This window comes from Amblyraja radiata, chromosome 1, assembly GCF_010909765.2.
Source record: "Amblyraja radiata isolate CabotCenter1 chromosome 1, sAmbRad1.1.pri, whole genome shotgun sequence".
Lineage (NCBI taxonomy): Eukaryota > Metazoa > Chordata > Chondrichthyes > Rajiformes > Rajidae > Amblyraja > Amblyraja radiata.
In genome coordinates, this window is record NC_045956.1 from 82995420 (window position 1) to 83139598 (window position 144179).

At 44.7% G+C, this 144179-nt stretch overlaps 1 protein-coding gene and 1 long non-coding RNA gene across 2 annotated transcripts in view; one reads left to right on the forward strand and one right to left on the reverse strand.

Moving 5' to 3' along the window:
* Positions 1–16571: 16571 nt before the first annotated feature.
* On the reverse strand, positions 16572–107585 carry tapt1 (transmembrane anterior posterior transformation 1). Its single transcript, XM_033025847.1, has 14 exons — positions 107389–107585; positions 97823–97953; positions 94174–94292; positions 89814–89976; positions 73278–73413; positions 70266–70363; positions 69387–69456; positions 64484–64564; positions 62333–62442; positions 59603–59662; positions 56674–56742; positions 27664–27740; positions 22274–22434; positions 16572–18408 (listed from the first exon to the last, which is right to left on the reverse strand). The coding sequence occupies exons 1-14, from the start codon at positions 107567–107569 to the stop codon at positions 18179–18181; spliced, it is 1686 nt and encodes a 561-aa protein (XP_032881738.1). The 5' UTR covers positions 107570–107585; the 3' UTR covers positions 16572–18178.
* A 36008-nt stretch (positions 107586–143593) lies between these two features.
* LOC116976189 overlaps positions 143594–144179 on the forward strand; it is a 3305-nt gene continuing 2719 nt past the window's right edge. The window contains exon 1 of the long non-coding RNA XR_004412890.1: positions 143594–144164. This is a non-coding gene — a long non-coding RNA (uncharacterized LOC116976189). The remainder of the gene's footprint in view (positions 144165–144179) is intronic.

Consider the following 144179-nt stretch of genomic DNA (forward strand, 5'->3'; position numbering starts at 1 on the left):
TTGCCTTCAATTCCCTCATCCAGATCATTAATATATATTGTAAATAGCTGGGGTCCCAGCACTGAGCCTTGCGGTACCCCACTAGTCACTGCCTGCCATTGTGAAAGGGCCCGTTTACTCCTACTCTTTGCTTCCTGTTTGCCAGCCAGTTCTCTATCCACATCAATACTGAACCCCCAATGCCGTGTGCTTTAAGTTTCAAAATGAATGAAATCAAGTTTACAACACACAAGCAAGAATAATGCATTGTTAAGAATGATTGATTTTCTAAGCGTCTTAATATTACACATAAGCCCATCTTGTTCCAATGGAACACTTTCAGTTATACAAAATTACAAGACAACTGGGGCTAATTTTATCGCAGCACTGCTTCAGTTAAACTAGTAAACAATAATGAAGGGATGTAATCAGCTGTACAACTCTGGTCACATCACGGTGAATCAGCTGCAGAATTTTGTGATGGTTTATATTTCCTTTCCAAGCAGCTGCTAATAACACTTTTATCCTGAGCATCTCGACACAACATTTTTCTCTGCACAGCAAATGGATTGGCTACTGGTATGTCCCTATCACACAACCACAGTTCCATTCAGGCACTCAGGAAACATATAAGATTGTTAAGGGCTTGGACACGCTAGAGGCAAGAAACATGTTCCCGATGTTGGGGGAGTCCAGAACCAGGGGCCACAGTTTAAGAATAAGGAGTAAGCCATTTAGAACGGAGACGAGGAAACACTTTTTCTCACAGAGAGTGGTGAGTCTGTGGAATTCTCTGCCTCAGAGGGCGGTGGAGGCAGGTTCTCTGGATGCTTTCAAGAGAGAGCTAGATAGGGCTCTTATAAATAGCGGAGTCAGGAGATATGGGGAGAAGGCAGGAACGGGGTACTAATTGGGGATGATCAGCCATGATCACATTGAATGGCGGTGCTGGCTCGAAGGGCCGAATGGCCTACTCCTGCACCTATTGTCTATTGTCTATCTTGCTGCACAAGCTGTTGTACAACCAGTAACACAAGGCATGTAATACTTCCATTGAATAGACAACTGCAGTCCTCACGGACTGGACAGGCATGTTACCTCCCTTCAATTTTACCACAGCTAGCATAACTTTTGTTTGCAATGAAGACAACGTGCCAGTCCCCAGGTGCTTGAGGATAGTTCAGATGGGTGAGAAGACGGCAACAACAGAGTGTCCAGTAGCTCTGACATCCACCATTATGAAATACTTCGAGGGGTGGAAGATTGCAACCTTCACGTGGTCTAACTCGACGTGCAGAAAATGGAAGATCAAATAGAACAAGTTGTCCAACAATTTAGGCTGTGCACGCCACGAAGAAGAGGAAGAGGAAGAGGAAGAGGAAGAGGAAGAGGAAGAGGAAGAGGAAGAAGAAGAAGAAGAAGAGGAAGAGGAAGAAGAGAAAAGAAGATGAAGAAGAAGAAGAAGAGAAGAAGAGAAGATACTTCGAGGATGGTGAATCCTCTGTACTCATACGGCCTATCCCCCTCGTCTCTGACTGTCAAACAGATCCCAGCACGCATCGACTGATCAAACTGACCCGAAACACCTAGACAACAATGACTCCTACATTAGACTCCCATTTATTGACTATACCTCCACCTCAACAATATAATCCCATCCAAACACATCTCCAAACTCCTGGACCTAGGATAGGTGACAGCACCTCCTCCACAATTACTCTCAACACTGATGTCTCACAAGATTGAGATCTCAGTCCCCTACTTATTCTCATGACTGTATGTCCAAATTCCACTCAGATTCTGTCTACATGTTTGCAAATGACACCACTCTGGTGAGCCAAATCACAAACAAAGATGTGACGGAGCACTGGAAGGAGATTGAGAACTCAGTGACATGGTCTTGATTAGTACAGGTGTCAGAGGTTATGGGGAGAAGGCAGGAGAATGGGGTTAGGAGGGAGAGGTAGATCAACCATGATTGAATGGCGAAGTAGACTTGACGGGCCGAATGGCCTAATTTACTCCTATTCCTTATGACCTTATGGTCAGGACAATGACTTCTCCCATAATGTCAGCAAGATGAAGGAGCTAGTTATTAACTTCTACAGTGTGCAGTAGAGAGCATATTGACCGGTTGCATCATGGCCTGGTTCGGCAACTTGAACGTCCAGGAACGGAAAAGACTGCAAAAAGTTGTGACCACTACCCAGTCCATCACCGGCTCGGAGACCCACACCATCCTGGCCACACACTCATTTCACCACTGCCATCGGGAAGAAGGTACAGGACCAGAAAACTGTAACTTCCAGGTTTACTGTAACTACTTCTTCCCTTCAGCTATCTATCTATCTATCTATCTATCTATCTATCTGTCTGTCTGTCTGTCTGTCTGTCTGTCTGTCTGTCTGTCTGTCTGTCTGTCTGTCTGTCTGTCTGTCTGTCTGTCTGTCTGTCTGACCGACCGACCGACTTTCTGCCTGACTTGTGGCTGCCAGCCTTTGATTCCTTGCTACGCCAACACCAGAAGCAGAATCGCCGAGATTTTTTCTATTTCGGTAGAGATTTCACTTTTCATTCCAAGTATCCACTCCTGATTAAATTTTGTCGTGTTTATGTACACATTTTTAATAAAATCCTTCTCCCCCCCCCCCCCCCCCCCCAACCCAAAATCTAAAAATAAAACTGCTTCTCACCCATAGAATGTCGGTGAACGTTCAATCGTGTGATGTCACAATGCCCCATGCTCACAGATGTCCAATCGGAATGGATCCATTTACATATGCCTTTGCAGCAGCCCCAGCCCCAGCCCCTCCCCCCAACCCCCGCAGCCTGTGTCGAAGCGCGTCATCACGTGAGTGGGAATAGAGAAAGATGATTGGGGTGAACGGGAATGGGGAACAGATGGACTGTCCCTACCCCTCCCCCTTCCACTCTCCCTCCCCACTATTTCCCCTCTCTCCCCATCCCTCTCCCCCTCCCTCCACACTCTTATCGCTCCCTCCCCTACCCCATCCCCCCCTCCCCCACACTTCTCTCCCCCTCCCCCATCCCTCTCTCCCCCTCTCCATCTCCCTCTCCTCACCCCTCTCCATCTCCTCACCCCTCTCCCTCTCCTCCCCCTTCTCCCACCCACATCCCTCTCTCCCCCACCCCCCTTCCCTCTCTCCCCCACCCCTGCCCCCCATCCCTCTCCCCCTCCCTCCACACTCTTACCCCTCCCTCCCCTACCCCATCTCCCTCCTCCCCTCGCTCCCCATCCCTCCCTCCCCCACACCTCTCCCCCCTCCCCATCCCTCTCTGCCCCTCCCCATCCCTCTCTCCTCCCCCTCTCCCTCTCCTCCCCCTCCTCCTCCCACCCCCATCCCTCTATCCCCCACCCCTTTCCCCCTCCCCACTCTTCCCCCTCCATCCACACTCTACCCCCATCTACCCCTAACCCATCTCCCTCCTTGCCTCCCTCCCCCCCCCCACACCTCTCTCCCCCTCCCTCTCCTCACCCCTCTCCCTCTCACATCCCTCTCTCCCCCACCCCCCTTCCCTCTCTACCCCACCCCCTTCCCTTTCTCCCCCGCCCCCTTCCCCCTACCCCTCTGTCCCTCTTCCATCACTCCCCCTGTCCCTCTTCCACCACTCCCCCTACCGCTCTCCCCCTCCCTCCCCACGCTTCCACTTCTCTCCCCCCCTCCCTCTCCCACTCTCCCTCCCCACTATTTCCCCTCTCTCCCCCCTACACCTCCCTCCCCATTCTTCCACTTATCTCCCCCACCCCCCACCCATCTCCCTCCCCACCCCTCTCTCCCCCCCTCCCTTCTCCCTCCCCACTCTACTCCCTCTCTCCGCTCTGCCCTTCCCTCCACACTCTTCCTCCTCTCTCCCCCTACCCCTCTCCCCCTCCCTCCACACTTCCCCTTTCCCTCCTCCCTCCCCTCCATCCTCCCCTCCCTCTCTCCTCTCCTCTCACCCCCTCCCCCACCCTCTTTAACCCCTACGCCGACCTTCTCTCACCCCCTCCCGCACCCCTCTCTCCTCCTCCTCCCCTCCCACCCCAACCCCCATCCCAACCCCCACCCCTCTCCCCCCACCTTTCCCCCTACCCATCTTTGCCTCTTCCACCACTCCATCTACCCCTCTGCCCCTCTTCTGTACTCTTACCCTCCCCTCTTCCTCACCACTATTTCCCCTCTTACCCCCTACCCCTCTCCCCCTCCCATCCCACTCCTCCCCCGCCCCTTCCACTCTCCCCCTCCCTCCACACTCTTCCCCCTCTCTCACCTTCCCCTTCTCCCTCCTCCTTCCCCTCCCTCCTCCCTCTCTCCCCTTCCCCACCCCTCTCTCCCCCTCCCTCACCACACTCTCATCCTCCCCTTGGCCCCTTTCTCCCCCCTCTCTCCTCTCCCCTCTCCCTCCTTCCCTCCCACCCCTCTCCCTCCTCCCCTCCCACCACCTCTCTCCCCCTCTCCCATCCCTCTTCACCCCCATCTCCCCCCACCCCCTTCCCCTCTCTCTTGCAACACTCCCCACTACCCCTCTCCCACCTTCTTACCCCTCTCCCCCCCTTCCTGCCCTCCCCACTCTCCTCCCACTCCCTCCCCCTTCCCATCCCCCTCTCACTCCCCCTACCCCGCTCTGCACTCCCTCCCAAATCTCTTCCATTTCCTCCTCCCCCTCTCCCCTCCCTCCCCTCTTCTCACCCTCCCCTCTCCCCACCCCATCTCCCCCTCTCCCCCTCCGCCCACCTGTGTGTTTGGGTGGTGGTTAGTGTGAGTGTGATGCCGCAGCTCCCACCCCCCTGCAAACGCGCGTTGGGGACACAGACCCAACGTGTCTGCACTTGGTCTAGTAATATATTAAAACTCTGTGTCCGACCGGCCGACTTTCTTCCTGACTTGTGGCTGCCAGCCTTTGATTCGTTGCTACGCCAACACCAGACGCAGAAACGCCGAGATTTTTTCCATTTCGGTAGAGATTTCACTTTTCATTCCAAGTATCCACTTTCGTAAATTTCGTCGTGTTTATGTCCATATTTTTAATAAAATCCTTCTCCCCCCCCCCCAAAATTTCAAAAAGAAAACTGGCTCCTCACCCATAGAATGTTGGTGAACGTTCCATCGTGTGATGTCACAATGCCCAATGCTCGCAGATGTCCAATCGGAATGGATCAATTTACATATGCCTTTGCACCAGCCCCAGCCCCAGCCCCAGCCCCCCCCCCCCCACAGCCTGTGTCGAAGCGCGTCATCACGTGTGTGGGAATAGAGAAAGAGATTTGGGGGTGAAATGGAATGGGGAACAGATGGACTGTCCCTACCCCTCCACCTTCCTCACCCTCCCCACTATGTCCCCTCTCTCCCCCCACCCCTCTCCCCCTCCCTCCTCACTCTTAACCCTCCCTCCACAACCCCATCCCTCCCCCACACCTCTCTCCCCCTCCCCATCCCTCTCCTCACCCCTCTCCCTCTCCTCCCCCTCCTCCTCCCACCCCCATTCCTCTTTCCCCCACAGCCCTTCCCTCTTCCCCCTTCCCTCCCCCACCACTTTCCATCTCCCCCACCCCCTTCCCCCACCCCTCTCCCCCTCCTTCCACACTCTTACCCCTCCCTCCCTTACCCAATCTCCCTCCCTCCCCATCCCTCCCTCCCCTGCCCCACACCTCTCCCCCCTCCCCATCCCTCTCTCCCCCTCCCCATCCATCTCTCCTCCCCCTCTCCCTCTCCTTCCCCCTCCTCCCACCCCCATCCCTCTCTCCCCCACCCCCCTTCCCTCTTCCCCCTTCCCTCCCCCACCCCCACCCCTTTCCCCCTCCCCACTCTTCCCCCTCTATCCACTCTTCCCCCTCCCTCCCCTACCCCATCTCGCTCCTTGCCTCCCTCCCCCCTCCCCCACACCTCTCTCCCCCTCCCCTCTCTCCTCGCCTCCCCCACCCCTCTCTCCTCCCCCTCTCCATCTCCCTCTCCTCACCCCTCTCCCTCTCCTCATCCCTCTCCCTCACCCATCCCTCTCACCCACCCCCCTTCTCTCTCTACCCCACCCCCTTCCCTCTCTCCCCTTGCCCCCTACCCCTGACCCCCTACTCCCTGTCCCTCTTCCACTACTCTCCCTACCCCTCCCTCCCCAATCTTCCACTTCCCCTTACCCCACCACTCTCCCTCCCCCACTCATCTCTCCCCCTCCCCCACCCCACTCTCATCCTCCCCTTCCCCCCTCTCTCCCCCTCTCCATCTCCCTCTCTCCTCACCCCTCTCCCTCCTTCCCTCCCACCCCTCTCCCTCCTCTCTCCCATACCTCTTCACCCCCATCTCCCCCCCACCCCCTTCCCCTCTCTTGCACCACTCCCTGCTACCCCTCTCCCCCCCTTCCTGCCCTCCCCACTCTCCACTTAGTGTGTGAGTGTGATGCCGCAGCTCCCCCCATCCTCCACCCCCCGCAAACGTGTGTTGGGGAAACAGACCCAACGGGTCTGCACTTGGTCTAGTGTATGTATATATATATATATATATATATATATATATACACTGATTTTTTTTGTCTCGTCTATGTGCTATGTTTACATATTCTGTTGTGCTACAGCAAGTAAGAATGTCATTGTTCAATCTGGGACAATGACAATAAAACACTCTTGACTCTCTTAACTCTTGACTTCAGGAAGCATTATGGAACACATTCTCCAGTCAGCATCAATAGTGCAGATGTAGAAATGGTTGAGTGCTTCAAGCTCCTTGAAATTAATATTACCAATGAACTATTATAGTTCAACCATATTGATGCGACAGTCAAGAAGGACACACCAACACCTCCACTTCCTGAGGAGACTAAGGAAATTCAGCAATTCTCGAGTGACTCTTACAAACTTTAAGGACAGATCTATTAATACTGGACTGATGGCAAAATAATTTCAGGTCAGGAATGATGTATGGAATGAAGGGGAACCCCACAATTGTGCTGTTTCTGTAGGGCTCCTGTCCTTTTCCTTTGTGTCCTGTCTGAAGAAATGTTTCGGCCTGAAACGTTGCCTATTTGCTTCGCTCCATAGATGCTGCTATACCTGCTGAGTTTCTCCAGCATTTTTGTGTACCTTTTCCTTTGTGGCTAAGGTTGTAGATTTAGGAGAACTGCAAGAACAGGCAAGTAATGGCAGTGCAGATTGGAGATAATGCACTGCAGCCATGGTACTCTAATGGTGGAAAGAATTAATATTATTAACATTTAAGACGAGGGGGTGCCAAATCAGGTGGTTTGCTTTGTCATGAATGATGTAAAACTCTTGATGTTACACCCTTTAACAAACTGAATCATGGATAATTACTATCATCATAATGTAGACACAAGGAATTGCAGATGTTCGTTTACAAAAAGGCACAAAATGCTAGAGTAACTCAGCAGGTCAGGCAGCATCTCTGGAGATCATGAATATGTGACGTATTGGGTCAGGACCATTTTTGAGTCTGAAGAAGGGTCCTGACCTGAAACATCACCTACCCATTTTCTCCAGAGATGCTGCCTGACCCACTGAGTTTTTTAAAAACTCTCATCATATCTGGAATTCAAGTAATTGAACTGCTTGTAGACCAAGGTTGTGATGAGATCTGCCACTGGGTAGTCCTGCTGTAACTCAAACCATATAATAATCATATAACCATATAACAATTACAGCACGGAAACAGGCCATCTCGACCCTTCTAGTCCGTGCCGAACACGTATTCTCCCCTAGTCCCATATAACTGCGCTCAGACCATAACCCTCCATTCCTTTCCCGTCCATATAACTATCCAATTTATTTTTAAATGATAAAAACGAACCTGCCTCCACCACCTTCACTGGAAGCTCATTCCACACAGCCACCACTCTCTGAGTAAAGAAGTTCAAAAACAGGGCATATCGTGCTATCACATAGCACTTGCTTGCACACACTTCATGTCTTCCAAACTAATGATTGGGAGTGGACTGACTGATAATTTGATTGATGGAATCTGCTTTGATTTTTGTTACAAGGACAAAACAAAGGCATTTTCCACACTGGAATAGCTTGGCCAGATGCAGGGCTAGTTCTAGATCGTATTCCTCCAAAATGAACAATTGATCGTAATTATGTTAGTCTTTAAGGGCCACTGATGATAATTCTATTAATTTTAAAGTGGTTATGGGGCAAGATCAATTTTGGAGACATTATGCAGGAGCTTGCAGAGGACGATTGAGCCAGTTTGCAAGTAAGGAGATAGCTGGCAAGTGGGAGGCTTTCAAAAGAGAGATAACAAGAATACAAGGTTTCAAGCTCAAGGTCAGTTTATTGTCACGTGTACCAATTGAGGGACAGTGAAATTCCAATTACCATACTAAAAAAAGCAACAAGACACACAACTACATAAAAGTTAACATAAATATCCACCACATCAGATTCCCCACAGTGGAGGCATGTTAGGGTGAAGGGCAAGGCTGGCAAGTTGAGGAAACCCTGGTTGACAGGAGATGTTGAGGCTCTGGTCAGGAAAAAGGAGGCACAAGTCACATTTATGCAATTAGGATCAAGAAAATTCCTTCACGAGCTTACGAATCGCAGGAGTACACTTAAAGAAGGCAATCAGGATTCCAAAAAGAGGACATAAAATGGATCTGGCAGGAAAGGTAAAGGAAAATATTAAGATATTCTACAGCTATATTAAGTAAATGGATGATTAGGGAAAAAGTAGGTCTCCTTAAAGATTAGCATGACTGTCTTTCCTGTAGAGCCACAAGAGATGGTGGAGATATTAAATTCATACTTTCATCCATATTTATCAATATCATGAAAGCCAAGGAACTGAGGCAAATTGTAATTAGTTGTAATGTCTTGGACCACATAGAAATGACCAATAAGGAGTTCTTGTTGCCTTTAAAACACATTAAGATGGATAAATCATATTGCCTGATCAAATGCATCCTTGGAATTTGGAGGAAGCTAGGGAGGCGCTTACAGAGATATTTGTATAATCTTCAACCACAGGTGATGTTCCGAAAGTCTGGAGTAGCTAATGTTGTGCTGTATTTTAAGAAGAACAGCAAAAAACAAGCCAGGGTGCTATAGGTCAGTGAGCCTGACTTCAGTGGAAGGAAAGTTGCTGGAGGGGATTCTATAGGACAACATTTACCAGCATTTGGATAGACAAGGACTGATTAGAGATAGTCAGCATGGCTTTATGCAGGGTTCTACCCAAATTCATCTAGATGGAGTGAAAACTAGTCAAAATCTCACAGAGCAGAACAACCCAGAACTTCTTTAAAATGTATTAAAATTAGCAAGTGTCCCAAAAAAAATCTAAATACCATAATGCAAATAAAGTAACGCAAGATGTAATATAAAGTTACTGAAGTGTGCGGTAAAACATTGCAGTCTGTTTTACATTATTACAACCTTTGTATTTTGCATTTCACACAAATTTAACCCTTAACTGTATTAACCCTTAACTGAGGGGTGGGGCGGCTTCACAAGCTGCACGGGCAGCGAGTAGAAAGATCTTCAGCGCGTGAGCGCCGCTGACCTCGCGATCTGCAGAACAAAGATTCTATAGCGGAGCGGAGATGTGGGATCTTTGCTGCAGAACTTTCTCGTTCTTTCTGTGCTCTTGAAGAACGGGGGGGTGCGTGGAGCAACGTACCTCGTGGAAAACAGCGCATGCGCGTTGACAGCAGCTGCATTAATCCAGAGCGGCGGGGGCGGGGCCACGAGCGAGCTGGGCCATGAGGAAAGGCATTGTGAGGTCAACAGCTGGGCAGCCTTTATATTTTACTAAAATGTCAGTTTGGTAATATATTTTAGTAAATATCTCAGGAAATAATTGACCAAATTTATAGAATGGACTCTGGAAACCCACAGCTGGAATGAGCGAGTGGGGGATGGGAGGGGCGGGGCATGGGAGGGGCGGGGCTTCACGAGCTGTGCCGACTGTGAGAAGCTTCATCACGTGAGTGATCTGCAGAACAAAGATCCTATAGCGGAGCTGAGCTGTAGAATCTTTGTTCTGCGGAACATTCTTGATCTTTCAGCGCCTTTTGAAGAACGGAGGGGGGGCGGGGGCTAATGTACCTCGTGGAAAACTGCGCATGCGCGTTGACAGCAGCTGCATTAATCCAGAGCGGCAACAGAGAGAAAGGGGCAGAAACAGAAGGGCAAGAGATTGGATTTTTTAATTTACTTTTTACTTTTATTAATTTATTGAACATGTTAAAAAATACAAACACAAATAAACTTGTAAGCAATAAAAAAAGAAGAAAATAAAACACAAAGGAAAACAAACAAATAAGTAACTCAAATAATACAAATAATAATATCGTTCATGTTCAAAAGGGTTAAGAAGAAGTTCGAAAACTTTTCTGGTCCTACCCCCTCTTATTTTCTATACATTTTCATGGAAAAACAGAATAATGGGAACAAATGGACCCAAAATCTGTTGAACAGTCCACAAACAAGAAATAATCAAACAGAAAAGAAAATCACCGGTCCAGCTCATAACCATTCAATCTTTTGTTTCTGAAGAGTGTTTTTAGTTTGAATAGAGTCTTACATTTTTTCAGCTCATCATGGCAGTTATTCCAAAGACTAACACCCTTTGCTGTAACACAATGGAGTTTTGCATTAGTTCTTATTGCCGGTTTTTCGAATATATAGGTTCCTCTCAGGTTGTGTTTGCTTTCTCTCCGTTGGAACAACCCCTGGATATTACAAGGCAATTGCTGATTAGCTGCTTTGAACATAATTTGGATAGTTTTATAATCTGTCAGATCTTGAAATATTAATGTTTTTAGTCTGATAAATAATGGTTTTGTTGATTGTCTGTAGGTGGTTTTATGTATAATTTGTATTGCTCTTTTTTGGAGGATGAAGATTGGATGTGTATTTGTTTTGTATGTGTTCCCCCATACCTCCACACAGTAGATCATGTATGGGAGTATGAGGGAGCAGTACAACATATACAGGGAGGCTTGATTTAGTAGGTCTCTGGCTTTATTCAGTATTGCAATTGATTTGGATATTTTGGCTTTAATATAATTTATGTGAGATTTCCAAGTTAATTTGTTGTCAATTAATACTCCAAGAAATTTTATTTCAGATACTCTTTCTATTTCTGTGCCATTTATCATGAGCTTTTTCTCTGTGTCGGTTGATCGATTTCCAAATATTATGAATTTTGTTTTACTTAAATTCAATGTGAGTTTATTTTCGTCAAACCAGATCTTCATCCTGCTCAATTCCTTTTCCATACTATCCAGGAGCCGTTCCAAGTTGTCTCCACAGCAGAGTAAGTTAGTATCATCAGCGAACAGAATAGTTTCAAGAGTTTTTGACACTTCACATATATTATTGATATACAAAATGAATAATAATGGCCCTAACACTGAACCCTGGGGCACCCCACACGTAACCTGCAGTAATTGTGATTTATGGTTTTGTATTTCGACATATTGTTCCCGGTTCTGTAGGTAGCTGGATAGCCATGATAGTGCGATGCCTCTAATGCCATATCTTTGTAGTTTCTTTATTAATAACTCGTGGTCTACGGTGTCAAATGCTTGTTTTAAGTCCAAAAAAATCCCTACTGCATACTCTTTATTTTCTATTGCCTTAGTAATTTTTTCTATAAATTCAATAATTGCAAATGAAGTTGTTCTGTTAGCTCTAAAACCATATTGTTGTTCGTACAGTATGTTATGTTTGGTGATAAATTCGTCCAGTCTTGTGTAAAATATTTTTTCTAGTATTTTGGAGAACTGTGGAAGCAATGAAATGGGTCTGTAATTTGAAAGTACATGTTTGTCTCCAGTTTTATATATTGGTATGACTTTGGCTGTTTTCATTTTGTTGGGAAATACACCGGTTTGAAGGGACTGATTACAAATGTGAGTCAGAGGTCTTGCTATGCATTCTATAATGTTTTTAACTGTAAACATGTCAATATCATGACAGTCTGTGGATTTCTTACTCTTGAGTTTTTTTACAGTGTCAATAATTTCTTTTTCTTCAGTCCCTCTTATAAATATTGTATCCTTTACATATATCTCTTTACTTTCTACACCATCGCTGCTACCAGTCTTTGCAATTTTTCCGGCCAAATCAGGACCAACACCAACAAAGAATTTGTTGAATTCGTTTGCAGCTGAGGCCATATCAGTGATCATTGTGTTGTTTTTAGACAGGAAATGGTTTGGGTATTGTGCCTTTCCATTTCCTTTTTTAATTATGGCATTTAATACATTCCATGTATTTTTAATATTGTTTTTGTTGTTCTCCAGTAACTTACTATAGTGATCGATTTTGCTGCATCTCATGATTTTTGTTAGTTTGTTTTTATGTCTTATATTTTTCTTCAGCTTCTGCTGTTCTTTTCTTTAAAAAAAACTTTGTACAATAGATTTTTTTTCCTTACATGCATTTAATATTCCTTTAGTTATCCATGGTTTATCAGCATATTTTAGTTTCACTATTTTCTTTAATAGAGGACAATTTTTTTCGTAGTCCTGATACAATTGACAGAAATGATTCGTAGGCTACATTTACATCTTTTACATAAACTTTGTTCCAATCTTGTTTCGATAGGTCTTCTTTGAAGGAATTAACAGCATCTTGTGTTTTGTGTCTGGTTATTTTGATTGTTTTGGTGTCTTTTTTGATCCTGGTACAGCTCTGTATAGTTGCAAAGACTGGCAGGTGATCACTTGTGTCATTTATTACTAAGCCACTCACTACTTTTCTATCCATAACGTTTGTGAATATATTGTCGATAAGTGTAGCACTGTGTGTTGTTATTCTGGTTGGTCGTGTGATTGTGGGGTATAAGCTGCTGCTATACATTGCATTGATAAATTCTGTGGTTGAGTTGTGTTCTTGTGGGTTTAGCAGATCAATGTTGAAATTTCCACAGACAAAAACCATTTTCTTGTTATTTATATTGTTGTAAAGTTCCACTAATGTTTCCTTAAACGTATCAATACAAGATCCTGGTTTTCTATACACGCAGCTTACCAAAATATTTTTTGATTTCTCAATCTCAATTTCTACTGTGATGCATCCATGATGTTGTCTATAGCAAAAGACATGTTACTAGCACATTTACTTTTGTAACTTTTATCGATGTATAATGCAGCCCCCCCACCTTTAGAGTGATTCCTATTAATATTGAACATTTCATATCCCTCAATCCCAACCATGTTAGTTTGCTCCTCATTAAGCCATGTCTCAGATATTGCTATTACTGTGAAAGTTCTGTCCATTTGGCTTAAACAGTGTTTGATCTTTGAGACATTTGAATTTAGGCTCCTGCTGTACTCACAATAGCTGTGTGTGTTATTGTAGAAATTATTTTCAGGGTCAATGTCATTTTCAATGTCTTGTGATTTATGTTCAGTGTATTTAAAACAACCCAAGTCGTCTTTCATATTCAATAGATGGGTGGTTTCTGTCCGAGATTGTCATGGGTGTTCTTGGTGTATTCAATTCAGTGTGTATTCAGTTATCTTGTGTGTGTTTTTTTTTATACCTCGAACTTATCCAGCTCGGCGATGTCCCTGATGATGAGCACTTTCGCTGCCTCTGGTGTTAGTCCATTCAGTTTGATGAGTATTTTGCAATTTGAAACTCATGTTGCCTGAATCTTATTTTGTTTTCTTAGAATGCGTGCTCTCTTCGCGATGTCCGCATTCTTCTTGATAAGGTGTCCGTTGATGTAAACGTCGGTCCTTTTAGTTTCCTTCCTTGTCTGAGGAGGTCATATTTTTTCTTTCTGTTGGTGAACCGGATTATTATTGGCGGTGCAGCCGTTTTGTTTTTACTGGGCAGGGTATGACAGGCTTCGATGTCTCTGCTGTCAACAGAAATGCCCTTGCTGTCCAAAAAGCAAAGCACCTGTTGCTCCAGTGACTCACGGTCGTTCTCCGAGGCATCGGCCCCGTGCCTCCCGGCAGCAGTGTCCTCAGAGGCCGCGGCCACCCTGGCATAACTCCGGTGTTTGGTCTTTAGACCGCTGATGATCAGATCATTCATCCGGGAGTATTGCTCGAGGTCGGCCACTCGATTCTCCAGAAAAGTGATCTTTTTATCCTTTTCCATGTTTTGTATTTTTAGTGTTTGGATTTCTCCCATCAGATCCATGATTTCCATTTGTTGGGATGCGACTTTTGTGATCTCCGCTGACAAGAAGTCGAGAGATTTCTTGATCTCCTCCACCTTGTCAGGGTTTACGTTTTTCTTTGGCGGCATTTTAATGTGGGGGGAAGGGGGTAACTATATTTCTAGGTCCCTACCTGGTCGGTGAGGCAGCTTTTTCTCCGGGCTGCCGTCATCGTGGCCTACCAACGGGCATGGAGCGCCGTTTCCTGGTGGGGACCGCCCAGCACCTCGGCTTCGGTGGCGGCACAGCGCTGGAGCGCTATCGCTATCTTCATTTCAACCCCTGCGAGGAGCGGGCGAATGTCTCCCCGAAGTTGCTGCAGGAAGAAAACCCTGGTCCTTAACGGCAGCGCAGTGCCGGGAGAGAGTCGCAGTCCAGGCCCGGTGGAAGGGGCACCAAGTTCAGCGGGCGGTGAGCAGCCGGAGCCGGGGTCCGATTTTTGAAATCATAAGGACTTTTTCTACCAGAAGATGTAAAAATGTCACTGTTATTGTAACGTCAGCAGTTGGGCAGCGGTCAGATTTTTAAAAAAAGGTCAGATTGGTCAACAATTTAAATAAAAAAGTCAGGAAAATAATGTACCAACGGTACAGAGGAGTGGATTTCTAAACTCGCAAGGAAATCTATACTGAAATATGTAAAGATTTTCCAATTTTGGCGTCTGGTTTTCGAGGAGATACGTTTCACATGCAAAATAACACACACACACACACACATGAAGTTTTAATAGATACTAGACCAAGTGCAGACCCGTTGGGTCTGTTCCTCCAATGCCCGGTCGTGGTGGGGGGATGGGGGGCGGCATGCAGCGTCACACGCACTAACCACCCCCACACACACGCTAACTACCCCCCCCCTTGATATTATATTAACATTATTAAGAGAGGGGGGGGGGGGTTGAGAGTGAGGGCAGAGAGAGAAGGGGCAGAGAGATAATGGGGAGAGACAGAGAGAGGGGCAGAGACAGAAGGGCAAGAGACAGAGGGACAGGGGGGAGGAGGAGAGGGCGAGACAGATGGGAGGAGAGAGGGGGGCTGAGAGGGGGGGGGGGTAGGGGTAGAGGGGGTTTAGGGGAGGGAGGGCAGGGGGTGGGGGAGAAGGAGGGGGAGAGAGACAGGGGAGAGAGAGATGGGAGGAGAGAGAGAAGGGAGAAGGGGGGTGGGAGAAGGGGAAAGAAGGGAGGGAGGAGGGAGGTAGGGCCGCCCAGCAGCCGTCGGCCTCAGAGCGAGCCTCAGCTCCATGGCCTCGCATCCTCGGCACATCCTCTCTGTACCCCCGGAGCCAGCCGGTTATCTCCGGGTCGTCACAGAGGACCAATACTCGAACGCTTCAGACCCCGAGTACGGGGAGGGGGGGGAGGTGGAGTGGGCATCCACCAGCGTGACAGAGCCCGGTCGGGGGGGGAGTGGAGGAGAGCCGGGCGGCAGCAGCCGTTATCGTCGCACGGGGCACGCGGTGAGAAGGTGGCACTGGCGGCCATTACTCCCTCTTGATCTTTGGTCCGCAGCACAGCGGGAGGCAAAAAAATGAATGGGCGGGGGGGGGGGGAAGGTGGTGGAAAGTGCGCCTGCGCGTTGAGAGCATCTGCTTTAATCGAGAGCGGGGGGGGGGGGGGGGGGGGGCGGTGCCGCGAGCAAGGGCATTGTGACGTCCGCAGCTGCCGCAACGGTCTGATTTTTTTTAAACTGTTCGTTTTGTAAACAACTTTATTAAAATTCTGGGGAAATAATTGATCAAATTTAAGGAGGAGTCGATATCCAAAATCGTAAGTTAAATCGCCACCGCCATTCAATGTGATCATGGCTGATCATCCCCAATCAGTACCCCGTTCCTGCCTTCTCCCCATATCCCCTGACTCCGCTATTTTTAAGAGCCCTCCCTCTTGAAAGCATCCAGATCTAGCTCTCTCCTGAAAGCATCCCGAGAACCTGCCTCCTCCGCCCTCGGCAGAGAATTCCACAGACTCACCACTCACTGTGCGAAAATCTTTCTTTCAAAGCACAATACTGCTTGGTCTGGTGAATGAAATCATTTTAGTTTAGAGATACAGCTTGGAATAAGGCCCTTCGGCTCACCGACCAGCGATCCCTGCACAATAACACTATCCCACACCCATTAGGGCCAATTTTTACATTTACCAAGTCAATTAACCTACAAACATGTATGTCTTTGGAGTGTGGGAGGAAACTAAAGATCTCGGAGAGAACGTAAAACTCCGTACAGCCAGCCCCCGTAGTTGTGATTGTCCGGCGTTGCATTCGCTGTAAGGCAGCAACTATACCGCTGCGCCACCGTGACCGCCCAAATAATATCATCATTTAAACAGCAAAACGGTTTCAGGTAACCTTTTTAGGACTATAGACCTTGCACCTTGACCGGATCAGACCCTCTTAAAAACAAGTCAATCATATTGCATTCTCTAAACATATTGAGTAATTTGGGATCAAGCCTGCATGGTTCATTGACAAACATTTTTGTTTATTATGATGGCCTTGATCCATGTCACATAAGAAAACAAGTATTTTGAGTTACAAAAAAAGGGCATTTATTCAGCATAGTTCTTTTACATGTTGTACTAATTATAAAAAGATACAGAAGATTTTGTATTTGGTGCCTTTATAAATTTCAGTCATGTCATTTTGCAGAGTAGGGAGATAGTTATTGTCATTTTTTTAGAAATGTGAATGTTTATAACCTTGATAGCACCCTTAAATTAATGACAAAATACCTGTAAGTTAATGTTTTCACGCCTGCCTCATGCTACTTCAGTTAGACCATTTAAACTTTCAGCTAACGTGAAATATTTCTTGCAAAATATTGCAAAGTTTGAAGTTAGAAGTTTGAATAACGATATTTTTCATGAAACCTTAAACAAAAATATTATTGCATTTAGTGCAAACAGTATTGTATTTAGAACAAAATGCTAGAAGCATTGCACATACGAGAACTCTAAAAGATTAATGCAGTTCACTAAATAAAAAGCTGTAAAATTAGTTACTTGTGGGTCTTGCACATCTTTCCTTTGAGCACATAGTTATGGGGAAATTATCCACTTTAGCCTCTTACTAATTGAAAATGTTCTGCTTCTTCAGAATTTCAACGTGTGTTTCATTCCTTACCAATATACAGTCTGATGATTCACTCTTTTGTATAACTTCAATTTTTTCTATTGCACTACAAACTCTATTCTTAGGAAACTGCAAAAGAAAAGAAGAATGATGGAAATCTGAAATAAAAGTAGAAGATGCTGAAAGTGGCTGGCATCATTTCCTGTATGTGAAAGGCAAGACATTTCAATATCCCAGAACTTTAAGGAAGGATTGTTTCTTTCTCTGAGGTGGCCAGTAACTCTGGATATTTCAGAGTTTTGTGTTAGAAAAGGTCTAACTTGCCATGTGCAGGTTATTCCTTTTAAGGGATCAACACATAAACATTTCCTTTATCGACATCACTTGAACATTCACCTTATAATTGAAAATTCCCCAGAAATAATTTTAAACTTCAACTTGAAGTTTGGGTTCAACATTTCTTTTCTGACAGAATAGGATTACATTTCTTTAAAAAGTCACTGCAAGAGGCACATATCCGCAATGAAAATCTGCAAATACAAGAGAATTGTGTTGAAAACATTTAAAAAAGCCAAAACGCAAGTTATCTGGCTGTATGTTCACATTATTGTATGAAGGTGTAATTGCATCACGAGTGGCAAGAAATATTGCACAAAATCCAAACAGCTGTGGAGAAAGCTGTCTTTGAAAGCATTAATCTACTAGGTCTCCATAGAAACCAACCAAACGATTTTCTTCCTCTGCCACAGGAAATTGCTACACAAACCAAAATGGCGTATTTCAAACCAAATATTTCCAGAGACGGAAAATAAACAGGTAAAATATTTTTTAGGATTGAATCATCAATAAATTATAAAGATTTTAATAAATATTCCTGATCAGTGCCTCCTTTGGCAGCTCTTGAACCTTTATATACTGTCAAGCTCCATAGCGTTCCATTTGCCATGCAATGGCTTATATCTGAAGCTGCACTCAAAAGGTCGTTGCAATAATCAATCAATCAATCCGATTTCCACAAATTGTGAACCTGTCTATTTCAAGTAGGTCTTCTTTTGAAGAACATTGCTTGCTTTCAGATTTATCCTGTGCGATTCCTTTGTCCTCAATATTAGGGGTTGTCATAAATTGCTCAGAACTATTGCTTGAGACCAGAGTCGATACACTTTCTGACAGAGATGCAGGCTGGTTAATGATGGATTCTGATTGCATTTCTTCTGCTGGAACACCTGTCAAAGTGAAATTATATTGAAAACATCAATATATACCATTACAAGTTTAATCTTTTCTTTTTAATTAGAAATACGCCTCCACAGTAAAGTGCTTGGAAACATTCTGGATTTTCTGCACAAAATATTAAATTACGATACAAAACAGGTAGAAAAATATCAGTAATTCATGCACTATTTTGCTGCTCTAATTGAAAATCTTACATTAATATTATTTTAGAGTTCTGTACATGTCATTGTGATCAAACAGCAATAATTACAATCAATACTAATATGCAGTTGCCATTAAAACTCCAGCAAACTAACTGAAAACAATCAAAATCAATTAAATTGTTGTGCTTGATGGACAGATTTGTGTCACGTTTATGTTTTTCTTTTTGTGGATAATATGTGAAAAAAAACGGATAGAACAGCAATTGGTTGCAGATAACCATCCTTCACATAACTCCAGCCTCTCTATGAACTGGCAGCAGCACCTGCACTACAGGTTTTACTTATAAAACTGTCAAAATCAGGACACTCACATTGAAACTAGTTTCATAACCATTTTTCAAGTATAAAATGGTGAAATGAAAACATATATCATTAGTCTTTATTGCCTGTTGCGATCCCGATGAATCATTCTCACATGAGAGACCAAGAGAAACAGTAGCGGGAATTGCAGATTAACCTTGGTTGCCATAAAGTGGCTGGTATGAGTTTGAAGTTTGGGAAAACAGAGGGTGCGACCCACTTATACCAAGGACAAGGATGGATTGATGTGTTATACAGAGAATTTTTGGTAGTAATGAGAACTGAACTGGACTGAAAGAAACTGCACCTATAGAGGGTCAGTTCACGTCTTCAAGTGAGTCTATAGAAAATAGTGTGAAAAAATCAATTGTGTGAATCGGGTAAGGGAACTAGGGGCTAGAGTATTTCAGACTCGCAATAACAAAGTTATTTTCCTGCAGGTTTTTCAATAATAAAGATATTTTTTAATAGTAACTAGACCAAGTGCAGACCCGTTGGGTCTGTTCCCGCAACGTGCGGTTGCGAGGGGAGGGGGCGGCCTGAGGCGTCACACACACACACACTAACCAACCTCTCACACACACTAACCACCACACACACAGACACACAAACCACCCCTCACACACACATACACACACTAACCACCCCCATTGATATTATATTAAGAAGGGAGGAAGGAGAAGGGTAGGGCCACCCAGCAGCCGTCGGCCTCAGTGTGAGCCTCAGCTCCATGGCCTCGCATCCTCGGCGTTTCAGACCCCGAGTACGGGGGCCAGCGGGGACGGCGAAAAGCAGCGGGGGGACCAGCTGATCAGTGGCTTTCGCCAGCGTGACAGAGCCGGTCCGGGGGGGGGGGGGGGGGAAGTGGAGGAGAGCCGGGCGGCAGCAACCGTTATCGTCGCGCGGGGCACGCAATGAGAAGGTGGCCAGCGGGAGGCGAAAAAATTACTGAGTGTGGGGGGGGGGGGGGGGGGGGGGGGGGGTGAAGGATTCTATTAAAAATGTGTACAGAAAAATTACTAAATTTAATGAGTGGATTTGCGAATGTAAAAGTAAAATCGCTAGCGAAATGGTAAAAATCTCTGCGTTTTTGTGTATGGTTTTCGCGGAGTAACGAATCAAAGGCAAAATGTCAAAGGCAAAATGACATACACCCACACACAAAGTTTTAAAAGTATATAGATTAGCTTATTTTGTTACTGCATTCTATCAAATATAAAGGCTGTATGTTATCTTAATAAAGTGCATTGCACAAATGTGAACAGAAGCAATTGCTTGTCAGTTGCAAAGGTCATCTGTGGTGAAATGGACAGACTTAGTTCTGGAGAGACAATGGTGTCTGATTACTGTAGAGAATGTGTTCCCCCACCTTAATATCCCAAATAACTTTAAAATGGTTCTCTAGTTCCCGAATTGAAATCTAGTTATAACCAATTCAGCCCATGTAATAGTGCGGTTCCCCTTCCAAATTACCAATTCCCTTCCAGAACACATGCTATTTTTAAACACCCTAAATGCCAATTACGTTACTTCTGTTATTCTGAAAACATGCAGTTTAATTAGTAACAGCATAATTAAACATTTGTCTGTAGCGTTGTTTTGAATTTCATGTTTGTAATTACACAAGTAGCTCAAATTGTTACAATATATGCTCCACACCAACATGAAGAGGGCTAGGGGGTTAGTAGTAGATCTGTTCTTTATGCTCAGAGCAGTTTATTATTCTGAAGTGTCCGGTGATTCCATTAACATGATCTGAACTTCGGTGCAGAAATCGAGAAAGCGCGTGTACATACACAAATCAAGCATCTTCACCTCTGCCGTGTGTTGTGTTACCTAAGAATCTGCCATTAAGCGATTTCCATATACCCTGCAAAAATCTCTTCTATATATCCTGACTTTCATGTACCACAGCCTGTGAACTATTTACTACAAAATTGTTAACTTGACAGTTAAGGAACTGGTTTATAAAAACAATGTTATTCACAAACTGGAATGTTTTGAATAACTCCAGACTTCTTATTACTTCATGTTTTGAATAACAGACTTCTTATTACTTCATTTTACATGATTTAATTATGTGATTGTGCTATATGATTTTTATGCATAAATAGAGATGGAAACATACACGGCAGCTTGAAGGGCTGATATAGAAAACATTTAAAGCAATTTAATTGATTTGCTTTGTGATATTTGCTGGTTCCGGGTAAGAAATACAAATTTATAGGAGAATTGTGGACTATTTATATTGGAGTGATTATTAATTTATAAACCTATTTAGTTTGTATCATCGGATAAGGGTGCGACTGATCAAATTAAGTCCAAATGGATAATGTAATAATTTAATGTCATACAAATATGATGGATAACTACCAATGAAATGCATTTACACGTTGAATGTAAACATTCATAGACTTTATGGGAGACATCATTAAACAACAGCAAAGAAATTAACTTAGATGCTAACAGAATTATGTTGTTGACAGAAAACCATACAGGGCAATCCAAGCTGAAGTATGTTCTCTGAATATTAGTTTTCTTATTGAAGTTATTCTGAGCAGAAAACAATGTTCCTAATTTTAATAAAAGTATGGATGTAATGCAGGGGCTTCCAAATCACATTTGGAATATTGTGAGCAGTTTAGGCCGAATATCTGAGGAAGGATGTGTTGAAGAGGGTCCAGAGGAGATTTATAAGAATGATCCTAAAGATAATTGGGTTAATATATGTAGACATTTGATGGCTCTTGGCCTGCATTCACTGGAGTTTAGAAGGATGAGGGAGGGGAGGGGGGTGTCTCATTGAAACCTACCAAACAATGAAAGGCCTAGATAGAGTGGATGTGGAGAGGATGTTTCTTGCAGTGGTAGAGTTTAGGAACCGAGGGCACAGCATCAGAATAAAAGCACATACTTTTAGAATGGAGATGAGGAAGACTTTCTTACACCAGAGGGTGATGGATCTGTGGAATTCAATGCCAAGTCATTGGGTATTTTTAAAGCAGAGATTGACAGGTTCTTGACTAGTAAGGGCGTCAATGGTTATGGGTAGAAGGTGGGAGAATGGGGTTGATAGGGAAAAATAGATCAACTAAGCTTGAAAGGTAGAACACTCAATGGGCTGAATGGCCTAATTCTGCTCTTATGTTTTGTGGTCTTACAATTATTTTATTATTTGCTTTGTTTCAGTTGATGGCTTCCAAATAACTAAACCATTGAAGTGATCGTTTGTATTCAATAACTATCTTATAATTTTGTGAACATATTAATCTTACACTAGTGGAACATTATCTATAGTTAATTTAAATGAAACAAACATGTTTAAAATGGGTAGCATGTCAAAATTAATTACCTTGAGGTGATTGAACTTTGCTGACAGATTTTTTGGCAGATTTCCCAGGGATGCTGGTTGGTGGGGATTGGAACAGCTTCTCCTCCATTTTGGCCTCCTTTACATATTGGCAAGATTTCCCCAGCAACACAATACTGTTCAGAACTTTAAGTGCAATCAGCCTTGAAAGGGGAAGAAGATGCTTACAATTGTAAAGGGAACGCTGCAAGAATAAATTGACAATGGCCAAATAATCCAAGCTTTTCAGTAAATATGTCTATCACACTATTCACAATCTTCTAAGAAACAAACTGTTACCAGATCCCACTAATGTGCATAATCTTTGATAACAATATCTTGTACGGAATTTCAAATTGTACTGAGGCATGACAATTGTTTCTGAATGTAGGCAGTCTTGAATTACAGTATAGTTTCCCCAGCCCCAGAATATCTAGCTTTTTTAAAACAAAATATCAAGTTGTTCAAAAAAGCAATCCCAGAAACATTTTCATGCCTTGTTAAAAAGAATAATTTTGGAAAAAAATCACTTTTTATCAATGGCTTGTTACTCTTGTCAAATTATATCCCTAGCACATAACTTGTGGCTCCAACTCTCTTTGAAACATGTTGGCACTGTACCATTTAAACAAGCATTCTAGGATGTACTCTTCCATTCAAATGACCCTTTACTAAACTTTACATTATACTGACATTTGGTGACAGTAATTTTAATTTATACAGCTATTGCTGTCAGTTTATTTCAAATAGCTTGTGAAAATGACGCACAGCATCTCAACTGAGCATTGCACTGAAATTTGTCCTCTAAAATAATGCTCTTATAAGAAAAACGCAAGGCCATCCATTAAGACAGCAAATGGTTGGGATTCGAACAGAGATTGACAAAGTCTTGGTCAAAGTGATGAAAGGTGCAAGGGGTTTGGGAATGATGGAAAAGTAAAGGAACAACTGGAAATAGTAGATAAAAGGAAATGAAATGCACAGTTGACTTGTTTCACATAGAGAGTTGTGTGGTGGTGCAGGAGGAATGTGACAGTGGGAGGAGATTACAAAATAAGAAAAAGCAAGTATCAAAAGTGTAAGGACTATAAATTTATGACATTGAGAGGGAACAAGTAACAATGCAGGAGGATAGAAGTGATACCAGTTGTAGGAAAACTTTTAGAATGGAACTCTAAAAGAGGCAAATTAAGAGTATTCTATCATACTCTTGATTTAAGCCTTGTTGATTGTACAAAGACTTGAGGAATCAGGGGGTGACCTACCGCCGAGTACTCCATTTCTGGCCTGTCTTCTTGTTTTTCTGGATTTTCCAGTTAAAAGTCTGTCAAATAATAATCCCAGGAGAATGATGGTAGGGTTTTGATGATGTGCGACTTGAATATCAAGATACTTTCTCTTGTTAGCCTTGGTCACCACCCAGTACTTGATTGGTTCAAATGTTATTTGCCATTTGTCAGCCAAAGTTCAAATATACTACGAAAAGATGTATGTATTACCACATTTATGCACTGCCTGTTTCATTATTGGGTCAATTGCAAATGGTGCCAATCCCAATGAAATAGTCATAGCCCATCTTCACCTTGAGCTTTTGATGAAACAGCCAATGATTGGGCTCTGCCCAAAGTATTTTTGGAACTATAGTTTGGCTGATAAAAAGTAAGTAAGTAAGTTTATTGGCCAAGTATTCACATACAAGGAATTTGCCTTGGTGCTCCGCCCACAAGTAACAACATGACATACAGTGACAGTTGCGAATGACTCAGAAAACACTAAACATTAATAATATTAAGACATTAATGATAAAACACCACTGATCAAGCATGTGAACCAACAAAATACCAGATCAAAAGGAGGCTACAAATTTTTGGCTGTTGAGTACATCCTCTGTTGTGCCTTTTTGACTGTGGAGTCGATGGTAGCCCCCCACTTAAGGTCCTTGGAGATGATGGTTCCCAGGAACTTAAAATACTCCACAGGTGTGACTGTGGTGTTGTTGATGGTGAGTGGGGTGAGCTCTCCTAAAGTCAAAATCAATTCCACTGGCATTGAGCTCTAGGTTGTTGCATTAAAAGTGCATTAAATGACCACAGCCAATTTCCTTAACATTTGATACAACCCGTTTATCTTAATTCCCACTGACTTCCCATAATCTCAAGGGATGAGATGTAAATTAACTCTTTTGTCCACATTTGGACTTGGCTATAATGAGCTTGGAGCCAAACTACCCAAAATACTCTGGAAACAGGAGTAAACCAAATTAATGGAAAGGATACTTAGAGATAATATATATAAGCATCTGGATAAACAGGGTCTGATTAGGAACAGTCAACATGGATTTGTGCCTGGAAGGTCATGTTTGACTAATCTTCTTGAATTTTTTGAAGAGGTTACTCAGGAAATTGATGAGGGTAAAGCAGTGGATGTTGTCTATATGGACTTCAGTAAGGCCTTTGACAAGGTTTCTCATGGAAGGTTGGTTAAGAAGGTTCAATTGTTGGGTATTAATGGTGGAGTAGCAAGATAGATTCAACAGTGGCTGAATGGGAGATGCCAGAGAGTAATGGTGGATGGCTGTTTGTCAGGTTGGAGGCCGGTGACTAGTGGGGTGCCACAGGGATCTGTGTTGGGTCCACTGTTGTTTGTCATGTAAATCAATGATCTGGATGAAGGTGTGGTAAATTGGATTAGTAAGTATGCAGATGATACTAAGATAGGTGGTGTTGTGGATAATGAAGTAGATTTTCAAAATCTACAGAGAGATTTAGGCCATTTGGAAGAGTGGACTGAAAGATGGCAGATGGAGTTTAATGCTGATAAGTGTGAGGTGCTACATCTTGGCAGGACAAATCAAAATAGGACGTACATGGTAAATGGTAGTGAGTTGAGGAATGCAGTTGAACAGAGGGATCTAGGAATAACTGTGCACAGTTCCCTGAAGGTGGAATCTCATGTAGATAGGGTGGTAAAGAAAGCTTTTGGTGTGCTGGCCTTTATAAATCAGAGCATTGAGTATAGAAGTTGGGATGTAATGTTAAAATTGTACAAGGCATTGGTGAGGCCAATTCTGGAGTATGGTGTACAATTTTGGTCGCCTAATTATAGGAAGGATGTCAACAAAATACAAAGAGTACAGAGGATATTTACTAGAATGTTGCCTGGGTTTCAGCAACTAAGTTACAGAGAAATGTTGAACAAGTTAGGTCTTTATTCTTTGGAGCGCAGAAGGTTAAGGGGGGATTTGATAGAGGTCTTTAAAATGATGAGAGGGATAGACAGAGTTGACGTGGATAAGCTTTTCCCATTGAGAGTAGGGAAGATTCAAACAAGAGGACATGACGAGAATTAAGGGACAGAAGTTTAGGGGTAACATGAGGGGGAACTTCTTTACTCGGAGAGTGGTAGCTGTGTGGAATGAGCTTCCAGTGGAAGTGGTGGAGGCAGGTTCGATTTTATCATTTAAAAATAAATTGGATAGGTATATGGACGGGAAAGGAATGGAGGGTTATGGTCTGAGTGCAGGTAGATGGGACTAGGGGAGAATAAGTGTTCGGCACGGACTAGAAGGGCCGAGTTGGCCTATTTCCGTGCTGTAATTGTTATATGGTTATAAACCGCATTTCATTTTCCCTTGCTAGAGAGAAACAGACAGAGAAGATAAACGGATTGGTGTAGAATTGTCTAGAATTCCCTGGATTCTCTCTACTTCCCTTCTAAAATAAAGGAACAACATTAGCTACTCCACAGTCCTCCGGGACCTTGCCTGGAGATAGAGAAGTCGCAAAGATCGTCATCAAGGCTCCCACAATCTAATTTCTTGCCTCTCTCAATAGCCTGGGATAGATCCCCTCAGGTTCCACCTTAGTGCTCCTCAAGAGCACCAACACCTCCACCTTTTCAATCTCTTGCATATTAGTATTCTCCACATTGATCTCACTGTCCTCCTTGTCCTTCTCCTTGGTAAAAACTGACACTAAGTACTCGCCACTTTCATCCCCAGATCAAGAACAAATTCCCTCCTTTATCCTTGAGCGGTCTTACCTTCTCTCTGGTTACTTTCTTGTTTCTAATGTAGGTATAAAAAGCATTGGGATGTTCCTTAACCCGACTCACCTAAGCCATTTTGAGGCTCATTATGACCATTCTTATCGCCCATTTGAGTTCTTTCCTCCTTTCTTTATATTTCTCAAAAGCCTGGTCTGATTCCATGCTCTTAAAACGTGCATGCACTTCCTTTTTATTTTTGAGCAAATTTACAACCTCTTTGGTCATCCAAGGTTCCCTTATTTTGCTTGGCTTATCCCTCCTCCTAACCAGAACATGCCAGTTGTGAACTTAGAAAAACTGGTGTTTAAACAACTACCACATGTCAGATGTGGACTTACTCAATATTAACTGCTCCCAGTGTACACTCCAGAGCTCCTGCCTGGTATTGTTGTAGTTTGCCTGACTCCAATTTAGTATCTTCCTGGAAGGTCCAATCGTCTCCCTATTCACAATGATCTTATGGTAGGAAAGAACTGCAGATGCTGGTTTAAACCAAGATATACACAAAATGCTGGAGTAACTCAGTGGGACAGGCAACTTCTCTGGAGAGAAGGAATGCGTGACGTTTCAGGTCGAGACCCTTCTTCAGACTGTTTATGCTTATGGAGTTGTGAACCCCAAAATGCCCTTCCACTGCAACAACAGTCACAAGGCCAGGCTAATTTCCCAACACAAGTTCCAGTATGTTCCCTTCTCAGGTTGGACTATCCACATACTGTTTCAAGAAACCCTCTTTGTTACACCTCACAAATTCTGCCCCGTCTAAGCCTATGGCACGGGGCAAGTTGAAGTTCCAATCAATATTGGATAAGTTAAACTCACCCACTAAGATAACCCTGCCCCGTCTTTCGGTAATCTGTCTACATTTCTGTTCTTCTACCGCTTACTACTATAGTACAATTCCACTAAAGTGCTTGCACCTTTCTTATTTCTAAGCTCTACCCATATCGCCTCAGGGGATACCGATATCCCCAAGCAATTGGTAGATCTTAGTATGCTACATAAATAATTCTGGAATTGAAATAATGTAGTTCAATAAAAAATGTTCAAAACTTGCTTGCATTTAACAAGTTAATTGCTAGTATTTGGGCATGGAATTGCTGGCATTTAAAAGCCATATTTGAACCAATAAATGAAGAATGAAAAACAATGAACTGTTTTCATCCGGAATTATTTTTTTATAAGCATGTAGTTAGAATACGAAGATATGCTATATTATATATTTCAAATTATTCAGAACCTTTTAGAAAAGAAAATGTACTAAAGATCAGAATATTTTTACACCACCATCTCATAGCTCCTGTCAAAAAAAGCCTGAACATTTCATATCAATGTAGGTTTCTTACCCGAGGTAAAACATCAATAGACTGACAATAGCCAAGGCTCCCTGAATTTTTGTGGAACTTGTGATAACTCTGGATAGCTACATATGAAAAAGAAAGTTATTGTGAACAAGGTTTCAAAGGAATCCATAAACAATGCACATTACAACATTATGGAAGTGACTACAATTATTGATGCACTAATTTAACAAATCTCAAATCTCTTGCTCAGCTTTGTGCTTGACATCAGTTAACCATTTCGGTCATACAAAAATTCCCATGTTAAGTTTTAATATTACACTGAGAGTAACAACGAAGTACAAAAAAAATGTTGGTGTGGAAAACAATCAATTTAAAATATTCTAGGAACATCAAGTGTTGAAATAGTCATTTGTATTAAAAAAATTGCAAGGAAATAGACAAGCAAATAAGAAAGAATTGAACATATTAAGTGCTATTCAAAGTAAAGCTAATAAACCATCCTCTATTCTATATTTTAGGTTTTCACAATATATATTTTATATAGACTCAAAAGCATCAATCACACTTGTATGCAAATACTCTGTTCCATAGCAATTTAATTAAGTCTATAAATCAGTAGTTCCTAAATAAATATAGGCTGGAATGTTGATTTGAACAGAAGACTTAAGGGCCTGTGCCACTTAGGCGTTTTTTCGGCGACTGTCACAGTCGTAGCAGATCGCCGAAAAAGCGGTGACTGGACCCCCCTTACGACAATGTCTACGACAACCTACCACCTAGTCAACGTCATGCGAACCGACAACCGGCGACCCAATCGTCGCGACTTAGGACGTCCACCTACGACCACACCTACAACAACCTACGAACACACAGGCGACTACCTACGACATCCAAAGTCAACCTACGTCCACCCGTGACAAGCTACGACAAGCAACGACCCTGTCAGCGACAACTGAAGACAATTCAGTCGCCGGTACCTGTTGCCGGTTGACGTAGGTAGTCGCCAATGAAATTCACCGAAGTCAACACCTGGCGATAACCAACGTCACCTGGCGATAACCTACGTCATCCTGACGACAACCTACGACAGCACCTACGACAGGAGAAGATAAGCTACGTCAAGCCCACAGTCACAGACTGAAAAAGGTGAATTTATTTTGGGGAACAAGGAAATGACAGACGAGTTGAACGGGTACTTTGGATCTGTCTTCACTAAGGAGGACACAAACAATCTTCCTGATATAGTAGTGACCAGAGGATCTGGGGTGACTGAAGAACTGAAGGAAATCCACACTGGACAGGAAACGGTGTTGGATAGACTGATGGAACTGAAGGCTGATAAATCCCCAGGGCCTGATGGTCTGCATCCCAGGGTACTTAAGGAAGTGGCTCTAGAAATCGTGGATGCATTGGTGATAATTTTCCAATGTTCTATAGACTCAGGATCAGTTCCTGTGGATTGGAGGGTAGCTAATGTTATCGCACTTTTTAAGAAAGGCGGGAGAGAGAAAACGGGGAATTATAGACCAGTTAGCCTGACATCGGTGGTGGGGAAGATGCTGGAATCAATTATAAAAGATGAGATAGCCGCACATTTGGATAGCAGTAACAGGATCGGTCCGAGTCAGCATGGATTTACGAAGCGGAAATCATGCTCGACTAATCTTCTGGAATTTTTTGAAGATGTAATTAGGAAAATGGACAAGGAGAGCCAGTGGATGTAGTGTACCTGGACTTTCAGAAAGCATTTGATAAGGTCCCACATAGGAGATTAGTGGGCAAAATTAGGGCACATGGTATCGGGGTAGAGCGCTGACATGGATAGAGAAGTGGTTGGCAGACAGGAAACAAAGTGTAGGGATTAACGGGTCCCTTTCAGAATGGCAGGCAGTGACTAGTGGGGTACCGCAAAGCTCGGTGCTGGGACCGCAGCTATTTACAATATACATCAATGATTTGGATGAAGGGATTCAAAGTAACATTAGCAAATTTGCAGATGACACAAAGCTGGGTGGCAGTGTGAACTGTGAGGAGGATGCTATGAGAATGCAGGGTGACTTGGACAGGTTGGGGGAGTGGGCAGATGCATGGCAGATGAAGTTTAATGCAGATAAATGTGAGGTTATTCCCTTTGGTAGCAAAAACAGGAAGGCAGATTACTATCTAAATGGCGTCAAGTTGGGAAAAGGGGAAGTACAACGGGATCTGAGGGTCCTTGTACATCAGTCTATGAAAGTAAGCATACAGGTACAGCAGGCAGTGAAGAAAGCAAATGGCATGTTGGCCTTTATAACAAGAGGAATCGAATATAGGAGCAAAGAGATCCTTCTGCAGTTGTACAGAGCCCTAGTGAGACCACACCTGGAGTATTGCGTGCAGTTTTGGTCCCCTAATTTGAGGAAGGACATTCTTGCTCTTGAGGGAGTGCAGCGTAGGTTTTCAAGGTTAATTCCCAGGATGGCGGGACTGTCATATGCTGAGAGAATGGAGCAGCTGGGCTTGTACACTCTGAAGGATGAGAGGATATCTCATTGAAACATATAAGATTATTAAGGACTTGGACACACTAGAGGCACGAGACATGTTCCCGATGTTGGGGGAGTCCTGAACCAGGGGCCACAGTTTAAGAATAAGGAGTAAGCCATTTAGAACGGAGACGAGGAAACACATTTTCTCACAGGGAGTGGTGAGTCTGTGGAATTCTCTGCCTCGGTGGGCGGTGGAGGCAGGTTCTCTGGATGCTTTCAAGAGAGAGCTAGATAGGGGTCTTAAAAATAGCGGAGTCAGGGGATATGGGGAGAAGGCAGGAACGGGGTACTGATTGGGGATGATCAACCATGATCACATTGAATGGCGATGCTGGCTTGAAGGGCCAAATGGCCTATTCCTGCACCTATTGTCTATTGTCTATTGTCACCAAAAGGTTTTGAACATTTCAAAATCCAGCGGTGACCAGAAAAACGTTACGACTATTTTGGCGACTTGAGGAGACTACTCAGGACCATACAGGCGTCACCCCGCGATGAATGTGAAAACAGCCTAGTTGCCTGTAGTCGCCTAAAGAATTGCCTAAGTGGGACAGGGGCATTAGTCACTCTACCATTTCCAGAGACAAATAATAAAAACAAACACCCACCTCACCACAAAAATCATTCCTCTGCCCCAATTCTTGAAGAGCAATGCTCCCAGCATCACTGTGATCTTTATCTTACTTTTCAATAAAGTACCTTAAATACAGGGGGTCAGAAAAGTCCAGGGAACCTACCTATACCACAGACACCCATGTCTACCAAGCCCTTACGAATGATCAAGACATTTAAGAAACAGTTGAAATAGATTTATAAATAGACATAGGCATGGAAAATAGGTGCAGGAGTAGGCCATTCGGCCCTTCGAGCCTGCACCGCCATTCAATATGATCATGGCTGATCATCCAACTCAGTATCCTGCACCTGCCTTCTCTCCATACCCCTTGACACCTTTAGCCACAAGGGCCACATCTAACTCCCTCTTAAATATAGCCAATGAACTGGCCTCAACTATCTTCTGTGGCAGAGAATTCCACAGATTCACCACTCTCTGTGTGAAAAATGTTTTTCTCATCTCGGTCCTAAAAGATTTCCCCCTTATCCTTAAACTGTGACCCCTTGTTCTGGACTTCCCCAACATCAGGAACAATCTTCCTGCATCTAGCCTGTCCAACCCCTTAAGAATTTTGTAAGTTTCTATAAGATCCCCCCCTCAATCTTCTAAATTCTAGCGAGTACAAGCCGTATTCTAGTCTTCTAAATCTTCTAAATTCTAGCGAGTCTTCTAAATTCTAGCGAGTACAAGTAAAATATATTTTAACAAATAAACTTATTTTAAACATTTTAAGCTATAAATGAATACAAAGATAAAATAAAGAAAAATAAATAACCATTTGCACATAGCTTGGGGGCGGGGGGGACGACGACAGGATAACTGTGGGAATAGTTTTTGTTGCCACGTTGAAGACCCCAGCTTCATGTTGTAACTTCCCTAGTTTAGTGAAAAACTTCCACACCATAACATCCGACAACATTCTCTCACGTTATTTCAACTTTTAATTGTCGACAATACCAGTAATATTCTCGGCTATTGATCCGTGATGCAGACATCAGCTTCTAGATTGCAGCCTGTTTCAAATTAGCTCAATTTATCTTTCGCAGGAGTGTTTATATGTCCCACAACACAATCAAGTAAGGACTGAGCATTTTTCCCCACAGTCCTAGGCAACCATTATCCTTTCTCAATAAGAAACAGATGATCCGATTATTTATTTGACAGTGCTGTGGGACTTTTGCACATCATTAGCCACCGTTTCTCAGTCAGAGTCATGCATAATGTCCTTCGACCCATCATGTCCCTGCTGATTATCAAGTATCACATTTAGATGTCTTACAATCACCAGTATCTACACTTCAAAAACACTTGGATGCAAAGCAATTTGGAAGTTTCTGCTGTTGTGAAAGATGCTAAATAGTTCTTTCAAGTCTTTCCTTGTATAGTTTGTTCATGATCTCATTGCGCTTGGACAATTGTTCAATAGTGTCGGTGTCAATCATTTCCTTCCCATGCAAATCCAAGCAAACTCCTTCAATTCCATTGCCTTTTTATAGCATCTCAATTAATGAAGTTCTCTCGTCTACCCAAATGTTAATTGTTTATCCATTCCTGAAATTAACATGAAATCCATATTGCATTTAGCTCAATTATATACTTTCACAGGTGCTAATTATGATGGACTTCATGTCATTAGTAAGGTATTGGCCGAGTAAAGCTTTTCTTTTGCATGATATTTCCACTGCACTCTTTCTGTTGCAATGGTCCATTAGGGGGCTGACAGAGCAGATTTGAATGTGGTCGGTCCAGCATTTGTTGGCACATGGGATGTGACATCTTTGTGGTCATGTACACAAACAATGACATAATCTTACATGTGCAAATGCTTGAAATGAGACCTTTTAAATGTTGCTCATACAAAATATGATTACTTATGTCAAGACAGCGTTCCAAGCATTTTATCAGGAAAGGAACACTTTTGGAGTCTGCTTTCCTTAGTTCTTTGCCGATCTCAACTTTCCAAAGGATCATGTCTTTTTTAACAAGACATCTCGATCCGAAAACAGCAAGACTGGTTTTATGAAAATGATCAGGATCCCCGCAGCTGATTTATCCAAATCAATTACATATTTTGACTGTAAAACAATAGCATTTGTCAAAATCAAATTACATGAAAGCCAAACCCAAAAAAAGATTCATGCAAAATGATGGGTGGAAGGTTCATTGTAGATCCAGTTATCATGATATGCATGGATTCTGCAACAATAACAAGACCACCTTGTTCTTGGATAACTCAAGGATAACTAAGTAATGAAGGAACATATTAAAAATACAGAGGGAGTTGATTTCAGTTGTAAGTACCTGTACCACTTAAAAATTCTCCCAACCGAGATTGTGCCTTTGATGAAAGTGTATTGACATAGAGTTGTTGTGCACAGTAACGGGTTCTTCAGCTCATCTTGTCCATATTGGCTTGTTCCATTAGCTTGCATTTGACCCAGAGCTCCCTGAATTCTTCCTATCCATATATCTGTCCAAATGTATTTTAAAAGTCATAATTGTGTCCTATATTGTATATAATTGTGTCCATCATTCTCTAGCTTCTTCTGGAGGCTCAATATAAGGATTATCTTCTGAGTGAAAATGTTGCCCAAGATTCCTCTTAAATCTCTCTCCTCTCACCTTAAGCTTATGCCCTCAAGATTTGAAATCCTCTACCCAGGGAAAAAGACTGCGAGTGTTCACTTCATCCGTGCCGTTCATGATTTGATACACCTCAATAAGGACATGCCTCAGCCAGTTGTGCTCCAAAGAAAACTAATTCTAGTCATCCAATTTCCATTTGTAACTCAAGCCCAGGTAACATCCTGGTGAATATCTTCCAACTTAATGGCATCCTTCCTATAGCGGGGCAACCAGAACTGCACACAGGACCAAGTGTAGCTTCACCAACGATATCTCAACCTGAGTACTCAATAACATTCCCAATGAAGGCAAGCATGCCAAAGTCATTTTATCCTACATTGTCCAACTAACTCACTACTTTTAAGTAACCATGCACCTGTCTGTTCTGCCACACTCTCCAGGACTCAACTATTTAGTGTGCAAGTCTTGCACTTGTTTAACATACCAAAGTGCAACACCTCACACTTGTCAAAGTTAAATTCATTTTGTTATTCCTTGGGTTTATCTTTCCAACTGAAGTTGATCTTGTTGTAAACTTACATATTCTTTCTCACTGTCTTTTGTGTCAGCTCCAAATCTACTCACAATGTAATCCAAATAATTAATGTATATAACAAACAGCAGGAGACCGAGAACTAACCCCTGCAGCACACCACAGATAGTTTTCCAATCACAAAAAAACTCCCCACAACCATCTTTTCATTCCTTCCTCCAAATCAATTTTGACTTCAATTGGCTTGCTTGCCTTGAATTCTATACGACCTAATCATCCAGATGAGCCAACCATGTCGGACCTTGTCAAAGGCCTTGCTAAAGCCTATACAGACAGCGTCCACTGCCCTGCACTCACAAATCATCTTTGTGACCACTTCAAAAAACAATCACATTTTTGAGACACAATTTCCTGAACACAAAGCATTGCTGAATATCCCTAATCAGTCTGGGCCTTTTCAAATGCTGGTGGACCCTATCCCTACGCAGCCCAGCCAACAACTTATCCACTTATCAATGTCGTTCCCAGTCTTGTCTTTGCTGCCTTTTTCAAATAACCGATTTTACACCGATTTTCATGCATCTGATGGCCCGCCCACCTCTGTAATCTGGACAAAATTACGAGAGCTCAGTTGAAATTCCCTGGTATTGCAAGTGGCAAGCACTCTTTCGGCAGTGAAGCCAATTCATGACATTATTGCTTTCATCTGAGAAGGATGTGCCAGAGATGATCTCGGAACCCTGCAATAATTACCATCTTGTAAGTGAAAGGCTTGGATAGAGTGAATGCGGATAGGATGTTTCCACTAGTGGGAGAGTCTAGGACTAGAGGTCATAGCCTCAGAATTAAAGGACATTCCTTTAGGAATGAGATGAAGAGGAATTGCTTTAGACAGAGGGTGGTGAATCTGTGGAATTCTCTGCCACAGAAGGCCGTGGAGGCCAAGTCAATGGATATTTTGAAGGCAGATATAGAATCTTGATTGGGTGTCAGGGGTTATAGGGAGAAGGCAGGATAATGGGGTTAGGAGGGAGAGATAGATCAGCCATGATTGAATGGCGGAGTAGACATGGGCTGAATGGCCTAATTCTGCTCCTATCACCTTATCTTCAAGAAAATCTGATTGCAATAACTACCGATGGGGCTCCTTGTCAAACTTGTGTGTGTATACTCAATTTTAGTCCCCACTTACCAGCCGCTCTAACAAGCAACTAGCTTGTGGCTGAATTTGCAGATTCTGCATAGCCACCCTAGAGACCATAAAATTGGAAATAAATTCTGACGGATTGCTCAAGATGCTAGTTTAACAGAGTTCTGTCAAAAGTCTAGTGCTACATTTATACATAAAGCATTTCCCGTTGGGTATCATTTCAATAAGTATATGAAGTTTGTAAGGCAAAATTGTTTGTTGTTTACAGGATTTGTAGTAAAGAAATGAGTTTTACATTTTCTATTAATACTTAATTTGATTATTTTACAGGATTGAAGAGATTAGTGAATTTGTAGTGGTTGGTAACTTTTAACATCGTTCATTAGTGTGCATACAAAACTAGTTACATTCTTTGTTAATTCTAGCAAGACAGCGTACACTTACATTGCTTGCATTATGAGGTTAGATTCACCTGTTTTCAAATAATTTACCACTCACATACATTAATTTTAATGTACTAAGCATATCTGACAGCCACAGCAATGGCGAAGACAGTTTTATCCTCATGAAATTTAACTCAAGTGTGAAGCACATACAATCAAATAAGAAAGTTACGAACAAAATTTCAAAACCATTTAGCCCATCAGAACCAATTCAACATTTTGCATAAGCAATCCAAAACTATTCCAACTGTCCTGCTTTCCCTCAATATACCATTCTGCTTCTGATACATATCCAATAGTTCCTTAAAATTAATGAATATCCTAACCTTAGCCAAATGTTTGGGAGGCAGTGGATGGGTGAGTATCAGGATAAAAGACAAAGGGGAAATAAGTGATAAGAAAATAGGGGGAATACTGAGAAATGGATTGGTAGGAAAACCAAGATGGATCTTTTTCCCTGCCCTGTCCCTGCTCAGGGAGTTTTTTACTTTATTTATCAAATTATGCCATGGCAGACACACATGAAACTCTTGCCATTATCCTGCTACAGTGCCCTCCATAACGTTTGGGACAAAGACTTATATTATATTTATTTGCCTCTGTATTCCACAATTTGAGATTTGTAATAGAAAAAAAATCGCATGTGGTTAAAGTGCATGTTGTCAGATTTTATTAAAGACCATTTTTATACATTTTGGTTTCACCATGTAGAAATTACAGCTGTGTTTATACATAGTCTCCCATTTCAGGGCACCATAATTTTTGTGACACAGCAATGTCATGTAAATGAAAGTAGTCATGTTTAGTACTTTGTTGCATATCATTTGCATGCAATGACTGCTTGAAGTCTGCGATTGATGGACATCATCAGTTACCGGGTGTCTTCTCTGGTGATGCTCTGCCAGGCCTGTATTTCAGCCATCTTTAGCTTATGCTTGTTTTGGGGGCTAGTTCCCTTCGGTTTTCTCTTCAGCATATAAAAGGCATGCACAATTGGGTTCAGATCAGGTGATTGACTTGGCCACTCTAGAATTTACCATTTTTTAGCTTTGAAAAACTCTTTTGTTGCTTTAGCAGTATGTTTGGGATCATTGTCTTGCTGTAGAATGAACCGCCGGCCCATGAGTTTTGAGGCATTTCTTTGAACTTGAGCAGATAGGATGTGTCTATACATTTCAGAATTCATTATGCTATGTATCATCAATGAAGATAAGTGAGCCAGTACCTTCAGCAGCCATATATGCCCAGGTGATAACACCCCCACCACCATGTTTCACAGATGAGTTGGTATGCTTTGGATCTTGGGCAGTCCCTTCTCTCCTCCATACTTTGCTCTTGCCATCACTCTGATATAAGTTAATCTTCGTCTCATCTGTTCACAAAACCTTTTTCCAGAAATGTGGTTGCTCTTTTAAGTACTTTTTGGCAAACTGTAACCTGGCCATCATATTTTCCAGTTAACCAGTGGTTTACATCTTGCAGTGTAGCCTCTGTATATCTGTTCATGAAGTCTTCAGCGGACAGTAGTCATTGACAAATCCACACCTGACTCCTGAAAAGTGTTTCTGATCTGTCGGCGTTTGGGGATTTTTCTTTATTATAGAGAGAATTCTTCTGTCATCAGCTGTGGAGGTCTTCCTTGGCCTGCCAGTCCCTTTGCAATTAGTAAGCTCACCGGTGCTCTCTTTCTTCTTCATGATATTCCAAACAGTTGATTTTGGTAAGCCTAAGGTTTGGCTGATGTCTCTAACAGTTTTATTCTTGTTTCAGTCTCATAATGGCTTCTTTGACTTTCATTGGCACAACTTTAGTCCTCATGTTGATAAAGAGCAATAAAAGTTTCCAAATGTGATGGAAAGACTGGAGGAAAGACTCGGCGCTGAGAGCTCTCTTATACATGCATAAAGGAGGCATTTAAACACACCTGAGCACTTACAAACACCTGTAAAGCCATGTATCCCAAACATTATGGTGCCCGGTAATGGGGGGGCTATGTATAAACACAGCTATAATTTCTACATGGTGAAACCAAAATGTATAAAAATGGCCTTTCATAAAATCTGACAATGTGCACTTTAACCACATGTGATTTTTTAAATTATAAATCTCAAATTGTGGAGTACAAAAGCAAATAAATAAATGATGGGTCTTTATTCCAAACATTATGGAGGGCACTGTAAATACAAATTGATGCAATAAAAAGATTCCTTCAGGAATCCAACAGTTTGTGCAGTATCTGTGGGGGGGATGGAGTTGTCGATGTTTCAGGTTGAGATCCTTTAAAGAGGGGAGGGAAAGGGGTGAGAAATGTGATAGGTGGACTAAGAAGGGCAAGGATGATGGACAGAAGAAGTCAGGTTGGGGAATTTGGAGATAGGGAAAGGTGAGTGACAGTGGAAGTAGACAAGGAAAAAAAAGGTAGATGGAACCAGGTGGGGAGATGGAAGGGTGAAGACGGAGAGAGCAGCTGCAAGCTTTTTGGAGGCAAAGGTGGGGACTTAAAAAGTTGGTTTACACATGCAAGTTTGAAAAGGAGCCAGATACTTCTGAAGAGAGTGAATCATTCATCGTATAAGGAAGAGAAGTTGGGTCCTCATTTGAGGAAAGGAAAGATGCGGCAGATGAGGCCTAACAAATTATTTGAACAAAAGCCATTACCCTTTGGTAATTTTATGTGAATATAAGATTCTGAAAACTGTACATAAAAATACAATTTCTATTGAATTTAGAACAGGTCTTCCAAAATAGTCTGCAAATGTTCTTTGTTAAAGCGGGAGGACGGGGGAGAAACAAGTTTAAGATAAACTGAAGAAGGGCCTCGACCCGAAATGTCACCATTTCCTTCTCTCCAGAGATGCTGCATGTCCTGCTGAGTTACTCCAGCTTTTTGTGCCTAGTTTCTATCATTGCAATACTGCATAATAATGGTCGAGCAGTGCAAGCCTTCAACTAAACTCGTCCAAATCGATCAAGATGCTCCATCTAATCTAGTCTCATATGCCCACATCCCTCTCAACCTTTGGTCCACAAGTCTGGCAATGACTAAATTAGATGGATACCATAAATTTTAAAATTTGCTGTTTTTACCTTCCATGGATAAAAAGAGACAACATATAGGGAACAACCTGGACAGCGGAGTTCTATTGGGGTTACGACACCAAATTTGAAAATGAGTGTTTGATTGGAAATCTTTCTCAATTAATGACTCCACTTTCAGGATTTTAGATTTTCTGTGAATGCGAAGTTTAAACTGGTCATTCTGGATCTTTATGAGCAAAAACAAATGGCACTTGAGAATTTTGCATTCAATAAAAGGAAGCTCCTCTGCACAGAAGTTAAAATTCCCCTGTAATGTACATCAATGTACATCACAGGGGGATGCAGCTATTTACAATATACATCAATGATTTGGATGAAGGGATTCAAAGTAACATTAGCAAATTTGCAGATGACACAAAGCTGGGTGGCAGTGTGAACTGTGAGGAGGATGCTATGAGAATGCAGGGCGACTTGGACAGGTTGGGGGAGTGGGTCAAATGGCCTACTCTTGCACCTATTGTATATTGTCTATAATGTACATGGCTTTCAGTAAGGCGTTCGACACGGTTACGCATGGTGGCTGCTCTGGAAGGATAGATCGCATGAGATACAGGGAGAGATACATTGGTTCCATGCAAGGAAGCAGAGGGTGATGGTGGAAGATTGTTTCTCGGACTGGAGGCCTGTGACTTGTAGTGTGCCTCAGGGTTTGGTGCTGAGCCCATTACTGTTTGTCATCTACATCAATGATTTGAATGAGATACAGGGCAAGATTAGCAAGTTTGCTGATGATACAAAAGTTAGTGGTTTAGCAGATAGTGAAGATGGTTGTGAAAGATTGCAGCAGGATCTGGATCGATTGGCTAGGTGGGATAAGGAATGGTTGATGGAATTTAATACAGAGATATGTGAGGTGTTGTATTTTGGGCCGTCTAATAATGGCAGGATGGTAGGCCTCTGGGTAGTGTTGTAGAGCAGTGGGATCTAGGAGTTCAGGTGCATGGATCCTTGAAGGTCGAATCGCAGGTAGAGAAGGTGGTCAAAGAGGTTTTTGGCACATTGGCCTTCATCAGCCAATGTATTGAGTATAGAAGTTGGGAGCTCATGTTGCAGTTGTAAATATAGTGACAGTTTTCACAAAGTCTCAAGGATATAAGACGTTGGTGAGACCACTTTTAGTATTTTGTGTTCAGTTCTGGGCACCATGTTATAGGAAAGACTTGTAAGGGTTCAGAAAAGATTTACAAGGATGTTGCCAGGATTAGAGAGTGTGAGCAGTAGGGAGAGGTTGAGTAGGCTGGGTCTCTATTCCTTGCTCAGGAGGATGAGGGGTGATCTTATAGAGGCGTACAAAATCATGAGAGGAATAGATCGGGTAGATGCACTGAGTATCTTGCCCAGAGTAGGGGAATCGAGGACCAGAAGACATAGGTTCAAGGTGAAGTGGAGAAGATTTAATAGGAATCTGAGGGGTAACTTTTTCACACAAAGGGTGATGGATGTGTGGAACAAGCTGCCAGAGGAGGCAGTTGAGGCTGGGACTATCCCATCGTTTAAGAAACAGTTAGACATGGATCGAATAGGTTTGGAGGGATATGGACCAAGCGCAGGCAAGTGGGACTAGTGTAGTTGGGACATTGTTAGCCGGTGTGGGCAAGTTGAGCCGAAGGGTCTGTTTCCACACTGTATCACAATACGACTGTGACTATAATCTATAAATAGACCGACAACAAACTTGCGGGTGTATACCGATTTTTAAAGGCCCTCATTTCCACAAACAGAGACTATTCTCAAAAGGAAGTAATAGTCTACAATGGTGTATCGTCTATTACTGTCGAGTATGATTCAGCTTTATATCTGGAACATCTCTTTACAAAACCCATCAAATGTGGCAGCATATCTAGGCTACCTAACCTTTTGAGCATGCTCCATCATTCATCAATCTTCTACCTCAGCTCCATTTCCCTTGGTTTCCTTAATATCCAGAAAACGATTGATCTCTGTTTTAAATATACTCAACACTGAGCCCCATAGCCCTCCTGGATAGTGGATTCCAAAGGAATACATTTCTTCTCATCTCTTGAATACCACTTATTTTCAGACACTAACCCTTGGTTCTAGACATCCAGACAGGTCAAATATGAACTCTCCAGCTGCTATGTTATGCCCCATAACATTTTGCAAGTTTCAATGAGATCTTATCTCATTCTTCAGCATTCTCGTCAATATAGGCTTAGTCTATTCCATCTCTCCTCATATGGCAAGCATGATCTCCCAGAAATCAATCTAGTGAAACTCTGCCACATTCCCTCCCTTTCTTTAGACAAGGTTATGCAACCACATAACTCAATATCATCAAGGTCTGCTACAATTGCACTGATATCTTTATTCCTCTGCTCAAATCCTCTTAAAAGAAAGGAAAACACGCCATTTCCTTTCCACATTGCCTGCTGTACCTGCATATTAACGGACACCCTATTCCTTTTTGCTTGCTGTACCTGCATTTTAACGGACACCCTATTCCCTTTTTACCATCAACGTTTGCTTTTGACAATCCATCACTCCAGGCAGAAGGAATCAGTGGAAATTATATGTTGGAGTCCGTAGAGTGAAGGAATAGACGACGCTTCGGGTCGAGACCCTTCTTCAGAGACCCGAAACGTCGCCTATTCCTTCGCTCCACAGATGCTGCCTCACCCGCTGAGTTTCTCCAGCATTTCTGTCTACCGTTGATTTTTCCAGCATCTGCAGTTCTTTCTTAAACTATTTAAAAATAAATTGCTTTTGTTTCATGCAACAATATTCCATTTACCGAAATTACAACTCACTTAGCTTGCCTTTAACCTCATTTTGCCTCTTTACATCTTCCTTCAATTAGACTTGCCCTCATATTGAACCAATCTAATTTGATTGCATTGCACAATACTGTTCAAATTCTAACTAATGAACAAATATTCAAATATAATCTCTGTTCATGCTGCAATGAGATGGTGATGTGACATCTTTGCTGGTCACCATACTGATGTTGCTTTGTATTCGCAAATCGCCACACAAGGGCACAAATCCACACATAGTTATTAAACACAACCATCATAGATGGGTGAATCTAAAGTTATGTAATCGGGGATAAAAGTTCAGAAACAAATCAGCCCACTATGGCTGGTTCAACTGAAACCTAACTCAGAAAATCAGATACTAAAGCCCCTGTCCCACTTAGGAAACTTGAACGGAAACCTCTGGTGACCTTGCGCCCCTCCCAAGGTTTCCATGAGTCGCCAGAGATTTTGGTCACTCGCCTGGAAAGCCTTGACTGAAGCATGAGCTGCATCTACTGACCAAAGATCCTACAAGATCTTTGCTACCGACCGCACCCACACACACACACACAAACACATTGCGAAGGTGCGAGAGCACGGTAAGTCCTTTAGAGAGTGAGGGAGGGAGGGAGGGAGAGAAGGGGAAAGAAAGGGAGAGAAGGACAGAGAAGGGGAGAGAGAAGGGGAGAGAGAAGTGGCGAGAGAAGGGGAGAGATTGGGAGAGATTGGGAGTGAAGGGGGAGAGACGGGGGGGGGGGGGGAGAGAAGGAGTGGAGACAGTTTTAAGAAGTTTAATAAAGTTAGCGGGCATTTTACCTTCCGGCAGATCTTCTAGGTCCTGAAAACCAAAGATCCTATAGGATCTTTGCTGAAAACTCCAATGAGCCAATTAAAATGGCCGGTCAGTGAAGGAGATTGCCTTCGACTGCCTATAAGTAAATAGCGGCCCCACTCTACTGGCTTTGACCAAACGGCAACCTATTTTTAGTCGAGGCCGATTTTGATTTTGTTGAAATAATCACAGGAACATAGAAAAAGCCTCGACTACGCGGAAACCACTTTCAACCATTAGGGAGAGTGACCAAAACCTCCGTGAACCTCACGGAAACCTTGGGTGGGGCGCAAGGTCACCAGAGGTTTCCATTCAGGTTTCCTAAGTGGGACGGGCATTAGGATTACTTTTCTTGACTGACATCAGTGTGACCACTTCTCAAGTGAAAACACATGCTAAGCATTTAACCTGGTAATTATATATTGTACTTCTAAAATTCAAAATATTTCCGATCATGGGGCGGGGGAGACAATGAGGATGCAAACACAGAGCTCCACTCACCTGCATCCAAATGGCAGCTGAATTTGAAAAAGGTTCAAAATTTAATCTTATATAGCAGATGATCTACTGGATGCAGTTAAATTGCAACTGGCAAGTCAATGAACCAGTGAGGGTTTACTTAGTAGAGATAGTTGCACACTGCAGTAAAAAATCAAATGTATTAGACTCCAACATATAATTTTCACTGATTCTAAACTAAAATTGATTTTCAAACTAGCCTGACATGCAACTTAATTCAACATTATACCAATCCAAATCTTCAGTCTCTGTTACTTGAGCTCATACTTAACACATGCTTATATCAACCAGCACTCAAATTATATCTGAAGTTACAAACTAACTTCTGAGTTTTGAGGAATTAACATTTAATTTTAAAATATTGATTACATACATAGCAAATGTGATCATGGGTAAATTTGAGCTTGCAATTATGTACTGTTTTAAATCTCCCAGGATGCATCATACATGTACAATCACACAAAAAGTAACAGCAAGTCAAAGTAGGTAATATTTGTTTGAGTAACTAAAAGCTTGGCTTGGAAAAGTAAATCCTGAGAGACAAAAGTGTAAAGGTAGAAAAGTGAGCTTAGAATTGAAAATTAAAATGTGGCTAGAAACGATAAGGCAGAGAAAGTGCACAATGCACAAGCCTCTAGATCTTGTAAGCACAATATTTGGATGAGGATGTATTGCTGCACAAGATTAAGATGCAGAAACATTTGGAGAGATTTGAGTAACAGAAAGAGAATGATATACAAGGTTTTGGTGAACTAGCAGCCCATGTGTGCAAATGTGTACAGGGAATGGTAGCACAATGGTTGATTGGTATAATCCAGAAATCTACACAATGATTTAATTTTTGAATCTTACATTGGTAGCTGGGGCATTTATATTCGGTTACATTCACTTAAAATTCAGTAAATTAAATAATCTGGAATTTTACCGAAGGTGATAAAGAAACTATTTTCTGTTGCAAAAGCCTAACAGCTTTGCTTGATTTAGTATGTTTCTGAATATTCTACAAACTTTTACAAGTGTACTGTAGAAAGTAACCATATTGGTTGAATCATGGCCTGGTATGGCAATACCAACACACAGGAACGCGAAACGTTGCTGAGAGTGGTAAATATGGTCTCATCCATCCCGGGCACAGACCTCCACCCCATCGAAAGCATTGAAACAAGGTGCTGTATCAAGATGACAACTATCATCCAGGATCTGCAACTTCTGGGCCACATCCTCTTCTTACTTTCACCACCAGGTTCAGGAACAGCTACTTTTCTATAATATCAGGTCCTTGAACCATCCTTCACATTAACCCTTTCTCAACAACGGAACACTGTGGCCCCTCTCTTGCACTACTATGAACTGTGCATTACTATGTTCTTGCATTAATATATATTTTTTGTTGACTTTTTTAGAATTTTATGCATATTTTTGCATAATTTATGTATAATTAGTTTTTGTGTTGTTCGAGCCCATGTGCTTGCAAGCAAGACTTTTTATGTACCTATATCTCACTGTACTTTTCCATGTGGTAATAAATTTGAACAGTTTTTACAGAAGAAAATCTCCCATCTAAATTCCCTCTGGGCTATATACAAAGTGGATGCCTGTTAACTATCCTCTGGTTAAACTGAGTAAGTCATTCAGTTGCATTTGACAAATGAGTTAAAAGAAGAAGAATACTGGACAGGACACTTGGCATGGCATCAACCTAACTTCCGATTTCTGGTAATGGCGGAGATGCAGCTAGTTCAGTTGACCCTGCAAAGTTCTCCTTAGAAATATCTGGAGATGTACAATAATTGGGAAACAAAACAGTAAAACAATGCTGATTGTTTTCTAGCCAATGTTCTATATTCTTGCAGATAATCCAAGGTATATTTTGACCCACCAACAGAAAAAACACACCAGAAATAGCAGCACTGTGGTGTAGTTCAGAAGGAATACATGATGTTTGGGACAAAGACCCATCAATTATTTATTTGCCTCTGTACTGCACAATTTGAGATTTATAATAGAAAAAAATCACATGTGGTTAAAGTGCACATTGTCAGATTTTAATAAAGGCCATTTGTATACATTTTGGTTTCACCATGTATAAATTACAGCTGTGTTTATAGATAGTCCCCCCATTTCAGGGCACCATAAATGTTTGGGACACATGGCTCCACGGGTGTTTGTAATTGCTCAGATGTGTTTAATTGCCTCCTCAATGAAGGTATAAGAGAGCTCTCAGCACCTAGTCTTTCCTCCAGTCTTTCCATCACCTTTGGAAACTTTTATTGCTGTTTATCAATATGAGGACCAAAGTTGTGCCAATGAAAGTCAAAGAAGCCATTATGAGACTGAGAAACACGAATATAACTGTTAGAGACATCAGCCAAACCTTAGGCTTACCAAAATCAACTGTTTGGAACATCATTAAGAAGAAAGAGAGCACTGGTGAGCTTACTAATCGAAAAGGGACTGGCAGGCCAAGGAAGACCTCCATAGCTTATGACAGAAGAATTCTCTCTTTAATAAAGAAAAATCCCCAAACACCTGTCCGACAGATCAGAAGCACTCTTCAGGAGTCAGGTGTGGATTTGTCAATGACCACTGTCCGCAGAAGGCTTCATGAACAGAAATACAGAGGTTACACTGCAAGGTGCAAACCACTGGTTAGCCGCGGAAATAGGATGGCCAGGTTAGTTTGCCAAGAAGTACTTAAAAGAGCAACCACAGTTCTGGATAAAGGTCTTGTGGACAGATGAGATGAGGATTAACATATCAGAGTGATGGCAAGAGCAAAGTATGGAGGAGAGAAGGAACTACCTAAGATCCAAAACATTACCACCTTATCTGTGAAACACGGTGGTGGGGGTGTCATGGCCTGGGCATGTATGGCTGCTGAAGGTACTAGCTCACTTATCTTCATTGATGATACAACTGCTGATGGTAGTAGCATAATAAATTCTGAAGTGTATAGACACATCCTATCTGCTCAAGTTCATAGAAATGCCTCAAAACCCATTGGCCGGCGGTTCATTCTACAGCAAGACAATGATACCAAACATACTGCTAAAGCAACAAAGGAGTTTTTCAAAGCTAAAAAATGGTAAATTCCTGAGTGGTCATCAATCACCCAATCTGAACACAATTGAGCATGCCTTTTATGTGTTGAAGAGAAAACTGAAGGGGACTAGCCCCCAAAACAAGCATGCCAAAGATGGCTGCACTACAGGCCTGGCAGAGCATCACCAGAGAAGACACCCAGCAACTGGTGATGTCCATAAATCGCAGACTTCAAGCAGTCATTGCATGCAAAGGATATGCAACAAAATACTAAACATGACTACTTTCATAGACATGACATTGCTGTGTACCAAATATTATGGTGCCCTGAAATGGGTGGACTATGTATAAACACAGCTGTAATTTCTACATGGTGAAACCAAAATGTGTAAAAAAGGCCTTTATTAAAATCTGACAATGTGCACTTTAACAACATGGGATTTTTTCTATTATAAATCTCAAATTGTGGAGTGGGGAGGCAAATAAATAATGGGTCTTCGTCCCAAACATTATGGAGGGCACTGTAACAGTCTGTCAACATTAAGCCTGGACTTTATGAATTCTTGTAGCATCAGGCCAAACTTAATGTTAATTAACATCCACTGGCCTCCCTCAGCTGATGAATCAGGCTCATTAGTTTTGAAAATCCTTGAGGAAAATCACATAAACAGTATTTCCCGTCAATGAAGATGCACCTGCGTCGAAGAAGCACCCCCGTTTTGAACCCCGGGACTGGCTGCAGTTCCCAGGTTGCCTGCGAGCCCCAGGTCTAGCTGCAGTTGCGCTGTCCGGTCCCGGCGGCCGCTCGCAGCCACTCGAGCTACTGAGTGAGTTGCTGGCATGATCCCGACCCCCTCCTTCTCAACGCTCCTGCCCTCCCCGCAACTTTACCCCTGGCGGCCCAGCTGTGCTGACCCAGACCAGACTCCCAGCACGTTGTGGAAGGAACTCTCCCTCCTTTTACAGAGATAGTCAAGTGTATCTTTCTTGGCTAACAATCTAACCTTTGGCCTCCAAGACGCAGGTAAATTTTCGGGCCTTATTTTAGGGTAAAAAATAGCGTCTTCATTGCTGGGAAATATGGTATATTCAGATTTAGGGACTTCAATATCTATCTTTGATTGAGCTGGCTAAGTCCTGAATAATGTGGCTACCAGACTATAAGTGATAAAAATAAACAAACGTGAGAGTATAATTGACTTCTCATAGATCTACATGTATAGGAAAGAACTGCAGATGCTGGTTTAAATTGAAGGTAGACACAAATGCTGGAGTAACTCAGCTGGACAGGCAGCATCTCTGAAGAGAAGGAATGGGCGACATTTCGGGTCGAGACCCTTCTTCATTTACATGTTGCAAATAAGTGCATGAAAGTAATGGCAGAGTAAATTCTACAATTACTACGTAAACAAAGAAATGCAGTTGTTGTTAATTTGGAATAGATATGAACCATAAAAACATCAGAAGCTCTGGCCCAGCAACATCCGATTTGTGAAGTATTATTATCCAGATATGACTGTGCCCTTGATTAAGTCATTCCAATGCAACTGCAACACTGCCATCTATCTGAAAATATGGAAAACTGATGAGGTATATTGTGTGCTGGAAAGACAGATCAAGTTCAATCTGATGAATTACATTGAACAACAGATTGATGAAAGGTAAAATAAGCAGTGCTGTTAAGCACCACACCAATATCCTGATCAGTTTGGGTTCCGCCAGGACCATTTGCTCCAGACTTTATTACTACCCTGGTGCAAACATGGACACACACTGAAATTTAGAGTCTATTTGGCATTAAGGCAGCATTTGACATTTAACAGTATTAAGGGCCTGTCCCTCTATGGCGACCCAATTTGCGAGTTTAGAAGAGTTTGCGCTCACCACAAACTCGCAGCATGGTCGACACGTGGTCCTAGGAGTAAAAATTGGTCGGCATGGTTCTTTTGAACTCGTAGTGCAGTGGTAATGGGTTCGCCATGTAGTTTTAGGCAGTTGAGGTAGCCGTAGGCAATCTCCTTTGCTGACCGGGCATTTTAATTGGCTCATTGGAGTTTTCAGAACCAAGGAAAACCGACCGGTAATGTTAAATGTCCGCTAAACTTTATTAAAAGTTGTTTGGCTTCTTAAAAGTGTCTCCACTCCTTCTCCCCCCCCCTCCCCGCTCTCTGAAGGACTTACCGTACACTGTGCCAGCCGTCTTTTACCTTCCTGCTCATCACGGGTGTGAATTTCAGAAAGCGCTCCCCGCTTTCCCTGGCCCCCACCTTTACGATGTTTGTGTGTGTGTGTGTGTGTGTGTGCGCTGACGGTCGATCCAGCTCGCGGTTTCATCGCTGACGGTCGATCCAGCTCAAGGTATTTTAGGCGAGTGCCCTCGAGCTTGAATTTCTAAGACAGTTGCTGAAAAATCGCGTAAGTGGGACAGGCCCTTTAGCCAAATTGGATTGAGAATTCAGAAGGAAAAGCAATGGTTGAAGTCCTATCACAAAGTAAGATGGTGTTGGATATTGGAAGTAAAGGCATCTTGGCCACAGAACATTGCTTCACGAGCTTTTTAGGACAGTGCCCACAGCCCAAACATCTTCAATTGCTTCATTAAAGATCTTCTACTGCCATAAGATCAGAACTGCAGACATTTGTTGAAGATTACACAATACCCAGTTCCATTCACAGCCTCTCACATAATTTAAACAGTCATGCCTGCAAATAAGAAATTGCAGACAGCATTCATGTCATCCAAGTATTAGGCAATAACAGTCTTCATTAATAGCCGAGCCACCACCCCTTGACATTTACCAATTACCAATGCCAAGTTCCCCAACATCAACAACAACATCTTGGTGGGAGGGCTGAGTGTTGATTGGGAAATTACTAACCAGCTACATATGTATTGTGACAACAAAAGCAGGTAAGAGATTGGGCATCCTGCTGCAAGTGAATTAATCATTTAACTCCCACTATCCACAAACATTGGTTTGGAGTGCAATGAAATCTCTAATTTTCTTGTATAAATATATTTCTAACACTGCTCAAGATTCTGAACATTTCCAGGACAAAGCAGCAAACTTTATTTACGTGCAATATTTCACCCTAAACACTTGCTTCCCTCCACCCACATGCACACCTTGCATCGTCAAAAATCTTCTAAAGTGGTAAAGTCTACCATCTGAAAATGTAAAGATAACAGCTGAATGGCACCACCAACTGCTAGTTTTCCCATCAAAATCATGCACATTCTTGACTTAGAAATTTGCTATTCCTTCATCTTCATCGAGTTCAAATACCGGAACTCCAACACCAGCAGCAGTAGAATTACTTTTGTTACATGATCTGAAGCAGTCCAAAGTATTAGCTAGCTCAAGAAAACTACAGATGTAATACAAATGTCCATAAATTAATATAAAAGTACAACGTTAACATTAGGATATCAGCACAAGAGTTTTAGTTAATCTCAGGTTTATAAAGAGGTGAAGACGAGAAGACCGTTCAGGAGAGCATTTGAATAATTAACTTTGAAGGATAAAAAACATGAAAGGGTATCTTTGCAACAAATAGGCAGATAAAGAATCAAGGATGGGGGAATTTATGGTATGCATACTCTTTGTGAAGAAGGTAATAATTCCAATTAATAATACCCATTGTCCTTCAACAGGTTTCCAACCACCATGGCATCTCTACTGCTGTGCATGTGCTCAACTTCCATAATTTCTGCCTTTTTCCAAGTTTATCACCTTCACGTCACTAACCATTTCTCAGTCTCATTCTTCAACTCATCAATTTAGCGAACTTGAACATGGCATGGATCTGTTAGTCATCTGGTGTGTCCACATCAAACATTACTACACCTCATTCTTTTCATTCAATGCGCTACTCTAGATTAATCCAAAAGTTACAATATACTCCCACCAAGATGTTGTTGTTGATGTTGGGGAACTTGGCATTGGAAATTGGTAAATGTCAAGGGGTGGTGGCTCCACTATATTATTGAAAATTGTTATTGCCTAGCACTTGGGTAAATGAAAATCATACATTTATTGATAATGATGTATCTTTCTCTGTGCTCCACTGGGCCACTTGGATGGGGTGGAATTTGTTAAGTGTGTTCAGGAAAATTCTCTTTATCAGAATGTAGACAGAAACTTTCATCAGTTGATTGGGAGAGAATGTTTGCAATTAAAGGAATATTAGGTAAGTGGAAGGCTTTTAAACATGAGATAATGGTTCAGGGTCAGCTTGTTCCTATGGGGAGAAGGCAGGAACGGGGTACTGTTAGGGGATGATCAGCCATGATCACATTGAATGGAGGTGCTGGCTCGAAGGGCCGAATGGCCTACTCCTGCACCTATTGTCTATTGTCTATGAGAGTGAAGGGCAAAGCTAGCCTTATGGAATTCTGGATGAGAAGTGATATTTAGGATATGGTCAAGAAAAAGATGACATATGTCTGCTGAGATCAAGCGAATCCCTTGAGTTGTATAGGGAGTGCAGTAGTACACTTAAGAGGGAAAGCAGGAGGGCAGAAAAGAGGGCATTTGGCAAATGTAAAGGAAGAATCCAAAGAGGATTCATGGAAAAAGACAAACTAGGGAGTGAATAGGGCCTCTTAAAGATCAATGAGTGTCTATATGTGGAGGCACAGAAGGTGGGCAAAGTGTTAAATGAGTTTTTCTTGCGTGTAATTACCATAAAGACTTGGATGCTATGGGAATTCCTGGAAGGTAACACTGATGCCTTGAAGAGAGTCCACATTATAAAAGAGACGATGTTGGAGGTCTTAAAACACATTAAAACCCTCAGACTTGAGGGTGGCTAATTTTGTTGTTTTATTTATGAAAGGCTGCAAAGAAAAACCTGGTAACCAGATCCTAAATATCTATTTTTGACTGTTAGTCAGTCAGACTGGAAGACTGTAACAAGTGGTGTACCACAAGGATATGTGTTAGGTCCACTGTTAAATATATTAATGATATTAACGTGAATGTAGGTGGCATGGTTAGTAGATGACACTAAAGTTGGTGGTAAAGTGAACAGTGAAGGTTATCTACGATTACAACGGGATCTTGATCAACTAGGCCAAAGGGCCAAAGAACTGCAGTTGGAGTTTAATTCAGAGAAATGCAAGCTGTTGGATTTTGGTAGGACAAACAAGGGCAGGACTTACACAGTAAGTGACTCGGTCCTGTTGTAGAAGAGACGTAAGGTTGCAGATACATAATTCCATGAAGGTGTGGACACACGTAGATAGGGTGGTGAATAAGGCGTTTGGTGCAGTTGCCATTGTTTAGGGAATTTTGTACAGATGTTAGGACATTTACAGCGTTACCAGACATTAGTAGGGCCATATTTGGAGTACTATGCATCATAGACAGTTCTGGTCACCCTGGAAAGGGTCCAAAAAGGATATATAAATGGGTGGTACCAACTCAGTAGGGTTTAAGTTATATGGCCAAGCTGAATAGACTGTATATATTTCCTTGGAGAGTTGGAGGCTGAGGGGTGATATTATAGAGGCAAATAAATCATCAATGGCATAGATAAGGTGAACAGCCACAGACATTTCCCCAGAGTAGGGGAATCAAATTCCAGTGGGCACAGGTTTAACGTGAGAGGGTAAAATTAAAAGAGACCCAACGGGCAACTGTTTCATATAGAGAGTAGTGCATGAATAGAATGAGGTGCCAGAAGAAATGATAAGAGGTGGGTACCATTACGACATTTAAAAGACACTTATTTGCGTCCTGAAGAAACCTTGTGTTATAAAAAAAATTGTCTTAAGACAATTGCGTCAATGAGGAAAAGTGGGTTAGGGGCAAGTGTTTTAGACTCGAAATAACAAAGATATTTTTTGTGCAGTTCTTTCATAAATTAAGGTATTCTCAATAGCAATTAAGTTTATTTTTGTTACTGCAAGTTAAAAAGACAAGGCTGTGGGAAACATTGTTTAATAGCATATCATTGCACAAGTATTAATAGAAATGATTGCTTGTCAATGTCAGAGGTCACCTCAGTTAAAGTAGCAGCTGTGTTCTTAAGACGGGGAGGTTATATGCAAACAGGTTTATTGCCCCCTATACTTTTTTAATTCAATACAGATATCTTTCTGCTTGTCAATTTTGCAAATTTCATTTCAAGTAACCAATTTGGTGCTCGAAATGCAAATAATGTTCCCTAATTCATCAATTGTGTTATATCCAATTTGTGTCAAGGCAACACATGTTGCAGCTGAATTACCTGTACATGGATGCAAAAGGTTTGGAGGGACATGGCCAAGTGCAGGCAGGTGGGACTTACTCGGTTAAGCAACATGGTTGCCATGGATGAGTAGGGGTGAAAGACTGTTCCGTGAAAGTTTCCGTGCTATATACCTCTTTGACTTTTTCTTTTCTCATCACTTCAAAACCCATCCCTGGAACTTTCACATTCCGGAAAAAAATCCTGACCTTCCTGTCTCTGATCCACATTGCTACAGTGTTTCTCGCTCTATCTCCACCATGACGGTGACCGCCTCATATAGGTCTTGGTAATGTTGATAGATCGTTAGTCTCAGATTCTAATTTCTCTTTTAAAACTGCCGTAATTACTACTCCTCAACTACTTACTCATCTATAACCACCAATCCACTCTCCATCACACCACTTCTTCTCTAAAGATCTTTGAGCAAAGTCTCCCAGAGCATATTTCTCTAAAGCTCCCAAATACAACTTTCACTCCTGATACAAAGATGACATGGATGGAATGGTATCCATTACAGCTATGGCATTAGTGTAACAATACATGCTGTCCATCTCAAAATGTCTCCAATTTTTCATTTGGTGGGCCAAAGATCCTCCCCATCATCCATCCCACTGTGCAGTTACAGAGCATCTTTAGCAATGGTTTTCTTCAAATGGTCTATCCTTCAACACCTCCCTTTCCATCCAGATTCTGCCCTTTGGTAACTAATCAAAGGCTGAAGTCAAATTCATAGATTTGCGAATTGGATCCAATTTTAGTTTTCCATCACTATGCTGCTGCCATATATTTTATAAAATAGCAAGTTATGGATAAATCACAATCTGTTCACTGATCAACACAACAAAAATCGTTGTCTGTGTCCTGCATCATAAATTCTGCATCTTTGAACAGACGACACTCCTGGCACTTGGGCAGGTTGGCCATTAACCTTGGTATCTTTTCATCTCAGTTCAACTTTGACATACAGAGGGATCTTGGGGTCCAAGTTCATAACTCCCTGAAAGTGGCAAAGCAGGTAGACAGGATGGTACAGAAGGCATATGGTAATCTTGCTTTCATAGGTCAGGGCATTGAGTATAAGAGTCAGGAAGTCATGATGCAGTTTTATAGAACTTTGGTTAGGCCACATTTGAAGTATTCTGGTTGTCCTGTTACTGGAAGGATGTGGAGGCTTTGGAAAGGGTGCAGAGGAGGTTTACATAGAAACATAGAAAAATAGGTGCAGGAGTAGGCCATTCGGCCCTTCGAGCCTGCACCACCATTCAATATGATCATGGCTGATCATATTACCAAAATTATGCCTGGATTAGGGTGTATTAGAAACATAGAAAATAGGTGCATGAGGAGGCCATTTGGTCCTTCAAGCCCGCACCACCATTCATTGTGATCTTGGCTGATCATCTACAATCAGTAACCCGTGCCTGCCTTCTCCCCATACCCCTTGATTCTGCTAGCCCCAAGAGTTCTATCTAACTCTCTTTTAAATTCATCCAATTAAAGTGAAGGTCAACATGCCATTAGCTTTCTTCACTGCCTGCTGTACCTGGATGTTTACTTTCAGTGACTGGTGTACAAGGACACTCAGGTCTCGTTCCACTTCCCTTTTGCCTAATCTGACACCATTGAGATAATAATCTGCCTCCTTGTTCTTTCCACCAAGTGGATAACCTCACGTTTATCTACATTATACTGCATCTGCCGACTCACTCAACCTGTCCTAGTCACCCTGCAACCTCCTAGCATCCTCTTCCCAGTTCACACTGCCAACCAGCTTTGTGTCATCTGCAAATTTGCTATTGTTACTATTAATTCCATCATCTAAATCATTAATATATACTGTAAATAGTTGCGGCCCCAGCACCGAGCCTTGCGGTACTCCACTCGTCACTGCCTGCCATGCTGTTTATTCCTACTCTTTGTTTACTGTCTGCCAACCAATTCTCTATCCATGTCAATACCCTTCCGCCAATACCATGTGCTCTTATTTTGCCCTCTAACCTCCAGTGTGGGACCTTACCAAAGGCTTTCTGAAAATCCAGGCACTACATCCACTGGCTCTCCTTTGTCCATTTTATGTCACATCCTCAAAAAATTCCAGAAGATTAGTCAAGCAGGATCTCCCCTTCATAAATCCATGTTGACTTGGACCAATTATTTTACTGCTATCCACATGCGCCGTTATTACTTCTTTAATAATTGACTCCAGCATCTTCCCCACCACCGATTTCAAACTGGTCTATAATTCCCCGTTTTCTCTCTCTCCTTTTTCAAAAGTGGGATAACATTAGCTACCGTCCAATCCACAGGAACTGATCCTGAATCCGTAGAATATTGGAAAATGATCACTAATGCCTCCACGATTTCTAGAGCCACCTCCTTGAGTACCCTTCGATGCAGACCATCAGGCCCTGGGGATTTATCAGCCTTCAGTCCCATCAGTCTACCCAATACTATTTCTCACCTAATCCAAATTTCTTTCAGTTCCTCTCTCTCCCTAGATCCTCTGTCCTCTAGTACATCTGGGAGATTGTTTGTCTTCCTTAGTGAAGACAGAACCAAAGTACCTGTTAAAATCTTCTGCTGTTTCCCTGTTCCCCATCATAATATCACCTGTTTCTGCCTTCAAGGGACCCACATTTGTCTTTACTAATCTTTTTCTCTTAACATACCGAAAGAAGCTTTTACTATCTTTCTTTATATTCTTGGCCCGCTTACCCCCGTACTTCATCTTTTCACCCCGTATTGCCCTTTTTGTTACCTTCTGTTGTGATTTGAAAGTTTCCCAATCCTCTGGCTTCCCGCTACTCTTTGCAATGTTATACACCTTTTCTTATAGTTTTATTCCATCCCTAACTTCCCTTGTTAGCCACGGTTGCCTCTTACTCCCTTTAGAATCTTTCTTCCTCTTTGAAATGAAATGATCCTGCATCTTCTAGATTATGCCCAGAAATTCCTGCAATTGCTGCTCCACCGTCATTCCTGCTAGGATCCTTTTCCAGTCGACCTTGGCCAGCTCCTCTCTCATGCCTTCATAATCCCCTTTGTTCAACAGCAACATTGACACTTCTGATTTAACCTTCTCCTTCTCAAATTGTTGATTAGAACTAATCATATTATGATCACTACCTCCAAGCTGTTCCTTTACCTCGAGTTCTCTTATCAAATTTGGTTCATTGGACAACACTAAATCCAGAATTGCCTTTTCTCTGGTTGGCTCCATTACAAGCTGCTCTAAGAATCCATCTCGGAGGCATTCTACAAACTCTCTTTTTTGGGGTCCTGAACCAACCTGATTTTCCCAGTCTACTTGCATTTTGAAATCCCCCATCACCACTGTGGCATTACCTTTGTTACATGCCAGTTTTAACTCCTGCTGCAACTTACACCGTACATCCGGGCTACTATTTGGGGGTCTGTAAATAACACCAATTAGTGTCTTCTTGCCTTTAAAACATCATATTATGGTCACTACCTCCTAGCAGTTCCTTTACCTTGAGTTAGCTACAGGCTTGGACAGACTTGGATTATTTTCTCCCAAATGCCAGAGATTGCAGGGAGACTTGATAGAAGTACATAAAATAATGAGAGGCATAGCGAGGGTAGAGAGTCAGATCTTTTTCCCAGGATGGAAACAATCAAATACTAGTAGACAGAGGTTTAAGGTGAGAGGGGCAAAGTATACAGGAGATGTGCAGAGCACCTTATTTTTTTCAAAGGGTAGTGAGCACCTTGAATGTGCTGCAGGGATTGCTGGTTGATGCAGATAAAATAGTGGCATTTAAGAGACTTTTGGATAGGTATGTGGACATGCAGGGAACAGAGGGATATGGATTATGTGCAGCTAGATACAAGATGGTCTTGGCATCATGCTCGGCACAGACATTGTGGGCAGAAGAGCCCGTTCTTGTGCTGTACTTTTCCATGTTCAGGGATCAATAAACAACAGATTCCTGCCCATCATTAAGAATGGTGAGGACCAGGGAAACTCTATCCTTCAACAATGCCCATATTACGCCCTTGTGGGCGGCCCGGTGCGGAGCGGAGACGGTGCTACGGCGGCTGAGGCGGCGGCGACCTGGATCCTGGGCTCGGCCGCGGGCCGGTGGAGGACAATGTCGGGAGCTCGCAGGTCACTGGCTGGTGCCTGTTTTCCGGAGCACCCGTTGCAACAGCTGCGGGCAGCTTCGACCACCCCCCGGGCCGCCATCGCCCGGTGGGGTATCGCCTCGGCGCAGAGGGAGAAGAGGAGGGAAGAGACAGTAACTCTAAGACTTTTGCCTCCATCACAGTGAGGAGGTGTTTGGTGAACTCACTGTGGTGGATGTTAATTTGTGTTTATTGTGTTTTGTTATTATTACATGTATGGCTGCAGGCAACAGCATTTCGTTCAGACCGAAAGGTCTGAATGACAAATAAAGGTATTCAATTCAATTCAATTCAATTCAATTACTGGTACTTCCTCAACTTCACCACCACTGAAAAACATATACAGGATTTGGTCATGTCCAGATTCTATCAGTCTACAACGGCCTTTGCGGGCCTTCGATTTTCTACTCACCAGACATTTCAAGTCTACGTTGAGCATTATTCTGTCCAAATTCTATCCTTATTCATTCATTAAAAATCTATTGCACAACTGTAATTATACCAGTATAAAATGAGAATATTTCAAATTTTCAAATTACCAACATGTTGTATCTATTTTAACTTACCAGAACTGCTAAAGGAAGTGGTATAAATCCCATTCTCCTTGATACAGTATCACTATAATCTGTATATGCCTGTAAAATAAATTGTTCTCTATCAAACAAACCTTAAATAATGGATAAAAATGTAAAACGATTTTCATGTCAGTTTTTTGATAAGTGAGCAGGAAGTGCCTCATGATTTGGTGCAGCATCCATAGACCTATTGATATATAGAAACATACACCACAAAAGTGGTCAGCTGGCCCTCCAAGTCTTTACCGATTATAATCACAATTTTACACAAATTTTACACAAATTCAATTTTATCCTACATTCACCTCAACACCCCTCAGGTTCTGCTACTTACCTACATAAAGTATGACCCACTTACAGTGACAAATTATCTAATAATCAGCATGACTTTGGTATGTGGGAGGAAACCGAAGCACCTGAAAGAAATCATGTGCATCATAATACGTATTCTTAAGGATTAGGCTGAAACATGATAATGGAAATATTACCTATCATTGAATATATTTCAACTCTCATGTGTTTGATTCAAGGACTAAGCATTGAAGAAGTTAGTGAAGATGGTTGTGAAAGATTGCAGCAGGATCTTGATCAATTGGCCAGTTGGGCTGAGGAATTGTTGATGGAATTTAATACAAAGAAATGTGAGGTGTTGCATTTTGGGATGTCCTGTAGGACAGGACCTACACAGTGAATGGTAGGGCTCTAGGGAGTGTTGTAGATCAGAGGGATCTTGGAGTGCAGGTGCATGGTTCCTTGAAGGTCGAGTCGCAGGTAGATAAGGTGGTCAAAAAGGCTTTTGGTAAATTGGCCTTCATCAGTCAGAGTATTGAGGTTAAAAGTTGGGATGTTATGAACTAAGCACAGTGATGGGAAGGAAGATGATGTAAATCAGCACCTGGTCAGTATCAATATAAGAATATAGCTGTGATACCTTTACATCCCACTGTGAACTATCCATCTGTGAATTATCTGGCAAACAATTCGAATTTCACTGTACCTTAATTGGTACATGTGACAATAAACTTATATTGAAACCTTGAAACAAAATTTGCAAATGGCGATACAGAGAGAAACAAGGAACAGTAGATGCTGGTTTACAAAAAGAGACACAGAGTGCAGGAGTAAGTCAGTGGGCCAAGCAGCATCTCTGGAGAACATGTATAGATGATGTTTTGGGTCAGGACCCTTCATCAGACTGATTGTTATGGTGGGGAAGAAAGCTGGAAGAGAAAAGGGGCAGGACTAGTGATAGGTGGATGCAGGTGAGGGAGGTTTCTGACGAAGCAGATAGTTGGACTAATGCAAGAGATAAAAAAGGTGTGAGATGAGGATAGAAAAGGTGCGAATGTGAAGGCAGAAAAAGGAATATGGGAGAAATGAGTGCGCATCCAGTTGGGGCACATGGAAAAGTGTGCGGTGAAGTGAAGTGCAGGAGGGTTAGTCGGTTGGTTACCTGAAATTGGAGAATATAATGTTAGTTAGGTTGTAAGCTACCCAAGTGGAGTACGAGGTGAGGTTCCTCTAATTAGCTTGTGCCTCACTCTGTCAATGGAGGCAAGCCTAGGTCAGAAAGATCAGCATGGGAATGGGAGATGAGTTAAAATGGTTAGCAACTGGGAGATCTAGTGGGCCTTGGCAGATTGAGCATAAGTGTTCGGTGAAGTGGTCGACGAGTCTACGCTTGGTCTCGTCGATGTAAAGGAGGCCACATTGGGAACACCTAGTGCAGTAGATGAGAATAGAGGTGGTACATGTGAATCTCCTTCACCGGGAAGGACTCCTGGGGTTCCTGGATACATGTGAGAGATGAGATGAAAGGTCAGGTGTGGTGTCTCCTGCGGTTGTCGGGAAAAGTACCTGGGGGTGGGGTTGGTTTGGGTGGAAAGGGATGAATGAACCAATGAGTTGCAGAGGGAGAGGTCTCTTTAGAAGGCAGAAATGGATGGGATGGGAAAGATGTAACTGGTGTCAGGATCACGGTGAAGGTAGCAAAAATGTTTGAGAATGATGTGTTGGATGCAGAGGCTGGTGAGCTGAAAGGCGAGGACTAGGGGAACTGTTGATGAGGGGGGAAACCTACGTCATAGATGAATCCCTCACCCACGTCTCCTCTCTTCCCTTAATCCACGTGCACCTATTTCTCCCCTCATCGTCCATCTACATTTATTTCTCTGGCTTCACATTTCACACCTCTTCCATCCATATCTCACACCTTTTGCCTATACCTCCCTGACCTTTGTTCAACCATCAGCAAAACCCCCTTCATCTCTATCCACCTATCACTCATCAGGTTTTTTTTCTGCCCCGTCCTCTCTTTCAGCTTTCTACCCCCTAACCCCCCCCCCTCCCAACCCCAACCACAGGGTACCATGAAGGGTACCAATCCAAAAATGTCACCCATCCATGCAAATGGCGATGTTTTGAAAACTGACATCTTGTGAAAGGAACAGTCAGGCATATTCTACGGTTTATACAAATATGTTGATAATTGCCAACCAGGTGGCTAAAAGGCTTGTGGAACAGTTTTGACAGGCATTTGAAAGAGACAGAGCAAATATCCAGGAGTTATGTGAAGAAATCAATAAAAAAGCCCTTCACAGATGGGCTGACAGCACTGAGTCCGGTGACCAACTGCTCAGAAGAACTTATCAAGTTGAACCCTGGTCAGATTCATCTACAGCGGGTCCTATTTAAATGCAGGCAATATATTGTGGAAGTTGTGAAACTGAAGAGTTAATGCATCTTGTTTGAAAGTATGCAGTAAATCTTTGAGTTGTTTGAACTAATTGTGATTAATAAAGAGGCAATGTGTGGCAAACTCATCGTCTGATGTGTTTTATTGTACAGTACATTTAATTGAAAACACTATAAACATAAACATAAAAGATTAATAAACAAGGATGTGCATTTCAGTACTTACATTTTTTTGACGGCTGCTGACCAAGTCAAATGCAAGGCTGGCTCTATACTCACTGTATACCTATGTAATGGAAAAAGATGCAGACAATTTAGCAGGATACCCCGAACCCTGTCAGACACCCAGACATCCCCCCCCCTTACTTTCAGTCTGAAGAAGTCCAGACCCAAAACATCACCTAACCTTTTCTCCAGAGATGCTGCCTAAACCGCTGAGTTACTCAAGCACTTTTTGTGTCTATCCAAAGACTGAAGAAGGTTCCTGATCTGAAATACTGCCCACCCATGTCCTCCGGACACGCTGTCTGACCTGCTAAATTACACCAGCACTTCCTGTTTTACTCATGTTATCAAAACCATCTTGAATTCATTAGATGGACCACAACATGCTGCCACACTCATATTAACTCACCTTTTCCTGGATCAATAAGGACTGATTTGATCACTGCAGCCAAATCACTTATATCTATATTACTAAAAGTCTGATCTTGACCACTTCCTGTTGTTCTGTATATTGACTTTAGAAAAAACGCTGCCACCTCCTCTGTTGCGCAGGACAAGAAGATTTTTCCCATCGATGAAAAATAAAAGAGTTATTAGTGTTTAAAAAATGTTGAGATTCTCTCTCCTGCACACCACGCCCCTTCCAGAGGGACTATAAAACCCGGAAGTGTTGAGTGCCTCAGTCAGTCTCTGCAAGATGGGGGGAGCGCGAGGGTCACGTCTCTCCGTCTGAGCTGTGAATAACACTGAACACATGTCTACTAAACTGGGTGTGGTTTGAAAATATAGTTTGGAAATGCTAAAGCGGTGTTGCCTTTGGTTTGGAAATGCTAAAGCTGTGTTGCCTTTGGTTTGGAAATGCTAAAGCTGTGTTGCCTAATTATAGTTGCCTTGCCTAATTAAAGTTGCCTTGCCTAATTAAAGTTGCCTTGCCTTCTATATAATCAAAAGTCTAATCTTGACCACTTCCTGTTTGCTCTTTATATTGATTTTAGAAAAAACGCTACCACGTTCGGCTGTGATTTTTGGCCATCTTACTCAGAGTCCCCCTCCGCTCATCAGGAGCTGAGGATTTTTCCCATCGATGAAAAATAAAAGTTATTAGTGTTTAAAAAATGTTGAGATTCTCACTCCTGTCAATCATGCCATGAAGGCCACACCCCTGGTGGGAGGGGAGGGACAATAAAACCCAGAAGTGTGGGCGTGGCTCAGTCTCTGCAAGATGGAGAAGGGAGAAGTCTTGACTCGCTGTCTTTAGTGGCCTTGCACCCTGCTTGAAATGGTGTGAAACTTCACTTGAATTTGGTGGCTTTACACCCTGCTTGAATTCGTAAGAAACTGCACTTGAACTTGGTGGCCTTGCACCCTGCTTGAAATGGAATTTCAAGGAATAGCCGTGTCAACTGCCAGCCCACCAGCCGTGAGTGAGTGAGCTGCCAGCCCAACAGGCTTGAGTGACTGAGCCGCCAGCCCAAGCATCCATTCGGCCCACAATGCCCATATTAGCCCTCGGGAAACCAGACCCTTCAGTCCACAACACCCAAGTCTGAATCTATGGCTGTTGTTAATGATTAGAAAAAGGGCTACTACATCAGTAGACACTTACCACTAGTAAGAATTTCATTGTTATGGTGTTGGTACAAATAGCAATTAAACATTTTTGATGCTTGATTCTCGAGTGGATGAAGGAGTGGAAAGCAGCAGGATAACTCTGGAATGTGGATACGAAAGAGCTGATACCATTTCTTGGTATAAGAAATACCAATTTCTTAATATTGGAATATTGATTCCATTTTTGGAAGTCTAACATCGGCAGGACCTGCACAGTGAATGGTAGGGCTCCAGGGAGTGTTGTAGAGAAGAGGGATCTAAGAGTGCAGGTACACGGTTCCTTGAAGGTCGAGTCGTAGGTAGATAAGGTGGCCAAAAAGGCTTTTGGTACATTGACCCTCATCAGTCAGAGTATTAAGTATAAAAGTTGTGAGGTCATGTTGCAGTTATATAAGACGTTGGTGAGACCGCATTGAGAGTATTGTGTTCAGTTCTGCGCACCATGTTATAGGAATGATGTTGTCAAGCTGGAAAAGGTACAGAGAAGATTTATGAGGATGTTGCCAGGCATGGAGGGTCTGAGCTATAGGGAGCGGTTGAGTAGGCTGGGACTCTATTCCTTGGAATGCAGGAGGACGAGGGGTGATATGGGGAAAAGATTTAATAGGAATCTGAGGGGTAACCTTTTCACACAATGGGTGGTGGGTGTATGGAACAAGCTGCCAGAGGAGGTAGTTGAGGCTGGGACTATCCTAACGTTTAAGACGCAGTTAGACGGGTACATGGGTAGGACAGGTTTGGAGGGATATGGACCAAACACAGGCAGGTGGGACTAGTGTAGCTGGGACATGATGGCATGTTAACTCTATAAAGATTTGTATACCCCACCAAATTAGCAAAATAGTTTATAATATTTTACAAAGGAAGTTAACCAAACTGTCACAATTCTACACACAAGTAATAGTATCAATGGTTTTGTGGTATCTTCCAAACAACTTGAAACAGATCAACTGTTTATTAATTCAATGTTCCATTTGTAGGACTTCTCTATGCAGCAATTGGATGCAATGGTAAAATATAATATATTAGTGGTGAAGTGTGTTTGAAATGTTAATGGTTTAAAAAGTCATAATTAATGCAAATTCTCTTTTACACAATTAATGATTATTAGTATACTCACATCAGCTGTAATATCATTGAATTTTGTAATAAAAGCATGTTTAACCACATCCACAACCATTTCTGATGCAATTACCATACAAACATCTGGAAACAACACCCAAAGATGATCTATAAAGAAAACAATTACATTTTTTTAAGATTATTTATTTCAAGATTAAAATGTGTGTTCACACTTTTCAATATATATACAAATTAATATACATTATAATATGGTCTAAATAAGCAAACATTTTAGATTATAATGAAGGATAGAGAAATTATTTTATTCTAAATGTTATTACACTTTGATCTACTTAAAAATGCATCGGTTTATTGATAACATAACATCCAATGGTCTGGAAAATTTGCCAGTGCTGCATCACTGAATTCCTGTAGTAGATTAATGTAAATTTTACTGTTTTATTTTAATTTTATTTTAACAAGAGAGAAAGAGCGAGAAAGAGAGAAAGTGAAAGAAATAGTGATGTGTAAACCCCTAGACTACAAGATAATGCAGTCCAGGAGTGAATGATTAAAAGCCTATAGAAGAATAAGAAGCCAAAAAACAAAAATAATAAAGGAAAAGAAAAAGGGACCCTTACGAGTTGATATACCTGCTTCATTTCTCACCACACCCGATCACCCTGTTTGTGAATCGGTTTAATTCCAGAGTTGTGTTGCACCATACTATACTTGTAATGAATCAATGAAGGGAGACCATATCTTTAAAAATTGCTCTGATTTTCTTGCTAAGACGAGTCTCATATCTTCAAGATGTAGCGTCTCAGACATGCTTGTGATCCACATTTTAAGCGTCGGGGTGGATGCATTTTTCCTAAATTTAAGTATAAGTTTTTTTGCGATTATCAGGCCGTAATTAAGGAAACATCTTTGAAATATTGATAGCTCAGAGCAGGCACCTGTTGTTCCAAATATAATCAATTCTGTATGGGGGTCCATTTAAAAAAAAAAATAATCATGAGAAGATTTCAAAGATTTCTTTCCAAAATGTATGGAGTTTTATGCAAGAAGCAAAGGAGTGTGTTATAGTTGCTTCTTGAGATCAACATTTGTCGCAGATGGGGGATACATTTGGGAAAATTTTGTTCAATTTAGTTTTTGAGTAATTAAGTCTATGTAGTATTTTAAATTGGATTAGAATATGTCTTACATTAATCGAACAATTATGTACATATAGAAGATATTTTTCCCCATCTGTCTTTGGGAATTTTTAAGCTTAATTCCTGTTCCCACTCTCTTCTAATTACATCTGACGATGGAATTTCTATATTCAGAATGTTATTGTACAAGTATGATATTAAATTATTTGACTCTGCGTTTCTATTCATACCTTCATCTAATATATCTGGCAGCAGAGTTTGATATTCGTGGGTATATGTTTTCAAATAATCTTGAATTTGAAGATATCTAAAATATTGATTACCTTTCAGATTGTATTTTAATTGTAATTTCTGAAATGATAAAAGGTTTCCCATTTCGTACAAATCTCCAACCTTTTTAATTCCTAGTCTTTCCCAATGAATAAACGTTTTAACTATAATAGATGGTTTGAACGACGGATTATTAGCTATTGGAGAAAGAAGAGATACATTTCTTAGTTTAAGAGTAAGTTTTACTTGTCTCCAAATTCGTAAAGTGCTATGAATAATCGGATTTTTCTTGTATATTGTATTCTTCAATTTTATTACATTTTATGTTAAAAGGCGAACAATCCTCTCTCTCCATTACTAACCACTCTACCTGTTGACGTGAATTGTCCAGCCAGTGAATTACATTTTTAATAGTACAAGAAATTGGGGAGCGCCAGTCCACTGAATCCTTCGGGTTTACATAAATGTCGTCTATGAATTCTGTGCGATTTATAATCCCAAATAAAATTTGTAATGTGGGAATCAAGTTTTTAAAAAACATTTTTAGGTAGATATATCAGTATTGATTGAAATGTAGAGAATTTGTGGGAGAAAAATCATTTTTATGGCGTTTATTCTGCCTATTAGAGACATCGGAAGTGTTTTCCAGAATTGAATCAAAGCGTTTAATTTAGTAACTAAAGGCAGGAAATGTTTACTGTTGACAATAAACATGCTCCTCATTCAAGTGGACCTACAAAAATAAACTAATTAAGAAAAATTCATATGCACTCCATTACCTGGGTTCCATGAAAATTGTTCCATATTCCGCAAACACACAATCAGCAGAAGTACGTAGTTATTGAATCTCTCCCTTATATCTGCAAACAAATTATTCTACATTATTTGTCATGGAAAAAATGTCTGAAAATTTATTTTCTGTACTTTTGTATTTTGTACTGATGATTTTATCCAAGATTAGACTTTTTTCCAAAAGTATTGTACAGTAACTAAAGATTTAAAGTGCCTTCAAACTAAATCACAATGTGAGGGAAATATTAAAAGAAAACACACAAGATTATGGGCTATTATGGACAATCTATCCTGCATGTCACCATGGTTTTTCTATCTCTTTACTAGTAAGGTTAAAATTCCACATGATTGAAAGAATATAGATTTACCAGTCGACAAATTGAAAAAAAAAAATGTCATGACTGGAATCATGCAAGTAATTGAGCACCTATCAGTTTCGCTACACGGAAACTGTTACAATGTAGACCTACACAATCCCTCTTTCTCCTCCATTCTCAAACCCAAGGCACAAACCTTGATCCACATCTTTTCTTCCCCCATAATCATCACCCAAGGCACATGCCCTATGTCCTTCATCTTTCTTCGACCCCATCCCAGCAAACAGAACGTTGCAATTCCACATTTCCCACCAGTAGCATTTTTCTCCTATACAATCCTTTCTGCTTTTTGTAAGGTCCAATCTCCCCACAACTCTTCGGTTCATTCATCCTTTCCCACCCAACCTGCCCCATCCCCAGGTACGTACCCCTGCAGATCCAGAATATTTAACACCTGTCCCTACATCTCCTCTCCCACTTCCATCCAAGTACTTTAGCAGTCCTTCCAGGTGAGATAGAGGTTCATGCGCACCTCTTCCCATCTGGTTTACTGGATTTGGTGCTCCTGATGTGGTCTCCTTTACATTGGCGGGATCAAACAAAGATTAGGCGACCATTTTGCCAAGCATTTGCGCTCTGTCTGCCAAGGCTTGCTGAAGCTCCCTATATGCTAACCAGTGATAGAAATGGGCTTTAGGAACTAGGGGTATCCCAAGATCCGTGAGGCTGAGGTTGGGAAGGAAGGGGGGGGGGGGATTTTTTTATGTGCGGTCATACCCATGTAAGAGTACAAGAATGCATAACTTGTTTATTGTGTATTTATAAAAGTTTATTGTGTATTATATTCTCTCTCTCTCCTCTCTCTCTCTCTCTCTCTCTCTCTCTCTCTCTCTCTCTCGCTCTCGCTCTCGCTCTCGCTCTCGCTCTCTCTCTCTCTCTCTCTCTTACCCCCCCCCCCCCCCCCCTTTAAGGATAAGGGGGAAATCCTTTAGGATTTAGGACCGAGATGAGAAGAAACTTTTTCACACAGAGGGTGGTGAATCTCTGGAACTCTCTGCCACAGAGGGTAGTTGAGGCCAGTTCATTGGCTATATTTAAGAGGGAGTTAGATGTGGCCCTTGTGGCTAAAGGATCAGGGGGTATGGAGAGAAGGCAGGTACGGGATACTGAGTTGGATGATCAGCCATGATCATATTGATGGCGGTGCAGGCTCGAAGGGCCGAATGCCTACTCCTGCACCTATTTTCTATGTATCTATGTATCGTCTGCTTCGGTGAGGGAAGCATGTCGGTGATTGATCAAAAGGCCCCTAGGAGACTGTGTCTGATTGGCTGCCGAGTGACCAGCGCATTATGTGATTGGACACAATGCTCTTGGAGACGGCGGCTAATTGGACGGGAGGAGACCAATTTGTTGATTGGACGGGAATTTTAAGGTAAGCTGGTCGGTGATTGGACGCAACCCCCTTAGAGACAGCGGTTGATTGGCCGCCAAATAATTGGGCACAAAAAATTGAAAATAGGAAAACAATAAAATCGGAATTACGATTTAAATCGGAAGAATATCATGCCTGATCTGCAGCAAAGATGCTAGTATCCGCTCTAGTATATTTGATCTGCAGTTCCTTCCTATTGAAGAAGAACCCTGGCCTGAAACAACTCCTAATCCATTCCCTCCACAGATGCCGCCTAGCCCGCTGAGTTCCTCCAGCACACTGTGTTTTTTATTTAACTCTTTAAATTGAAGTTAGACATAAAGCTGGAGTAACACAGCGGGACAGGCAGTGACTCTGGAGAGAAGACCCTTCTTCAGACTGAACCGAACTCTCGTCGGTGAGAGTACTTGTGATTGGCTGCAGAAGGGTCGCAACCCGAAACGTCACCCACTGCCCAGAGCCGCCGCCCATCCTGCTGAGCCCCCCCGTGTCCACCTTCAACTCCGGAGCCAAACAAAAAACACAGAGTGCTGGAGAAACTCAGCGGGCCAGGCGGCACCCGCAGAGGGAACGGACCAGGAGCTGCCACGGGCTAGCTCCAGAAAATCCTGCACCCACTCAATCCATCCCCCCCCCCCCAGGGCCGGCTTTAGGAGGTGCGGGGCCCAATTGGGAACAATTTTGGTGAGCCCCAGGTTCCCAGCCAACGTCTGTAGAATCATAGAAATACAATTAAAGTCTATTATAGACTTTGTATCTCTATGGTAGAATGGAAAGTAATCAAAATGTGCGCTTAAAAGTGCCTGCGAGTTAATGGACCAAACAGATGTAAGGTACATTTTTATACAAAATTGCATTACGTGTAAGGCAGCAAGTAACAAACAAAATGTGTTGATAACCTCTGACAAGTGCATAGTTACAATACGATTTGTTTTAGTGACTCTGAAATTAAAACAAATTTAATGAACTGCTGGAAAAACAATTACGAGGGTGTGTGTGTGTGTTATGTTTGTGTGTGTGTGGGAGGGAAGAAGGGGAGGGAGGGAGGGACAGAAGGGAGGAAGGAGAGAAGGGAGTGAGCGAAGTAGAGAATAAAGGGAGGGAAGGAGAGAAAGAAGGGAGAGGGGAAGCAGAGAAGGGAAAAGAGAAAGGAAGTAGAGAAAGAAGGGAGGGAGGGAGGGAGGGAAGGAGAGAAGGGGAAAAAGAGGAAGGAGGGAGGGAAGGAGAGAAGGAAGGGCGGAAAGAAGGGGAGGAGAGAAGGGAGGGAGAGGGCTGGCAGCAGGAGCGGATGCCGGGGTCTGGGCGGACGGGTGTGATCTGAGGCCGAGGTTTGTAAACGTTACTCCAACCCTCGGCCCGGTCCTCCCAGTATTGTTCACCGTGTCTTCCCGGGGAGAGAGAGGGGTTGAGCCGGGGCTGTGTGTGTGAAGCACGGCGACTGGAGGAGAGGGAGCGCTGCCCCGGCACCTCCCCCTTCTCCATTCCCCCTCACACCCCCTCCCCGTCTTTCCCTTTCTTTCCCCGCCACTCTCTCTCCACCCTTCACTCCCCCCTCCACACAGGGTAGATATACCCGAGCCGAGAGTCGATTACTCTAGCACGGGGCCCCCTTAGGCGCAGGGCCCAATTGGGAGCAATTGGTCCAATCAGTTTAAGGCTGGCCCTGCCCTCTCCCCCCTCCCCTCCGACACGGACACGGAGCGTTCGCCGGCCCCCCTTTTTTTGTTAAACATCTATTTCCTTCGGGTGTTTTTTTTTTTTAATTTCCCCCTTACCATTTCCCTACTTTTTCAATAGCTGTCACGACCCATTTGATGTCATCCTTCGCCCTGCTCCTGGTCACGGCCCGCACCGATCTACCGGACATGCTGTGTGTGTGTGTGTGTCTGTGAGTGTGTGTTTCTGTGTGTGTTTGTGTGTGTGTGTGTATGTGTGTGTGTTATGTTTGTGTGTGTGTGGGAGGGAAGAAGGGAAGGGAGGGAGGCACAGAAGGGAGGAAGGAGAGAAGGGAGTGAGCGAAATAGAGAATGAAGGGAGGGAAGGAGAGAAAGAAGGGAGAGGGGAAGGAGAGAACCCTCGGCCCGGTCCTCCCTGTATTGTTCACCGTGTCTTCCCGGGGAGAGAGAGGGGTTGAGCCGGGGCTGTGTGTGTGAAGCACGGCGACTGGAGGAGCGGGAGCGCTGCCCTGGCACCTCCCCCTTCTCCATTCCCCCTCACACCCCCTCCCCGTCTTTCCCCGCCACTCTCTCTCCACCCTTCACTCCCCCCTCCACACAGGGTAGATATACCCGAGCCGAGAGTCGATTACTCTAGCATGGGGCCCCCTTAGGCGCAGGGCCCAATTGGGAGCAATTGGTCCAATCAGCTTAAGGCTGGCCCTGCCCCCTCCCCCTCCCCTCCGACACGGACACGGAGCGATCGCCGGCCCCCCTTTTTTTGTTAAACATCTATTTCCTTCGGGTGTTTTTTTTTTTTTTTATTTCCCCCTTACCATTTCCCTACTTTTTCAATAGCTGTCACGACCCATTTGATGTCATCCTTCGCCCTGCTCCTGGTCACGGCCCGCACCGATCTGCCGGACATGCTGTGTGTGTGTGTGTGTGTGTGTGTGTGTGTGTGTGTGTGTGTGTGTGTGTGTGTGTGTGTGTGTGTGTGTGTGTGTGTGTTTGTTTGTTTGTCGGAGTCTGAGGGGAGAAGCGCTGGCACCAAGAGCGAGCGAACGCGCGGACAGATGGACGAAAGCAACGATCATAGAGCGGAATAGGTGACATTTCGGGTTGAGGCCCTTCTTCAGACTGACAGTCAAGGGAAAGGGAAATGGGAGGTATAGGCATATCTTCCATTCATTTGACCTTAGTACCGTCTATATCTATTGTTCCTCTTAAATTGACTACCTAATATCCCTATTTTTCAGAAGTTTATGCATTGTAATTTCATCATAAGATAAAATGCAAGATATTCAGAACAATTTTGAACACATTTCAGGCAATACTTCACAAATGCATGCAAAGTGGAGATTCTACGTTCCTAATTTAAAGCAGGTTTGAGAAATAGCTTTCCAGATACAACTGTACAAAATTAAATAATGCTGAGCTTATTTTCTTAAACAGCAATCTAAATCAATGGAGCTGTACGTACCGCTATTGGACATCTGAAACAGATTATTCTTCTCAAACTTCTTGAAAACACTTCCTTTTATTTCTACAAACTGTTAAAGAACAAAGTTTAAAATCAGTTTTGAAACATGATAACTTAATATATATATAAAACTACTCTTGAATGAATTTGGGGGATTATCTAGTATTTTTAAAATAGTAAAGAGTCAAAGAATAAAGATTTAAAAAGGTTGAAAATCAAAACTATTTGCAACAATCTAACCAGAACAAGAATCTGCCACATTTTATATATGCATAAATTAGAACTCAGCAGAGGTTAAGTTTATTGCAAGTATAAAGTGATGATATTGTAAACATTTTCCAATGTGCTAAATGGCATTAAAATAATTTCAAAAATTAAAAACATGAGAAAGTAGACACAGAGAAAGGATGACAGGTAGGTATACATTGGTAAAGGAAAGAAGCAACTGAAAGAAGAAACAGATCGAATGCAAGTGAAAAAGTAGAGGTGACATAAAACTGGGAACTATTGGGATTACCTGAAAATAATGCAGATTCAATAGCTCGTTCAAAGAGGAATCGATAACATGTAAAGATAGAAACTTTACAAGACATTTTGGAAGAGCAATTAGTTGGATTAATTTGATAGCTCTAATAAAGACCCAATTTAGACACAAGGGACAGACTACTTCCTTCTGTGCTTTATTATTCCATGATTCAGTGATTGCAACAATACTGAGGTTTAATGAAGTTCTTAAAGTGAAATCTATATTTAATCTCTTCTTAAATAATAGTTGCTTTTTTCATTTACAGCAAAAACTACAATACTGACAGAATACTACATTGCCATTAAGGTGCACAGGAATGCGTGTATTAAAACATTTGGATATTAAATACTCACATTATTTGACATCATGATGGTCAACAATGATTTGTTGTGGGAATTGAAAGCAACATTCAATGTTGTTGCTTGCACCATGACCAAAATTGTATGCAGGACTACATTAAATTTGTTAAGGATAGAACATAAATAAAGAAAAGTCTATGAATCTAACCAGCTAAATATTTTATTGCTTGTGCAAATAGCTAATTGTTGAAATTACAACTATAATAAAAGATTCAAGAAACTGACACCAAAATACATATATTCAAGGGATGACATTTTCATTTTATGTTTTAATAGGCCATCCAGTACGATTTATTTTGACACAGCAAAATTCCAACCTGTATAGAATATAAAAGGGATTTATTTTTCCATGCGTTCCTGCTACAAGGGATCTATAGGAGGCACTGCCTCAAAAAGGCATCCAATATTATCATGGAATCGCACGACTCTGGCCACACTCTCACATCATTTCTGCCATCAAGAAGGTATAGGAGTCTGAAAACAGTGATCTCCAGATTCAAGAACAGTTTCTTCCAACAACCATCCGGCTGTTAAACACCAGTTTGAATTATAAATCATCTCGATTGCACTATGGACTTTGGGCTTTTGTTTGGTTTTCCTTTAATAATGGGATTTTTAATTGATGTTTTTTTGTTTGTTTTATTATGTTATATTATTATGTTGTGAGTATTGTGTTTACACATGTAATGCTGGTGCAAATAAGAATATTATTGTTCCATTTTGGTACATGTGACAATTACACACTCTTGTACTTCCGGTGGCGCTGGTGCCAGCAGCCTCCACCTTCAGCCCGGTATCTTTTTGTTTTTTTGTTATGTTAAAGTGTGTTTTTTATGTTTTTTTAAATGTCTTCATGTGGGGGAAGAGGGCACGGTAAGGGGGATACCGTCCTTCGGTCGCTTTCTGGAGAGGACGCGACTATTATTCGAGTCGCGTCCTCACCCCCCCAGCGGCCTACCTACTGGATTGGCGCGGCCTTTCCTGCCGGGATCGACCAGAGCTCCAGCAGCAGCGGGACAGCGCTGTAACATCCCGGGGCTGGCGATGCCTTACCGGGGATCGCTGTCTGGAGCCCGGAGTGCTGGACCTGCTGCACCGACATCATGGAGCTGCGGTTTGCGGAGCTCCCAACGCGGGCGGGACTGATCAACAACGCGGGGTCCTGCGACTCCGCCCGGCTCGGCCTGCGGACTCGGGAGCTGCGGACTCCGGCTGCGGGAGGCGGCTGATCAGGAGGTCCAGGCCGCTGAGGAGGAGGATGTTCACCATCGGGGATCGACATCGGCGTTCCACCAGCCCGGCGTGAGGGCCTGAACATCGGGCCGCCCGGTGCGGCAACTGCGGGTGCTCGGAAGGCCCAGACCACGGATGAACATCTGGGAAGATCGGAGGGGAGGCTGGCTGGACTATGGTGCCTTCCTCACCTTGGTGCCACTGTGTTATGTTGTGTCATGGACTTTCTGTGTTTGTGCTTTTCTTTTTTTAATTCAATTTTATTTTTAATATGTTTTATTATTTATTATTTATTTATTTTTATGATACTGCCTGTAAGGAAAATTCATTTTGTTGTCTCTAATTGAGACAATGACAATACATTTTAATACAATACAATACAATACAATTGACTCGACACTTGGTCAGTTACATTGTACTTCAACACATAGTAGGGAAACAGTAGGGCTTAGTCCGTGCCGACCATTACAATACAATACAATACAATACAAATTTATTGTCATTTGAGCCCCAGTGAGACTCAAACGAAATTTTGTTTCCACAGCCATACAAACAAAAACAATGTCCTACAGACATACACACAATTAAGTTCACACAAACATCCATCACAGTGAACCCACTGTGATGGAAGGCAAAGTCTTTTCTCTCCCCTGCTCTCCATTTCTCTCCCGATGTCCAAGCCCCAGGCGGGTGATGATAAGTCCCACGGCCATTTTAGGCCGTGACGGGCGATTTACGGCCCCGCTCCCGGTCTAAAAGTCTCGAAGTTGGAGCCCCCGGCGGGCGCTGTAATGTCCCACGGCCATGAAGCCGTGCCGGGTGATGTACTTCCCCGCTCCGGGTCGTTCCAAACCCCGCGACACGGGCTGGAGAAGTCGCGTTGCGGGAGCTCCGGGAAGCGGTCTCTCTCTCCCCCCGGACCCGCGAGCTCCCGATGTCCCAGTCCACCGGACCTGCGGCTGCGGTGCTGGAGCCTCCGAGCCCCAGGAGTCGAGTCGCAGCAGCGAGTCACCACCGCTCCCCACGTTCCGAGGCCGGCCAGCCCCACGATGGTGAGTAGTCCGCACCTCCGCAGTCTCCCGAGCCCCCGGGTCGTTCAGGTTGGAGGCCGCTCCACGGTGCTAGGCCCCAACGACAACGGAGACCCGACAGGGAAAAGGTCGGGTATCCCGAACAGGGAAGAGATTTCAAACAGTTCCCCCGCCCCCCCACATATACACATTTAAAAACCAGTATTAAAAAACACCAAACACTACATTTAACTAGACAAAAAATAAAAAAGACAGACAGGCTGTAGGAGCCGCTGCAACATAGTTCTAACACTAGCACTATCCTACACACTAGGGATAATTTACAATCTATAAAAGCCAATTAATCTACAAACCTGTATATCTTTGGAATGTGGGAGGAAACTGTGAAACCTGGAGAAATTCCATGCGGTCACAGTGAAAATGTACAAACTCTGTACAGACAGCACCCATTGTCAGGACCAAACCTGGGTCTCTGGCGCTGTAAGGTAGCAACTTTACCGCTGCTCCACTGTGCCGACTCTCAATAAAAACATTTAATAAATTATTTCACTGCATGATTATTTGACGTGCACACAATAGAATAACAATATTCTTAACTAATTATTCTGATTTGTGCAGAAATATATTGATTACATTGAAAACATCAGTAAAACCTTCCATCAAATTATGAATACCCAAAAGTAATTAAAGTGTGAAAGTGTGAAAAATTCAGATCTTTTAACAAACCTAATTCAAAGGATACAAACATAAAGCACCGCCATGAAAAAGTGAGGTATCACCCCAATATGAGCCCGTTTTTTCTTTTTAGGTTCTGTGGCTGTCCAATACAGTGCATCCAAAATATCTTGACCAAAGGAAGAGAATAGACGATCTGCTACCTGAGAAAAAAAATCAGACTACTGTATACTTAATTGCTCATTCTTCAGTAATTTATATTTAAATGACTAAAGGTCACTCAATACATTCTTGTTAATAGGAGATATCCTAGAGAAAAATAATTTTGTGAAGGATAAATACAAGGGACAATGTGTAACAGCCACGATTAAAGATACAAATTCAAGGGGAAACAATAAAAACATATACAGGTACTAGTTTCTGTAAACTTCATTATCAGAATACTTACTCTAATTCCAGATCAGTAATATATATGAAGAACTCCACAGCATACAGCCTTCCAGTTATTAAAACGCCCATCCATTACTACCCGGTCTTTTATCATTGGGCTAATTTTGGATCTAATTTGCCACTTCCCCTTGGATCGCATTACTTTTACTTTGCTAATCGATCTGTCAAGTGGAACAAACCTTGATAAAATCCAGATTGATTACATCAAATGTATAATTGTCTAAGGCTCAGAATAAAAGACAGCACTCTTCCACTCATTTTGTGTATTCTGAGGTGGCTAATGAGGCCAATGTGGAAAAAGCAGACTCTTCCCCAGATGGAACAGGAGGTTGATGATGGCTTAATGGGCAAGTGATTTATGAAAAGGTGTGCTCCTTCCATCATTAATGCAGGGTTTCTGCACTCCTGTTACATGGCTTAGAGGTTCTGAATACCATCTTGTATATGCCTTGTCCATTTTATACTGTAAATTTTGTGTATTATTTCAAAAGTCCTCGTGATTTTGGAGTTATTTTCAGTTTCTGCAAGCTCACAGAGCATTTCCGTTCCCTGCTAATTATCCTGTCATGGGCCAGAGGTTAATGTTGCCCTTTTCCAAGGTAATTTTGAAGGAATCCTTGAATCTTTTTCTCTGTCCACCTCTTAATCTTCCATGACAGGGGTGAGGGGAAAAAGAGGATCACGGGGTTGCATTATTGGTTAAGGAGGATGTCATGGCTGTGTTCAGAGGTGACATTACGGATGGTTCGCCTAGTGAGGCTATATGCATGGAGCTGAGGAACAAGAAAGGGACGATCACCTTGTTGGGGGTGTACTACAGACCCCAGAAAAGTCAATGGGAATTAGAAGAACAAATGTGCCGGGAGATTGCAGACAGCTGCAGGTCAAATAAGGTTGTTGTACTTATTGGGGGATTTTAACTTTCCCAATATAGACTGGGAAAATCATAGTGTGAAGGGTTTAGATGGGATGCAATTCCTCAAAAGTGGTCAAGAGAGTTTTCTCAAGCAGTATGTAAAGGCCCCCACACATGAGAGGGCAACACTGGATCTAGTGTTGGGAAATTTGGAAGGGCAAGTTAATGAAGCGGTTATGGAGGGACCAGTAACCACAGTTCGATTAGGTGTAAGATATGTAAAGATAGGGACAGAGGGCCAGCATTAAACTAGGGTAAGGCCAATTTTGAGGGTATGAGAGCAGTTCTTGCTCAAGTTGACTGGAGCAGGTTATTTGAGGGGAAAGGAACATCAGCCAAGTGGGAAGTTTTTTTAAAGCGTACTGAAGGAAGCTCAGGATGTGTAAGTTCCAGTTAGGGTGAAGGGCAAAGCAGGCAAACGTAAGGAAGCTTGGCTGACGAGGGAAATTGAAACATTAGTCAAAAACAAGAAGGATGCATGGGACAGGTATGGGCAGCTGGGATCAAGTGAGGAGTTTCCCTTGAGGAGTTTCGGGAACTAAAAAAGGAAATCAGAAGGGCAAAAAGGGCTCAAGAGATAGCTCTGACAGGTAGCATTAAGGACAATCCCAAAAGATTTTATAAATACTTCAGGGGGAAAAGCGTAACTAGAGAGAGAGAGTGGGACCTCTGAGGAATCAAAGAAGTCACCTCTGTGTGGAGCCACAGAAGATGGGCAAGGTAGTAAATGAGTATTTCTCCTATGTATTTACTGTGGAGAAAGACAGTAGGACAGAGGAAATTGGAACAGTCACTGGAAGCGTCTTGAGAGCAGTCAGGGTTAGTCGAAGAAGTACCGAAGGTACTGTCGTGTTTGAAGGTAGACAAATCTCCAAGGCCTGATCAGATATATCCGAGGACATTGTGGGAAACTAGAGTGGAAATTGCAGGAACCCTGGTTGAAATTTATGAGTCGTCCTTAAATACAGGAGAGGTGCCGGTAGACTGGAGGGTGGCAAATGTTGTGCCTCTTTTCAAGAAAGGCTGCAGGGAAATTGCTGGGAACTATAGGGCAGTGCACTTAACATCTGTAGTTGGTAAGTTATTAGAAAGTATTTTGAGGGATAGGTTATACAGGCATTTGGATGGGCAAGGGCTGATTAGGGACAGTCAGCATGGTTTTGTACATGGGAGGTCGTGTCTCACAAATCTGATTGAGATTTTTGAAGACATGCCCAAAAAGGTTGATGAGGGCAGAGCTGTAGATGTTGGGTACATGGACTTCAGTAAGGCGTTCGACAAGGTTCCACATATTAGGCTGCTCTGGAAGATTAGGTCGCATGGGATCCAAGGAGAGATAGCTGAATGGATAGTAAATTGGTTCCATGGAAGGTAGCAGAGGGAGATGGTGGAAGGTTGCTTCTCGGACTGGAGGCTTGTGACTAGTGGTGTGCCTCAGGGTTCGATGCTGGGCCCGTTACTGTTTATCATCTACATCAATGATTTGGATGAGATCATACAGGGCAAGACTAGCAAGTTTGCTGATGATACAAAAGTTAGTGGCTTTGCAGATAGTGAAGATGGTTGTGAAAGATTGCAGCAGGATCTGGATTGATTGGCCAGGTGGGCGGAGGAATGGTTGATGGAATTTAATACCAAAAGTGTGAGGTGTTGCATTTTAGGACGTCGAACAAGGGCAGGGTAATGTTGTAGAGCAGAGGGATCTAGGAGTACAGGTGCATGGTTCCTTGAAGGTTGAGTCGCAGGTAGATAAAGGTGGTTAAAAAGGCTTTTTGCACTTTGGCCACTTTGAGTATTGAGTATAGAAATTGGGAGGTCATGTTACAGTCGTATAATATGTTGGTGAGACCGCATTTAGAATATTGTGTTCAGCTCTGGGCACCGTGTTATAGGAAAGATATTGTCACGCTTGAAAGGGTTCAGAAAAGATTTACAAGGATGTTGCCAGGACTAGACGGTGTGAGCTATAGGGAGAGTTTGAGTAGGCTGGATCTCTATTTCATGGAGCGCAGGAGGATGAGGGGAGATCTTATAGAGGTATACTAAATCATGAGAGGAATAGATCGGGTAGATGCAGCGTATTTTGCCCATAGTAGGGGAACCGAGGATCAGAGGACATAGGTTCAAGGTGAAGGGGAAAACATTTAATAGGAATCAATTGGGTAACCTTTTCCATACAAAGGGTGGTGGGTGTATGCAACAAGCTGCCAGAGGAGGTACCTGTAGTTGCGGCTGGGACTATCCCATCGTTTAAGAAACAGGTAGACAGGTACATGGATAGGACAGGTTTGGAGGGATATGGACCAAGCGCAAACAAGTGGTGTGGGCAAGTTGGACCGAAGGGCCTGTTTCCACACTGTATCACTCTATGACTATGACAGAACTCAGAATCAAGTGAATATTTTGAAATTCTGGTGCCTGGCAAGCAAATGAAGTGGCTGACCGAGTGAACCTAGAGCTTCAGTGTTGGGGATGATAGTCTGAAAAAGAACAATGACATTGATTTGCTTATCCTGTAAGTCAATTTGCAAATTTTTGCAGACAGAATTGATAATATTTTTCCAGTGATTTGTGATGCCTGTTGTTGGTATCCAGGACTTAAAGCGTATAGGGGAGAGAAAATCATCGCTGCCTGTTAGACAATGTGTTTTGTGCCAGGTCTGGAGGTCTTGATCTTCAAATACCTTCTTTCAAAAAGACTGTGCTGGTTGGTACATTGTAGGCAGTGGAGGATTTCATCAGCAAAGCCTGTCTTTGGGAACAATGGCTCCAAGATATGGGGAGTGGTCTGTTTTTTCAAGCTTCACCATGAACATTTATTTCATTGGAGAGTAGGTGATACTGTACGGACAGATTGATAGATGCCTTACACAAGTTGAATGCAAGGCCTATCCTCTCAAAAGCTTCAGCAAATTAGTCAACAAACCCTGGAGCTTGGCCTTCAAGCATGCACAAAAGCAAGTGTTGTCTGCATACTCCAGCTCGACTACCGAGGTTCCAGTAATCTTGATTTCATAGTGTAGTTAGCTCAGGTTGCACAGTTTTCATTAATCTGTAGATCAACTCCACAGAAAGTCTGCAGGAGAGATGCAATGTTGCAGTAAGAAAGATTGATACAAATGTGGTGACAATGACTCTCCTTGTTCAACATCAGTCTTCACTAAATTTTCTTCCGTTGTAGACCTTTGGTTAGTATCATAGCTTGCATGCTATTGTAGTGCAAACATAAAGTGGAGATTATTGTGTCAGCCGCTGAAGTTAAGCAGGATCTTTCACAGTATCGTGTAAGAAGGAACTGCAGATGCTGGTTTAAACCAAAGATAGACACAAAAAGCTGGAGTAACAGCGGGACAGGCAGCATCTCTGGACAGAAGGAATGAATGGGTGACGTTTTGGGTCGAGACCAGTATCTCTTGATAGATCAAAGACCCGAAAGTACTAGGGGACCGAGGATCGAGTGGGAGGGAGGTACCGAAGAGAATCCACATTAGTCAGAAAATGGTGTTAGGTAAACTGTTGGGACTGAAGGCAGATAAATCCCCAGGGCCTGATGGTCTGCATCCCAGAGTACTCAAGGGGGTGGATGCATTGGTGATCATTTACCAATGTTCTCTCGACACTGGATCAGTTCCTGTGGACTGGAGAGGAATCAACGGGAATTACAGACCAGTTAGCCCTGCATCGGTATTGGGGAAGATGCTGATGTTGATTATTAAAGATGTTATAGCAGCGCATTTGGGAAGCAGTGATGGGATCGGTCAAAGTCAGCATGGATTTATGAAGGGGAAATCATGCCTGACTAATCTTTTGGAATTTTTTGAGGATGTAACAAGTAGAATGGATAAGGGAGAGCCAGTGGATGTGGTGTATCTGGACTTTCAAAAAGCCTTTGACAAAGCCCCACACAAGAGACTGGTGTGCAAAATTAGAGCACATGATATTGGGGGTAGGGTATTGACATGGATAGAGAACTGGTTGGCAGACAGGAAACAAAAAGTAGGAATTAACGGGCCCTTTTCAGAATGGCAGGCAGTGACTAGTGGGGTGCCGCAAGGCTCGGTGCTGGGATCCCAGTTGTTTACAATATATATTAACGATTTAGATGAGGCTGCAGGGTGACTTGGATAGGTTGGGTGACAGGGCAGAAGCATGACAGATGCAGTATAATGTGGATACATGTGAGGTTATCCACTTTGGTGGCAAGAACAGGAAGGCAGATTATTATCTGAATGTCAGATTAGGAAAAGGGGAGGCAACGAGACCTGGGTGTGCTTGTACATCAGTCACTGAAAGTAAGCATGCAGGTACAGCAGGCAGTGAAGAAAGCTACTGGCATGTTGGCCTTCATTGCGAGAGGATTTGAGTTTAGGAGCAAGGACGTCCTACTGCAGTTGTACAGGGCCCTAGTGAGACCACACCTGATGTGCAATTTTGGTCTCCTAATTTGAGGAAGGACATTATTGCTATTGAGGGAGTGCAGCATAGTTTAATTCCCGGGATGGCGGGTCTGACATATTATGAAAGAATGGCTTGACTGGCTGATATTCGCTGGAATTTGGAAGGATGAGAAGGGATCTTATAGATACATATAAAATTCTTAGAGGTTTGGATAGGGTAGATGCAGGAAAAATTGTCCCGATGTTGGGGATGTCCAGAACCAGGGGTCACAGTTTAAGAATAAGGGGTATGCCATTTAGGACTGAGATGAGGAAAAACGTTTTCACCCAGAGAGTTGTGAATCTGTGGAATTCTCTGCCACAGAAGGCAGTGGAAGCCAATTCACTGGATATTTTCAAGAGAGAGTTAGATTAAGCTAAGGAAATCAAGGGATATGAGGAAAAAGGCAGAACGGGGTACTGATGTTGGATGATCAGCCATGATCGCATAGAATGGCAGTGCTGGCTCGAAGGGCCAAATGCCCTACTTCTGCACCTATTTTCTGTTTCTATGTTTCTATAGACCATATACTGACCTATATGTTAATCCCGGGATTTTTCTTGTAGTTGGGATGCAATGGAAATCATTTTTATTGTGCCTCCGTGTGGACATTTTTAATATCCATATCAAATGTATGAAATATTCTATACTTGTTTACTTCTTCAAATAAATACAACCTGTCAGAAAGACTCGCCTCCCCTTTAACAAGTTAATTCTGACTGTTTCTAAATGATGAATCGATGAATTGACCTTTGAAATTCTTTCCAATAACCTGTCCATAATTTATGAAAGAATTTTCAAAATGTTTATTTTGAGTATTTGATAATGGTGTAGCGTGTGTCTTGGAATAAAGCACGGAGTCGTGTTTAGAGAGAGACACCTTTTATTCTGATCCTCCCGGTTGTAGGGAAGACCAAACGAGAGAAAGATGGCACCCAAACCCCACCCTTTAAAGCCTCCGGCTAAGGGCCGCCTCCGGACTGAACCACTCCTGTGCCGAGGGGTTCGACACTAAGGTGGCACGACCCTTGGGAGCCGCCACAGGACCCCCCCCCAGAACCAGAGGCACGAAACGCACCGGCGGGCGAACGACCCGGCCGGCCCGTGTGCGGAAGTTAGCCGCTCGTGGGGCTTGCGGAGGCATAGGTGGAGGGACAGGACGAGGGACCGGCGGGAGGACAGGTGGAGTGACAGGCGGAGGGAGCCGTGAAGGGGGGCGCCCTCGGGGCCGAGGTTGGGCAACCAGCACCGGCTGGTCAATGTCCAGGTGTGCCGGCTTCAACCGGTCGATCGACACTGCCTCCGGCCGGCCCCCCATGTCCAGGACAAAAGTCGACTGCCCGTGTTCCAGCACTCGGAACGGACCCTCGTACGGCCTCTGGAGTGGAGTCCGGTGGGCATCACGGCGCAGGAAGACGTACGGGCAGTCCCTGAGGGCTGATGGCACGTGTGGGCGAAATGTCCCATGGCGGGACGTCGGGACGGGTGCGAGCCTGCCAACTTGCTCGCGAAGGCGCTGTAGGGTGGATGAGGGCGTTCCCTGCTGCCCCGGCGCCGACGGCACGAACTCCCCGGGCACTGTGAGTGGCGACCCGTAAACGAGCTCCGCCGATGATGAGCCCAAGTCCTCTTTGGGAGCAGTCCGGATGCCCAGCATGACCCACGGCAACTCGTCCATCCAGTCCGGGCCGGAGAGTCGTGCCTTCAGTGCTGCCTTCAGCTGCCGGTGGAATCTCTCCACCAGACCGTTAGCTTGCGGGTGGTAAGCCGTGGTGTGGTGTAGCCGCACCCCCAGCAAGTGAGCCATGGCTGACCACAGCTCGGAGGTGAACTGTGGCCCCCGGTCTGAGGAGATGTGCGCCGGCACCCCGAAGCGAGCAATCCAGTGCGCGGACAACGCACGAGCACACGTAGCCGTTGAGGTATCGGTCAACGGAATGGCCTCCGGCCACCGCGTGAAGCGGTCCACCATTGTAAGCAGGTGGGTGATGCCCCGGGACGGCGGGAGAGGCCCTACAATGTCTATGTGGATATGGTCGAACCGCCGGTGAGGTAGACCAAACTCCTGGAGTGGCGCACGGACATGGCACTGGATTTTTGCCGTCTGGCACGGAATGCAGGTGCGAGCCCAATGGCCAACCTGCTTGCGCAGACCGTGCCACATGAAACGAGCAGCCACTAGTGCCGTTGTCGCCCGGATTGATGGGTGAGCCAGTCCGTGGATCACCTCGAACACCCTCCGGCGCCAGGTGGCAGGGACGATGGGGCGCGGCTGACCGGACGACACATCGCACAGGATTGTTTCTCCCCCAGGACCGAGAGGGACATCCTCAAGGCGGAGGCCGGAGATGGTAGTCCGGTAGGCGGGCACCTCATCGTCCGCGAGCTGTGCCGCCGCCAGAGCAGAATAGTCCATTCCGGGCGCCACCTCGAACACGGCGTTGATAGCGGGCCGGGACAATGCGTCGGCCACCCGGTTGTCTTTCCCCTGGATGTAGCAGATAGATGTAGTGTACTCCGATATATAGGCCAATTGCCGCTGCTGACGTGCGGACCAGGGATCGGAAACTTTCTGCAGGGCGAAAGTGAGCGGCTTATGGTCGGTGTAGGCGGTGAACGGGCGGCCCTCCAGGAAGTAACGAAAATGGCGCACAGCCAGGTACAGAGCCAGGAGCTCACGATCGAACGCGCTGTACTTGGTCTGCGCACGGTTGAGGTGCCAACTGAAGAAGGCCAGGGGCCGCCAACCTCCGCCCGTCAGCTGCTCCAGCACAGCACCAACCGCCGACTCCGAGGCGTCCACCGTGAGAGCAGTCTGGGCATCTCCCCGCGGGTGTACCAGCAGTACGGCCCGAGCAAGGGCCTCCTTCGCGCCGTCGAAAGCTGCCTCCGCCTCGTGGGTCCACTCAACGCTTTTGTGCTGCCCACCCGCCAGAAGTTGATACAGGGGCCGCATGATGTGGGCCGCGGATGGCACGAACCGATGATAAAACGCCACCATGCCGACAAATTCCTGCAGGCCACGCACCGTGCGTGGGCGGGGAAACCGGCGGATGGCGTCGACCCTGTCAGGCAGGGGAACCGCGCCTTGCGCAGTCACGCGGTGGCCGAGGAAGTCAATTTCATTCACCCCAAAACGGCACTTGTCCAGGTTGATGGCCAAACCATGCTCGCTGAGCCGCTGACAGAGCTGTCGAAGGTGAGCACAGTGTTCCTGTTGCGAGCGGCTGGCCACCAGGATGTCGTCCAGGTACACGAACACGAAATCGAGGCCGCGACAAACCCCGTCCATGAGGCGCTGAAAGGCCTGTGCTGCGTTTTTGAGGCCGAACGGCATCCGAGTAAACTCGAAAAGCCCGAATGGCGTGATGATCGCCGTCTTCGGCACGTCATCCGGGTGAACTGGGATCTGATTATAACCCCGTACCAAATCCACTTTGGAAAAAATCGTGGCCCCAGCCAAATGGGCCGTGAAGTCCTGGATGTGGGGTACGGGGTATCGATCCGCTGTTGTTGTCGCGTTCAACCGTCGGTAATCCCCACATGGCCGCCAGCCCCCGCTTGACTTGGGGACCATGTGGAGTGGGGACGCCCAAGGGCTGCTTGAAGGGCGGACGATCCCCAAGGCCTCCATCGTGCGGAATTCCCGCCGTGCCAGACGCAGTTTATCTGGTGGCAGTCGCCGTGCTCGTGCATGGAGTGGTGGGCCGGTAGTCGGGATATAATGCAACACTCCGTGGCTGGGGGTTGCTGATTGAAACTGCGGAGTGAGAATGTCCGGGAACGCAGCCAAGATACGTGCAAATCGGGAGTCCACGGACGCCAGTGGCCGTCCCACCGGTTGATCCACACGCAACGTGATCGGCTCCATCGTGGTGGCGTTGATCAAACGCTGACGTCCGACGTCCACCATGAGGGAATGCGCCCGGAGGAAATCGGCCCCGAGCAATGGTTGGGAGACGTCGGCAATGGTGAAGCTCCATGAGAAATGGCAGGAGCCGAGCACGATGGGAACCATCCGCAGTCCATATGTGCGGATGGGGCTGCCGTTCGCCGCGGTGAGGACGGGCCCCCGCTTACCGGAACGAATGTCGGCCAGCGAAGGGGGCAGGACGCTGAGCTCCGCTCCTGTATCCACGAGGAAGCGGGTCCCGGAGCGCCGATCCCAGGCAAAAAGGCGATGAATTTGGCCGGCCGCCGCGGGGACTATTGGCAGCCGGCCCAGGCGTTTCCCAGGAATGTGCATGGCTGGCGGCATTGTTGTGCTGCAGCACCCCAGCGTTGATGGTAGTAGCACCAACGTCTCCTGTTGGAGTCACTTGGAGCTTGCCTGCTCCTGCTGGTGGTGCCTGCAGCTTGCTGGCGCTGGGCTGCAGGTGCAGTACCCCTCACTGCCGCTGGGGGCGATCGTACGGGCCGTCGGGCTGGAGCTGTCACTCCTTCCACATCTCCCCCGCCCCACCGGGGGAATTCGGGAGCTGCTGGGGTGACATCATCGGCGTACCTGCTGACGGCGAGCGCGTTGACGTCATCAGGGCGCGTCGACCTCAGCGCGACCCCGTCTCTGCTGACGCCCAGCGCGCTGACGTCATCAGGGCGCGCCATCCACAGGGCGTCGGCGCGCCTTCCGAGGGCCCGAAGGTCGGCAAACGAGACGTCGGTGAGCTGCAGACGAATGTAGGCCGGCAGCAGATGCAGGTAGGTGTACTCGAACATCAGGCACGGCGTGTGCCCGTCTAGTAGAGCCACCATCTCCTTCAGGAGGCTAGATGGCCGTCTGTCGCCTAGGCACTGCATATGCACGAGTCTTCCTGCCCGCTCCATCCTACTCAGTCCGTAAATCTGGAGCAGGAGCTCCTTAAGGCCGAGGTATTTATCATTGTCCGGGGGGTCTGCGAGGAAGTCCGTGACCTCTTCAGCCGCATCCTGGTCGAGGGCCCCCACCAGGTAGTAGAAACGGGTGGCATCGACCGTGATGCCCCGCAGGTTGAACTGGGCCTCCGCCTGCTGGAACCAGATGAGCGGCCGGGTGGTCCAGAACTTGGGCAGTTTAACGGAGACCGCGTCCAGAGACAGGGCCAGGCCGGCCTGTGAGGAGGTAGGGCTTTCTCTTCTCTCCATCATGACGCCAATGGAGCGTCGGGGTCACCAATGTAGCGTGTGTCTTGGAATAAAGCACGGAGTCGTGTTTAGAGAGAGACACGTTTTATTCTGATCCTCCCGGTTGTAGGGAAGACCAAACGAGAGAAAGATGGCACCCAAACCCCACCCTTTAAAGCCTCCGGCTAAGGGCCGCCTCCGGACTGAACCACTCCTGTGCCGAGGGGTTCGACACTAAGGTGGCACGACCCTTGGGAGCCGCCACAATGGTGATCCTACTTAAAAGAATGCTGTGTCTCATTCATTTCAGGAAAGGCAATTTGAAGTCCAAAATAAAAAAAGTGGAATCAACAGAATTAGAGTGGTATTAAAGATAGAGAAGATGGTTGACAGGGATTATTGCGGTTTCTTGATCGGTTGGGCAGTTGGGCTTCGAAATGGTTAATGGAATTTAATAGAGAAATGTGAGGTGTTGCATTTTGGGCAGGACACAGTGAATGGTAGGGCTCTGGGGAGCAGTGAAACAGAGGCAATGTCCGAGCGGTAGGGTTAAAACCCGAGCGCGGGGTTTGTTTTTTACAGAGGCCCAGGAGCGGTCGCAGAGGGAGGAGCAACGTCCGAGCGGTAGGATTAAACCCGAGCGCAGGGCTTGTTTTTTTACAGAGGCCCAGGAGCCGTTGGAACGGTCGCAGAGGGAGGAGCAACGTCCGAGCGGTAGGGTTAATACCCGAGCGCGGGGCTTGTTTTTTACAGAGGCCCAGGAGCCGTTGGAGCGGTCGCAAAATCTGTAACGTTCCAACGTTCCATTCGCATTTCATAACAAGTGGGCTTAAGGAAGCCGCTGATTGGTGGAAGCGGACAAGAGGGAGCAGCTGATTGGAAATCAGATCACTGCTGATTTCTTCCAGTAGTTTGTATTGTATTGTATTGTACTTTGTATTGTATCCAGGGTAAGGGGGGAGTATGAGTGCCATGGCAGTTTACTGTTCTGGATGTCAGATGAGGGAGGTCAAGGAATCTGATAGCCATCCAGACGTCCACATCTGCGCCAGGTGCATTGAGATGGGGCTCCTAAGGGACCATATTTGGAACCTGGAGCAGCAGCTCGATGACCTCCGTCTGGTCAGGGAGAGCGAGGAAGTCATAGAGAGGAGTTACAGAGAGGGGGTCACTCCAAGACCACAGGAGGCAGGCAAATGGGTCACGGTTAGGAGGGGCAAGGGGCAGAGGCAGGGACTAGAGAGTACCCCGGTGGCTGTACACCTTGACAATAAGTACTCCTGTTTGAGTACTATTGCGGGGGACAGCCTACCTGGGGGTAGCAACAGCGGCCGGGCCTCCGGTACAGAGACCGGCCCTGTTGCTCAGAAGGGTAAGGAAAAGAAGAGGAGGGCAGTAGTAATAGGGATCTCTATAGTTAGGAGGTCAGTTAGGCGATTCTGTGGACGCAGTCAGGAGACCCGGATGGTAGTTTGCCTCCCTGGTGCCAGGGTCTGTGATGTGTCTGAACGTGTCCAAGATATCCTGAAATAGGAGGGAGAGGAGCCCGAGGTCGTGGTACATATAGGTACCAATGACATAGGTAGAAAAAGAGGTCCTGAAAGGAGAATTTAGGGAGTTAGGAGGAGAGTTAAGGAGAAGGACCGCAAAGGTAACAATCTCGGGATTACTGCCTGTGCCACGCGACAGTGAGAGTAGGAATGGAGCGAGGTGGAGGATAAATGCGTGGCTGAAGGACTGGTGCAGAGGGCAGGGATTCAAGTTTCTGGATCATTGGGACCTCTTTTATGGAAGGTGTGACCTGTACAAAAAGGACGGGTTGCACTTGAACCCGAGGGGGACCAATATCCTGGCGGGGAGATTTGCAAAGGCTACTGCGGAGACTTTAAACTAGAACGGTTGGGGGCAGGGACTCAAATAGAGATGGCTAGTAGACAGTGTGTGAGGCAAGAGGCAGAGAAGGGAAGCACTCAGACCCAACATGTAGGGGGGAAAGAAGAAAAAAATAATAAACAGAGAATAAGAGGTGGTGGGTTTCTTAAATGTGTGAGCAGAGAGACAGAGGGGTGTAAAATGAGGGTATAAGCAATAGGTAGCAAGGTGAAAAGTAAAAGTGGCAGGCAGACAAATCCAGGGCAAAAATCAAAAAGGGCCACTTTTCAACATAATTGTATAAGGGGTAAGAGCGTTGTAAAAACAAGCCTGAAGGCTTTGTGTCGCAATGCAAGGAGCATTCGTAATAAGGTGGATGAGTTGAATGTGCAGATAGCTATTAATGATTATGATATAGTTGGGATCACGGAGACATGGCTCCAGGGTGACCAAGGCTGGGAGCTGAACATCCAGGGATATTCAATATTCAGGAGGGATAGACAGAAAGGAATAGGAGGTGGGGTAGCGTTGCTGGTTAGAGAGGAGATTAACGCAATGGAAAGGAAGGACATTAGCTTGGAGGATGTGGAATCGATATGGGTAGAGCTGCGAAACATTAAGGGGCAGAAAATGCTAGTGGGTGTTGTGTACAGGCCACCCAACAGTAGTAGTGGAGTTGGGGATGGCATCAAACAGGAAATTAGAAATGCTTGCAACAAAGGTAAATGGGTGACCAATCTACATATAGATTGGGTGAATCAAATTGGCAGGGGTGTTGAGGAAGAGGATTTCTTGGAATGTATGCGGGATAGTTTTCTAAACCAACATGTAGAGGAACCAACGAGAGAGCAGGCTATTCTAGACTGGGTATTGAGTAATGAGGAAGGGTTAGTTAGCAGTCTTGTTGTGCGTGGCCCCTTGGGCAAGAATGACCATAATATGGTTGAGTTCTTCATTAGGATGGAGAGTGACATTGTTAATTCAGAAACAAGGGTTCTGAACTTAAAGAAAGGTAACCTTGAGGGTATGAGACGTGAATTGGCCAAGATTGACTGGCAATTGATTCTTAAAGGGTTGACGGTGGATATGCAATGGAAGGCATTTAAAGACTGCATGGATGAACTACAACAATTGTTCATCCCAGTTTGGTAAAAGAATAAATCAGGGAAGGTAGTGCATCCGTGGATAACAAGGGAAATCAGGGATAGTATCAAAACAAAAGATGAAGCGTACAAATTAGCCAGAAAAAGCAGCCTACCAGAGGACTGGGAGAAATTCAGTCCAGCAGAGGAGGACAAACGGCTTAATTTGGAAATGGAAAATAGATTATGAAAGAAAACTGGCAGGGAACAAAAGAACTGACTGCAAAAGCTTTTATAGATATGTGAAGAGAAAGAGATTAGTTAAAACAAATGCAGGTCCTTTGCAGTCTCTGTCTTCACTAAGGAAGACATAAATTATCTGCCGGAAATAGCAGGGGACCGCGGGTCAAATGAGATGGAGGAACTGAGTGAAATCCAGGTTAGCCGGGAAGTGGTGTTAGGTAAATTGAAAGGATTAAAGGCCGATAAATCCCCAGGGCCAGATAGGCTGCATTCCAGAGTACTTAAGGAAGTAGCCCCAGAAATAGTGGATGCATTGGTGATAATTTTTCAAAACTCCTTAGATTCTGGAGTAGTTCCTGAGGATTGGAGGGTAGCTAATGTAACCCCACTTTTTAAAAAGGGAGGGAGAGAGAAAACGGGGGAATTACAGACCAGTTAGTCTAACATCGGTAGTGGGGAAACTGCTAGTCAGTTATTAAAGATGGGATGGCAGCACATTTGGAAAGTGGTGAAATCATTGGACAAAGTCAGCATGGATTTACGAAAGGTAAATCATGTCTGACGAATCTTATAGAATTTTTCGAGAATGTAACTAGTAGAGTGGATAAGGGAGAATCAGTGGATGTATTATATCTGGACTTTCAGAAGGCTTTCGACAAGGTCCCACATTAGAGATTAGTATAAAAATTTAAAGCACACGGTATTGGGGGTACAGTATTGATGTGGATAGAGAACTGGCTGGCAAACAGGACAGGAAGCAAAGAGTAAGAGTAAACGGGTCCTTTTCAGAATGGCAGGCAGTGACTAGTGGGGCTCAGTGCTGGGACCCCAGCTATTTACAATATATATTAATGATTTGGACGAGGGAATTGAATGCAACATCTCCAAGTTTGCAGATGACACGAAGTGTTAGCTGTGAGGAGGATGCTAGGAGGCTGCAAGGTGACTTGGATAGGCTGGGTGAGACAGCAAATGCATGGCAGATGCAGAATAATGTGGATAAATGTGAGGTTATCCACTTTGGTGGCAAAAACAGTAAAGTAGACTATTATCTAAATGGTGACCGATTAGGAAAATGGGAGATGCAACGAGACCTGGGTGACATGGTACACCAGTCATTGAAAGTAGGCATGCAGGTGCAGAAGGCAGTGAAGAAAGCGAATGGTATGTTAGCATTCATAGCAAAAGGATTTGAGTATAGGAGCAGGGAGGTTCTACTGCAGTTGTACAGGGTCTTGGTGAGACCACACCTGGAGTATTGCGTAGTTTTGGTCTCCAAATCTGAGGAAAGACATTCTTGCCATAGAGGGTGTACAGAGAAGGTTCACCAGACTGATTCCTGGGATATCAGGACTTTCATATGAAGAAAGACTGGATAGACTTGGCTTGTACTCGCTAGAATTTAGAAGATTGAGGGGGGATCTTATAGAAACTTACAAAATTCTTAAGGGGTTGGACAGGCTAGATGCAGGAAGATTTATCCCGATGTTGAGGAAGTCCAGGACAAGAGGTCACAGTTTAAGGATCAAGGGGAAATCCTTTAGGACCGAGATGAGAAAAACATTTTTCACACAGAGAGTGGTGAATCTCTGGAATTCTCTGCCACAGAAGGTAGTTGAGGCCAGTTCATTGGCTATATTTAAGAGGGAGTTAGATGTGGCCCTTGTGGCTAAAGGGGTCAGGGGGTATGGAGAGAAGGCAGGTACAGGATACTGAGTTGGATGATCAGCCATGATCATATTGAATGGCGGTGCAGACTCGAAGGGCCGAATGGCCTACTCCTGCACCTATTTTCTATGTTTCTATAATACAGAGTATAGAAGTTGGGAGGTGATGTTATAGTTATATAAGATGTTGTGGAGCCCACATTTAGAGTACTGTGTTCAGTATTAGTCCTATAGGAAAGATGTTGCCAAGCTCAAAAGGGTTCAGAAATAATTTACCAGGATGTTGCCAGGACTCGTGGGACTGAGCTATCAGGAGGTTGAGCAGGCTAGGACTTTATTCCTTGGAGCGCAGAAGGATGAGGGGTGATGTTATGGAAGTGTGCAAAATCACGAGAGGAATAGATTGGGTAAACGCACATTTTTTTTCCCCAGAGTAGGGATAATCGAGAACCAGAGCACATAAGTTTAAAATGAGGGCGAAAAGATTTAATGGGAACCTGAGGGGTAACTTTGTTTTACGCAATAGGTAGTGGGTGTATAGTGCAAGCTGCCAGAGGAGGTAGTTGAGTTAGGTACTATTGCAACATTTAGAAAACATTTAGAATGGTACATGGATAGGATAGGTTTAGAGGGGTGTGGGCCAAAAGCAGGCAGGTGGGACGGGTGTGGGACATGCTGGTTGACGTGGGGAAGTTGGGCCGAAGGACAGTTTCCACGCTGTGTGATTATGACCTAGTTCTATGAAATTTTGATTCCTTTAAAAAGTAACAAATGCAAATTTAAAGTCAACTAATAACATCCACCTTAGAAAATCTTACTTTATAGATGTTACATACCTCTAACATATTATAGATGATGTAGAGTTTGATGACAGATTGTCCTCTAATTAGATGGTACATCATGGAATAATCCACATAGTGCATCATAATAAAGCAGATGACCATTATAACTGACTTAAGTATGTCACACACTTGAGCAGGTTGCAGTAATCTTCCATCTCTTAGAATAAAATTAAAACATTTATTTCAAAAAACTGTAACCAAAAATCAAAATATAACCGTGATTAGAAATGTAGATGCAAAGATCATGTTATTGTGCCTTTATGAATTTATTTATTACACAAGCAATTTGCAAACATTTTTATTATAGATTCTATTTTGAATGTTGCAAGCATTCAAAACATATTACAGCTAAGAAATAATAAAATGAACGATTGAGTATATAATCTAGTTTCTTTCCCAACCTTATGTATTCTAAAATGTTTTAAAAGAGAATTAATTATCTTTGGAAGAGTTACCATTACAATGAAAGAAAGTGCTCCAGTACTTCATTCATTCCAAGCAAAGAAACGGAACTATCAAATTATGAGTAACCAGCTAATCTATTCTTGATGATTATGGTGTAGGATGAAAAAAAATGTTGCATCATTTCCCCCTCAACAAAAAAAAATGGATTGAAGAATTACACAAATAAAACAAATGTTGGAATGTGAGAAATGGAAGGGAAGTGGGACAAAATAGCATTTTCATTGATGAAGGGGTGTAAATTCAATGTTCCTATTTATTATATTAATTTATGAATGTCAGATAATTCAAAGAATTTCATCCAAAATAGAGCAACCTTGAATGTTCATCACTTGCTCAACAGTGCACTCCACTACCAAACTAGATTGTGCATTTAAATTTCAGGAATGCACTACCAGTTAAGCATTAGAAGAGCAAAGGTAATATCAGAGAATTATTAATTAAAGAATAAAAAGCCATGGCAAAATACATTGTAAAACTGAGGGCCCAGAACTGGATAGATTAGTTTATTATTGACATGTGTACTGAGGTACAGTTGGACGCTAACCAGTGAAATAAAAGACTACACATGCATACAGGTGGCACCAAATTCAATGCAATTTCATTTCTCCTGGTTACTCATTTCAAATAACCTATTAATTTGTGCAATTTTTAATCCTTTTATTTTCTTAGAAATTTTAGTGCCAGGCAATAAGTGACTCCCTTTCAGTGTCTTGACAATCCTACTATGTAAGGGGCCACATCGAAAGAACAATTTAGAAACAATGATCAAATGTTCAGCAATCCAAACAGTTTTAAGAATAAAAAAGCGAATGGCATGTTGGCCTTCATAACAAGAAGAGTTGAGTATAGTAGCAAAGAGATCCCTCTACAATTGTACAGGGCCCTAGTGAGATCACACCTGGAGTATTGTGTGCAGTTTTGGTTTCCGAATTTGAGGAAGGACATTCTTGTTATTGAGGGAGTGCAGCGCAGGTTCACAATGTTAATTCCCGGGATGGCGGGACTGTCATATGCTGAGAGAATGGAGCGGCTGGGCTTGCATACTCTGGAATTTAGGATGAGAGGGGATTTTATTGAAACATATATGATTATTAAGGGTTTGGCCACGCTAGAGGCAGGAAACATGCTCCCGATGTTGGGGGAGTCCAGAACCAGTATTTACAATTTAAGAATAAGGAGTAAGCCATTTAGAACAAAGATGAGGGAACACTTTTTCACACAGAGAGTGGTGAGTTTGTGGATTTCTCTGCCTCAGAGGGTGGTGGAGGCCGGTTCTCTAGATACTTTCAAGAGAAAGCTAGATAGGGCTCTTAAAGATAGCGGGGTCAGGGAATATGGGGAGAAGGCAGGAACAGAGTACTGATTGTGGATGATCAGCCATGATCACATTGATTGGCGGTGCTGGCTAGAAGGGCCGAATGGCCTACTCCTGCATCTATTGTCTATTGTCGATAAAAATCAGATGCAGGTGTAGGCAATGTGATCCAAATAAGTGCTGTACCATTGATTAAATCAAGTTGCAATCCTGTGCCTCAAATGCCCATATCCCTGGATATCCTTGCCGTAAAAAATTCCATCAATTCACGGTGGAGCAGCAGTAGAGTTGCTGCCTTGCAGCGAATGCAGTGCCAGAGACCCGGGTTCATAGAAACATAGAAAATAGGTGCAGGAGTAGGCCATTCGGCCCTTCGAGCCTGCACCGCCATTCAATATGATCATGGCTGATCATCCAACTCAGTATCCTGTACCTGCCTTCTCTCCATGCCCCCTGATCCCTTTTGCCACAAGGGCCACATCTAACTCCCTTTTAAATATAGCCAATGAACTGGCCTCAACTACCTTCTGTGGCAGAGAATTCCAGAGATTCACCACTCTCTGTGTGAAAAATGTTTTCCTCATCTCGGTCCTACAAGATTTCCCCCTTATCCTTAAACTGTGACCCCTTGTTCTGGACTTCCCCAACATCGGGAACAATCTTCCTGCATCTAGCCTGTCCAACCCCTTAAGAATTTTGTAAGTTTCTATAAGATCCCCCCTCAATCTTCTAAATTCTAGCGAGTACAAGCCAAGTCTATCCAGTCTTTCTTCATATGAAAGTCCTGACATCTCAGGAATCAGTCTGGTGAACCTTCTCTGTACTCCCTCTATGGCAAGAATGTCTTTCCTCAGATTAGGAGACCAAAACTGTGCGCAATACTCCAGGTGTGGTCTCACCAAGACCCTGTACAACTGCAGTAGAACCTCCCTGCTCCTATACTCAAATCCTTTTTAGATCCCGACTATGGGTGCTGTCTGTACGGAGTTTGTATGTTATCCCCATAACCTGCGTGGGTTTTCTCAGAGATCTTCGGTTTCCTGCCACACTCCAAAGACGTACAGGTTTGTAGGTTAATTGGCTTGGTAAATGTAAATATTGTCCCGAGTGGGTGTAGGATAGTGTTAATGCGCGGGGATCGCTGGACGAAGGACCTGTTTCCTCGCTGTATCTCTAAACTACAGTTCCAAACTTTTATATACTCAATGATCAAGAATTCTCAGCAGACTTGGAAAGAATATAGCAAAAGATTTAGCAACTTCTGTTTTATATTATGTACATACAAATATAATCTCATCCTGAGATGCTACCTTCCAGTTGCCAATGCTCCAGTTGCACAATAAAACCCTTCAGCATCAACCTTGTCAATCCTTCCAAGAAATTTATTGAGATCATCTCTCATTTTTCTAAACTGCACATATAGGTTAATCTACCTCAATTTTATTACTACTACCCAGCACCACTGGAATCCAAATCTGCGACAGTGAAGACTACTACAATATATTCAAGCAAATCTTTCTTTCAAATAGCTTGAAGAATCTATCAATGGTCTATCGATCAATTAATACCAGAGCAGATTTCTCAATTTGCTTTGGGAAGCATTTTTCACCAAATGCCATAAACATGAGATTAACTGTTATTCTTTTTAGCCACTTTTATGAAATTTGTTGTGCAAATCAGCTGAAAAGTTTGGCTGTATCATTTCAATTATTGTAAATCATTTTGGAAAAGCGAAAGGATGTTTTAATTGGGAGTGCTTTATTTTAAAGTTGTGTTTGGGAATGATGTCAGAAACACTCTCAGAACAATCGGAATTGTGGGTGTGAAGGGAAAGAAAACTGAACAACACAAAAGCAAAAGGATGCTCTAAAAAGTGGTCGATGCTATATTAGCTGATTACTCGCATGTTCCTTGGTTCCAATTATTATAAAAAAATGTTTTGAATACACTGAGTGACTGAGGGCACCACTGACATTTTGTACAGACAGTTCCTAAGGCTTGCTAACCAGATTCAGATATTTCCTTTAATCTGTGTTATGAATGGCCAGCCTATCAATTTGAAACAATAACACCTAGTTCTATACATTGCAGCCAGAGGAAACATCAACTCTACATTTATTCTGTAAATCTATGCTGATATTCTGGAGTCTAAGTCCAGTGCACAATATCTTCCCAAAGGACAAATCCGCTATCTCACCAGGCTGTCATCTCCCAGACTGTTATCAATGCCTTGTAAATATTATATCCCTTTTTTAAAAATCTGAATATTTAAATTCCCTTATTAGGATTTTAAATATTTGCCTTAAAAAGAGTGATATTTGTTATTGTGCAGATCACTTGGCAGCAGTAAAAAGACACCATTGTACATATACAACAGATACTAACCGCTCAACATCCAGCAATGCCCCATTTTATTTTCAAGTTGACAGGTTGTCACAGTATACAGCAACATAACCCATCACCTTGATACAATATTGTTGGGACATTCATAATTGCAGCAGAATGGGGGTTTTTTGGGTAACCTATTATTTATAACTGTTTTACAAATAGCTAAAACAACCATATACATCTTACCTTAACCCACAACAAGGTAGAGTAATAAATCGCATTAGAGCCAGAAGGACTCTAAGTGGTAGTAGAGTAAAGAGATATAGAAAGGCATCCAGGCAGAGGAAGAATCCAAAAAACATCAACTGAAAAACAAGAAAACATATAAAAATCAGAAAAACGGTACAACAGGTAATGGAATACACTTCACAAAAATCTATGGGTTCACAGGGGGGGGGGGAGGAGGAGGGGGGGAGGAGAGGGCGGGAGGAGGTGGGGGGGGGGAGGAGGAGGGGGGAGGTGGAGGGGGGGAGGAGGAGGGGGGGAGGAGAGGGCGGGAAGAGGAGGAGGGGGGGGAGGAGGAGGGGGGAGGTGGAGGGGGGAGGTGGAGGGGGGGAGGGGAGGAGAGAGGGGGAGGAGAGGGGGAGGAGGAGGGGGGGAGGAGTGGGGGGTGAAGGAGAGGGGGCCCTCCCTCTCTGCTCCCCTCCCTCTCTCCCCCCCCTCCCTCTCTCCCCCCCTTCCTCTCTGCCCCCCCCTTTCCTCTCTGCCCCCCCTTTCCTCTCTGCCCCTCCCTCTCTGCCCCTTCCTCCCCCTCCCTCTCTAGGAAGTGGTGAATATTGGGACCTATGGGTGAGCGGTGGAGTATTGCGTTTGTGAACCAGCCCGTGACGCTGCGCCCCCCCCACCCCTCAATCTCTACCCCCTTCCCACTCCCTCTCGACCCTCCCACCTCTAGCCGCGCCTGCGCAGTTGGGGGTTATGCGTGAGTGGATAGGGCGGGGGATGGGTTAAAAGGAACGAATGAATAGTAATATAATATCAGTGGGGGGGGGGGTTAGTGTGTGGGGTGGTGGTGGTTAGTGTGTGTGTGTGTATGACACCAAAGGCCGCCCCCCCCCTCCCCCCCGTCCCTCCACGCAACCCCGCTCGTTGAGTGGACAGGACCCAACAGGTCCTCCTTGATCTAGCATCGTAATAAAAGGTTTAAATGTTCAGAGTAACTTCCTGGACATGTTTCAGTGCACTGAGGTCATGAAGATACATGCATATAGAAATGTTAAAAGTTTTATACTAAAAAAAAAACCCACTAAATGACATATTTGCAAGAATAAAGAGTTGAACAACTGTTCATTTGGCAAAAACAACATTTGATCTAGAAAGATGAAAGACCACATAATCTGCATTTGTTCATACTAACTTTGCTAAACCTTGAAAATTAACAGATAGCTAAATGAAACGTAAGACTGTTGTGTATACTTAAGCTCCGTACATGATTCTTATCTGCATTTTAATTTGCTATGACTAGTGATTGGTTAAAATGTAGCCACTGCTCTCTTAACATAGAAACATAGAACATAGAAATTAGGTGCAGGAGTAGGCCATTCGGCCCTTCGAGCCTGCACCGCCATTCAATATGATCATGGCTGATCATCCAACTCAGTATCCCGTACCTGCCTTCTCTCCATACCCTCTGATCCCCTTAGCCACAAGGGCCACATCTAACTCCCTCTTAAATATAGCCAATGAACTGGCCTCGACTACCCTCTGTGGCAGAGAGTTCCAGAGATTCACCACTCTCTGTGTGAAAAAAGTTATTCTCATCTCGGTTTTAAAGGATTTCCCCCTTATCCTTAAGCTGTGACCCCTTGTCCTGGACTTCCCCAACATCGGGAGCAATCTTCCTGCATCTAGCCTGTCCAACCCCTTAAGAATTTTGTAAGTTTCTATAAGATCCCCTCTCAATCTCCTAAATTCTAGAGAGTATAAACCAAGTCTATCCAGTCTTTCTTCATAAGACAGTCCTGACATCCCAGGAATCAGTTTGGTGAACCTTCTCTGCACTCCCTCTATGGCAATAATGTCCTTCCTCAGATTTGGAGACCAAAACTGTACGCAATACTCCAGGTGTGGTCTCACCAAGACCCTGTACAACTGCAGTAGAACCTCCCTGCTCCTATACTCAAATCCTTTTGCTATGAAAGCTAACATACCATTCGCTTTCTTCACTGCCTGCTGCACCTGCATGCCCACTTTCAATGACTGGTGTACCATGACACCCAGGTCTCGCTGCATCTCCCCTTTTCCTAGTCGGCCACCATTTAGATAATAGTCTGCTTTCCTGTTTTTGCCACCAAAATGGATAACCTCACATTTATCCACATTATACTGCATCTGCCATTAACTGGATAGTCAATTAATGTTGTTTCGCTGCCAAACCATCCAAAGTCATGAAACTTTACTGGAACCATGTAGAGAACTTTTCTGTTGGCTTAAAACCTGAATAGTCAATAACATGGCAAACAGGTACATAACTGAAGACTCGGCACTTGGCTTCAGCTTGTGCTGAATGCTATGAGTTATGCTTAATCATGGTTAAATAACATACTGGGTCAAACAATAAAATTATTAGTAAATTTCTAACTGCATTGCTTCATTTAGCAGTGGTTCATGATTTGTACAACCACAAAACTGTGACAAGACTACACCATGTAACTTACAATATTAGCTTTTAATAAAAGATGGTAGTATACATTAACTTTGTTGCTTCTCATCATGACATATTGAATAAGAAAAAAGTGAAATCTTTATAAAGACTTAACATAGGATTAAATGCTGTGCTAATTTATGCATCACACCAATAATCTCCAATAAATTGTCAGGTAATTAAGAAATCTTGATTACATGATTCCTCATATCCATTTAAAATCATTTATGGTGGCACAGCTAGTGGAGCCACTCCCTCACAGTGGCAGTGACTTGGGTTTAATCCTGACTTCGGATGTTTTCTGTGTAGAGTTTGCACGTTCTCCCTGTGACCAAGTGGGTTTCCTTTGAGTGCTCCGTTTTCCCCCCACATCTCCCATGTTACCAGGACTTATGGAGCTGAACATTAGGGAGACGTTGGACAGGCTAGGACTATATTCCTTGAGGCGCAGGGGTTATCTTATTAATCTTATTAATTCCTTGAGTTGCAGGAGTGATCTTGAGGGGTGATCTTGTAGAGGTGTATTAGATCATGAGGGGAATAGATAGGGTGAGTGCACAGTCTTTCACCCAGAGTACCAGAGGAAATAGGTCCAAGGTGAGAGGGAAAACATTTAATAGAAACCTGAGAAGCAACATTTTCCACACAGAGGGTACTGGGTATATGGAACGAGCTGCCAGAGGAGGCAGTTGAGACAGGTATTATAACAACATTAAAAATGACAGTTGGACAGATACAAAGATAGGAAAGGTTTAGTGGGATATGGGGCAAATGCAGGCAGGTGGGACTAGTGTGGGTGGGCATTTTGGTCGGCATCAGCAAGTTCGACCGAAGAACATGTTTCTGTGCAGTATGATTCTATCCGAAAGGCGCGCTGTTTAGTAGGTTAATTGATCTCTGTTCAATTGCCCCAGACATATAGAAATAGGGATAACATAGAACTACTGTAAACGTGTGAACGATGATTGGTGTGGTTTCGATGGATCAAAGGGCCTGTGTCCAGGCTGTTTTTCTGAACTAAAATAAACAATGGTAGGCCGCTTAGTGAGACTAATTCCTATTCCTATTTATACATTTTTGCACATTTAATCTTACCAATATACTTTTCAGCACTGTGCACTTTTAATGTGTGATAAGTAATAAGTAAAATGTATCAAATACTAAAGCAAGCCAAAAAGGAAATAAACATACCTTTTCCAATTCTCGAGGAATTCGCAGACAAGTGTATACTCTCTCCCTCCTTTCCTTGTACTTGGCTTCATTGTGTTCCAAAAGATATCCTCGTGTTAACTCAGCACTAATAAATCTCAGCAGGGACAGATCTATATAAAAATATTTTAAAGTAACTATTTACATTATTCAACATACAAATTACCAAAAATGATAAACTAGTCGTTCATCTTAGTTGCTGAGCATATAGACTTTATTTATGAAAATTGGCATGTTTTTGCATAATTAAGTATAAATTGGAAAGCAATTTATAGTTGCACGCAATTATTGAGTATAGAAGTTGGGGTGTTGCTGTCAAGGCCGAATTTTTGGTTTTCTCCGCATGCTCTGGTTTCCTCCCACACTTTGAAGACCCGAAGGTTTGTAGGTTAATTGACTTTGATAAACTGTAAATTGTCCCTAGTATTTAGGATAGTACAAGTGTACTGAGTGATTGCTGGTCTGCGTAGATTCGATGGGCCCAAAATCCTGTTTCCATGCTTTATCTCTAAAGTCTAAAGTGAGAGGGGAATGAATTAATTGGAACCTGATTGGCATTTTATTTTCACTCAGAGAGTGGAGGGTTTATGGAAATTAGCTACCAGAGGATAGACACAAATACTAGAGTAACTCAGCGGGACAGGCAGCATCTCTGGAGAGGAATGGGTGACATTTAGGGTCGAGACCCTTCTTCAGACTGATGTCAGGGAGTAGAAGGTACATAGATAATGAATGTATAGATAAGGAAGTGTAAGGTGTGAAAACATAACAAATGGAATGGAGATCAAGAAAAATGTGGAATAGATCATTGTTAGTTGGGAGAAGGTAACATCAAATAAAATGTAGTCGGAGACAGTAAGACTGGTCAGAGAACTGGGAAGGGAGAGGGGATGGAGCGAGAGAATGCAATCAAGGGTTACTTGAAGTAAGAGAAGTCAATGTTCATACCACTGGGGTGCATGCTGCCCAAGCAAAATATGAGGTGATGTTTCTCCAATTTGCACTGGGCCTCACTCTGACAATGGAGGACGCCCAGGACAAAGGTCAGTGTCGGAATGGGAGGGGGAGTTAAAGTGGGAGATCAGGTAAGTTTAGGCAGGCTGAGCGAAGGTGTTCAGTGACACGATCACCGAGCCTGCGATTGGTCTCTCCGATATACAGGAGTCCACAGTGCAACCAGAACTGTACACAATTCTTCAGGTTCCACTTAATCAATGTTTTGTACAGTTGCAACATGGTGGTTTATTTTATACTTTTATATACCTCGGCCTATGAAATCAAGCATACCAAATGTTATTTTTACTACCTTACCTACAGAGCATCACCACTTTCACAACTTTCTAAGATCCCTGCCATTAACCATAAATGACCTACCATACATTGTAATTGTCATTTCAAAATGCATTACCTTACACTTGATTGGATTAAGTTGTGCAAGGCCACCAAATTCAAATCCATTTTCCAACCACTTCAAGCAGGGTGCAAGGCCTCCGAATTCAAGTTCAGTTTCATACCACTTCAAGCAGGGTGCAAGGCCACCAAATTCAAGTACAGTTTCATACCATTTCAAGCTGGATCCAAGGCCACCAAATTCAAGTGCAGTTTCATACCACTTTCGGCAGGGTGCAAGGACACCAAATTCAAGTGCAGTTTCATACCATTTCAAGCAGGGTGCAAGGCCACCAAATTCAAATGCAGCTTCATACCATTTCATGCAGGGTGCAACGCCACCACATTCAAATGCAGTTTCATACCATTTCATGTACGGTGCAAGGCCACCACATTCATTGTCCTTTCAGTGACACATGACAATAAACTCACTTGAACTTGAACTTGAACAAATATGAAAGACCCACAGCTCTCATCTTGCTGCCACTATCTGGGAAGTGATACAGGAACCCCAAAACTGTGACCTCCGGGTCTAAGAACAGCTTCTTCCCAGCAACCTTTAGATTATTGAAAACTGCACCCTAACCACAACCTCGGCAACTACTGTCTTCTATTGACCTTGCTGTGGTTTGCACTATGGACTTCAGCTTTGTACTATTATGATCTGTTAACCCAGTATTACTGACTATTAATTTATCGTATTATTTATTTTTGCAAGTTTATTTGTGTTTTCACATTAATGGGACAGTTAAGCTACAGCAAGTTGGAATTCCATTGTTCAGTTGCCAGTACATGTGACTCCAATGATTCTTACAAACTTATAGATGCACCCCAGAAAGCATACTTTTGTTTTTCATCACAACTTGGTTTGCCCACATCTCTGCCCAAGACCGCAAGAACTTGCAGAGTTGTAGATGTTGCCCAGTCCATCATAGACTAGACTTTCCACCATTGATTTCATCCACACTTCATGCTGCCTCGGAAAAGTAGCCAGTGATGAAAGACATGCCTCACCTGGTCATTCCTTCTTCTCCCTGCTCCCGTCCAGCAGAAAGTGCAGCTAGCTTGAATATCCTGCACCACCAGACTCAGGAACAGTTCTTTCTTTCTGTTATCAGGCTTTGGAACAGTCCTTCCATAGGCTAGGTTTCTGTCCGATTCATGTCATAAGTGACAGGAGTAGAATTAGGCCATTTGGCCCATCAAGTCTACTCCGCCATTCAATTGGGCTGATCTATCTCTCCCTCCTAACCCCATTCTCCTGCCTTCTCCCCATAACCTCTGACACCTGTACTAATCAAGAATCTATCTATCTCTGCCTTAAAAATATCAACTGGCGTACTAAAGAATTCCACAGATTCACCACCCTCTGACTAAATAAATTTCTTCTCATCTCCTTCCTAAAAGGACGTCCTTTAATTCTGAGCTATGACCTCTGGTCCTAGACTCTACCACTAGTGGATTCACCTCGTCCCCGTTATGGACATTAGTCTTTTTCTATGGAACTGATGCGCTACAATGCTGACAACTATAATTTGCACTGTATCTTCCTCTTACTCTATCTATTGTTTTTAAGTTTGACTTGGTTGTAGATTTAGGTTTATTATTATCGCATTTACTGAGATACAGTGAAAGGCTTTGATTTGCATTCTATTCAAACAGATCAGATATTCATACATAGATACAATTAGTTTAAACTCAAATATAGTAGCTAAAGCAAAAGGGAAGTTACAGAGCACAGAATATAGTTCTCAGCATTATGGCGCATCAGTTCCTTGGACTAAGTCCAGTGTCCTAAATGGGGTAGATTGAATCGAACATTTCTCGAGCTTATGGAATGATGGATTCTGGATGGATTTTATTTATGTACAGTATTATCTGATCTGATTGAATAACATGCAAAACAAAGTTTTTCACTGTACCTCAGTACACGTGACAATAATAAACCTAAACAATTAAACACTTTTGAATTGACTCTTGTTGCAACCCCTTCATTAGAACGAGTGCAGCGGTTCAATGTGACTCATCTTTCCAAGGGAGTGAATAATAAATGCTAACCTTGGCAGCAATACCTATATCCTCCCCTCAAAAAAAAACATTGATGGAACAACTTGCCATATAATTATCATTTGCGATTCCTTTGAAAATAGAGTAGGACGACAGTTTATTATTCGATTCATGAACAACATCCAGATGCACCCATGTGGAAGAGCCACAAACGGACTGGACATGGAAATAAGCAAGCAATATATTTATAAAATTCAAATCATCTGGATAAATTTAGCAGGTCATGCAGTGTGTCTTTGAAGTGTTTATCCCTCGCTTAAACTGTTGAGTATTTCCGGCGCTTTCTTTTAAAATCAGATATCCACAATCCGCGTTTATTTAAAGACAAGTTCAAGCAAGGTATCTATTCCAACAGAGGGAATTTAAGCAGAACAATTCTGAACAGCAGCGAAGGTGATGGAATATTCAACTGACATTGCTATAAAATCTGAAGAAGGGTCTCGACCCGAAACGTCACCCATTCCTTCGCTCCAGAGATGCTGCCTGTCGCGCTGAGTTACTCCAGCTTTTTGTGTCTATCTTCGGTTTAAACCAGCATCAGCAGTTCCTTCTTACACATGAGATTGATGGCATCCTCCTCCCCCCACAATTTGCATAAAATGACATGTTCCTTCCATACAAGAAGCATGGCGCTGCCAACCTGCAGCCAGCCCTCGGTCAGGAACTTGTAGCGATGTTACAAAACCTACCTTCAGCGGCGCTGCAGTTCTGCCACTGGCCGCGTGTGCGACTTTGGCGCCTTTGAGGAGGGGGGGGGGGGAGGGATTAAAATCCAGTTCTCTACTGCCTGGAGGCAGATTTCCTCGGGCTGCTAGCTGCTGAAGAATAATCGATCGGACTTCAGTTCCCGATTTTTTTTTTAATCGCGAGACAATTTAATGATTAGATTAAAATAAAAAGCGACTTCTAATGCCCTCAACGCCTACAACGTGACGGATCGCAAGAATGGGCCAAAACAAAGGGTAAGTTGTTTATTTTACATATAATCCTGCTTCTTGGGATGGCTTTAACCTAATTTAACGTTGCGAAAATGTGATTGAGCCACATACGAACCGTCAGTGTTTTTCCTGCCGATATGGAGTTCAAATTCACCGCAAACGCAACGTTCCAATCGATCGCGTTCCAGAAGCAAGATGATTAAAATGCTCTTTTTTTTGGACAAACATGTCATAAGAACATCTAAATCGTCTATATTTTGTGTTATTGTTTATCCATAGTCAATATTTTTACACTAAATATCAGTTTTAGTCCCATGTATTGTGCAAAAAAAAATAATTGTTATTATATTGAGTGGATGATTAACTTATAGATTAGATTAGTTTATGGGAACTAGATTAATTAATGGAAATTAAACATTAAATTCCTTCCATTGGGCATATAAATTCATGACAGTAAGATTTAAAAATCATGTTATATTGTGAATTCTTGTGTGAATCGGATTAGTTTGTTATTTGGATACTTAGGCTATTTAAAAAAATATCCTTTTCTTAAGAAATTGAATCTACAGGACACTCTTAATGGGAAAGTAGTGGGCAGAAAGGCATGTCATGCGCGGTTTGAAGAGCAAGAACATGTAGTTTACAATGCCAAAATTGAAAAGTTGAGGAAAAACAAGGTGTGCAGAGTTGCTTATTCAGGGCTCGAAATTAGCGGTTGCCCGGGTGCCATTGACCACTCAAACTGCCGCCAGGCAACCTAAACGCTGAGTCATTTTGCCCGGCTTGGCAAGCAGATACTGGTTTATACCAATAGACACAAAAAACTGGAGTAACTCAGGCCGCATCTCTGGAGAAAAGGAATGTGACGTTTTGTGTCGGCGGCGGCTGTATTGCGGGGCAAAGACACTAGGTGCGTGGTGACGAAGGGTCGGAGCGAATGACGGGCCCTGAACAGCGGCAACAGCGGCCGCGACAGCGGCTACACCGCCTCCTCCTCCAGCACCCCGCCCGGTGAAAGCAGGCCTCCTTCTCTCTCTCCCTTCCTCCCTCCTCCCGGCCTCGGCGTGCGAGAGGGGTTGTTTTGAAAGCGCCGTTGGCGGATTTGCAGGCAGCGGCCGTTATCAGGGCGATAGCGGGCGCTACTTGCAAATCCGCCAACGGCGCTTTCAAAACAATCCCTCTCGCACGCCGAGGCCGGGATGGAGGGAGAGAGGAAGGGAGGGAGGAAGAGAGGGAGGGAGAGAGGGAGAGAGAGAAAAAGGTCTCCTTCCGCGGTCTGAAGCAGCTGCACCAAAGATCCTATAGCTATAGGATCTTTGAGCTGCACCGCTCGGCCCCGCACCTTCCTGTCAGCTGACGGAGGAGGGAGGCGGTGGCGAGGAGATCCCACCGTCACCCCCTTTGGCAGCGGCACTTTGGCGTTGGACAGGGACGGCCAAGGCAGCAGGGCGATGTTGTCCGAGGAGCGCTGACCTTCCTTCCTCCCCACCTCCTCTGCCCCTTCCCCTCCTCCCTCTCTCTCTCTCTCTCTCTTGTACGCCCCCCTCCACCCCTCTTATCCTGGGACCCCTCCTCTCCATCCCGCACTGATCCCCATTCCCGCCTCTATTCAGTCCTCACTGACATCCCCGTGCTCCCCTCCCCATCTACCCCCCCCCCAATATATTAATCACCCCACCCACCTCGCATTGATTCTCCTGCCACCCCCCCCCCCATCCATCCTGCACTTCTCCCCCGATTCATACTGCACTGATCCTTCCATTCATCCCGTACTGACCCACCCTCCATTTACCCTGCACCAAACCCCCCATCCATCCTGTAATGATCTCCCCATTCATCTTTTACTGATCTCCCATTCATCCTGTACTGATCCCCTCATGCATCCTGTACTGATCCCCTTATGCATCCTGTACTGATCCCCTTATGCATCCTGTACTGATCCCCCATTCATCCTATACTGATCCCCTCATTCATCCTGTAGTGATCTTCCATTCATCCTGCAGGCCCTCCGATCCACCCCCGTCCTGACCCCCCCCCCCCCACATTCATCCTGTACTGATCCTCTCATTCATCCTGTGCTGATTCCCCCCCCCCCCCATCCATCCTATACTGATCCCCCATACAAGAAAAGTGGGGAGAACAGTCTGAAGAAGAGTCTCGACCTGAAACGTTGCCTATTTCCTTCGCTCCATAGATGCTGCTTCACCCGCTGAATTTCTCCAGTATTTTTGTCTACCCCCATTCATCCTGTACTGATCCCCCCCCCCCATTCATCCCGTACTGATCTCCCCATTCAACACCACTGACATCCCCCGTGCTGTCCCCTCACAATTTTACATACTCCAACCAACACGTACTAATTCACCTGCCTCAATCCATCCATTCCGCACCGATTGCCTTCTCAACCCCCCCCCCCCCCCCACCTATCCACCCCACACTGATTCACACACCCCCTGACCCTATTGTGCTTCATGGTCTTCAGAGCGAACATTGACTATGTTTGATAACGGAATGCGATCAAATGTGTTTTAATTCCCAATGTTATTATTTGTTTTGACTCCTTTAAACATATTACCAAAAGAACATTTGCTGCAGTTATGTCCTTTGGCCGTCTCTTGTCAGTTAGTGTAATGTTTAACCTGTCAGATGGGTATAGTCGGTTTTAACAGCTATTATCAAAAAATGCCTTTAGAAATTTCCTTGCAACCCGTATATTTTGTTATGGATAAATTATGTGGGAAGCCAGAGTGTGTCTGTGCCATTAGCAATAACGACCCATGCTATGGCCATGTCATGGTAATTTTCGGTCCTTCACAGAAAACATGCTTGCATCAATCTGTAGTGTGCATGGCTAAGCACATATGTTACCATGGTCCAGGATTTAGTGACACAGGTTGATCATATGCTGAATAATCCAACCACATTTTTGTTTGGAAGTGGAAAGAACTAATAGAAATTGCATTAATTGCGATGTGTAAAAAGAGTTGAGATATTGTATTATAATTTTGCTGCATGTCATTGTGGTATATATCATGTCTTGATTGGTGAATATGTTTAGTTTGTGAGTTATTTGAAGCAGAAATAATATGTGAATGTAGACAAAAATGCTGGAGAAACTCAGCGGATACGGCAGCATCTATGGAGCGAAGGAAATAGGCAAGTTTTGGGCCGAAACTCTTCTTCAGACTGATGGGTTTTGGCCTGAAACGTTGCCTATTTCCTTCGCTCCATAGATGCTGCTGCACCCGCTGAGTTTCTCCAGCACTTTTGTCTACCTTCGATTTTCCAGCATCTGCAGTTCCTTCTTGAACATAATATGTGAATGCTTCATTGAGCATAATTCCGACTGGTAACTACGCACTTCGTCCGAGCACATTATCGCACGCGTCATGCAAACCGTCTTAAATGACCACCTAAACTGTCATTTGGCAACCTAAAAAGCTGTCAAGATTGCCCGGCTGGCAACAGGTAAAAAGTTAAGTGAGAGCCCTGTTATTGGTTACAATCTGAGGAGTATGATGATGCTACTGATTATGATATGATTATGATTATGATATTATCATCACCCACACCAAATCCTGGCATCACATCACTCCAGTCCTCAAACAACTTCACTGGCTTCCCATCTCCCACCGGATCACCTACAAAATCCTGATCCTCACCTACAAAGCCCTCCACCATCTGGCCCCCCCATATCTCACTGACCTCCTCGCCCCCTACCAACCCTCACGGTCCCTCAGATCCACATCAGCCGGTCTCCTCTCCATCCACAAGTCCAACCTCCGCAGTTTTGGGGACAGAGCCTTCTCCAGGGCAGCTCCCAGGCTCTGGAACTCCCTCCCCCAACTGATCCGCAATTCCGTGTCCCTCACCATCTTCCAGTCCCGCCTCAAGACCCATCTCTTCACCTCTGCCTATCCTTAGCCCCACGTCCCCCTCCCTTTTCATCTGTGCATTAATTGCCTCATATTGTGTTTTGAATTGAATTCTGTCTTTACTTTGTGTACTAGTCATGTCTCTACTACTTATTTCATTCCGCTTACATGTTTTTCCTCTACCTGCTAAATTTTTGTAAGGTGTCCTTGAGACTCTTGAAAGGCGCCCATAAATAAAATGTATTATTATTATTAATGTACCAGCTAGCAACTGATCTTCTCCATAAAGACTTGGTCTATTGCTAGAAATTGTAATGTATTTACCTATCTGTTATGGACTTACAGCATATTACACAATAATATTAAAGTTCTGATCTTGAGAATATCACATTTTTGAATTTTCAAGGCAGTCTGGGTGTTTATTACTATTTCCGTCACAACGGTCAATTTTGTAATTAATTACAATTAGGTAATTAACTAATCATATGCTTTAATTTCAGGTCATCCAAGTAAGGTGTTTTATATTTGTTTCAGAATGCTTCAATCTATAATAACTGAAAATGTCATTCAGTTCTCTTAATTTTTAAGAAAGTTATGGGCTTTTGACTGTCCTCCATCACAGCTTTTGTGTTAAGTCAACGGAAAAGCAATAGGGAACTTCAATAGCAATTTCCGAGTATGAAAATGGCCATAACTTTTTAAATACTGAAGATATGAAAGTGAATTAGGTGTCAACTTAAACTTATTTTTATGCTTTATCTGATGGGATAAATTGCAGACTTGATTTTTAAAATCTCAACATTTTGTAACATTGCTAGAACTTGTGTGCTCACTGAGTTCCACGGCTGTCAAATCAAAGACAAATGTGCAGGAAGGAACTGGAGATGCCGGTTTACACGGAAGATAGACACACAATGCTGGGAGTACCTCGGCGGGACAGGCAGCATCTCTGCAGATCTGGAGATCCAAACGTTGAGTTACTCCAGCATTCTGTGCCTAAATCAAAGTGAAGGCTGCGCCCCTCCCCGATGCACGGTGACAGTGGCTTGCGATCGCTTGGTGGACAGACGTTGACAGCTGTCAGCGGCCGGGCTCCCTGGAGCCAACGCCTCCTCCTCGCGGGCGGGCGGGCGGGCGGGCGGTTGGTGCAGCGCGGGCAGCGCGGGGCTCCCATGACAGCCGTTGGTCGCGCGAGCGGCGCGAGCACCATCAAGGCCCGGACCGGACCGGCCTGGCCCGACCGGCGGACCGAGCAGTGCCGCACTCCCGGCCGGCTCACCTGACAGATTCCGTTTCTTGCCGGCGTGCGTGCTCGGATCGTTCTGCGTCTCGTAAAAGCCCAACGTTTCTGTGCGGCGGACACCCCGGTCAGAGCTACATTCCTCACTCTCTCTCTTATCCCCGTTCTCCAGCACCGCCGCCATCTTCTGACGGAGGGGGAGGAGGAGGAAGGGAAACATAAACCAAAGACATAAACAGCGCTGTCACGTGACCAGCAGCCCTCCCAACGCACGCACACACACACACGCGCGCATGCGTGGCCGGCCCCAGCTGGCGTTGCCTCGTACTGGCGCCCCCCCGGGCGGGGAAGGAGGTTGCAATGGTGTCGAGCATCAGGTAGGGATTGGATATCTCAACTATGTAGTTATGCCAAATTAGTTTCTCATCGAAGAGGATCCAGTTAAACATTGAAAACAAACTGTGGAACTGCTAGCAATCTGAAATAAAAACTAAAACTGCTGGAAAGAACAACCAGGTCAAGATAGCAGCTGCGGTGCCAATTTCCACTTTTTCTCCAACACAAAGTATTCAATTCAATTCAATTCAATTCAATTTTAATGTCATTGCACAAATACTGAGTATGGGTACAACGAAATGCAGTTTTGCGTCAGTCCGTAGTAGTAGTGCATATAGAAATTAAAAAAAACAAGATACAGAATAATCAAAAATACAGAATAATTAAACAATGGGGACGGAGGGACCGGAGAAATCTATCGGCGGGACTCCGAGTTCAGTAATGTGATGGTATAATTGTAGAAGCTGTTCCTCATCCTACTGGTACGAGACCTGAGGCTCCTGTACCGCCTCCCTGATGGGAGGAGGGCAAACAGTCCATGGTTGGGGTGGGAGGGGTCTTTAATGATCTTCCCAGCCCGTCTCAGACACCGTTTTCGGTGGAGGGCATCCATGGCAGGGAGCGGGTCACCGATGATGTGCTGCGCGGTTTTCACCACCCGTTGTAGTGCCTTCCTGTCCGCCACAGTGCAGCTGCTGTACCATACCGTGAAGCAGGCGGTCAGGATGCTCTCGATGGTACAGCGGTAGAAGTTGGTCAGGATCTGGGGGGACAGGTGGGCTTTCTTGAGCCTCCTCAGGAAGTAAAGGCGCTGCTGTGCCTTTTTGATCAGCTTGGAGGTGTTGAGGGACCAGGACAAATCCTCCGAGATATGTACCCCGAGGAATTTGTAGCTGGAGACGCGCTCCACCTCAGTCCCGTTTATATGGATGGGGGTATGACTGCCTCCTCTAATCTTCCTGAAGTCGACAATAATTTCCTTCTTCTTCTTGGAGTTGAGGACGAGGTTATTGTTGGCACACCAGGTTGTCAGGTGCTGGACCTCCTCTCTGTAGGCTGACTCATCGTTGTCACTGATCAGTCCTACCACCGTGGTGTCATCAGCAAACTTAATGATGGCGTTGGATCCCTACTTAGGGATGCAGTCGTGGGTGAAGAGGGAGTAGAGGAGAGGGCTGAGCACACAGCCCTGTGGTTCAGTGTTATAGTGGAGGAGGTGAGGTTGTTGACCCTAACAGACTGTGGTCTGTTGATGAGGAAATCCAGTGTTCAGTTGCAGAGGGAGGTGGAGATGCCAAGTATCTACACTTCCTTAACTTCTTTATTAATATTTCTGAGGACTCGTAGTAACACAAATTTGCCATCATAGACTGTGGGCCAAGGAGCTTTTTCGTTTCATTTTGTGACCCAAATCATGTATCTACCTGTATTTATAACGTATTGTGTAAAAATATTATAGAATTCATACCTGAAACTCGTCAAGACCAAAACCTGCACATATTTTTTAAATATGAGAGAAACCTCCAATTTTCTGAGTAGTAATTGTCCAATCAATGCACGTTTGACATTGAGTCGGGCCCCAATTGACCAATCACGTGCTTTGCTTCCTGCTAGCGAGAAGGATCATGGCTGCCTCCTAATTATAGAGCTGCCAACTCTCACGCATTTTAACACAGTTTATGAAAGGGGTAGGCCATTTAGGACTGAGATGGGGACAAACATTGTTCACCCAGAGAGTTGTGAATCTGTGGAATTCTCTGCCACAGAAGGCAGTGGAGGCCAATTCACTGGATGTTTTCAAGAGAGAGTAACATTTAGCTCTTGGGGCTAGCGAAATCAAGGGATATGGAGAAAAAACAGGAAAGAGGTACTGATTTTAGATGATCATATTGAATGGCAGTGCTGGCTCGAACGGCCGAATGGCCTATTCCTGCACCTATTTTCTATGTTTCTATGCTTGATTATATGACAATAAAACTCGACCACTTGATTTTGAAGCATTCATGCATGGTGGAGGTATAATGTAGTCATAGAGTGATACAGTGTGAAAACAGGCCCTTTGACCCAACTTGCCCACACCCGCCAACATGTCCCAGCTACACTACCTGCTTTTGGTCCATATCCCTCCAAACCTGTCCTATCCGTGTATCAATCTAACTGTTTCTTAAATGTTTGGATAGTCCCTGCCTCAACTTCCTCCTCTGGCAGCTTGTTCCATACACCCACCACCCTTTGTATGGAAAAAGTTACCCCATAAAAAGTTACCTCTTAAAAATACTTCAAATAAAAAACATTGAAATCATACTTCTACAATGCACTAAAACATGATTATAATACATCAAATTTCAAAAAGTCCCTACCGTGGGAGGGGGGCACCCCCCTCCCACACCCTCCCCCACTGGGTCTGTTAAGGTTCATTTTCTTAAAACAGACAACTTACAATAAGTTGGGTAAAACCAATACAAGCTTTAATGATCATTTAGCTAGAGAGTGCTAGGAGATACAAAGTCAAGCATATAGCAGATGCTTAACTCCTCCCAGGCCAACACTCTAAAGAATGAAGACATACAGCATTGTTTTATACTGTTTTGGAAACATAGTCACATGTTCATACAGAATGGCAGCAATGATGTCTAACATATCAATCACAGCTCTACCCATTCAAAGCATGCTTGTCACTAATACAATATAATCATGCTATGGTTATATCGATCTTAGTTTAGTTACGAAACCCCAAATAACAGGAAGTTAGTCAAAGGTCTATCATCTGCAGTACCTTCTTAAACAATGTAAGGATCCTTATCAGTTGCCCACAGAAGTTTCTGCTAGTCGAGGATACAGAATTCTCAGGAAGTTCCCAAGCTCCCAAGGCTTGGGTTGTCAGAAGCAAGCCAGAACCTTCTCACCATTGTCAATACCTTTTGCTTCGGCACAACAGGAAGCAGCTTGGATGCAGTTTGAATCAAAGATTATAGAGGAGCAAGATAGACCACTCCTCCCAAACCCAATGGACTGACGTGTAGTACGTGACGGAACGTCACGGCCGCCATTTGTTTCTGCCAAACGTGACTTCCGCTATGTAATCCTCCCGCTGTGTAATCCAAAGCAAAGATCCTCGAGTATCTTGTAGCGGGAACGGACCCCACAGTTCTACCAAAGATTATAGAGGAGTTTTGGTTCATTGGTTATACCAAAGCGCTTACATCAGGTCGCAGGGAAGAGCAAATAAACTAGAGGCTCCTCTAGTATTTTGGTGTAATCCGTTCCAAAGATTGATCCGTTCTATCATCTTTGGTGTAATCCGTGTTGTAGGGAACAGTGTTTTATATAACATCCCTTCCCATATTTAGTTTAAATTATTGTAAATATTTTCCCCGTTCCCCTATTTCCCTCGCATCTTTCCTCCCCAGCCTCCTCCTTTGCGTAGTTTCCCTTGCATTGTATTGTGCAGTTTCCCTTGTATTGCTTTAACACACACTGCACAAAATTAAATTTAACGTATATATATATTTTATATATTTATATGAATGTGTGTCTGTGTGTGAGAGGCAAGTTAGAGATAATAACATTTATTCTCATGGATCAGAAGCAACTTTGATTTAAAGCATCACTATTACTTTATTTGTCTTATGTAAGATAATGTACATAAACCATAAAGGCAATTATATACAAATTATATAATAATAAATATATGCATATATACATGCCTGCAGAATGGATGATATATCACTTAAATTCAATTGTTTTCAGTTGTGTGGAGAGACCTGTATATTGAAGATGCTTTTTTACCTCTAATTGGAAAGAGCCATGGTTTTCAAGGGAAATTGGACACTTAGTTCGGAAAAAGAGAGAGATCTACAATAATTATAGGCAGCATGGAGTAAATGAGGTGCTTGAGGAGTATAAAGAATGTAAAAAGAGTCTTAAGAAAGAAATTAGAAAAGCTAAAAGAAGATATGAGGTTGCTTTGGCAAGTAAGGTGAAAGTAAATCCAAAGGGTTTCTACAGCTATATTAATAGCAAAAGAATAACGAGGGATAAAATTGGTCCATTAGAGAGTCAGAGTGGACAGCTATCTGCAGAGCCAAAAGAGTTGGGGGAGATATTGAACGATTTATTTTCTTTGGTATTCACCAAGGAGAATGATATTGAATTATGTGAGGTAAGGGAAACAAGTAGAGTAGCTATGGAAACTATGAGATTCAAAGAAGAGGAAGTACTGACACTCTTGAGAAATATAAAAGTGGATAAGTCTCCAGGTCCGGACAGGATATTCCCTAGGACATTGAGGGAAGTTAGTGTAGAAATAGCAGGGGCTATGACAGAAATATTTCAAATGTCATTAGAAACGGCAATAGTGCCGGAGGATTGGCGTACTGCGCATGTTGTTCCATTGTTTAAAAAGGGGTCTAAGAGTAAACCTAGCAATTATAGACCTGTTAGTTTGACGTCAGTGGTGGGCAAATTAATGGAAAGGATACTTAGAGATAATATATATAAGCATCTGGATAAACAGGGTCTGATTAGGAACAGTCAACATGGATTTGTGCCTGGAAGGTCATGTTTGACTAAACTTCTTGAATTTTATGAAGAGGTTGCTCGGGAAATTGATGAGTGTAAAGCCGTGGATGTTGTATATATGGACTTCAGTAAGGCTTTTGACAAGATTCCTCACGGAAGGTTGGTTAAGAAGGTTCAATGGTTGGGTATTAATGGTGGAGTAGCAAGATGGATTCAACATTGGCTAAATGGGAGATGCCAGAGAGTAATGGTGGATGGTTGTTTGTCAGGTTGGAGGCCAGTGACTAGTGGGGTGCCACAGGGATCTGTGTTGGGTCCACTGTTGTTTGTCATGTACATCAATGATCTGGATGATGGTGTGGTAAATTGGATTAGTAAGTATGCAGATGATACTAAGATAGGTGGGGTTGTGGATAATGAAGTAGATTTTCAAAGTCTACAGGGAGATTTATGCCGGTTGGAAGAGTGGGCTGAAAGATGGCAGATGGAGTTTAATGCTGATAAGTGTGAGGTGCTACATCTTGGCAGGACAAATCAAAATAGGACGTACATGGTAAATGGTAGGGAATTGAAGAATGCAGGTGAACAGAGGGATCTTGGAATAACTGTGCACATTTCCCTGAAAGTGGAATCTCATGTAGATAGGGTGGTAAAGAAAGCTTTTGGTGTGCTGACTTTTATAAATCAGAGCATTGAGTATAGAAGTTGGGATGTAATGTTAAAATTGTACAAGGCATTGGTGAGGCCAATTATGGAGTATGGTGTACATTTTGGTCGCCTAATTATAGGAAGGATGTCAACAAAATAGAGAGAGTACAGAGGAGATTTACTATAATGTTGCGTGGGTTTCAACAACTAAGTTACAGAGAAAGGTTGAACAAGTTAGGGCTTTATTCTTTGGAGCGCAGAAGGTTAAGGGGGGACTTGATAGAGGTCTTTAAAATGATGAGAGGGATAGACAGAGTTGACGTGGATAAGCTTTTCCCATTGAGAGTAGGGAAGTTTCAAACAAGGGGACATGACTTGAGAATTAAGGGACAGATGTTTAGGGGTAACATGAGGGGGAACTTCTTTACTCAGAGAGTGGTGGCTGTGTGTAATGAGCTTCCAGTGAAGCTGGTGGAGGCAGGTTCGTTTTTATCATTTAAAAATGAATTGGATAGTTATATGGACGGGAAAGGAATGGAGGGTTATGGTCTGAGCGCAGGTATATGGGACTAGGGGAGATTACGTGTTCGGCACCGACTAGAAGGGTCGAGATGGCCTGTTTCCGTGCTGTAATTGTTATATGGTTATATGTCAATTTACCTTAAATGTAGAAGAGCTTCTTACAAAGACCATTAAGTATTTTCTTTCTATCCTCTTTTGGACCTAAGGCATAGCAGAGCTGCCAACTCTCACGAAGAGGGAAGGGAGGGAGAGAGGGAAGGGAGGGAGAGAGGGAAGGGAATGAGATCGAGAGAAGAGAGGGAGAGAGAGAGATCGAGAGAAGAGTGGGGAGAGAGAGATCGAGAGAAGAGAGGGGAGAGTGAGATCGAGAGAAGAGAGGGAGAAGGGGGAGAGTGAGGAGGGAGAAGGGGGGAGAGGGAGAAAGGGGGAAGAGGGAGAAGGGGGGAAGAGGGGGAAGAGGGAGAAGGGGAGAAGAGGGAGAAGGGGAGAAGAGGGAGAAGGGGAGAAGAGGGAGAGGGAGAAGGGGAGACGAGGAAGAAGGGGGGAAGAAGGAGAAGGGGGATAGGGAGAAGAGGGAGAGGGAGAAGGGGGAGAGGGAGAAGGGGGAGAGGGAGAAGGGGGAGAGGGAGAAGGGGAGAAGAGGTAGAAGGGGAGAAGAGGGAGAAGGGGAGAAGAAGGAGAAGGGGAGAAGGGGGAGAGGGAGAAGGAGAAGGGGAGAAGGGGGAGAGGCAGAAGGGGGAGAGGGAGAGAAGGGGAGAGGGAGAAGGGGGAAGAGGGAGAAGGGGAGAAGAAGGAGAAGGGGAGAAGAGGGAGAGGGAGAGTGGAACGATAGCACATTATAACGCGCAGCCGTCCCATTCCGACCAAAGATTATAGAGCAGAGCTCCTCTAGTATCTTTGATTGTGACCGCCGCCGCTGAACCCCCCGGCCCACAGAGTTGTATAATCTTTGATTGCACCCTTCTTCACGGCGGGCTTGTGATCTTTGCTTGTGATGTCTCAACAATTCGAGGGACATAACGGGTAACAGCCGCCGCGTTCTCGAACTCGAATCTGAGCTCGAAAAACCTCGTGGTCACTGGGCCTAATGTGTCCTGCGGGCCATATTTTGGAGACCAATCCCTTACAAGAACAAAACCAAAATCGTACAGAAGTGTTAAAATTGTCTTTATTATTATGGTAAGGAAAGATCTATTAAAAATAAGTCTAATAACTTTCTAATGTACCGACAAACCTAGTTTCCCAATGGCCGTTGATGGGAGAACAGAAAATAACATTTTCACGACAGAATATCGACTGAAAATAATAATAATATTTTCTCACCTTTCTTTTTTATTGAGGAACCTAAAGAATGACAGGTCGGGTCGTCTACATTTACGATTAGAACAATTGATAGCAGAGCAGTGAGGTGAAGATTTAGATGAGGACGCCATGACAGTAAGCGGGCAGCCCAATAAAATGCCCTACAAAATGGCGTCAACAATCACACACGTCATACTACGCTTTTTTCGAGGAGTGGTCTATCTTGCTCCTCTATAATCTTTGGTTTGAATGTTGGCCTCCAATTTCCTGATTACCCAGCCCTTCTACAGAATCCAATTTCAAAGCTTTCATTTACTCAGAACCCAAAACCCAAATTAATCTTTACTTAATAAAATGCATAAAGTATTCCATTATTAACTAGGATATTATCATTCCCTCCTATTATCATATTAGAAATGATAACACTACAGTCCTTGGTTAGTACATAGTAAAGGCTTCAGACATTTCAATACATACATTAATACAACAATCAGCAGTACAATGGATCCATAGTAAATTATCATTCCCCATATTCCTCCACTCATACTAAATGGCCACTATTCTCCAATTGTATTAAAGTTATACATCTCTTCTCCAACCTCTGTAATCTTCTTAATTTCTCTGGTGATATGTGCTGCTAAATCTGCAATCTTAGAGGATTCATCGAGAATGTAAGTGCAGCATTCACACCCTATAATAGCACGTCCTTCCTATTATCCTATAGGGATATACGACAAAGTGCATCTATTTCAGCCATAATGGATGAAAGGGCCTTTTACTTGTAGGTAAAGACATCCACCATTTAATTAAACAATTTCTCCAATCCAGGGGACGTATTAATCAATTCCTGTGATGTCGGTTGTCCCATACAGTGGGAAAGCAATCATCCAGAATTGCTCTGACTCTGATATACTTCACTTAGCCCTCATCGGGAATATACAATTCAGTTACAACACAGCTCTCACGTGAGGGACAACAAAGGTCAAATAACAACATCCCCTTCAGTTATAGGTTGACCTAATCAACCTTTCCCAGTACTTCTTATCCCCAGGTACATACCACGTAACCATGGGTATGTCCGGAATCCACATACAAAATACGTCCCATTTATTGGACTCAGCGGCCATTAGCACTAACCTTGGTGCAGGTGCTGTTACTCAAGTATACTCCGTTGCTTCTTCTGTCACAATAACAGGTAGTATTAACTGGGCTCTGGGGCAATTCACTAATTTAAGCCATGGTATTTTCCCAAACCCTGGTCTCATTTACCTTCCATCCTGTCTTAAAAGAGGCCTCATACCATCCTTTAAATATGGGTCCTTGACTGCCATTCTGAAGGCACCCATTAGTTGCTGTTTTATTGCAAAAACAGTGCAAGGCCAGAATCTCAGTAAGGTTAAGGAGTATTGTTATGAGAGGTATTCCTTCCTCACCATTATATGGGATGTGCGTACACAACCAGCATACACTTATTATTACGAAGGGCAAATTCAAAACTCATAAACAAAAACAGATTCTTTCCCCAAGTCCAGTCCATGTGGGCCAACCCCAGAATATAAAAGAGGATCAATAGCCCGATTGTCCTTTCTTGGTTTTCCAAACTGTTTAAAGTCAATCAGATGTATCCTCTTCACTGCAATTGATGTTGCTGTTAGCATCTGCTAAAGTCCCTTTCAACACAGTCCCAATTTCTTCTGATCCCAGTACCATATCAGTACGTAGTCTGATAGTATGGACTCGTCCCTGTGTTCAACGGATAGTGGCTTCTGTGACTCTTATACCTGGGAATGCAGACCTGGCAAGGCATGGGTTAATTGCTGTGCATACGTAATTAATTAATCGCTGAGAACCTGTAGGTTAATCCATAATTTCACAGCTTATCCTGTTATCAATTCGAAAGATTTTAACCCTGTCTCTCTAGCTGGGGTTATTCTGAACCGTCAAAATAGCTGAACACCTTAACCCATTCCTGTCCAGTCTCAGTCAAGACTTCACTTAAACTTTTTAGTGTCCTATTCATTCCCTCCACTAATCCAAAACTCTGCAATTAGTGGAAGATATGAAATCACTCTTTAACAACTGACAAGGCAGAGTCTCTTTCATCACCTTTCCTATGAAACATTTACCCTGATCACTCTAAAGAGGGACCCCTTACCTAAATATTATCTCTTTGATTCCTTATCACAATTCTAGCTGTTCTATCTTAGCATGGAACTACTGTTACCCAGTAGGTAAAGCAATCAATCAGTGCTAAACAGCACCCTTTATTTTATGGCTCCAGGAAGGGTCCTGTGAAATTTATCTATGTTGATCTGCAGGCTACACTCATTTTCCATTTGGCACTGCAATTATCTCAACCTGCCCCTAACTTCCCTGCTTCCAAATCACACTAAACTATGGGGAGAGTGTAAGTTATAATCCCCCTCAGTGTGTTGGGCTCTAAGATTTCCACTACCCATGTTATGTGTTCATATACTTAAGCACACCAGTGCAGCCAAGCTAACACTTGACTTTGCCTAATGGAACAGCAAGCAACTGTTCTCATTCTATCTTCATAGTCTGTTACTACCACTGAAGTACCCTTCTCTCATTACCACAGCACAAATGGTAGAATTTAATCAAATATGAGAATCCCAGTGCTGGGAAGGAGGTCAGGGATAGTTTATATTTTTTTCAATTGTCCAAATATATTTCTCCCCCCCAATCTACTCAATCTCTCAACATTTACTCCCCATAATGATTTCTCTCAAACTAGGTCTGATGTAATCAACGAGCACAAAACACAGACTTCCTTCCACACATTTAAGATAGGAAACAGGAAACCTGGCTCCTCATTTGCATTCTAAGAGACAAAAACATCTTTATTTTCATCACATTGGAATGAACATTATTTGAGATATTCTTAATGTACTTTGTGCATTTATGTAATCTTGCACTTTTCATTCTTTACAGGCACTTTGCCCCTGGCTATCTTCAGCACATTAGCTTCATTATTGAACTACAAGGACACCCAAATCCCCTTGCAGAGTTACATTCCAAAGTTTAGATACTCTTATTTTCTATTCTTCATCCCTATATATATTCCTACATTATGTTCCAACTGCCAAATTCTGTCTCAGTCAACTTACACCCTGCAATTTTATGTCATCACCACTGACTAACCAATTTGACAATAAAAGTCTTGCTCCTTTTTAAAATCCAATTTAATAACATGGATGATCAATAACTGATATGCTAGCACTCGCTCTTTTGGCACAAGTGGCATTCTAGAAACGTGAAACCAGTCCCTTTAAGAATAAGTGGTAGGCCATTTAGGACTGAGATAATGTCTCCTTTTTTTTTTAACTCAATTCAAAAGATTAAAAAATAGGAATTAAACACTTAAAACACCAATAAGACAAAACAAACAACCTACATTTTTTCATCTCTCCTCTATTGAAAGTTAAGAGAAAATAATGAATGAACTTAATTTTCATAGATTGCTAACACATTTGCAAAGACCAAAGGAATTTAAAATAACCTGTGTCTCCACCTCCACACAACTACTGACTTCTTAAAAAGACACACACTACATATAAGAGCAAGCTCATTCAATGATATCCTATTTCATCTGAAGTGTAGGATTAAATCAGCATTCATCCATCGGTTCCACAAACACGTAACAATCTTTAAACTTACTTATTTTACCTTTTTTCTTGTGATATTCACTCACAAGTTGCCACACATACAATATGCTCACAATTATTCACACTTTAAACAATAAAATTATTACACACCTCATGGAAATTATTCTAACTCTTAAAACGTTGATACACCCAAATACGTTCATAAGCTTGCCTCCCATTTCACACATTTACTAAATTAGCATGGAATTTTCACAAAGGAAAATGGGCATCACAATTAGGTTTTTAAATTGTACGGTGTATCTCTATTGTTTATCCTTCTTACCAGCATGCGTAAGGGAGTACATATAAAATAAAATAACAGACAGAAAAACATCAATTACACAAATTTGTCCAAAAGGGCTGTGATCCAGAGTCCCGTAGTGGAATCAATGGCACTGCCCTTTTGTTTCCATAATTATTTTCCCTAGTCAAAGGCGTCCCTTTGCAATTTCTAAACCTTCCCTTGTCTGACAAGTCTGTTCTGTTTACTGGAATCTTTAATTCTTTTTGGACCAGAATTTACAAGCTGCCATGTGAGCAGTACTATTAGCTCAGGCATTCCCTTGGGAGATTTTGTCATGGCCACTCAAATGGGTATTGCACTTAATAATGGCTAGATGGATTGGGAAGGCTGAGGCTAGTGTAGTTGTCAGCGTTGTCTTTAAGTTGTGAAAGTCTTCTTCTTGTTGGAAAGAGAGTTAAAATGAATAAGAATTAACCAAGCCCACAAAAAGCTTCATCTGTAGGAATGGGCAGACCGGTATGATTCACAATGGGATGGCCCAATTCCCTGTCAATCAGGATCCTGGGCACTGTGATTGGACTTTGATCCAGATTGTGATTAGTTAGACTTCCTGTCAATCAGGATCTTGCCACACCCCACAACCATTGGGTCACTCAAACTCTCCTCTCTGTCTTTCTCTCGCTCCTGCAGAGACGAGCTCTTTGCCAAAAGTGATTCAAAGTTCGAAGGCAAGTTTGTTTTAAACGGTATAGGCTGTTGGCTTGTGAGTTAACGTTTTTTAAGCAGCCTCAATTCTCATGCTTTTTTTTCTCTTCCAATCTTCTTTAATTTATCTGCTGTTTTCTCTCGCTGGTCATCTGCGTTGTTTAACTCTCTCACTGCTGAATTCAATTACTGCTTCTTCTTCCTCTTCCACCTCAGCCCTTTCCCTTCTGCTTTCTCATCTGCCTTTTCATCTCCAAGTCGCTATCAGTATCAGTCTCTTCTGGGGGTGCCCTTCCCTGTAGGAGTGCTGGAACCTCCCCCCCACCCCTACAGGATCTTATATGGGGGAGGTGGTCTACACTATTGTTCCTCATTTCCCCATCAAATTTGTTCCTTCAACCCCTCTTCTATAAACAGGGTTGCTTATGTCAGACAAAGGGTCCCCGGGGTTATATCGTTTCAGCGCCTTTTTCCGCAAAACCCAAATTAATCTTTACTTAATAAAATGCATAAAGTATTCCATTATTAACTAGGATATTATCAGGTCTCTCCACTCCCTCACTGGGTAACCCCAAGGCCAGTGATCAGTCGTTGTTTAGCCCCCCTCCACTTTCAAAAACGCTCCAAGGCCCCTGGAACTTCAGATGTAGAGCACTGCCAGATGTGAGTGGGGAACTGAGGCCAATTGTCCATGATGTCTGGATCCCAATGCTCAGCGCTTCATGTTTCGGAGTTGGCTAATGTTATTGATTTGTAATTAGCCTGATTTGCAATTAGTTGACAAAACCTAAATTTATTAATCTGGAATATCCAAGGGGATGGAATAAGTGTAGTATTAAAATGACATGCAAGATGTCAGGCTGTCTATCACAACATACAGCCCCGATAACCTTGAACATCCTCAAGGAGTGTAATCAGATGGAAACTGATTCAGATGCGATGCTTGTTCAAAATAGGGGCATATTTTAAAGGAGTGACAGAGATACTTGCAGGGGAATCTGTGAGCAGGTTAATATTTGTCTTTAGTTTTAGTTTGAACCAGGGTATCTGAAGATTCAAAGTTTAATATAGTAATTGTGCTGATACTGACTCCGGAGGTTTTATTTTTCTGATGCCATTTAAACTTCACTTGGATTTCAATCACTTCAATGTAAAAGTAATTGGGAATGGGGAGCATTGGAACAAAAATTTGCGCTCAGTACATATTAACTATAATATAATAATGTATGCATGTTGGTAGGTGCAATCAAAACAACGATCTTTTTATCATTGTTGTCTTATGAATACCACAGAGAATATTATGTACTCTCAAGATCACATTAAATAGAATATTATTGCTTAAATATGTATTGTTATTGGTCTTTGCATTTCGGAAAAGTCCCAGTTGAGAGGAAGACAGCATAATAGTGAAGATATTGGGGGTGAAAATGACAGTTCGTTAGGAAAATGAAGGAAATGGTAACAGAATCATTTTACAGCTGAATGAGTATAATTTTATGGATGAGAAATTATGTTCAACCAATTGACAAAGTAACTTCTTTGACAAAGTAACTAGCATGTTAGATAACAAGGAAGCCAATGGATGTAGCAGATTTTGTTATAAAAAATTGGTCCATGAAGTGCCCCATAAAAGATTACCGCATTAGATAAGCACCTGTGGACTTGAATATAATAGGCTAAGTCCAGGGGGTCAGATATGGGGCTTTATGTGTGGGCCAGATATATTGTCAGTGCAGAGGGGCTAGGAGCAAGGCCAAGTGTGCATCCAGAGTCAAGGTCTGGAATAGTACTAGGTGTGCAGTCAAAGCTGGGATAATGGGAGTGTTCAGCACTGGGAACCTAAGCAGGTAAGCAGCTATGATCAGGGTAGAATAGGGGGCCAGGTGTAAGGCTGGACTCAGGGTCAGGAATGAGAGAAGGTATGCAACTGGAGGCAGGGTCAGGAGTAGTACCAGTGGAGCAGTGAGACCCAGGTTGGTCAACATGGGCTAAGTGCTTGATTATAATCTAATTTCCATACATGAATATACTGAGGTCATTCACATGTTGTACCTGTTTATGAAGCCTAGCTCTACTGAGGAATGTAATTTAGCCTAACCTTATTCATCGCTAATCCAATTTAAAGCATAAATATTGCATTCAAGTGCAAGTTAAAAGGCTCGCTACAGTATGCACCAGATTGCACAATTTCAAGCTGAAAAATGCAAAATCTCCGTACCAATGGGAGGGGGGGGGGGGGGGGACACCCCCCTCCTCGGTTGCTATGCTCCCTCGGGCTTGGTGTCTCACAATTTCTCACTCCCAATCAATGTTGGCAGCCCTGTAATTACATCAAAATAATAGCAAGGTTTGGAAGGGATGAAGGTAATGCTGACCTTGCTGATAATTTAGTTTTACAACTGATTTATCGTTGTAAAGTTATGATGGGAACTGTTAAATAAAAATGTAGAGCTAGGGTTAGGATTAGGATTAGGGTCAGTCAGTCGGTCGGGCTGTCAATAGGCTGGTAGATGCTGCGAGGGGTCAGTCGGTTTGTCGGCCCGCTGGTGGGTGCTGCGAGGAGTCGGTTGGGCTGTCAGCCTGCCAGTGGGTGCTGCGAGGAGTCGGTTGGGCTGTCAACCTGCCAGTGGGTGCTGCGATGGGTCGGTTGAGCGGTCGTCCAGCTGATATTGCAGCGAGCGAGTGGGCGGACTGACGGAGCTGGCACTATGGGGGTGCTGAAGGCAGCCTGGGCGGCGTGCAGGGCAGTGTTGCTCCCCACCATCATTACCGTGATGATCCAGAAGGACATGCTGGCCATGGTAGATGCGCTGAGCGGCCACACTTACGGAGCCCACAGCTGGTCCCAAAGCAGCTCCAGCCGTGGGCAGCTCTGGAAGGGGGGGGTGAGTTAGGGTTAGGATTAGGCATTTTCCTCTCAGTGGAAGATGCCTTAGAGTTCCCCCAGCCTGGCACTGCCCCAGTCACACTGTGGCCATGACCCCCACTCTGCCCACTGGCAGTCAGTGGGGTTCAGTAAACGGTGGAATGCACAGGATCTGCCTTCCTCACCCATGAATTAGGCGGGTTCAGGAGCCGATGAAACCCAGGACCTCTGCGGCAGTCTCACTCAACATACACACTCACAATTATATTCATTACTAGACCCCATGTTCACACGGGAGGGCTGGTCCCCCGACGCAATATTCCACCTCTTCACCAATTCCAATATTGGTGGCCTGTGGGGGGGGGGGGCTTTCTGGAGCGCTGGTATGGGTTCTTGGGGTGGCAGCTCGGTCCCTCAAGCCTGATGTGCTGGCAGCTCACTCACGGCTGCTGGGCTGGCAGTTGACTCATGGTTATTCCTTGAAATTCCATTTCAAGCAGGGTGCAAGGCCACCAAATTCAAATCCATTTTCCTACCATTTCAAGCAGGGTGCAAGGCCACCAAATTCAAGCAGTTTCTTACCACTTCGAACAGGGTGCAAGGCCACCAAAATCAAGTGCAGTTTCCTACCACTTCAAGCAGGGTGCAAGGCCACCGAATTCAAGTGCAGTTTCCTACCATTTCAAGCAGGGTGCAAGGCCACCAAATTCAAGTGCAGTTTTCAACCACTTCAAACAGGGTGCAAGGCCACCGAATTCAAGTGCAGTTTCATACCACTTCAAGCAGGGTGCAAGGCCACCAAATTCAAGTGCAGTTTCATACCACTTCAAGCTGGATCCAAGGCCGCCAAATTCAAGTGCAGTTTCATTCCACTTCAAGAGTGAGGGCAGAGAGAGAGAGGAGACAGAGCCAGAGAGAGAGAGGGGGCAGCGAAAGAGAGAAAGGGAGGAGAGAAGGAGGGGAGAGGGGGAGAGAGAGGTGGGGGAGAGAGAGGTGCGGGTGAGAGGGGGTGACGAGGAAGAGAAAAGAATGCATGTTGCAAGTCGCCTATCGAAAAGACTTTTGCTTCAGCCGGTATTTGGGCTAGGATATGGGCAGGGTTTGGCAATAGGGCGTGAAGTGGTTCCACAACAGAATTGATATCCCTCGGGTCTTGTACAAGTCTATATTGGCCCTCCTTTCCTGGTTTTGGAATGGCAAGAATAGGTGTGTTACAAATTAATTGGCTCTTCACCAATATTCCTTGTTCTAGCAAACGCGAAATTAATTTGTCAATGCTGCTGAAGGCCTGTAATTTTAATGGATACTAGACCAAGTGTGGACCCGTTGGGTCTGTTCCTCCAACGCCCGGTTGCGGTGGGGGGGGCCGCATGCGGCATCACACGCACTAACCACCCCCACACACACGCTAGCTACCCCCCCTTGATATTATATTAATATTATTACGAGGGGGGGGTAGAGAGTGAGGGCAGAGAGAGAATGGGGAGACAGAGAGAGGGGAGGGAGAGAGAGAAGGGAGGGGAGGAGAAGGGGGGGAAGGGAGGGAGTGGGGAGAAGGGAGGGGGGGAGAAGGGAGGGAGGAAGAAGGGATGGAGGAGAGGGGTAGGGTAGCCCAGCAGCCGTCGGCCTCAGAGTCAGCCTCAGCTCCCTGGCCTTGCATCCTCGGCGCATCCTCTCTGTACCCCCGGAGCCAGCTGGTTATCTCCGGGTTGTCACAGAGGACCGATACCCGAACGCTTCAGTACGAAGAGAGGGGTGGGGGGGGGGGGGGGGGGAGGCTGGAGTGGGTGGGCGGGTGTGGTCCCGAATGAGCCTGCGGGCCGCCAGCGAGGCACGGAGCAATGTGAGGACGGTGAAAAGCAGTGGAGGGATCGTGGCTTCCGCTAGCGTGACAGAGCCGGGACGGGACGGGGGGGGCGGGGGGAGTGGAGGAGAGCCGGGCGGCAGCAGCCGTTGTCGTCGCGTGGGGCACGCGATGAAAAGGTGGCACTGGCGGCCATTACTCCCTCTGGATCTTTGGTCCGCAGCACAGCGGGAGGCGAAAAAATGACTGGGGGGGGAGGGGGGATGTAAAGTGCGCCTGCACGTTGAGAGCATCTGCTTTAATCAAGTGCGGGGGGGGGTGAGGATGCCTCGAGCAAGGACATTGGGACGTCCGCAGCTGCTGCAAGGGTTTGATTTTTTAAAAACAGTCTGTTTTCTGAACAACTTTATTAACATTCTGGGGAAAAAATTGATCAAATTTAGGGAGGAGTCGATTTCCGAATTCGTAAGTTACATCGCCACCGAAATATGTAAAAATCGCAGCGTATTTTTGTCTGGTTTTCAAGAAAATACGTTTCAAAGGCAAAATGACATACACCCACACACGCGCGCACACACACACACACACACACACACACACACACACACACACACACACACACACACACACACGCACACGCACACGCACACGCACACATACATACACACACACACACACACACACACAGAGTTTTAATAGATACTAGACCAAGTGCAGACCCGTTGGGTCTGTTTCCCCAACGCGCGTTTGCGGGGGGGGGGGGCTGCGGCATCACACTCACACTGACCACCCCCCAAACACACAGGTGGGGGGAGGGGGGGGAGGGGGAGACGGGGTGGGGAGAGGGGAGGGTGAGAAGAGGGGAGGGGGAGGGAGAGGTGTGGAGTAAGGGGGAGAGAAGGGGAAGAGTGGTGGGGAGGGGGAGAGGTGTAGGGGGGGTGGTGGAAGAGGGACAGGGGTAGGGGGCGGGGGGAGAGATGGGGGGGTGGGGGGGGGAGAGATGGAAGGGGGGTGGGGGCGAGAGGGATGGGGGTGGGAGCAGGAGGGGGAGGAGAGAGAGAGGGGTGAGGAGAAGGAGATGAAGAGGGAGTAGGAGAGGGGTGGGGAGGGGAGGAGAGAGGGGAGGGGGAGAGAGTTGTGGGGGAGGGAGGAGGGAGGGGAGGAATGAGATGTGGGGAGAGAGGCGGAAGAGTGGGAGGGAGGGGGAAGAGGGGGAGGGAGGGGGAAGAGTGGGGAGGGAGAAGGGGGGGGTGGTAGAGAGAGGGGTGGGAGAAGGAGGGGAGGAGAGGGAGAGGGGTGAGGAGAGGGAGATGGAGAGGGGGAGGAGTGAGGGGAGGGGTGGAGAAGTGTGGGGGAGGGGGGAGGGGGTGAGGGAGAGTGGGATGTGGAGGGGGTGGGCAGGGAGAGGGGTGAGGGACGGGAGGAGAGAAGGATGGGGAGGGGGAGAGAGGTGTGGGGGGGGTGGGGGAGAGTAGGGAGATGGGGTAGGGGAGGGAGGGGAGGAGGGTGATGGGGTAGGGGAGGGAGGAGGAAGAGTGTGGAGGGAGGGGGAGAGGGGTGGGGGGAGGGGAAAGAGTGGGGAAGGAGAGTGGGAGGGGGTGGGGGGGAGAGGAGTGGAAGTGGGGAGGGAGAGGGGTAGGGGGAGGGGTGGAAGAGGGTCAGAGGGGTAGGGGGTAGGGGGGGTGGTGGGAGAGGGTCAGATGGGGAGGGGTGGGTGGAGAGAGGGAAGGGAGGGGGAGAGGGAGGGGTGGGGATGGAGAGGGGTGGGGTAAGGGGGAGAGAATTGGGAGAGTGGGGAGGGAGGGGTAGGGGGAGTGGTGGAAGAGGGGCCGAGGGGTAGGGGGAACGGGGCGGGGGGAAAGAGGGAAGGGGGTGGGGTAGAGAGGGAAGGGGGTGGGGGAGAGAGGGATGGGTGGGAGGAGGAGGGGGAGGAGAGGGAGAGGGGTGAGGAGAGGGAAACATAGAAATTAGGTGCAGGAGTAGGCCATTCTGCCCTTCGAGCCTGCACCGCCATTCAATATGATCATGGCTGATCATCCAACTCAGTATCCCTGTACCTGCCTTCTCTCCATACCCACTGATCCCTTTAGCCACAAGGGCCACATCTAACTCCCTCTTAAATATAGCCAATGAACTGGCCTCAACTACCTTCTGTGGCAGAGAATGCCAGAGATTCACCATTCACTGTGTGAAAAATGTTTTTCTCATCTCGGTCCTAAAAGATTTCCCCATTATCCTTAAACTGTGACCCCTTGTTCTGGACTTCCCCAACATCGGGAACAATCTTCCTGCATCTAGCCTGTCCAACCACTTAAGAATTTTGTAAGTTTCTATAAGATCCCCCCTCAATCTTCTAAATTCTAGCGAGTACAAGCCGAGTCTATCCAGTCTTTCTTCATATGAAAGTCCTGACATCCCAGGAATCAGTCTGGTTAACCTTCTCTGTACTCCCTCTATGGCAAGAATGTCTTTGGCAAGGGAGATGGAGAGGGGGGAGGAGAGAGGGGTGGGGGAGGGGAAGAGAGAGGGGGGGCGAGAGAGGTGTGGGGGAGGGGGGAGGGAGGAGAGGGAGATGGGGTAGGGGAGAGAGGGGGAAGAGTGTGGAGGGAGGGGGAACAGTGGGAGTGAGGGGGTGGGGTAGAGAGGGATGGGGGTGGGAGGAGGAGGGGAGGAAAGGGAGAGGACTGAGGAGAGCGAGATGGAGAGGGGGTGGAGAGATGGGTGGGGGAGGGGAGGAGAGAGTGATGGGGGAAGGGAGGAGGGAGAGGGGTGAGGAGAGAGGGAGATGGAGAGGGGGGAAGGGAAGGAGGAGGGAGAGGGGAAGTGTGGAGGGAGGGGGGAGAGGTAGGGGGGCGGGGGAAGAGTGGGATGGGAGGGGGAGAGGTGCGGGGGGAGAGAGGGGAAAGAGTGGGGGGGGAGGGGGGTAGAGAAGTGGAAGAGTGCGGAGGGAGGGAGGGAGGGAGGGGGAGAGGGGTAGCGGATGTGGTGGAAGAGGGATGGAGAGTGGTGGAAGAGGGACAGAGGGGTAGGGGAAGGGATGGGGGAGAGGAAAGGGAGGGGGAGAGAGAGGGGTGGGGGAGGGAGAGGGGTGGGGTAAGGGGGAGAGAAGGGGAAGAGTGGGGAGGGAGGGGTAGGGGGAGTGGTGGAAGATGGACAGGGGGTAGGGGGAAGGGGGCAAGGGGGGAGAGGGAAGGGGTGGGGTAGAGAGGGTGGGGGAGAGAGGGATGGGGGTGGGAGGAGGAGGAGGGAGCAGGGGGAGAGGGGTGATGGAGAGGGAGATGGAGAGGGAGAGGGGTGGGGGAGGGGAGGAGAGGGTAGGGGGAGAGAGGTGTGGGGGGAGGGGGGAGGGAGGCAGGAGGGAGATGGGGTCAAGGGGTAGTGGGGGAATCGTGTGGGTGGAGGGGAATGGCATGGGGAGAGGGAAGGTTTGGGGAGGGGTCGGGGGGAGGGGGGTGGGGGAGAGGGATTAGTGAGGAGAGGTGAGAAGGAGGTGGTGGCGGGAGGAGAGAGGGACTGGGGAGGGGGAGAGATGTGTGGGGAAGGGGGAGGGAGGTGAGGGGAAGAGGGAGATGGGTAGGGGGAGGAGGGAAGAAGCGTGTGGAGGGAGGGGAAGGTGGGGTAGGGTGGAGCGAGGGGAAGAATTTGGAGCGAGCGAGTGGAGAGGGGGGCGCGAGAAGTGGAAGAGTGGGGGCGGGAGGGAGGGGGGGAGGGGTAGGGGGTGTGGTGGAAGAGGGACGGAGGGGGGGAAGGGGAGAAGGGGTGGGGGGAGAGGGGAGGGAGGGGGAAGGGAGGGGGAGAGAGAGAGGGGTGGGGGTAAGGGGAGAGGTGGAAGAGTGGGGAGGGAGGGGAAGGGGGAGTGGTGGAAGAGGGACAGAGGGGTAGGGGGAAGGGGGGGGGGGGGGGGGAGAGAGGGAAGGGGGGGGGGGGAGAGAGGGAAGGGGTGGGGGAGAGAGGGGAGGGAGAGGGAGAGGGGTGAGGAGAGGGAGATGGAGAGGGGGAGGAGAGAGGGTTGGGGGAGGCGAGGAGAGAGGGGAGGGGGAGAGAGGTGTGGGGAGGGGGAAGGAGGCAGATGGGGTAGGGGGTAGAGGGGGAAGAGTGGATGGAGGGGGAAGAGTGGGAAGGGGGTGGGGGAGAGAGGGAAAGGGGTGGGCGAGGGAAGGTGGGCAGGGGGCCTGGGTGGGGGAGAGGGAAACGGGTGGGGGAGGGAAGGGGGAGAGGGAAGCGGGGTGGGGAGAGAGGGATGGGGGTGGGGGGAGGAGAGGGAGAAGGGTGAGGAGAGGGAGATGGAGAGAGGGATGGGGGTGAGGGATGGGGGAGGGGGAGAGAGGTGTGGGGGAGGGAGGGATGGGGGAGGGAGAGGAGGAGGGAGATGGGGTAGGGGAGGGAGGGGTAAGAGTGTGGAGGGAGGGGGAGAGGGATGGGGAAGGGGGTGGGGGAGAGTGAAAGGGGTGGGGGAGGGAAGGGGGGTGGGGGAGATGGAGAGGGGTGAGGAGAGGGAGATGGAGAGGGGGAGAGGGATGGGGAGGGGGAGAGCGGGATGGGGGTGGGGGAGGGATGGGGTAGGGGATGGTTGGGTAAGAGTGTGGAGGGATGGGGAGAGGGGTGGGGGGAGAGAGGGGAAATAGTGGGGAGGGAGAGTGGAAGGGGGAGGGGTAGGGACAGTCCATCTGTTCCCCATTCCCTTTCACCCCCAATCCTCTTTCTCTATTCCCACACACGTGATAACGCGCTTCGGCACAGGGGGTGGGGGGGAGGGGCTGGGGCTGCTGCAAAGGCATATGTAAATGGTTCCATTCCGATTGGACATCTGTGAGCATTGGGCATTGTGACATCACACGATGGAACATTCCCCAACATTCTATGGATGAGAAGCCAGTTTTTTTTTTAATTTTGGGGGGGTGGGGTAGAAGGATTTTATTAAAAATGTGTACATAAACACGACAAAATTTAATCAGGAGTGGATACTTAGAATGAAAAGTGAAATCTCTACCGAAATGGAAAAAATCTCAGCGATTCTGCGTCTGGTGTTGGCGTAGCAACGAATCAAAGGCTGGCAGCCACAAGTCAGGCAGACACACACACACACACAGTTTTAAATATAGATAGATAGACTAGACCAAGTGCAGACCCGTTGGGTCTGTTCCCCTAATGTGCGGTTGAGGGGGCGGGGAGGGGGGGCGGCATGTGGCGTCACACACATTAACCACCCCACACACACACTAACTACCCCCCCCCCCCCACACACATGCTAACTACCCCCCTTGTTGATATATTAATATTATTAATTTGCTCCTTTTACCCCATAATCTCCCTATCTACTGACGCATAGCCCCAACTCGCAGGCGCGTCTAGAGAGGGGGGGGGGTATAGAGAGAGAGAGGGCAGAGAGAGAAGGAGGTGGAGAGGGAGAGGGAGAGGGAGGGGGAAGAGAGGGAGGGGGGAGAGAGGGAGGGGGGGAGAGGGAGGGAGGGGGGAGAGGGAGCGAGAGGTAGGGAGGGGGGAGAAAGGGAGGGAGGGGGAGAAAGGGAGGGGGTGGGGGGAGAGGGAGGGGGGGAGGTAGGGGGGGGGAAGGTGGGCGAGGGAGGGAGAGGAGGGGGGAGAGAGGAAGGGGGGGACAGGGAGGGGGAACAGGGAGGGGGGGCAGGGGGGGACATGGAGGGGCGGTACAGGGAGGGGGGGACAGGGGGGGAGCAGGGGGGGGTAGGGGGGGACATGGAGGGGCGGTACAGGGAGGGGGGGACAGAGAGGGGCGTCTTTGATAGTCTTTGAGAGAGGGTAGACCCCATCCCCCCTTTTCTTTTGTTAGCTGCAAAGTTTTGAGACGGATCCTAGGTCTTTTACCTTGCCATATATATCTTAACAATATTTTGTCCCATTCATTAAATTATTTTTGATTAATCTCTATTGGTAGAGTCTGAAATAAATATAACAGTCTTGGCAAGATGTTCATTTTAATAGATTCAATTCTCGAGCTGAGACTTAAGAAAAGAATTAGGTTCCATCTGGCTATATCCTTCTTAATTCTTTGGTGTATAGGTGAATAGTTGCATTCTGATAATTCTGTAAGATCCCTTAGTATAATGATGCCCACATTTTTGAGATGTTCTGCTTGCCATGCCAGAGGATACCTACTTCTGACTTCTTCTGATGGGCTGTAGTTGTATGTAAGCAGTTGTGTTTTACCTATATTAATCTTGTATCCTGATAGTTGACCGTATTGTTCGAGTGATTGCATCAATTTAGGTAGAGAATTTGTTGGTTGCCCTAAATAAATCAAAATGTCATCCGCATAACAGGCCAATTTATGTTCAGTACCTTGAATATTAATACCTTTTATTTCTTCATTTTGTCTTATATATTGAGCTAGTGGTTCCAAATATAATGCAAAAAGTAATGGTGACCATGCACATCCCTGTCTTGAACCCCTTTCTAGAGAAAAACTATTTGATAAATATCCATTAACTTTAATTCTAGCTGTGGGCTTATTATATAGTGCCTGTATGGTTTTAATAATAGTCTCATGCAGGCCAAATCTATGTAGAACTCGATAGAGAAAGTTCCAGTTCACAGAGTCGATTGCCTTTTCATCGTCCACACTTATCACTATTCCTTCAATTTTTTTTAATGTGGTTCACAATATGTAGTGTCCGTCGTATATTGTCCTGTGTTTGACATTGCTGAATAAACCCTGTCTGGTCATTGTGTATTAATTAGGCAAGAACTGTTCTAACCGTTTGGCCATAATAGAAGTGAATAATTTATAATCTACATTAAGAACTGATATCGGTCTAAATGACCCACACTCTGTTTTATCTTTACCTTCTTTTGGTATAGCAGAGATAATTGCCTCCCTCCAGCTCGGTAGTGTTTGTGCCTTTTTTAAAACCCAGTTTAATGTACGGAGTATAATAAGTGTTAATTCCTCTTTAAATTCCTTGTACCATTCTGCCATATAACCATCAGATCCTGGTGACTTGCTCAGCTTCAGCCTACTAATTGCAATTTTTAATTCACCCTCTGTTATGTCTCCAGTCATTATCTTGTTTTGTTCTTCATTTAAGATAGGTAAATCTAAGGAATTCAAAAATGTGTCTACTTGAGTTTGGCTACCTCCTGGAACCAGAATACAGAGTTCTGTAGAATACTTCAAAGGCTTCCTGAATTTCACTTAATTTACTTTTCAATATTTTTGTTCTTGGGTCTGATTCTGTGAACTGTATTTTCAGCCATCTTTTTTTTCAGTTTCCACGCCAATACTTTCGTAGATTTAGATCCACTTTCATAGTGCCTCTGTTTAAGGAACATTAACTTTTTCTTATGTACACAAAAATGCTGGAGAAACTCCAGCGGGTGCAGCAGCATCTATGGAGCGAAGGAAATAGGCAACGTTTCGGGCCAAAACCCTTCTTCAGACTTTTTCTTGATTTCTTGTGCAGCCAGGTTATTGATTTCATTTCTAGTATTTCTAATTACCTCCAATGTATTCCGCGCCGGCGTCAATTTGTGTTTCCTTTCTAGTTCCTTCAGCTTATTTTGTAAAGGGCCTGTCCTACCAGCGTGGTCGCTTGAGGCGTATGGCCTCGCGGGGCCGGTCCCAATTCGAACCGCGGTGGCGTATGGAGTTGTGCGAGGCTGGTCCCGACATCAAACTCACCAATCAGCTGGGCAGGAGGCGGGCTGACTGAATTTGGACGTCGCACGGCGTCGGGCGGTGACGTCATCATGCAACGGCACGCCGGGCGGTGACATCATTGCGCAACGCCACGCGCTAGGCGTACGCCGTCGAGACGCTGCGTACAACGTCGAGACGCTGCGTACGGCCTCGATGCGGCTGCGTACGGCCTCAATGCGGCTGCGGGCCGACAGGCCGTTGTCGCGCGGGATTTTCGAACAGTGCAGGATTTTCGGAGCCCCGCGCGATGTCGGGACCAGCCCCGCACAACTCCATACGCCTCCGCCGATCGAAGTAGGACCGGCCCCGCGAGGCCGTACGCCTCAAGCGACCACGTTTGGTCGCGCTAGACGCATGCGTGCTGGTGGGACAGGCCCTTAAGTCCTCAAATGATTTATTCCTGATTTTTTTCTTATATGAAGATATTGCTATAATTTTTCCTCTTAGAACAGCCTTCAAAGCATCCCACACAATAGGGGTAGAGACCTCTCCTTTATCATTGAGTTCTAAATAGAGACTTATCTCCTTTTTAATTTGTTCCTTAAAATTAAGATCATTGAGTAGGCTCGAGTTCAGTTTCCATGTAGTATTTTTTGGACATAGGTCTAAATCAACAGTTTAAAAAAAAAATTATTTAACCTTTATTTAACTAGGAGAAGTCTCATTGAGATTAAAAATCTCTTTTACAAGAGAGTCCTGGCCAAGGCAGGCAGCAGCACAGTTCCACAGTTACAGACAATAATTTAAAAAAAACAACAGAGAACATATAAATAGAGTCACAGTCAGAACATCATCAAACAAAGCATGTACAGACAGAAGAGCCCGCTTCAACATCATTAAGAAGGGATTTAAATCTGTTTATAGAAACCAGCTCCTTAAGTTTCAGTTCATTCTGCAGCTGGTTCCATGCGAAGGGAGCAGCATAACTAAATGCCCTTTTCCCCAGTTCAGTACGGACTTTAGGTACAGTTAGTAAGAACAAGTCCTCAGAGCGGAGCTGATAAGTTCCTGTGCTTTTTCGAATTACATACTTCTGCAGGTATGAAGGAAGAACACCGAGGATAGTCTTATAAATAAGGATATGCCAATGATGGAGTCTGCGGGTGGACAGGGCAAACCATCCAACTTGAGCATACAAAGTGCAGTGGTGCGTGAGGGTTTTAAAATTAGTAACAAATCTCAGTGCTCCGTGATAGACCGATAGGCATTTTGAAGATGCATTCATATATAAAACATCACCATAGTCCGACACAGACATAAACGTTGCAGCAACAAGTCTTTTTTTGGCTTCAAAAGAAAAACAAGATTTGTTTCTAAAGTAAAAACCTAATTTTATCTTTAGTTTTTTCGTAAGTTGCTGGATATGAGGTTTAAAAGAGAGAGAATCGTCAATTATAATTCCCAGATATTTATATTGAGACACAGATTCAACCACAGAGCCCTGCAAAGTGGTGATAGGAGGGAGGTCCGAGGGCTTTGATTTAGCTTTAGTGAACAGCATGAGCTTTGTCTTGTCAGCATTTAAAACAAGTTTTAAATCACACAGGTTACGTTGCACAGTGTTAAAAGCAGTTTGGAGCTGACAGAGAGCCTGATTTGGGGTAGACGCAGAGCAATATATCACTGTGTCGTCAGCATAAAAGTGAAAATTTGCGTTCGGAGCTTTATGATCTAGACTATTAATATAAATAGTAAATAATAAAGGTCCTAGAACCGATCCCTGTGGCACACCCTTGGATACATTAAGAGAGCTAGAAGTAATACCTTCTGCTCGCACACACTGGGATCTGCCTGATAGATAGTTTTTAAACCAACAGACAGCTTGATCAGACAAACCGATGCTGCATAGTCTTTGTAACAATAAGGCATGATCCACAGTATCGAAAGCCTTTGATAGGTCAGTTAGGTAAATAGTTAGTTAGGTAAATAGTTAGGTAAATAGGTGCATGATCACTTAAATCTATTGTTCCAATTCCACAGGTGTGTATTTTATCTTTATCCTTTCCAAATGTTATAAAATAGTCTATTCTTGTTTATAGAGAGTGTGGGGCCGAGTAATGTGTGTAATCCCTTCTATTAGGGAAAAGGTCCCGCCATATATCAATTAACCCAACCTCTTTAAAAATAATTTTGACTTTCTTATGTAAAGACTTTGTATCATGAGTTTTTCTACTGGACGAGTCTAGCTCTGGTTGTAAATGTATATTTAGGCCTCCCCAACAAATAAGAAGACCTTCCATTTCCATTATCATGATATTAATAATTCTCTGGAAGAAATTAAAATCACTTCCAGGAGGTGCATATACATTCAGCAAAGTAACTTGATTCCCATCTATATTCCCCCTTACTAAAATAAATCTACCCTCCTTATCATTCATTTCAAATACTTTCTCAAAATTTAACTTGCTTGAGATGAGAGGAGCAACTCCTCTCCTACGTCCCAATATATATGAGGAGAAAAAGAGATTAGTGAAACCCATTCTTTTAAGTTTTTAGTGTTCTGTCATTTAGATGGGTTTCCTGTAAGTATACTATATGGGCTTGTACTTTCCTTATTTTAGTTAGACTTTTGCTGCGTTTAATTGGGTTTAACAGTCCATTCACATTAAAATAAATGAATTTTACCTTGCCATTAGCCATTTCTATTTAACTTTCTATGTATCAGTAAAACATAAATGACACACATTCTACAAAAAAAGACTGCAGTAATAAATGACAAAACATTTTTGGTGGAAAACATAATTAAAATACAAGTCCACGGTTGTGCATGATGTTGTCCATAGTGTTTGTTGCCAAGGTAGTATTAAGCCCCTGTCCCACTTAGGAAACCTGAACGGAAACCTCTGGAGACGTTGCGCCCCACCCAAGGTTTCCGTGCGGTTCCCGGAGGTTGCAGGTGGTTGCCGGAGGTTGCAGGCAGTGGAAGCAGGTAGGGAGACTGACAAAAACCTCCGGGAACCGCACGGGAACCTTGGGTGGGGCGCAAAGTCTCCAGAGGTTTCCGTTCAGGTTTCCTAAGTGGGACAGGGGCTTTAGGGTAGTGCTGGTCAGTCCAAGAATCCGAAGCTTGCAGAAAAGTACCTATGAATAAGTTTATTGGCCAAGTATATACACATACAAGGAATTTGCCTTGGTGCTCCGCGCGCAAGTAACAACACGACATAGAGTAACAATTAAGAATGACACATAAAACATTAAACATTAATAATAAAACATTACAGTTTAAACATATGAATTAAATTAAATACCAGAGCAAAAGGAGGCTCCAGACTTTTGGTTATTGATTCCACTAAATACTTCTACGTGGTCAGCGCGCTCAACCGGGAAACCGCCACCCATTTGCTCCCTTACCTCCAAAATCCGCCTGCTAGCAACAAGTACGAGGGCCACAAGGCGCTGCTGTTGCGTACTTTCGGGCTCAGCCTCTGTGATCGCACCGCCCGGATCCTGTACATGGACGGCCACGCTGACCGCAAGCCGTCGGTGCTGATGAGCGAAATGCTTTTGCTGATGGACGGTTACCAGCCTTGTCTCCTCTTCGAGCAGGCTTTCCTAGAGCCGATGCCCGATGACATCCACCTGCTCCTCACCGGTAGCGACTTCACCGACCCCCTGCAACTCGCTGAGCGAGCGGACGAGCTGTGGCTCATCAATCAACAGGACAACGCTTCCATCAGCCGGGTGTCTACAGCTCCGCGACGGCCTCGACGGTCCATTCCACCTTCCCCTCGTTTTCAGCTCCCACCATTTCAAATGGCCATTTACCATCGCCGATGTCTCCCAACCTTTGCTAGGCGTCGATTTCCTATGGGCCTACTCCCTACTGGTCGATGTCAAGAGACAGCACCTCATTCACCCCGATAACCTCCAGCCCGCATCGCTGCAGCCCGCGGCCTCCTCCAGCCCACATCTCGACTCAGTGTCTGACACGGACGATATGTATGCCCAAATTCAGGCCGAGTTCCCTGAAATCCTGACCACCAGTTTAAATCGGCCACCCCTAAACACGGTGTCATTCACCACATCACCACATCACCACCACCGGCCCTCCGCTCCAGGTACGGGCGCGCAGGCTCCCGCCCGTTAAGCTGCGGTTGGCTAAGGAGGAGTTCCAGCACATGGAAGAGATGGGTATTGTGTGGCGCTCCAACAGCCCATGGGCTCCCCATTCCATATGGTCCCCAAGTCGTCCGGCAGGTGGAGACCGTGCAGGGACTACAGCCGCCTTAATAACGTCACGACTGCTGACCGCTACCCCGTCCCACACATACAGGATTTCACGGCCCATTTAGACGGGGATAAAAAATGTTCTAAAGTTGATCTGGTGCGCGGTTGCCACCAGATCCCCGTCCACCCCGATAATGTGCCTAAGATCGCCATCATTACTCCTTTTGGCCTGTTTGAATGGCTGCGGATGCCGTTCGGCCTCAAAAATGTCGCACAAGCCTTTCAGCGGCTTATGGACATGGTCGGCCGGGGGTTGGACTTCGTTTTCATCTATCTCGATGACATTCTGGTCGCCAGCCCCTCCCGCAAGGACCACTGCGCGCACTTCCGGTTGCTGTGCCAGCGCCTCAATGACCACGGCTTCACCATTAACCCCGCCAAATGCCAGTTCGGTCTCGACTCCATCTCATTCCTCGGACACCATGTTACCCAACAAGGCACAACTCCGCTCCCCGCCAAGGTGGAGGTAATTCGGCAGTTTCCCCGGCCAGACACCGTTAAACGGCTCCAAGAATTTGTGGGCATGATCAATTTCTATCACCGATGTGTGCCAGCGGCGGCCCGGGTCATGCGGCCTTTGTTCCAGTGTCTGGCAGGCAAGCAGCGGGACCTGGTGTTGGATGCGGAGACCACGGCCGCGTTTGACGGTGCAAAAGAGATGCTAGCTAACGCCACTATGCTCGTACACCCGCGGGCCACTGCCCCTACCGCCTTCACTGTTGACGCTTCTGACCCCGCCGTCGGGGGGGGGGGGGTCCTCGAACAGTTTATTGACGGTCGCTGGCAGCCTCTATCCTTTTCCAGTCGGGACCTGCGTTCCCCCCAGCGGAATTACAGCACCTTCGACCGTGAGCTCCTGGCCCTATATTTGGCAGTTCGGCACTTCCGATATTTCCTGGAGGGCAGACCCTTCACGGCCTTCATCAACCACAAGCCCCTCACTTATGCATTTGCAAATGTGTCCGACCCTTGGTCAGCATGCCAACAACGGCATCTGGCTTTTATCTCGAGTTCACCACCAGTATTCAGCACGTAGCGGGGAAGCTCAACCAGGTCGCTGATGCCTTAACTCGCCCTGCCATTAATGCTCTGTTGACCGTAGCCCCAGGTATTGACTATTCTGGACTGGCCGCCGCGCAACGGCTCCTAGCAATGCTGAACTCATGCATGGCACAGAAAACAACCCCACCTGTATGGAGAAAGGCTAAGACTGTCGCAATTCCCAAACCTGGAAAGGACCTATCATCCCCAAAGAGCTACAGACCCATTTCCCACCTCTGCATCACCTACAAACTCTACGAGAGGCTACTACTCCAATGCCTTATGCCACTTATAGACTCCAAGCTTACTAAAGATCAAGCTGGCTTCCGCCCTGGCCGCTCCTGTGCCGGGCAGCTACTGAACCTCACCCAACACATTGAGGACGGTTTTGAGTGCAAACTCATCACCGGAGCAGCTTTCATAGACCTCACCGCTGCCTACGACACTGTCCAGCACCGCACCATGATCAAGAAACTTTTTGACATGACTGGTGACTTCGACCTGTGCCAAGTCATCAAAAGCCTTCTCAACAACAAGCGCTTCTTCGTTCAACTAAACGACAAGAATCACTGGGATCTGTTTTGGGGTAAGGGGGAACTGTACAAAAGGGACGGATTGCATCTTAACAGGTGTGGGACCAGCATTCTGGCAGGCAGGTTTGCCACTGCTACACGGGTGGTTTTAAACTGAATAAGGGGGGTGGGGTGTCGAATGGGATAGTGGAGGATGGAGTTAAAGGGAAAGGGTTTCTTAAATGTGTGAGCGTAGAGACAGAGGGGTGTAAAATGAAGGTAGAAGCAATAGGTAGCAAGGTGAAAAGTAAAAGTGGCAGGCAGACAAAACCAGGGCAAAAATCAAAAAGGGCCACTTTTCAACATAATTGTATAAGGGGTAAGAGTGTTGTAAAAACAAGCCTGAAGGCTTTGTGTCTCAATGCAAGGAGCATTCGTAATAAGGTGGATGAGTTGAATGTGCAGATAGCTATTAATGACTATGATATAGTTGGGATCACGGAGACATGGCTCCAGGGTGACCAAGGCTGGGAGCTGAACATCCAGGGATATTCAATATTCAGGAGGGATAGACAGAAAGGAAAAGGAGGTGGGGTAGCATTGCTGGTTAGAGAGGAGATTAACGCAATGGAAAGGAAGGACATTAGTTTGGAGGATGTGGAATCGGTATGGGTAGAGCTGCGAAACACTAAGGGGCAGAAAACGCTGGTGGGTGTTGTGTACAGGCCACCTAACAGTAGTAGTGAAGTTGGAGATGGTATCAAACAGGAAATTAGAAATGCGTGCGACAAAGGCAAAACCGTTATAATGGGTGACTTCAATCTACATATAGATTGGGTGAATCAAATTGGCAGGGGTGCTGAGGAAGAGGATTTTTTGGAATGTATGCGGGATAGTTATCTAAATCAACATGTAGAGGAACCAACGAGAGAGCAGGCTATTTTAGACTGGGTATTGAGTAATGAGGAAGGGTTAGTTAGCAGTCTTGTTGTACGTGCCCCCTTGGGCAAGAGTGACCATAATATGGTTGAGTTCTTCATTAGGATGGAGAGTGACATTGTTAATTCAGAAACAATGGTTCTGAACTTAAAGAAAGGTAACTTTGAGGGTATGAGACGTGAATTGGCCAAGATTGACTGGCAATTAATTCTAAAAGGGTTGACGGTGGATATGCAATGGAAGACATTTAAAGACTGCATGGATGAACTACAAAAATTGTTCATCCCAGTTTGGCAAAAGAATAAATCAGGGAAGGTAGTGCATCCGTGGATAACAAGGGAAATCAGGGATAGTATCAAAGCGAAGGATGATGCGTACAAATTAGCCAGAAAAAGCAGCATACCGGAGGACTGGGAGAAATTCAGAGACCAGCAGAGGAGGACAAAGGGCTTAATTAGGAAAGGAAAAATAGATTATGAAAGAAAACTGGCAGGGAACATAAAAACTGACTGCAAAAGTTTTTATAGATATGTGAAAAGAAAGAGATTAGTAAAAACAAATGTAGGTCCCTTGCAGTCAGAAACGGGTGAGTTGATCATGGGGAACAAGGATATGGCGGACCAATTGAATAACTACTTTGGTTCCGTCTTCACTAAGGAAGACATAAATAATCTGCCGGAAATAGCAGGGGACCGCGGGTCAAAGGAGTTGGAGGAATTGAGTGAAATCCAGGTTAGCCGGGAAGTGGTGTTGGGTAAATTAAATGGATTAAAGGCCGATAAATCCCCAGGGCCAGATAGGCTGCATCCCAGAGTACTTAAGGAAGTAGCTCCAGAAATAGTGGATGCATTAGTAATAATCTTTCAAAACTCTTTAGATTCTGGAGTAGTTCCTGAGGATTGGCGGGTAGCAAACGTAACCCCACTTTTTAAGAAGGGAGGGAGAGAGAAAACGGGGAATTACAGACCAGTTAGTCTAACATCGGTAGTGGGGAAACTGCTAGAGTCAGTTATTAAAGATGGGATAGCAGCACATTTGGAAAGTGGTGAAATCATTGGACTAAGTCAGCATGGATTTACAAAAGGTAAATCATGTCTGACGAATCTTATAGAATTTTTCGAGGATGTAACTAGTAGCGTGGATAGGGGAGAACCAGTGGATGTGGTGTATCTGGACTTCCAGAAGGCTTTCGACAAGGTCCCACATAAGAGATTAGTTTACAAACTTAAAGCACACGGCATTGGGGGTTCAGTATTGATGTGGATAGAGAACTGGCTGGCAAACAGGAAGCAAAGAGTAGGAGTAAACGGGTCCTTTTCACAATGGCAGGCAGTGACTAGTGGGGTACCGCAAGGCTCAGTGCTGGGACCCCAGCTATTTACAATATATATTAATGATCTGGATGAGGGAATTGAAGGCAATATCTCCAAGTTTGCGGATGACACTAAGCTGGGGGGCAGTGTTAGCTGTGAGGAGGATGCTAGGAGACTGCAAGGTGACTTGGATAGGCTGGGTGAGTGGGCAAATGTTTGGCAGATGCAGTATAATGTGGATAAATGTGAGGTTATCCATTTTGGTGGCAAAAACAGGAAAGCAGACTATTATCTAAATGGTGGCCGACTAGGAAAAGGGGAGATGCAGCGAGACCTGGGTGTCATGGTACACCAGTCATTGAAAGTGGGCATGCAGGTGCAGCAGGCAGTGAAGAAAGCGAATGGTATGTTAGCTTTCATAGCAAAAGGATTTGAGTATAGGAGCAGGGAGGTTCTACTGCAGTTGTACAGGGTCTTGGTGAGACCACACCTGGAGTATTGCGTACAGTTTTGGTCTCCAAATCTGAGGAAGGACATTATTGCCATAGAGGGAGTGCAGAGAAGGTTCACCAGACTGATTCCTGGGATGTCAGGACTGTCTTATGAAGAAAGACTGGATAGACTTGGTTTATACTCTCTAGAATTTAGGAGATTGAGAGGGGATCTTATAGAAACTTACAACATTCTTAAGGGGTTGGACAGGCTAGATGCAGGAAGATTGCTCCCGATGTTGGGGAAGTCCAGGACAAGGGGTCACAGCTTAAGGATAAGGGGGAAATCCTTTAAAACCGAGATGAGAAGAACTTTTTTCACACAGAGAGTGGTGAATCTCTGGAACTCTCTGCCACAGAGGGTAGTCGAGGCCAGTTCATTGGCTATATTTAAGAGGGAGTTAGATGTGGCCCTTGTGGCTAAGGGGATCAGAGGGTACGGCGAGAAGGCAGGTACGGGATACTGAGTTGGATGATCAGCCATGATCATATTGAATGGCGGTGCAGGCTCGAAGGGCCGAATGGCCTACTCCTGCACCTAATTTCTATGTTTCTATGTTTCTATGTAAGAAGAGCAAATGGAAAGCCCAAAAGAATGGCCTACCACAAGGCAGCGTACTGGACCCCCTCCTCTTCAACATCTACACCAACGACCAACCACTTCCCCCACAATGCCGCCGCTTCATCTATGCTGATGACCTCTGCAACACCACCCAACAGGAGAACTTCCAGAAGATCGCGTCTGTCCTGGAAAGCGCCCTCCAAGAGATGACAACCTACTACAATAACAACCACCTGAAACCCAACCCATCAAAAAAACAACTATGCAGCTTCCATCTTAAAAATCGAGATGCAGGAAAACAACTGAGCGTCTCATGGGATGGCCACAAACTCTCCAACCACTTCCACCCCGTGTACCTCGGAGTCACACTCGACAGGACACTCTCTTTCAAAACCCACCTTCAGAACACCAAAGCCAAGGTCAACACTCGCAACAACATCCTGCGCAAACTGGTAAACTCAAAGTGGGGCGCTGATCCACCAACCATCCGTGCAACTGCCCTAGCCCTGTGCTTCTCCACAGCTGAATACGCGTGCTCAAGCTGGAGCAGCTCCCACCACACCAAACTGGTTGACACAGCCCTCAATGACACCTGCCGCATTATCACGGGATGCATAAAGACAACGCCAGTCCCGTGCCTCTACGCCCTAGCTGGTATTGACCCCCCTCCCATATCAGACGATCCATCGTCGCCCAAGACGAGCGGAGAGCACAGGAGATCGATACCAGGCACCCCCTGAACGGACACACAGCACCTCCACCCCGACTGAAATCCAGAGCCAGTTTCTTGCAGACAGTCCCACCTCTCCAGACAACCAAAGAAACAGCAAGGACCAACATCTGGAAAGATGAATGGAACCAGCTCAACACACGAGCCCACGACTGGATGGAGAGAGGAATCACTCCGACTGAATGCCTCGCCAGCGGGCACGACCTCCCATGGCCAACCTGGAAGACCCTCAACAGATTACGAGTGGAGCAGGGGAGGTGCAAAGCACTTATGAAAGCATGGAACTACCAGGCAGAAGACACATGCAGCTGTGGAGCAGTACAGACAATGTCCCACCTACTGGAGTGTGACGACGCCCCCCAGTGCAGCCCCCAGGACCTGGCTGAACCGACCCGACCAGCTGTGACCTGCGCCAGATACTGGCAGAACGACATCTGAGATTGCAACGGACTCGAAGAAGAAGAACGGGATGGGGACAAGATGCTTCCCTATTGCACTGCGTTTTGGGTTTGGTATTGGAGGATGTCCCGCTCGGGCCCTCGGGTGTTACGATCCTCTGTGATGTCTCCACCGGGCAGCCGCGGCCCATCGTCCCTACGGTTTGGCGACATCGCATTTTTGACTCCGTCCACGGTTTAGCCTACCCTTCCATCTGGGCAACTACTGCATTGGTGGCGGCCAGGTTTGTCTGGCATGGCCTCCGCAAGCAGGTCAGGTTCTGGGCCAGGGCCTGCATTCCCTGCCAAACGTCCAAGGTCCAGCGCCATGTACATGCGCCTATCCAGGATTTTGTCATCCCTCAGCACCAGTTCGACTACATCTACGTCAATTTTGTGGGTCCCTTACTGCTGTCCCGATATGTCACCCACCTGCGCACCATTGTGGACCATTTCACGCGGTGGCCCAAGGCCATCCCGCTCCCTGACACCTCTGCCGCGACTTGTGCCTGAGCTCTCATTGCCCAATGGTTCGGAGTTCCCGCCGACCTCTCCTCAGACCATGGTGCTCAGCTTACCTCTGCGCTGTGGTCGGCCATGGCTAGGCTGTACGGCGCTCAGCTGCACCACACTACAGCGTACCATCATCAGGCCAACGGCCTGGTCGAGCGTTTTCACAGGCACCTGAAGTCCTCCTTGAAGGCACGGCTCACGGGCCCTGATTGGGTGGATGAATTGCCATCGGTTTTGCAGGGGATCCGCACGGCCCCATAAGCAGATTTGGCCACGGTACCCGGCGGTTTTCTCTCAGCGGTACGGAGGCAGCAGGAACCCCCTTCGTCTGTGCTGATGAACCTCCTTGAGAAAGTGGGCAGGCTGGCCCCAGTCCCGACATCTCACCATGTGGTCGCTCCCTCCTATGTCCCACCTGCCCTCAAGGACTGCCAATTTGTTTTCCTCTGCAGAGATTCGCACCGGACTCCGCTGCAGTGGTCCCTTCTGGGTGTTGCAACCCGGTGTCACGACTTTCGTTTTGGATGTTGGGGGCCGGCAGGACGTCGTTTCGGTGGGTGGCCTGCCTCAAGCCTGCCCACCCTGATGTCGACCGCTCGGTGTTGTTGGCCCAACCTCGTCGTCTAGGTTGTCCGCTGGATATCCCGCTTTCGCCGGTTGCGCCTGTTGCGCCTGTTTTTTATAAAAATCAAAAACATTTATTTAAATATTAAAATAGTATTTACAACACAATAAACCAAAACAGAACCCACCACCATAGTACAAGACAAAACAAATATACTACTAAACAACTATATTACAATCCTTGTCCAGGATACATTCAAACCCCCTCGTTGCCCAATGGTTTCGGAAATCCCCCAGGGACAAGGGTCGTGGATCATGGATCGAAATTGGAAGTCACGTCGGTGACGACAAGCCTGTCAGTTGCTGGCTTAGAGGTGGATCCATGCTGGTTGGGTAACCAACCTAACACCTCATCCAGCCACAATGGCAGCAGCAACTGGAGCAGGAGTACAGGGTATCCGCAATACCCTAAGGCCTGTATTCTAATTGCAAAGATAGACTTTCCTTAAACTCACCTTAAACCTGCCGCTCGGTCTAACTAAACCTGATGCTCGGTTTAAGAAACATTTGGTATTCTGGTAGTAAGGTTTAGTTAGACTAAAGTCTAAGGCGAGTTTAACTAAACTTTGGTTTTAGCTGAGTCTAAAGTTAGACCGCATTTTAGTTGCCATGGTGACGATGTCTGCTTTTACTGCACATGTGCAATGCAATAGCAGAAGCACGAGCAGACGACAACTTCAACATGGCTGACAAAAAGAAACAGCGGAAAGGAAACTGGGACACCAGCGAGAAAGAATTTCTCCTGATGTTACTAGCCGACAAAATCACAATTATCGAGAAAAAAAGGTGCAATTTCTTGGCAACAGTTGAAAAGAACAAGGCATGGGATGCGATTTATTCGCAATTCCAGTCACGGTTTGGCAGCCGCAGAGATCTTCATGACCTTCGTGAGCAATGGAAGAGAATGAAGTTGCAAGCGATGGTAGAGTGGTCTTCTCACAAGAAGAGCGTGAGGCAAACGGGTGGAGGCCCACCGTCTCCCAACCCATCATCCATGTGTATGCTTATCAGGGATCTGATCCCCCACGATTTCTTACAAATCAGAAATCCATTTGATGATGATGCGGACACTCCACAGCAAAATGAGGAGGCTGTGACAGTTTTGGAGTTCCTGGCTGGTGCCGGAGAGGCAAACGAATAAGTGATAATGTCTAAA

Excerpts from the sequence above, each read along its gene's own strand:
- tapt1 (XM_033025847.1), bottom strand. The coding sequence starts at position 107,569 with ATGTTTCCCTTCCTCCTCCTCCCCCTCCGTCAGAAGATGGCGGCGGTG. Across the intron at positions 94,293-97,822 it reads TTCCTCGAGAATTGGAAAAG|TTGATGTTTTTTGGATTCTT; the intron begins GTATGTTTATTT and ends CTTGTTTTTCAG. Across the intron at positions 56,743-59,602 it reads TCAGCAGCCGTCAAAAAAAT|GCATATACAGATTATAGTGA; the intron begins GTAAGTACTGAA and ends TTTATTTTACAG.